General features: G+C 35.4%; 4 protein-coding genes and 1 long non-coding RNA gene across 9 annotated transcripts; 1 reads left to right on the top strand and 4 right to left on the bottom strand.

The window, feature by feature from the left end:
* Positions 1-1,823: 1,823 nt before the first annotated feature.
* Positions 1,824-8,413, bottom strand: LOC145638873 (uncharacterized). Its single transcript, XM_081689928.1, has 2 exons — positions 8,163-8,413; positions 1,824-5,413 (listed from the first exon to the last, which is right to left on the bottom strand). The coding sequence occupies exon 2, from the start codon at positions 5,268-5,270 to the stop codon at positions 2,190-2,192; it is 3,081 nt and encodes a 1,026-aa protein (XP_081546054.1). The 5' UTR covers positions 5,271-5,413; positions 8,163-8,413; the 3' UTR covers positions 1,824-2,189.
* A 69,931-nt stretch (positions 8,414-78,344) lies between these two features.
* LOC145638872 (kinesin-like protein KIN-6) lies at positions 78,345-97,386 on the bottom strand. Of its 5 annotated transcripts, none has more exons than XM_081689922.1 (19): positions 96,757-97,386; positions 96,448-96,647; positions 90,185-90,308; positions 89,993-90,087; positions 89,751-89,886; positions 89,064-89,129; positions 88,765-88,827; positions 88,429-88,479; positions 88,166-88,248; positions 87,952-88,069; positions 82,338-82,386; positions 82,058-82,236; positions 81,403-81,960; positions 81,064-81,210; positions 80,574-80,673; positions 80,370-80,461; positions 80,119-80,216; positions 79,891-79,969; positions 78,345-78,951 (listed from the first exon to the last, which is right to left on the bottom strand). In XM_081689922.1, the coding sequence occupies exons 1-19, from the start codon at positions 97,219-97,221 to the stop codon at positions 78,853-78,855; spliced, it is 2,802 nt and encodes a 933-aa protein (XP_081546048.1). In that variant the 5' UTR covers positions 97,222-97,386; the 3' UTR covers positions 78,345-78,852. The 5 variants fall into 5 exon arrangements, with proteins under 5 accessions (XP_081546048.1, XP_081546052.1, XP_081546049.1 ...); XM_081689926.1 differs by having other exon boundaries at positions 79,891-79,955; XM_081689923.1 differs by having other exon boundaries at positions 80,574-80,667.
* Positions 97,387-102,169: 4,783 nt separating this feature from the next.
* Positions 102,170-103,086, top strand: LOC145640863 (uncharacterized). Its single transcript, XR_014114989.1, has 2 exons — positions 102,170-102,550; positions 102,887-103,086. It is a non-coding gene; the product is annotated as an uncharacterized LOC145640863 (long non-coding RNA).
* Positions 103,087-119,931: 16,845 nt separating this feature from the next.
* Positions 119,932-124,612, bottom strand: LOC145638871 (uncharacterized). Its single transcript, XM_081689921.1, has 2 exons — positions 121,694-124,612; positions 119,932-120,624 (listed from the first exon to the last, which is right to left on the bottom strand). Exons 1-2 carry the CDS (start codon positions 124,290-124,292, stop codon positions 120,269-120,271), a joined length of 2,955 nt encoding a protein of 984 aa, XP_081546047.1. The 5' UTR covers positions 124,293-124,612; the 3' UTR covers positions 119,932-120,268.
* A 7,672-nt stretch (positions 124,613-132,284) lies between these two features.
* Positions 132,285-133,469, bottom strand: LOC145639949 (uncharacterized). The gene is made up of 2 exons (XM_081691265.1): positions 132,965-133,469; positions 132,285-132,853 (listed from the first exon to the last, which is right to left on the bottom strand). The coding sequence occupies exons 1-2, from the start codon at positions 133,467-133,469 to the stop codon at positions 132,285-132,287; spliced, it is 1,074 nt and encodes a 357-aa protein (XP_081547391.1).
* Between the last annotated feature and the right edge of the window lie 10,710 nt (positions 133,470-144,179).

The following is a 144,179-nucleotide window of genomic DNA, read 5'->3' as shown; positions in this document are numbered from 1 at the left end:
CACTAACGGCAAAACTTCCCTTATTTAAACCTTACATGCAAAATTTCCCCTTATTTAAACCTTATTTGCAAAATTTAAAACCACATCTTCCCAATTACAATACAGAATTCCGTCCATTTTCTTGACATATATCCCAAAATGCGACCCTTCCTCCCCAATACTAAATAATTTCAAGAATTTCACAAATAAAACCCTAATAAACCCTAACTTTTATTTCAACAAAGCAACACGCTAACTAATCGACGATTATAAGTAAAACCCTAAGTTGTACATTTCAAAATTCATAAATTAAACATATAAATACGTACATGTTCCAACAATGGAGGGACTTTGTGTACAAATTCACAATATTTCTTCGTCGAGGAGATGGATGGAAACCGGAAGAACCTCAAAAATTAGGACTTCATCGGGGCCGGAGAGAGAAAAAATGAGGTTATAGAGGAGAGATGAAATACGAACATAGCATAGAGAGTCAGAGACCCGACTTTAGGAAGATAAAAGGACATGTCACACTTTCTTTGTAATGGGATGCTTTACCTCGAAACGGCGAAACTAGGTGGCCAAATTCAAAATACAAATTAAAATACGCTTATGCCTCTGCGAGACAAGGCTAAATGTCTCGCAACCCTCCGTTTGGAAAGCCTCAAAAATGGGGGTGGAGTACTCCCGTTGAAAATGCTCAAATCATGAACAAAAAGTCATTTTTGCAAATAATTATGACAAAATACCATATACATTAGTCATAAAGCATTAGTGATAGACATACAACTGCAATTAATCTTCTCAAAGGGCTAACCATATCGCGTGCGATGCTCGCATTATACTCCCTAGTTTCAATAAAAGTACACATTAATGTACAACAATACAATGCTTCAAAAAAAATGTACAACAATACAAAGGAATTGCAACTAGGGATGTCAATGGGTCGAAGCTGGGTCTCGGGGCCAGATCCTCACCCAAACCCGAAATTTTAGAGGTGGACCCAAATCCGACCCAGACCCACTGGGTCCTAAAAAATCAAACCCAAATCCATCGGGTCTCGGGTCTAAAACGGGTCCAAAATGGGTTTAACTATAATTTTTATTAATTTTTTTTATAATCTTTCATATATTATAAATTTATAACTATAATAATACTTGAAAATAATCCGTTTAAAAAAAAATACTTGAAAATAATTAAAGATGCATTAAAAATCTTGTTCATAATTTTGACACAAATAATTTTTCATTCAAAAGTAAAGAAAAAAAAAATCTTAAAAACTAAATTTCTTCGTCGTACCGACTTTCTCTAAAGTCTATCCTCTAATTACGTAGTATATTATTAAAGTATATCGGATTAAGTGGTTTTTTTAATAATATAATATCTAATATATATTATTATTTAAAAAAAAAATTTTAAATAAAAATACAGGTCCATGGAATGGATCAAGGTCGGGTCTAGATCTACATTTTTTGGACCCAGACCCATTGAACTTAGACCCAGACCCATCGGGTCTAAAATTTAAGGACCCGGACCCTAAAATATGGATCGGGTCCAACCGGGTCTGGTTCAGGTCTAGGACCCATTGCCATCCCTACAATGCAACTCTATAATTTTCTTAGCTCCTGTGAAAATTCACAATAGGAAAAACATTATAACGGAGGATTGTAATCAAGGACTAGTCAAATTAGGAAATTAGAATATATGAACAATTCCATAGTAAATACAGTACAAGCTTGATATAAACAATTTAATATAAGTTGAAAATGAAGTGATTCTATGTAAATTAATGTAACTATAGTTGACGTCAATCTTAAAGACATAATTCTTACACAAGACAAAAATGTAAAAGGAACAAATCTTTTAATTTCTATGTATGGGTGAGACATTACAGCTACATGTACCAAATATTTCTATTCTTGCAATGGCCTTATATGAAACAATTAAAGAAAAAAAAAGGGGGGGAAATATGGAAAATAAAAATAAATCAATAAACCTAATTCGGTAATTCCTCTCCTCTAGCTGTTGACCCCATGAATCACTATCAAGCCCAATAGTATCCGGACTTTATTCAGTTTTTAAAAGCTAAATCCCAACCCTCCTACTCTCAGAATCAGCATATTTCAGGCTGATGTTATGCATCAGTAAAGCTTTCTTCAGTTGTTAGGCCAAAAACCAAAGACAGAGACCCTGAACAATCGAAAATCTTTCTACAAATGTGGCGGTTGTTGATGTTTGTAGTTAGTGGGATAAAGCTCCCATCCACTATCAGGCTCCTTTCGTTTTCCACCACTGTTCCCAGAACCCATTGGTCTGAAACTCTCTCTCAGCTGCTCTTCTGACGGCCTACTCTGGACATGGGAAATGAAGAGTGGCCTAAAAAATGAAGGATCGGGGTTTCCAGCTTCAACAGCATTACCAAACCCAGAGTTCAAATCAAAACTAGGGCGCAAAGGACTAGCATGGGTAGGACCAGGAGTTGCACTCATCATGTTCATGACCAAGGGTGACTGACAATAGGTAGATGGAACATTTGAAGCAGAGCCCATCATTTGAGGTAGAAAAGGGGCTCCTCTTGAATCAAAAACATATGGAATTGGTCCACCAGGTCTGTAAATCTGTGCTGATGCAAGAGAGACAGCAGAGCCCATGGCAAGCCCATTATACCCATAGACAGACTGTGGATAAGGAACTGCAGGTCCCAATCCCATCAACGGTCCTCTTAACAAGCTAGCATCCATAACAGGCTCCGGTGCCCTCCCATTCAGAAAAGGCAACGGAGTTTGAGGAGGAAATGCATTCCTCTTGACCTTGGTTCCCATAATCGAAATAACTGTGTCATCCGGAGGTCCCATACATGGGTTGACTTTACGAGAAGACTCGCCAAGAATGACAGGTTGGTCCGACGAATCATTGCAATTGAAAAGGTTGTCATTTAAGTCAAAGTTCCTCATTGAAGGCTGCATGCATGATGAAGAGGAAGCAGGCGATGGACTTCGCTGGCAGATTTGAGGTTGGAACACAAGTCCACCCATTTTCCAATCGCATGCTGGAAGACCCCCATCATCATCTGTTTGGTTGAGGTCCAATTTGAGCCTCTGAGATCTTTTGGGACTTAATTCAACTGAAGACTCACCTGAAGGCAGGCTAGGTAATAACTGTTTTGGTTTACCCAGCATTGGATTAACAATCTTATCATCTCCGCGTTCAGCAACATTCAAATCAAAATCAAGAAAATCTTGCCTCTGCCTTGAACCGCTGCTAGTGCCCCCACCAGAAAGAGCCTTGTCACTATCAGAGGCCCGACGAGGAGATGCTGGTCGAAATGCACTTGTTGCGGCAGATCCTTTCCAGCCAAGACTTCCCTCAAATTGAAGAGGGCCTGCTGGCATTCCAGAAGCCACAACAGCTCTGGATGCAGAAACAACTGATACAGGGTTTGAGCTTGTATCGAGCTGATGATCAGCATCCTCAGACGAGAATTCCCGATTGAGATCAAATTCCCAGATGTTTTTCTCTGTAATGCTCTCGGGTTCCCGTGCAACATCAGTCACTAAGGAGGACTCTGCATCTTGAGTGTGGTTTGTAGGATTTGTCTTTACATTAGTCAAAGACATGACAGGAACCTTTCCAGAAGCATCAGGGGTGTTTTCTGTTGCCGATAACTGGTTCGCCAGGCCATCTATCTGCAAGTCTTGCTCTGCATTTATAGACTTCGGGCTATCCTGTGGCTTACCACCACCTCTTGATACTCTGTCAGAAGAAGAAGAGAATGATGATGAAGATGATGATGATGATGAAGAAGATGAGGCAGAGCTACCAGATTGCTCATAAAAACCAACTACTTCTCTCTCTACTTCTTTGGCAACAAGCCGAGCAACTTCTAGAGCATCAACAGTGCCATTCTCAAGGTCCATATCTTGCGTCTGCCTAATGATATCAGTAGTTTTGCTGTTTTTTGTTAGTCTTGCAAATTCACAACTGCTGCCAAGATATCTCCTCTCACTTTGGCGATACCTTTTAAGCTCAGAATGGTCATCAAGATCATCCAGTCTGGAGAGAGTTGATGTTTGAATCTTGGATTCCTTCAATGCAGAGCCATCACCTTGCTCCAAAGCATTTTGATCCCTATCATCCATCACATTGCTTGACTCTTCAACAGGCCTATCTGTATTGCATGAAGACGTCACTTTCATCGGTGATTCACTTTTGACATCATATGCTCCAATATCAGATTTAACAACAGCTTCCTCAACGGCCTTAGCATCATTTCCCGGAGATATATCTTTGCTATCAGAAACATCAAAGGTAGAAGTAACCTTCATATCACCAGATCTATCAGGCAACAACTCATTCTTACTTTCATGCTTTGCATCTTCACCCTTCAAAGCCTCGGAAATAAGCCCATCTTTGCTTTGTCTTGACAATGTAATGCATTCCGAATCCAATATTCCATCAGATGGGCATACTTCTTCCCTGACAAGATCACCATCAGTCGATTCTAGCTTGGAAGACATATCGGGGAATCCAGTGTTAGAACCTTCATGATTAGAAATCATCTGAAAATCATCCTTATCATTAGACAATTCAACTTTTCCCCCTTCAGCACCTTCAACCTTCTGATTGCCAGAAGATCTTGTTGGGGAGCCATTATTTGCAGTGACCTGAGATTCAAGATCTTGATTATCTACCTTTGGATTATTTTGAGTATCTACCTTTGGATTATTTTGAGTATCTACCTTTGGATCATTTTGATTATCTAACTTTGGATCATTTTGATTATCTAACTTCGGATCATTATAAACTGGGGCCTTCTCTACATCCATACTTTTGAGATCAACATCCTTAGATCTCCAACTATCAAAGAGAGCTCTTGCTTTATCTTGAACTCTAGGGCTTTTATAGTTGAAAAGACTTTTGACAGTAATGCAAATTCCTGATGAAGCCAACTTCTCATTGTCTACCTGAAGTTTCTCAACCGCTTGCAACAGTGCTGAGATAGCCTCTTCCACGAAGCAATCACTCGCTTCGTCAGGAAATGCTTGAGCATCCTTTAGCCACCTATCAATAAACCAAAGCCCATTTAACTGGATGAAAAGATCAAGACATTCTTTGTTCTCTGTAGCTGCTATTGTGCCCGCAACAGCAGCCCACTGCCTTGTAGCATCGCCAACACTCTTCACTGAAGAATCTTTCTTCTTCTGCATAGCAGTAATCAATTCCTCAACACGAGCAGGGGCTGTGAACCCATCTTTCATCTCAGTCAAGGTAAAGAAGTCTTCAAGTGTCATAATGCTCACATTCCACTTAAATGCTTCCAAACTTCATACAAATACCCTGATGATACTAGATTTATACTCATCATTCAAAGAGAGAGTGCCACCAAACAATTCTGCAGAGAAGTCCAGCTTCCCAACAATGTTGAATCAGTCACCTATAGAATAAAAAAAAAAAAAAAAAAAAAAAAAAACAGGAAATTGTTGAGGATGAAAGAAAAGTACACAGATATTTGCAGAAAAGGAGAATGCTCTACAAAGATCTCTTTCAGGGGCAGATACACCACACAACAAAGAGCTACTCACAGACTCTTGAGTCCCACTTAACTGCCTACGTGACAAATTGACAAATAGAAAGGAATTAATCGTCTACGGAGTATATTCTGTTTTTCAAAGGAAAACAGCAGAGGCTAGTTAAGACTTAAAGTGCAAGGGTTAACAACTGAAGGTCTGAAAAAGGTGAATTTAGACATATAATCACAATATCATGACGTGAATAAGGTCCAAACAGTAGCTACATACTCTACTGTCCCAATTAAGGCTAGAAGTGTTATAGTGCTTTTAAAAAGGATTTCAGGAAGCAGGACTTGATGGATCTGATCATAAAAGCACATAAGTTACTCAATTCTGCTAACATTCTAACATGTATGTGCTTTAAAGACGGTTGGAAGTCCACGGATAAATTGAATCGGCAATGTAAGAGAAAGGATTGATATAAGACGATAAAAAAATGTCATACATACCAACAAAACAAGCAGAATGAAAAAATAAATAAAAAAGTAAAATAAAATGCCGTACATACCAATAGTACATGCAGAATGGTAACTAAATCTCAGCACAACAGTGCCAATAGTCACCATATATATATATATATATGACAGGTGTAACCAATCAGTAGGTATGTTATATCTTTACAAAATTCTCGTAAAGCTATATTCTCACCAAAGAGAGAAATATTCACTCCCAATGAACAAGGTCATTAACAGAAAAAAAATAGTACTACCTCCTTCCCAAAAGATATCATTCTATGTTAGGCTTCCTCAAACACAGACAGCATGCATTTTCAATAACATCAAGCATATAAACCACTTTCCATTTCCGCAAACCCAAACACCGAAGCAAAAGCCCAGTCTTTAAATTTGTTTTCCTAACTAGAATTTCTGGCCTAAGCACTGAAGCACTGTTTTTTGGGGCTCTTCAGAGTAGATCAAACTGAAAATCCAAGTTAAGACCGTGCAAGGTATACCTTCCATCAATATCCTAATAATGCATAAACATAACTAGCTTACATTTTTCATACAAGCTTACTTGACTCTCATTATCATATCTTGACATTAATTATAACTATTCTACCATTTCTGCTCTTTGCATATCAGAAAATAAACAGAGATTAAAAGCATGTGTTCCAAATGCGGAGTTCCCATCAATATTGGTCCTATGCAAACAACTACTAAATTAAGACGTGACGTGTCAACCCCCAATCCCCATAGAGGACTCAGAAGCCAATTTTTAACAAAAGGCCCAGTAGTCTAGGAAACCACCATTTCAAAGGGTGGATAATCCATCATGAAGCCATAATATACAATCCTCACCATCGAATACAATAACCCGAGAAGCTCTCTATATTGTACATATATGTAATTTGCTATCGACTTGAGCATCAAAAATATCCATCAGGAATCCACCTAAAGTTTGTGTGAGTTCCTGTGTTGAACATTATAACTAACAACTGAGGGTCATCAACTACAGTACAAAAACCTAGTTGGTTGCCACAGAATCAGTCACACACTCGCACCAGAACTGTTTCCTATTGAAACAAATAAAATATCAATAGATAACAAAAGAATAATAAGTTGAAACACATAAACGACTTGTCAGAAATCACCAGTTGGGCTAGTCCGACCAAGGAAAAGAATCCAAAAAAAAAGAGAGATTCATAATGAAAACCAGTTAAGGGTATTAGCTTCAGAAAACAAATGCTTAGCCAAAAAAAGATAGTCCTTTTCAGAAACTAAATCCTGAAAGGGTATTGATATCCAGAACTCTATGAACTGAAACTAACACTAAACAGGAAAAGACAGCAATTACAGCACGTGTTACGAGAAGGCTTTAATAAATTCTTGTTAACTGTAACTTAAGGAAAAACAGTTACATCGAAGACAACAAGGCACTGTAATGCCAATCACAAAAAGACCGATAGTTACAGTCACGAATACATACCAAAGAAACCCTAGTGTAGAAACAATGCAAACCATAATCACCGTTACGACTTACGAGGCAATCAAGAATACAAAAGCTATTCTACAAGGATGAGCTGCAAAGATCAGGAACTTAACATCTATACTCACCATCACATTAGTAATAAACGTTTCGAAATTTCCTCCTAACAATGAAGTTCCATAAAACAAAAGCTAAACTGCCATAATTGCTAATCAAATGAACAGTGCCCAACACAAGTATAGCAGAAAATTCAATATCCCAATTCAAAGCTACAGTACAAAGTGCACAAAACATACCCAAATCAACCTCTAAATGATCAAATTGCGCAACATTCCACGCCCAAATCACTAATAACAAGTTCAGCGCACATTCGAAACCCGAAAATCAAATAAACGGAGATAGGATACTTTACAAAAACCCTAAATTCAAATTCCTCGTGTTTGCTACAACAAAAACCTATCAATATATATATATAATAAAATAATCATACAACAATAACAACCCAGAAATTCATAACTCCATTAATACTACCCAGAAGCAAAAATAAATAAATTGCAAAAAACATCAAACATATAATATATATAAAAAAAAATCCAAAAATAAGAAACGAAGCAAAGATTAAAAGAGAATTATAACAAAATCAGAAAACAAACGCAATAAAATATAAAAATTTACAAAAATACTCACCGAAAACCCTAACTCTGGCTCAAAAAAATCCCCAAATCTTTTCTTCAACAATACACTCCCGAAATCTAAAGCTGACGCAACACTGAATTGAAAATTATTTGTATAAATTAATGAAAAAATAACAAAAAAATGAAAAAGTGAGAATTTGAAGCAAAAATTTGCCTTCACTTTCTCTCTCCTCTGTGACCTTTTCGAAGCAGAAGAGCAAACGTTACTTTCGTTTTTTCTTTTTCCTTTTTTTTTTTGTTTTTGGGTTTTTATTTGTTTTTTTTTTTTGGAAGAAGTACTCCGTAAAAATACTTGACTTTGTTCTCTCGTAACAGCAAATTTTTTACTTTTTATTTATTTTTCTTTTATTTTTGGTGAGTATTTGGGAGGATCATATGAGAGGCACGTGATGGAGAAGGTGACTGGGAATAGCCGGTAAAAAGGTTGTTTGTTCGTTGTTAAGTTGGTAGGAACTTTTTTAAAAAAATGTTTTATTTTGTTTGGTTTTTCTCAGTTGACTATGAAAGATTGATGACAGACAATTAAGTAAATAATGGACATACACATACGTCATGTAAGAAATCAAGAGAAAATAATGAACAGGTTAGAGAATGATATGGTGCTAATCAAGCGAGTCGATCATGAGTTGTGGGGTGCTCGACTCGACTCGAAAACTAATGTGTTTAACTCGTACTCGTTAAAATTTCGAGTCAATAAACCTGCTTGACTCGCGCTTGTTAAAGTTTCAAATCGAGTTAAGTAACTCACGATCTGGCGAATCTGCTCATTAAGATTTTGGTCAAAGGCCACCTTTTTTTTTTTTTTTTTTTTTTTTGTTCACTTATATAGTTTTCTTTATTTATTTATTTGTTACGAAAGCTTTACTCTTTCTTTTTTATCAACATAAATTAACTCTAATTAAATGTCAAATTATTTTAAACATGGTAACTTCGTTATAAATTATATAATAATAAAATATATTATTGAGTTGCTCATGAAATTATCGAGTCTAGTTAGAGCTTGCTCAACTTGTGCTCGTTAACATCTCGAGTCGAGTCGAATTCAAGTCGAGCCAATTCGAGCCGAGTTTTTACCGAGCTTTAACCGGGTCAAGTTCGAATTGCTACTCAACTCGATTAGCACCCCTAGGGAATAGTTAAGAAGTAATAAAAAAAAATTAAAAAGTAGAAGATGATTTTTTATATCAATTTCTTCTTATGATTTTCATTACTATGCTAGTATGCTATACCATTTATAGGGGAAACTATGTCATTGAACAGTCGTACCTGAAATGACTTTAAATATATTATATTGTTTATGGTATATTATTCACCTAAATACAATAAACTATTCTCAACATAGTCCTTAATTGAATGTCCGCCTTATGTAAAACACTAAATTTATTTGTCTCATTAAAAATCTTTCAAAGAAAAACCCAAAAGGAAATAATCATGCTGAAAAAAATTAGCAATCTTTCACCTAAGATTATACTTAATTTATTATCTCACAAAAAATCTATCACATTAAACTCAAATGAAATAAAAACCTAATTGAAGGAAAAGTAGTGCAGTGCAGTGCATGTGATTAAATTACTTTCTCTAATTTTAACATATACTCCGTATCTTGAAGATGACACATTCAAATTTAATACACCAGCTCTTTAAATTTTTATTCAATGGGAGTGACTAGGTAATAGGTTAGCGAGATAATTAATAAATGACCAAATTTGTGTCAATCTTACCTTCCTTTTGGATATCATGTGTGTAGAAGAGCATTGGTGTCAAACTGTCAATATTTCCTTCCTTCTAGAAACCAAGTGTAGGATATTAGATTCGAAATGTACAGAGTAGTCATAAAAGATTTAAAAGAAACCCTAACTAATATCACTCATTTACTCCTTCACTAGGCGTCACACTCTTCGCTCCTATTGAATGACACATTCTCACTCGCTCCTATTCTCCTCTGTCTCTCATATATATTCTCTCTCTTCACTTGTAGCTTCAAGTTATTCAGTCTCTGTATATAAAGGTATGGTGGTTAGGGTTTTTAAAAAAAATACACAACTACTTACCAAGCGGCGGCCTGGGAACGGCAGGTGGTTGTGGTGAAAGGCCGGTGGTGGTGGTTAGGGTTTACCGACAAAAATTAAATTACAGAAAAAAAAAAAGGGAAATTCTCTTTGGTAGACCTCTAATAATTAAAATTCTCAGTGGTAAAATGCAAAAAAAGTTATTATCCTTAGTGAACTATGTTTTAAAAAGTTTAATCAATGGTAACCTTAAGCAATATAATTAGGCATTTGTAGGGAATAATTTCAAGCTTTAATCTCACTAGCTTGAACCTCACTGTGATCATACACTAAAGTACGGTGGCGTCCAAAAGGGAAGAAGATAGAGCAAAAGAGTCGCCAACAAGTTTTTTAGGAACTTGTAAACCGTTCACGAGGGGAAGGTTACACCCCTTAACGATCCAAGAGATCGTCAACTCCATAAGGTCTAGAACCAAATAAAGGTTCGGGGATGAAGGTACAAATCCAACCTAAAAGAGATTGAACCTGCCCTAATAATAGGCCTCTACTTTATTCTGATCGTATTCATGTGCGTTTTTTAATTAACATGCAATCAATAGGTTTGACCCTAAACCTGTTTATCTATGTTGGTTGAATATTAATGCACAAAGAAACTATTATTGGCGATCACTTGAATTATAATCATATTAACTCTAACAAGATTATTAATTATCTCATTAAGCGTGATTACAAGTACCAATTCCCTTTAAACATGCATAAAAGGTGATCAAGCAATAACAATAAATATCAAGCAACATATAATAATCATCATGAATAATAATTATAATAATAATCATAACAATAATAATAATCATCATTATAAAATTATAGTCATAATCAAAACAATAATAATCATAAATAAAATAATCATCATCAAAATAACAATAATAATATTCATAATCATAAAAAATTATAACAATTATAATCATAATCATGTTCATGTTCATGTTAATATTAAAGCATAATAATAGCAAGATCCTAAGCATGATACTAACAAGATTAATAACAAACCCTAGCATGTCACTGAGCAATAAAAATCAAGTTTTTAGCCCTAACATGATACTAACAATCATAAATATTAGGAAGAATATAGGAAGCATCGTAACAATCATATTTAATATTAAAAATACCCTAGACATGATACTAGGAATATCATAATAACAATATAAACATGATTTCTACATCATAACATCAATAAAAACCAATAAAATACTTACTTTGATGTCTTGTACCTCTTTCTAATAACAAAATACACACGTTAGTAACTTCAAGGGAAATAATAAACAAAACAATCAAATTAAATAATTGAAAGAGAGATTTGGCACCAAACCCTCAGAAATTAAACCTTTCACGTCTAGGGCGAAGGCAACTTCGAATATGGCTAGGTGTTTCTAGATCTTGAGAATGCGGAATTTTGTATAAGAAAACAAAGTTTAGAGGAAAGATGAATGAGGGAGATGAATGAAAGAATGCTAATTAAAACTAATTGTTGAGGAAAACATGTGAATGAGGAGAATTCGTGAATGAATGGTGAATGATAGATGTAGATGATGAATGAAAACGGAGTTTTTAATACGATATTTATAGAGAAAATCAGCCAAAAAGATAAATTAACAAAACAGAGTCTGACGCTTAGGAAACAGAGCTGGCGCCAACCCTGGCTAGCTGGCGCCAGGCACCAGCACTAGCGCCAGGCGCCAAGGCCTGGGGTTGGACGCCAAGCTTGATTTTAACGCGTTTTCAAAAATCCGATAAGTTTACCGTACTGGAGGATAAAATAATATAATTTCTTCGAAAATAATGCTATTTGATTTTAATTAAAACTCTAAAAAGTCAACAAAGTCAACTTATCAATGCTAATTGAATTAGGAATGAAAAGAACCTTCTAGAAGAATCTAGAAGACTAAAACCATTTCTTATTGCATTAGGAATGATAAATCATATTAGGCCCTCTCCAAGATCATTGGGCCGTACATAAAGCTCAAACCGGGCCCAGTTTAGTAAATTGGCCATAACTTCCTCAATATTCATCGAAATTGGGCTTATAATATATCGTTGGAAAGGTCTTTGCAAACCCCATCCAACTACACTACTATTGGACCCATATCATGGACCAACCAAACTGGATTGGCTGTTTTCTGAAAATAAAGTTTTCAAAAACAGAAAGAAGAGAAAAGAAATTAAAACTTTCCGCAACACTAGACCTTTCCACACTTTCGTTTCATTCGATTATGATTCGACGTGAAAGGTACTCATCACCGGGTTTGGTTTTGGGGAGACACAAATGGGTGTCTACAGAAGCCCCCACTTTGACTGAGTTTGGAGAAACGCAAGTTTCGAAAACAAAAGTCAAAGTAGCGATAGGGACGGAGAATGACTCAGAACGTTCTGCGATCCTAAATCATTCTTGCAACGCCAATACCTGCAAACTAGCGTTAGTTAAACAGATAAAAGAGTTAAGAAACGCGTATCTTGCACCGTCGAGCACACGTCTCTGATAGTAACCGATTGCTGCCGCTTTTGTTGTTTTGATGACCTTCTGCAAGCTAGAGAATGTCATCCCGCTTGAAAACCGCTACGCCTGTAACTGCTTCCAAATTGGAAGATTGCTTCGCCTGAAACGATCCTCCTCCGCATTGGCAATATTCCACGTCCAAGGGAACACCATCGAAGATTATTTCTCTTGAAATTATCTTCAGTTGCTTGTGACAACTCTCCGCAAGCTAGGGAACGCTGCCTTGCTGCCTCGATGTTCACTCGTCTCTTGAACAAAGAGCTTCTTTTTCCGCTGTGATAGTCTTCGAAAAGATCACTTCTTTTTAATATTTGCTATGCTAGTACGTCGGCGCTTTGCTGCTTGTGAACCAGTATGTCGGTGCTTTTGCTGTGATGACAATCCTCTTTTCTTTGGGAATAATTGCCAACACAACTCTTGTATGATGTATGACAATCCGATTTAGGGAAAGTTGTCAATGCCACGTAACAATCCATCCTTGGAAATGTTGTCACGATGAAGCGACAATACGTACCTCAGAAAATTTGCCAAAATCCAATTTTTGGAAAAGTTGCCAATGCTTCGTAACAATCTTTCATAAGAACTTTGCTACGATCGACAATCCATATCTTGGAATATAACTCTTGAAAGCAATCCACCTTGGAAATTTTCCAAACGCTATGCGACAATCCTTTGGGAAATTATTGCCACAATCGACAATCCACGTCTTGGAACATTTGCAAAAAGAGTTGACCGACAATCCACTTCGGGAAAATTTGCCACTTACTGAAATGAATGACAATCCACGTTGAGGAACCTTTGCCGAAATTTATGATGAATAGAGACCTACGACAATCCTTTGGGAAATTTTGCCATAGGGAACTGGGTGTATGACAATCCAATCTCGGAAAACTTGCCAACGAGCTATGAATGTATGACAATCCGAACTTGGAAAAAATTGCCAAACAAAGAAGGAGCACGACAATCCACGCTTGGAAACTTTGCCAGAGATGACAATCCAATCTTGGAAAACTTTGTCGTTTAATAAGAATGCGCGACAATCCATATTTGGAAATATTGTCGTTTAAGTGCTTGCTTTTGAACTGATGCTTTGGTGCTTGTAATGAGCCAATACTTAGGCGCTTAAGCTAAGTGAGACGATCTTTCGTCAGGTCAATCACTTAGACTGTAATCAAATTGACTACTCAATCATGTCAAATTGCTTATAGGGGCTAACTGGCGAACCAAGGAACCCGAAATTGCTGTATGAAGTCGAAATCATCCTTCTGAGAGGCTTCGAGCTCTGTCATTGCTGAGATATCTCTGGCGCCAAGAATTGGAGTAGGGTCTTCCCTATTCTGCTGCACCTGTATTTATTTTTGACTATAGAACTTTGCCAATTCTTTAATCATCTTAGGGTTGACCTAAGGCTTAAAATTATCTTAGGGTTGACCTAAGGTTTAATGTTGCTTGACTCATCGACTTGACACGACTCAAGGTATAAACTCGACTCGCTGATTGACTGACTCGAGGTTGACTCGACTCGATGTGACTTGTGTGTGCGTAGTGTTGACTCAATGTGACTCGAAAATGCTAAAAAAAAGCAAAAATTTTCCGTCAATTTTGTGGAGGGGTACCAACTTTCTCCCGAAAAAGAAAGACGTGAAAAAAAAAATCAAAAGTTTGAAGATGCATGTTGAATGAGCTTAGTCAAATGTTGTTTGATACTATCTCTCAAGGTTCAAGGATTAATCCATCCTAGGCTATCAACTGTTGACTCAATGATGAAAGCATTTAGGTAACTTAGGCACGGAGGCTAAGCACTTCATACTTTGTGATGCAATGATGATTATGATTGATAAGTGATGTTGATATGATAAGGCATGGTTCAGCGTTGTGTTAAGATTCCATGACAAAGGGTTCCTAAGGGAAGGTATATTTGGTCATGTATCTGTGCAATGTGTGATAGTGACACTAAAGCTAGGCCACAAGAGCTAAGTGTGTGGAAAAAATGTTATTTTTAGAAGAATCAAAATATGGTGACTCTTAGGCTAAGGTAAGCTAATAATGTAGGGATCAAGCCCCCAAGTCTAGCTCTAAATGAATAGGGATGAGCATTGGAGATCCCTTGATATGATCATGGTGTAAGTGTGTGAATGTGAATATGAATGCATGTTTATTACGGCCGCACCTTGATGTGAGGTTGCCTACGTATCCGTTAGGAATCAGGCCGAACGTAGCTCTAGCCGAACCTCGCACAAGTGTGTATACCTCAAAAAGGTATTTTAAGGGTTGTAACGTGGTTAGGCTAAAGTTTATAGAAGAAGGGGATAAAGGCTCAAGACCCTAGATAAGCCCCCAAGGTGTGCAACCTTGCTTTTGAATCTTTGTATTTTTATGCTTGAGTTTCTACTCTTTTTTAGCTCTCTTTGCTTTTGCTTTAGCATCTATTTTATTTTTATAAGTGTGGGCAATCCCGATCATGCGGTCTATCACTTCACTTGACATTCATGTTTCTCAGGCACGGTACCGAGCGCTCGATAAGAGACGCAATCTGAGACGTGTTCATATCAAAGACATTTTCATATCAAAGACATTGGAACACTTGCCCTTTTGTACACTTTTATTTATTTTTTTTTGCTTTTGCTTATTTTTGCTATTTTAATTTTTTGAATTACTCAAGCTCTTTTTTAGAATTGCATAAGTTACACACCGTCCCATCCCGAGGTTAGGTAGATGTAGGTTGAAAAAAAGAAAGGTCTATCGTTAGACGAGGCTCAAAGTGGCTTATGAAGAAAGGATTGTAAATTAGAAAGGTGAAAGGAGATGTGATGTGGCTACAAGGGGTGTCTCAAATCATTGGTATACCTTGTGCTTAATTCGACATGGATTTTTTTTTTTTTTTTTTTTTTACGCAATAAAATGAAATGATCATATGCAAGAAAATAAATGCTCACTTTATTAAAAGAAAATAAAGAATCTACGAAATTAATCTAAGGAAAGGAAAAGGTGTCTATGCTAGACTTATTGGGGAAAGGAAAAAATGAAAAAGAAATAGAAAAAGAGGTCATGAAATCTTGTCGTTGAAGTTCGCCTCTGTCTTGTGTTGTTTGCTCCGACATCATCCAGTCTTCTCGCTAGCTAGAGGCAATGGGATCTTATTTGCCTCTATGAGATCTTGAATGAGGTTTTGAAACCTGTAGCATTTATCAGTAGTATGACCACGCCCTCGATGGTACTTGCAATAGGAGTTTGGATTCCATCTCGAAGATCGATTTTCTGGTGTCGGATCCTCGGTAGGGCCAATAGGTTTGATTAATCCTCGATCGTAAAGACGATCGAAAGCAGCATCGTAGGTCATTCCAATGGGTGTGAACTCTCGCCTGGGTTTCCTTTTAGATCCTTGATTGTCCATGGTTAAGACATCATTATGGTCAAAGGTACTAACATTATTACTAGAGTGGGCGTTTTCGGAAGAAGAAGGATTGTCGCTCTTCTTTCCTTTCTAGCCACCGTGGTTACTATTGTTAGTAGCTTTTTGCTTTGTGAGGTCGTCTTCGATCTCAATACCTATGTCATAGACGGCCTTGAAAGTATTCAAGTTATGTTGATATTTTAAGTGCTTTGAATACTTCTCTTGGAGATTCTTGACAAACATTCTCACAGACTCCTTTTCGGTGGGGACCTCAATCATCTTGGCGGAAGTTTCCCTCTATTTATTAAAGAAAGAAGTAAAGCCTTCATTCTTTTTTTGTCTTAGCATCTCAAGTTGTCTATGGTCGGTTTCAACTTGGATATTGCACTTGTACCTATCAACGAAAGCGTTTACTATCGATTCCCAGGTAGAGGTTTTCTCCTTGTCAAGGGAGAAGAACCATTGTTGGCAAACGGTTTCAAGAGATAGTGGGAACAAAGAGGGGAAAACCTTCTTATCGATACCCTTAATGCTCATTATAGTTTCAAAAGCTCTTAGATGGAAGTAAGGGTTATCTATTGCCTTGAATTTAGGGATGTCAGTGGCGTTGAACTTATGTGGAAGAAGTTCCTTGCCCAGCGAGACCCCTTGCGAACTCATGCCCTGAAATTTATAGTCACTAGATAGCTTGCTTATACTCTCTTGCATGAGGTTCATCTGTTGTTGCTTCACGGGATCGTCGATCCTAAGTGCGAGAAGCTTCAGTGTCTCAGTCACAGTAGCTAATTGGTTCTTAAGATCATTGACTTCTTCTTGAGTTGCCATTATCTTCTTAGCCTTCCTCTTTTGATGAATCGGTTTATCAAAAAGCGAGACTTGAATAAAGAGATTGTCCTTGATTAATCGCCCTTCTCTCCTCGACCAAGTACTGTGGAAAAGGAATTTGGGGATACTTATTGTTAATTATTTGACTCAAACTTTATTCAACATGCAATGGATGGAGGAAGTGAAGAAAGATGGAAGAATGTGAAGAAGATTTAGGTGGAGGGATATGAAGAATTAGGAATAGAATGTACCCCCCAACTCAAATGACGGAAAAGACCGACTCATGCATGGACCTACGACATGGTCATGGTGATGTATACTCAAAGTGTGTGCTAAGATTAGTGAGTGTAGATGGTGCGTTAAGACTCGTATCATGACCATGTGGCTAGACTATGTGACTAAGACTTGATTAATGACTCGACAAGGTGTTATCGACAGCGAAAATTAACCGAATTAATTAGCAAACTGGTTAATTAGACCCTAGGTGATGACTCAACCAATAATCCGAACTGCCGGCCAAGCGACAGGACTGGCGTCACACATGGGAGCTTGGCGCCAAGCGACAGAACTGTCGTCTGGCGCTACACTCTATAGTGTGGCACTACAGCTCAGACCTTGGCGCCAATATTAAAGCTTCGGTCTGGGACTGTTTTCGGTGTTATTAATCAACTGGGGTATGCCTAAAGTCATACTAGGTCAATTCCGATTAAAATATTAGACTTTATTGACTCAAATTAATTAATTAATTAATTAGGCAAAGTTCTTTAAGTCATTAATTTATTTAATCTCAACACAAGTCAACAAACGGTCAAGAGAAACATAGAATATATATGCACAACAAATAATGCACAATTAGTCAAGTAGGCACAATATGATGCAATGCGTTTGCAACCTAACCATGGCTCTAGTTCTCTAAAGTTCGGGATATGGTTTAGTCAAAGAGGGTCCATGGTTAATTGTCCGGATGCACCGCGCGGAAGCCTAACCGTGAAGGGTTGGCGCGAGTGGATGGGACACCGCGAGCTTTAGAAAAAACTCGCTTCCATGGTTTGGTGAATTCAACATCTCGGATGTACCCTTTGTTGCACAGAGCGTTCAATCGGGTAGATGGAGCATGAATTCCCAGAGGGTTATGTCCATATGTAGAACACATATGGGTTTCAGAAAAGTGAGAAAAAATTCAATCAGGAAGTAGGATCGAGCAAACAATACGAAAAACCGGTCGAAATTAGAACGCATATTTCTGGCTCGGTATTGGGGGAAATTGGCGCCAGCAATCAGAGACTGGCGCCACCTTTTAACTGTAGCGCCTGGCGCCAATACTGGCGTCTGGCGCTACGGCTAAAAGTGTGGCGCCAAGCTCTGGCCCCTGACGCTACTTCCCACATGCCTCAGCACCTTTCTATGCTCAATAAAATTTTCCAGTTTCGCGCGGTGTTATTTCAGTCCTAGTTGTGAAAGACGTTTCTCAAAGTTCCTACGTGTAAAATCCTATGTTTTTGACTCATTAAGGATGGTCTTTCCAATGACATCCTTTTTATGCATATGACGATAATGTTAATCAAAATTACGCACATGAAATACTTAGAACTTTTCGAGTCTCATCCACTCATTCTAAATCATTGCCGAAACAAATTCCGGAATTAAAATAGAAATCCTCCCCAGTGGAGTCGCCAAAAACTGTAGGGAATAATTTCAAGCTTTAATCTCACTAGCTTGAACCTCACTGTGATCATACACTAAAGTACGGTGGCGTCCAAAAGGGAAGAAGATAGAGCAAAAGAGTCGCCAACAAGTTTTTTAGGAACTTGTAAACCGTTCACGAGGTGAAGGTTACACCCCTTAACGATCCAAGAGATCGTCAACTCCATAAGGTCTAGAACCAAATAAGGGTTCGGGGATGAAGGTACAAATCCAACCTAAAAGAGATTGAACCTGCCCTAATAATAGGCCTCTACTTTATTCTGATCGTATTCATGTGCGCTTTTTAATTAACATGCAATCAATAGGTTTAACCCGAAACCTGTTTATCTATGTTGGTTGAATATTAATGCACAAACAAACTATTATTGGCGATCACTTGAATTATAATCATAAAAACCCTAACAAGATTATTAATTATCTCATTAAGCGTGATTACAAGTACCAATTCCCTTTAAACATGCATAAAAGGTGATCAAGCAATAACAATAAATATCAAGCAACATATAATAATCATCATGAATAATAATTATAATAATAATCATAACAATAATAATAATCATCATTATAAAATTATAGTCATAATCAAAACAATAATAATTATAAATAAAATAATCATCATCAAAATAACAATAATAATATTCATAATCATCAAAAATTATAACAATTATAATCATAATCATGTTCATGTTAATATTAAAGCATAATAATAGCAAGATCCTAGGCATGATACTAACAAGATTAATAACAAACCCTAGCATGTCACTAAGCAATAAAAATCAAGTCTTTAGCCCTACATGATACTAACAATCATAAATATTAGGAAGAATATAGGAAGCATCGTAACAATCATATTTAATATTAAAAATACCCTAGACATGATACTAGGAATATCATAATAACAATATAAACATGATTTCTACATCATAACATCAATAAAAACCAATAAAATACTTACTTTGATGCCTCGTACCTCTTTCTAATAACAAAATACACACGTTAGTAACTTCAAGGAAAATAATAAACAAAATAATCAAATTAAATAATTGAAAGAGAGATTTGGCATCAAACCCTCAGAAATTAAACCTTTCACGTCTAGGGCGAAGGCAACTTCAAATATGGCTAGGTGTTTCTAGATCTTGTGAATGCGGAATTTTGTATAAGAAAACAAAGTTTAGAGGAAAGATGAATGAGGGAGATGAATGAAAGAATGCTAATTAAAACTAATTGTTGAGGAAAACATGTGAATGAGGAGAATTCGTGAATGAATGGTGAATGATAGATGTAGATGATGAATGAAAACGGAGTTTTTAATACGATATTTATAGAGAAAATCAGCCAAAAAAGATAAATTAACAAAACAGAGTCTGACGCTCAAGAAACAGAGCTGGCGCCAACCCTGGCTAGCTGGCGCCAGGCACCAGCACTAGCGCTAGGCGCCAATGGCTAGCGCCAGGCGCCAAGCCTGGTTCCAGGCGCCAAGGCCTGGGGTTGGACGCCAAGCTTGATTTTAACGCGTTTTCGAAAATCCGATAAGTTTACCGTACTGGAGGATAAAATAATATAATTTCTTCGAAAATGCTATTTGATTTTAATTAAAACTCTGAAAAGTCAACAAAGTCAACTTATCAATGCTAATTGAATTAGGAATGAAAAGAACCTTCTAGAAGAATCTAGAAGACTAAAACCATTCCTAATTGCATTAGGAATGATAAATCATATTAGGCCCTCCCCAAGATCATTGGGCCGTACATAAAGCTCAAACCGGGCCCAGTTTAGTAAATTGGCCATAACTTCCTCAATATTCATCGGAATTGGGCTTATAATATATCGTTGGAAAGGTCTTTGCAAACCCCATCCAACTACACTACTATTGGACCCATATCATGGACCAACCAAACTAGATTGGCTGTTTTCTGAAAATAAAGTTTTCAAAAACAGAAAGAAGAGAAAAGAAATTAAAACTTTCCGCAACACTAGACCTTTCCACACTTTCGTTTCATTCGATTATGATTCGACGTGAAAGGTACTCATCACCGGGTTTGGTTTTGGGGAGACACAAATGGGTGTCTACAACATTTTAAGCTTAACTATGGTTAACTAATGATGTAATGACTAATTTGACCCTAATGGCAGACCTGATTTTCCCTCCAAATCGATTTCCCCTTATTATATTTATCATATCGATTTCCCCCTTTCTTATGAACCCTAATTTCACGATTTCCCCAAATTCTCTCTGTAGAGGCAATGAAGAACAGTCGTTCATCTTCTTCGGTGAAGCCAATCACCATGGATGATAGGATTGCTTGGGTTAAGCATATGCGCTGCGACTGTGTCCCCCCCCCCCCAAAAGTTGCTGCGGTGAAGATTTCAGAAACCACGAAGAACCCTAGTGTAAGGAGGGTGTTCCCATCGTAGGGGATCCTTCTCCTTAGATGCCCATGTTAAAGCCTAGGACTTTACACTTGTTAAGGTGTATTAGGATTTGAATTCCTGACTATTTGGGAGACCTTTGAATTAGAGATGATTCTATCATATACGCTTTTTTGTAAGAAACAAGTAGGAGTCGTCAATGAGTTTTAGGAAAAACCCATAAACCTTGTTCATGCCTTTCTCCCAAGTAGAGTTCAAGGGATATTTAGCATGAATCATAAGTTTACCCATGCCCAAATTGGTCTAGAAAACCAGAAATGAGTTCGGGAGCGAGGGTATTAAGATAACGTTCCCTTTAGAGGGGAATCGCGATCCTAGCCCTAGTGCGGCATCTACTAGCTCTTCCTTTGCACAATTTCATTGCCAAACAATATATGCAACGTGATACCTAAAAACTATGTTAATTGATTTTATTTACACACATTAATTCACATAGGAATTACATCGTAAGGTCGTTATTCTTATTTAATCAAATTCGTGAAAAGAACAATAAAATAAACAATATTCGCCTTGACTTAGGTGATCAACCAACAATTATTTTATTCAATTCTAATCTTGATTAACAAAAGAATACTATATATGTGAAATCAATGAATTTATTATTTTAAGGCGATCAAGCAACACTAATGAATTAATTAAAGTTCTTTTAAACAATAAAAATAATGGTGATTTAACTAAGTGCTCGGGAATTTACCACTTCTCTTTGCTAGATCTCTGTTTAGAACACTTATGGACTCCTTCTTGTTGGGGAACCTCCACCGTAGTAACAAAATATCGAAAAAGGGTGAGTGTTTAGGACAAGAGGGTTTGGATGCACAAGTTCATAAGTATTCTGCCAGCGTTTAGGTTAATTTTCTGTGTCTTGAAGCCTCGGATTAGGGTCTTATTTATAGGGAATGATTAGGTTTAGGGTTTAGAGCATTCTGCCGCAGCAGGTGTCGCGCGCAACTAAGTAGGTTGCGCGCGGCTGTCGCGTGCAAGTTAATAGGTCGCGCGCGGTATACGCGCGCAACTATTTGTCTTGCGCGTAGCTCTATGGTAAGATTCGATTTTTCAATATTTTAATATTCTGAATCTTACGCGAGCGCATCTCTGAAAGTTGCGCGCGACTGCTGAGCGCGACTTTGTGAGATGCACGCGATATTTTCTGCGGCAGCTTTTATTTTAAACTAGACGCTCCTAAATCCGTCATTATTGGGTTTTAAGCACGGGCTTAAGCCTAATTATGATCGGGTTTAGTTAATTTGGACCTTGTGTTGGCCTTGTTCTTTTATCTGGGCTAGTTTTTTGTGTTTTGTGGCTTAACTAGTTATCCATAAGCATTCTTTACTTTGATCCAACACGAAGATGGTTTTATTTATCGTCCCTGTCGGGACAGGAGGATAAAAGTAGATGTCTACAGTTAGCCCCCACTTTTATCGAGTCTAGAATAGACGATGATCAAAGTAGTCAAGGAAAAATCCGAGACTCATTCTGCGAAGTTCTCCAAGGTTAGAGAATCTTTCAGTAAGGTTTAAGGATGTCGAAACAGTCCTTGGTTCGCTAAGTGTTTGAAACAAATAGCTATTAAGGCTAGAAAAAGTTTCCCCTAGTCTTAATGCGCTAAAGAATCTAGATTGATCCTTTGCAATTGTAGAACGCTTTTACAAGTAAAGGTGTTCTAGGTGATGTCAAGTCATGAGAAGAGATCGGTTTTAAAAGAATAAAAGGGGATGATTTCCTCCCAATCATGTCATCGTTGGTCTAAAGTCCCTCGATATGTCATTAAAACTTTAGCCTGACTTTAACAAAGTAAAAAGAATGAAAAGGGGTTTTCGATATGCGAATCGAAAAGGGGTCCGGTATTCGAGCCGGGTCCACAAGATAGAAATACATGTCTCAGGACTGGAGGCATATATCCAAATCCAGTGAGAGAGAAGAAAGTCAGCAACTCTCTCAGCAGTTTTGTCCACAAGATGAGTACACGTGTCTCAGGACTGGGGGCACGTGACTACATGGGTACGACATCGTTCCGTCGCTCTTTATACAGGGGGTGGACGAACACCCTAACTGTCCGATAAGTTAGTAAGCTTACTAACTACCGTATTTGCTTCCCTTCACGAAGTGCCTGTTCCTAAAGGTTCGGCGCGCCTGTCGACTCGTGAGCTAACGCCTACTGTAAATAGTCTACCTTTTAGTTCCGAGAGGTAGATCTCACAAACCTTGGGCTGTGGTGAAATTTTACGCAACACCTACGCCGTATAATTTTACGCTGTACGCTACGCCATTTGCATTTTTACGCTGCATGAAAACGCCTTCCTTTTGATTCGTACGTGAAAAATAAGAAAACCCGGACACTTATATCGTCAGTACAGTAAAATGACAAACCTGTCTATGGGTGCTTTTACGTAATGCACCACCACGGAACGTCTTAACGCACGCTTACGAAAAACGTTCAAAACGTATGCTTGGGGAAGGCACAAAGCACGGTGTGCATGCAAAGATGAAGCAAAAATCTATCAAAGAAGAAAATAAACTACAAATGCAAAGCAATTCAAAAAGGATTTTGATAATTCGCGCGCTATTACGTCTAATAACGAGCGAAAACCGTTGAAAAATGATCAAACGGATCAAAATCCGGATACCGGTCATTTTAGTGACGAGTATCCACGCGCAACTCAGTAGGTCGCGCTGGCCAAGCGTGCGCATCTTTGTGAGTTGCCCTCGTGTGTCACGTGCAACTTTTAAAGTTGCGCGCGACATTCAATTCAGCAAAAAGAAAATCGCAGAAGCGATTTTTCATTTCGCTTTCTCTCTCTTTCCTTCCTCCATTTTCGCCCCTTTCTCTCTCTATAGAGCTCGGATTTTTGTGATTTTTGAAGCTAAAGGAAGAAAATCTCGTTCTTAATTCATTTTTGCCATAATCCAGTGTAAGTCTTTTGCCATTTTTTGCTCTTTTTTGGCTGAATTTGAACGATTTTCGAATCGTTAAACCCCCAATTTTCGAATTTGGGGTTTTTTTTTTTTTTATTTCGTCCATTATTATTGAAATTGTTTGTTCCATGTTGTCATGCTTTGCTTAAGGAGTGTTTTGCAACAAATTTCATGAAAAAAATGGTTAAGTATTGAACCTTGTATGAGCATTTCTTCGCTTAAGTTCGTTCTTGCCTTTTTTTTGCTTGAATTCTGCTCGAATTTGTTTTTTTCTTGCTCATTTTGGTTATACTTGTTGATTATGAAGTAGATTATAGTATTAGAACTAACATTACTTTCATAATTCATATTTTGTAAATTTTGAAATTGAAAAATGGCGCAAAGTATATACTTAGTTTGTTTTTGCCATATTCGAACTTCAAGATTGTTTGGTAGACGATAATTGCGTTTTGTTGTTACTATTATTCGCCTGAAAATAATTGATTCCTTGAGATTTTGAAATATAATCTCTTGAATACTTAGTTGAAACTGGTATAGGATGGCTTTGTGGGTGTTTGAAAGCCCCCATTTACTGAGTTTAATTGCAGGATCGTAGCCCCCAAGCATGGGTGGCATTCGATTTTCGTGTTTCATCCTATCGATAGCCGTTATGCTGCCGAAATGGATCTAGAACACGTTTATTAGCTTAGTTTAGAAAGTAAACTAATAGAGAAACCTCGTTTATCATAGCATGGACTCGCCTCCATTCGTCGATGCTGAGGAGATTTTAGTAGGTTCTGACGAGGTAGTTCGCCCTCGAAAGAGGGTGACCCGGCCTCGTGAGGAGGTTCGAGAGCGACGTGCCGCTGCTGATCGGCGTCGCCAGGAGGATGTGGTCTGGGAGGCTCCTCCCAACTGGGACCCTAGGGTCCTTAAGTGGGACCCAGACCATCACGTCTCGGTTCGAGGGTGGCGTGGCATCGTGAGTTTCTTACGCCTCTTTTTCTTTCCCTTTTTTCTTTTAGGAACCGTCTTTTATTATCTTGGTTCTTCTTCTATTTTTTTAGGGTGAGTCTAGCATGAGACTGTACGGTTCTGGTGACTTGCGGACCCGTTTTAGGAGCTTACCCGACGTGGTAAAGGACATTGTGGAGCTTTCAAGGATTGGCCGCGCGCTAGCAGCTCTTCGGGACTTGTCAAGTCAGTCTGCTTCGTCAGCTTTCCTTCGCGGATTGCTGGAGTTTTGGTGGGATTCCACCAACACTTTTCACTTTCCGTGGGGAGAAATGACGGTCACCCCATACGACTTCTCTATTATTACGAGTTTCCCTTTTGTAGGCGAGTCTGTAGTTATAGAGATCGTAGCGGGGTCGGACTCGAGACTGAGGGACCTCGTGGGGGATCGTTGACAGGGTAAAGTCGTATCCCCTAATCAAAAGTAATTCCTAAATCCTCTAACTAATGTAGATAGGGAAGTAGGGTCGAATCCACAGAGAAACGAGTCTTTTTATTCCTAATTAATTAATATAATCTAGATTATAAAGCAACAAAATATAATGATCAAAGGAAACTAAACTACAAAGAGTAAAAGTGGGAAAGAATAAAAGTAGGAGAAAAACAATGAATAAAAGGCCTAGGGGATAGGTTCACCAATAAATAATATTCCAGGGTAAAACATAATAATCAATCATCAATGCATACATAATCAGATCATAAAGGGCTTTCGCTACGTATTACAATCACACAATTAATTTACCAGTATTAAATCTCATCTCTCGAATCTCGACTTAACCATTTATAAATTAACCTGCCTATTGAAACTAGACCTAAACATCAATTCTCATCTGTCGAATCTCGAATCAATATTGTTAAACTCATGCATAAAAGATCTGCGCAAATCTAGTCACATAGCATTAAATCAATCAATAGGAAATTAATCTAGCATTGACAATTGACAACAATAAATTACCCCTTCATATTATTTATGGATCCCCATAAACCCTAGAAATAGAACTACTCACACATAATTAAATCTAAATTAATCAAAGCAATTAAACAAGTTATGATAGAAAGAATAAAGTAAATAACTGAGATTAAAGGAGAAGCAATCGTAGAGAGAAACAAGAAAATAATACTAAGAGTTTAATTAAGGAAGAGAGAGAAAAGAAAACAGAAAACTAAAATAAAACTAAAACTAATTAATAAGAAAACTACCTAAAACTAAAGCATAGAGAGCCTAACCCCCCCACGTACTACTACTCCTTTTATGAGGAAAAGTCAACTAGAAACTTTTAGTTTCCTATTCCTAATAAAACTCAAACTACAAAGAAACTAATACTGAGAAACCGCCTCTCGTCCGCAATAACAAAAGTATGGGCCCAAAACTATAGCAGCTAGCAAGCCTACTTAAATGCTTGGCCCAAAATAATTACACCAACAATTAAACAATTGCAAGCAGCGGTAATACATCTACGCCCGATCGGGCCGAATCCCGATCGACAGGGCCCGTCTAAAATCATGCCCAGCAGACCTGTTGTGATATTATTGGGGCTTCTTTCTTGGGCCTTCTTGTTTACTCTTGGACCTTTGTTGTTTGTCTTATGTTTTTTGGCCTCATTACTTAGTCCGTAATAGTAGCTTATAATTGGACTTCTTTACTAATCGAGCCCTTAATCACCGAATTAAATTCCTTTAACTCGATCTTGGGCTTTAAATATACGGCCATAAAATACGATCAAACTCCAATATCTTTGTAGTGGCTCAATAAGCTCGGGAATTGTCATAAATCTGCAAATTCCTACAAAATAATACCAACTCTACAAAAACACTAGAAAACATATAATAGTAATAAAAATAGCTCTGTAGAGCTCAAATAAGCACAAATATGACCATGGGACGGGGAATAAAATATATATAAAATAGACTGATCAAACTCCCCCAAGCCAAACCTTTGCTTGTCCCCAAGCAAAGCAATGAATAAATAAATCAATACTTCACCCCCAAAATAATTTAAATCAATAAATACGATTCAAGGTAAATCTGACAAACATGTATTAAAATCAACCAATCAAATCCATCTAACTACCAATCTTCCCTAACAATTGTCATATAGAGAGAAAACCACAAGAGCAAATAGAATTCAAGACTAGTGCTTACACACTCGACTTTTTTTATGTGGCGAGTAAAAGATGTACTCGATCGCTCTCCAACCAACCCTTTAATGTGCACAATGCCCTTCCAACTCACACACTCGTGTGTATAAAACAATGAACGCTCAACCTACTAGTCGACTCGAAATATGTCAAATCATAACTTGCATTGATAAACAACACTTTCACATTCATACAACTCTATGCACAAAGGTCGGAAGGTCTTTAAGGCTTGTAATGTAAGGTTAGGGTAAAGGGTAGGATAAATTTGGGAATAAGTGAGAGAAAAGCTATGCTTAAGGGAGCAAATCCTAGTAAAACCCATGATCAAAATAAATAATGATCAACATCTCCTACATAACCAACTCTAACATCCACCAAATATACTCCAAACAATATAAATAATCCCAACTCTTACAATTTCACTCATAAGATATAATAATGAAGAAGTGGAGTGAATAAACAAACTTTATTTTCCAAACTTGAATTTATCATTGAAGCTCACTTTTTTCTTCCTTTTAATCAACCTCCAACTAGAACATTTGAACATTGAACATTGAACAATTTTTTCTTTTTTTCCTTCTTTTTTTTTTCTATTGAAGTTCACTTATTTTTTCTTGAACTTCTCTTTTTTTTTTCATAACATCATGCTTTATTTTTACCAAGAAAATTAAACTTTCAAACTCATTAAAAATAAACTACTATCAAGAACAAAATAACTTCTCAAAACCCACCCAAATTGTGCAAATAATAAGCACACTACAAACTCCCTCACCTCACTCACTAATAGCTCCCCCAAGCCAAGCTTGGGACTAGTAACCAATGGGGCAAAATAGGCTTGTAATGTGGCTAATAAACAACAAAAAGTCAAGGCAACAACATGGGTAGCAAGAAGGGAACAAATGTATCTACAATCATCTGGAGGCTACCTAAAAGAATGAACGTCTTCGTCCTCCTCAATATGCATAATAATGAGTCATATAAACACTACTCAAAGTTAAAAATCAATACTCAACTTCATTGACATACCAGAAACTAACACACATTCCTCACCAAATCAACTAGTCAAGCACTATATTCACAAATAGTTGGCAAAATTGACTCATGTTAAGGTTTCAAGACAATTAAACATCAAATCATGATCAACTAATCCTCAATATTAATCATCAATAACCAAGAATCAAAACAATTTCGAAAAATTTCAAAAAAAGGGCACATGGAAGCATGGTTCATAATTCATTGGAATATTTTTTGGATTTTTTTTTATTTTTTTAAAAGCAATAAATCTTACCTAAGAAAGCAATAAAATCTATACTAAGCACACCAAAAGAAAAAGAAAAAAAAAAGAGAGAGTGAAAGATATACCATATTACACGAGAACCTCCCCCCCAAGCTAAATTAGACAATGTCCTCATAGTCTTAAAGGGAAGCTAGTAGTCAAGGTGACTACTCCTCATCATCACCACATCAATGTCACCAAAGCCTCGAGGATTGCAATGCATATCTTTGGAACAAAATTGGGCAAGAAAGATACAAAGTGTTAGTGGGAAAAAGTTTAAATTTGAGTCAGGTGCACTATTCTGATAATAACTTTTGATATATAAATGATAATACAGTGATTTTAATTGCATTGGAAACTAGACTTGAAGAGCTTTCCAACGACAGGTCACACGCAAAAATCGGATAAGAAACGCAAAAGTTATGGCCTATCAAAGTTGACGAATTTTGCTGACGCTATGCGCGCCCGATCGGGCGAGCTCTGCCCGATCGAATACGGGTGCAGTTCCAGCGTGAATGAAGCCTTCTCTAGCTCAAAATCTGCACAAAAATAAACTCTCACAAGCATAAGTTACACTCTCCTTACCTCTCTAAAGAGAAAAATAAAAATAATAAAATAAAATAAAATAAAACACACAAACATAAAAAGAAGAAAAAAAAAACTAAACTAAAAAGCAAATTAAAGTACGGGTTGCCTCCCGCAAAGCGCTAGTTTATCAAGGTCCTGCTCGACCATACTCCTTCTCTCAATCAGAAGAATTCAACGCCTTGAGTAACTTATCAAACGCTCCTGCAAACATTTCATTAAACACTATATAGGGCTTAATTACAAGCACATTAATCCCTACAAAGAAAAGGTTAGGAGCACATAAAGAGAACTCAAGGTAGAAGGAAAAATCAAAAGAGAGAGATGAAAATACACCACAACCTTCTACTTCCTCCGTTAAAAATTTAGAATTAATAGAACGGACATGGAGGTAGTCATTGTCTTTATCATCCAATATTGACTTGAAAATTCCACCCTTACGAATAACCTCATCATCAACAAAGGAATTTTCAACCACCGTTTCTACAACTAATGATTTTTCAATCACCGATTCGTCAACCAATGATTTTTCAACCACAAATTCTATAACTGATGGTTCTTCATCCTTAATAACATTCATATTATTATAGTGTCCATAGACTTTTTCATCAAGAATCTTCCAATAACTTTCATTAGCAACTAATCGTTTCCGAATATGATCATATTTATATGGAAAGACTCTAAAATCATCAGGAGCACGCACGAAAAAATCACTATAAGGGCATTCAGGATTTTCATGACAAAGACGTTGACAACTACAGTAGTTAGGTGCTGCATAAAAATTATATAATTCTTGTAGTGGCGTAAGCATGAATATTTTCAACTCATAAAAAAAATAAAAAAAATTAAAAATTAAAAAAATAAATAAAAAAATAATCTAGACTCTAATAATAATTAGAAATAAAAATAAAACCGTTTCCCCGGCAACGGCGCCAAATTTTGACAGGGTAAAGTCGTATCCCCTAATCAAAAGTAATTCCTAAATCCCCTAACTAATGTAGATAGGGAAGTAGGGTCGAATCCACATAGAAACGAGTCTTTCTATTCCTAATTAATTAATATAATCTAGATTATAAAGCAACAAAATATAATGATCAAAGGAAACTAAACTACAAAGAGTAAAAGTGGGAAAGAATAAAAGTAGGAGAAAAACAATGAATAAAAGGCCTAGGGGATAGGTTCACCAATAAATAATATTCCAGGGTAAAACATAATAATCAATCTTCAATGCATACATAAATCAGATCATAAAGGGCTTTCGCTACGTATTACAATCACACAATTAATTTACCGGTATTAAATCTCATCTCTCGAATCTCGACTTAACCATTTATAAATTAACCTGCCTATTGAAACTAGACCTAAACATCAATTCTCATCTGTCGAATCTCGAATCAATATTGTTAAACTCATGCATAAAAGATCTGCGCAAATCTAGTCACATAGCATTAAATCAATCAATAGGAAATTAATCTAGCATTGACAATTGACAACAATAAATTACCCCTTCATATTATTTATGGATCCCCATAAACCCTAGAAATAGAACTACTCACACATAATTAAATCTAAATTAATCAAAGCAATTAAACAAGTTATGATAGAAAGAATAAAGTAAATAACTGAGATTAAAGGAGAAGCAATCGTAGAGAGAAACAAGAAAATAATACTAAGAGTTTAATTAAGGAAGAGAGAGAAAAGAAAACAGAAAACTAAAATAAAACTAAAACTAATTAATAAGAAAACTACCTAAAACTAAAGCATAGAGAACCTAACCCCCCCACGTACTACTACTCCTTTGATAAGGAAAAGTCAACTAGAAACTTTTAGTTTCCTATTCCTAATAAAACTCAAACTACAAAGAAACTAATACTGAGAAATAGGGGTGAACATGGTTTGGTTTGGTGCGGTTTGAGTCTAAACCAAACCAAACTGCAAAATACGGTTTGGTCAATTTTCCAAACCAAACCAAACCATATTAGTATTGAAACCAAACCAAATCAAACCGTAATAATGCGGTTTAGTGCGGCTTGGTTTGCGGTTTATGATGAGACGACATTTTTTCCGAAAAAATTGTCAAATATTAATAAATTTATAATAAAGTTTAAATAATTAGCCCAAAGGGATTAAATTTTACTACAAAGATTTAATAAAAATAACAACCAACTAATCAAGTGCTAAGTGCTAACACAATAAGAGCAATATGAGTTAGATGACCTATTGAATTTTAAGTATTGATATTTGAGAATGAGTATAGAGTATAGTAGTATACTGACCGTATAGTCTTCTAATGATTTTTCATGTTTTTATTTATTTATTTTTTTTTTATTTATTTTTTTTTTGTTTTTAATAATTTTTTATAATATATAATAACTATTTTAATTTAATTAAAAATTATATAATATTAAAATGCGGCTTACTGGTTTACGGTTTGGTTTGGTTTATAATTTTCGAAAAACCAAACCAAACCGCAAACCATATTTCCCCAAAAATCGAAACCAAACCATATTTTTCCAAACCGTAAACCAAACCAAATTGCTAAAATGCGGTTTGGTCTGGTTTGGTTACGGTCCAGACCAAACTGTGTACAACCCTACTCAGAAACCGCCTCTCGTCCGCAATAACAAAAGTATGGGCCCAAAACTATAGCAGCTAGCAAGCCTACTTAAATGCTTGGCCCAAAATAATTACACCAACAAATAAATAATTGCAAGCAGCGGTAATACATCTACGCCCGATCGGGCCGAATCCCGATCGACCGGGCCCGTCTGAAATCACGCCCAGCAGACCTGTTGTGATATTATTGGGGCTTCTTTCTTGGGCCTTCTTGTTTACTCTTGGACCTTTGTTGTTTGTCTTATGTTTTGTGGTCTCATTACGTGGTCCGTAATAGTAGCTTATAATTGGACTTCTTTACTAATCGAGCCCTTAATCACCGAATTAAATTCCTTTAACTCGATCTTGGGCTTTAAATATACGGCCATAAAATACGATCAAACTCAAATATCTTTGTAGTGGCTCAATAAGCTCGGGAATTGTCATAAATCTGCAAATTCCTACAAAATAATACTAACTCTACAAAAACACTAGAAAACATATATTAGTAATAAAAATAGCTCTGTAGAGCTCAAATAAGCGCAAATATGACCGTGAGACGGGGAATAAAATATATATAAAATAGACTGATCAATCTTCTAGCGGCGATCCTTCATGTGTATCCTCAGACTTGTTCGTACTCGATTCTTACCGACGAGTTGTCCGCTGATGAGGTTGATCGGCAGTGCACACCTGAGCAGCTGGCTCGGATATACATTGCCCACATTCTTTCCGTCACTCTCTTGAGTGATCGGGGAGAGCGTTTCCTTATCAGGTTACTTACTTGCCTCTCAGACTTGGGGCAGGTAAGTAGCCTGAACTCGGCAGAGGTGTCGTATGCCCGTATGCTTAGAGCTATGGGCAAGGCGACCCGGGTAGTGGATCCTGCGGCAGCTATTGAGGTGCCTCGGATTTCTCTTACATGGCATGGTCGTATCCTTGAGGTATGTACCTTTAAATTTTCCTTTTAACTCATATATACAATTTTTTTCTTTCTAAGCCATTTTTCTTTTTGTTTAGGCTTGGGGATACTTGTACCAGCCTTTCTTAGCCCCCAGGGTGCTCGGGGCTGCTTGCTTTCCTATCGGCCATCGACTGGCCATGGTTAAGAAGAAGCGAGCTACTTCAGCCGGTGACTTTCGCCAGAGGATTCTTTCGGCGACTCGTGCGTCGGTGAGTATTTTGACAACACATGTATATCTCTTTTCTTCTCTTTTTTTTTTAATTTTGTTTTGATGATCTTCATGTGATTGTATTAGATCGATCTCCGTCCTTGGAGTTTGATCGTTGGAGTTCCTGAGCATATCCGATCTGGCATAGGTCGTTGCCAGTTTCGGGCTCTCTACTCGGGACTTCCAGTGCTGCAGAGGACGGACGCTTGGTTTTTAGGCGAGCGCGTTCTCTGGCAGCATTCGTCAGAGGAGCTTGTGGTCCCTATGGATCCTCCGGTCCGGATGCTACGTCCGGATTTGCTGTCGACCGAGGATCGAGCTCAGGCGATCCTTGGTTATCTAGCGGATCAGCTGGTGTTGCCGGATGCTTCCTATCCGGTTTTTATTGCATCCAGGCTGACTCCGTTCCCAGATTTTGTTCCGGTTAGTATCTCGATTCTCTTTTTTCGTTTACATATTTTTTTCGGAACTTCGACCCTCTTTTTTATCGTTTTATTTATTTTATTTTTTTAAAAATATTTTTTAGCGGGTCGAGCTAGGTGGTTGGGTGCCTCCTTCAGCGGAGATCACGTATACCGATGCCGTTGGATCGGTAATTCGTGAGATCCTTCCAGCAGCGGAGGATGATGAGGGGATACCGTTTATTCCTGAGACGGTTGAGTCGGTATGTCCTTTTGTATATGTACTTAAAATACTTCTATTTTTGTTTCATATACATTTATCTATTAACTGTCCTTGTATTTTTTTTTTGGAACAGGTTCCGCGGGAGACCGTGAACAGCATGGTGAGGACCTTACGTGCTTTCCGAGCTGCTTATCGGAGAGCCCTCGTGACTTTGTCATGCCGTGATCATCGGATGATTGCGGTTAGTTTTATTTATATATATTTTTTTGACGAAGTTATTACATTGCATGTATTAATCTTCGGTTTGGGATTTTACAGGATGTACAACAGCCGTCTAGCAATCGCAGAGCACCCTAAGCCCTTTTGTACACATTTTATTATTATTATTTTTTAGGAAACATTGTACATAGATTTCTTGTTTTTGTTGTACATATGACACACATTTTCTTTTTCTTTTTTTTTTGTATATGTCATATTATTATTTTTTTTGTTTACATGTGTACTTAAAAAAACAAAAAAATTTCCGAGGGAGGGAAAGGGTTCCCAACTTACCCCCCTCGAAAAAATAACAAAAGAAAGAAAGGAAAAGGAAAGAAAGAGAGAAAAAGGAAAAAAGAAAAGAAAAAAAAAAGAAAAAACAAAAATAATATAAAATAAAGAACACAAGAGTTAGCAAAAGGCAAGCATATTATTAGTCTTAAGATTTCGTTAAGATTCCGTTATTATGTAAGTCAAAATACGGAAATAATCCTAAACCACATGTCGCGACAGAGGAGACGCGCGCATCTGAAGGAGTTGCACGCGGCTGTCGCGCGCATGTGATTTAGTTGCGCGCGGATGTCGCGCGCAACTTCATGAGTTGCGCGCGCCACCTGTTTCTGAACTTTTCTTTGGGCGAAAATTGCCGAAAATTTGCCCCTCTTGGGTCTATTTAAGCATGGTTTTGTATAGGTTTCTGATCATCTCGCATTCATTCGCTTAGTAATTTTATAAGAACTAAAAGAAATCATCTCTCTAAATTCTTATTTTCTTCTTCTCTCTCTCTTTTTTTTATTTTTTTTTTATTTTTTTTTTTTTAATATTGAACAATGGTAAAAACCTTTGAACAACGATTGAAGCAATGGGCCGCCTCCCTTTCAAACGAGGACAAACTAGCTTTCAAAATTTATCACCTAGATCCTCTATTGAACTATATGCAATTAGTGATTAATTTTGACTTCCTTCATGCCGCGGTTAATCATTGGGATTCCAACCACCATCTTTTCTTATTTAAAGGGGACGAAATTATTCCCCTTCCTGGTGAGTTTGAGGCCTTGCTAGGCTTCCCTACAAATACTCTCCCCGTGACTTATTCACCTCCATTGTCAGATCCCAAACCTGTATTCCAAAGATTTTTCGGCTTGTCTGACAATGACATGAATAATATCGGAACTGATGAAGGCGTGAATTTAATTCAATTTATTGAACATTTCGTCGCCCCTCGTGACAACATGACTAAACAACGCTTTAAAATTCGCGCTTTATGTTATTGTCTTGTTGTCAACTGTTTACTTAGGACAAGCAAAGAATATGGAGACTATTCCATGGTGTCTGTAGTTGAGCAAATAGAGGGATGTCATTCACCCGCTCCTTTGGCTTTGGCGGAAACCATTCTATGCTTGAATCGCCTTAGAGGAGATCCTAACGAAAATGGCTTCACGGGGAGTCCACTCCTATTACACGTAAGTTTTTTTTTTTCGTATTTTGAGCGCATGTTAAGGAGTTGCGTTGGCACTGCCAGCGCAATCTCCTATGCTGCGCGCGGATGGCGCGCGCAACTTCTCAAGATGCGCGCGCCACCTGCTCGTGTAAAATCGCAAACTGATTTTTTTTTTTTTTTTTACTTTTTTTTTTTCAGATTTGCCTCATGGAGCATTTACAAATAGTCGACCAGCCACAAAACATTGAGGCCAACGGAGTGCGGACATTCCCTGGACGTCAAATACTTTATAAGCATAAGAATGAAGAGGAGTGGATGTCGTTCTTTTGTCACGGGGTTCCTAACATACTCTTCGTGATTCCTTGGTGGAACATAAATAGTATGGTTGGGAGTAGTCACAATTGCCCTTACATTAGGCTTTTAGGCCTATCTAGCGCTACTTACATCTTTCCTTGCAGGGTAATGAGACAATATGGGATGAAACAGATTATACCCCCGCAAGATTGTGACGCACCCAAGGATGTGTTTTTTAGACCCGAGCGAATTTTCTGTTGGATAGAGTATTGGTCAAGTCTTCCTAGATGGGTAGTACAAAATCCTACTGCGAGCATTGTATTATCTTCCTTTTATAAGGCTTGGATGAATGCGGCGGACAAGGGCGAGTTAAACAAAGCCCGTTCTCAATATCAAATTTTCATAACTCGCAATCCACCTAAGCCTCTAATGCATTCGATCACCACTACTCCTCCTAGCGGTCAAAACAAAGGAGTGAGAAGAAAATTGGACTTCTCATCTCCTAAGGCGCGTTCGAAGGAATCCAAAAGGAAAGCTCCTTCCAAACCCACACAAAAAGGCGTGATAATCAAGGAACCTTCGCAACAAACCCGAAAAAGGACTCTAACAAAAGCTTCGGAAAAAGGAAAAAGGGTTGAAAAGGCTCCTATTCCCAAATTGAAGAACAATGTATGGGTCAAGAAGAAGAATGTAGGGGAGAGTTCTAAGGTTTCTGAAAATACTGCAATGGAAACTACTCCTCCATTATCCGTGATAATCGAGGATATAGTGAAGCCTTAGAATGTTACACAATTTTATTATGTGTTTTTTTTTTAATAAAGTGTAATCACTACTATGCCTCTTTTTTTTTGCTTTACAATTTAGTTCAACAATATCCTTTCTATTTATTTTTTGAATGAAATAAAATGAGCTTTATATTTTGATATTTTGATATGACCGAATCTTATAGATTGCCTACGTATTCGCATCACGAAATCAGGTCATTACGTAGTTCTTTTTTCTTTATATATATTTTTTTATTTTTTTCTTTAACTCCTTAGGTAAAAGTTAAATGAAAAAAATTTAATCAAACTTTGTTTAATAGAGAGTTAAATCAAAGTTTAATTTTTTGTTTTCCGAGTATATGTTTATGTTTATGAAACGCCCTTCTTTCATTGTAAGTAGAAGTTACAACTTCGTTCAAACAAAAAAGTTTGGGTTCGCAGTTTGACAGTCAGGTGGCGCGCGCAACATCTGAGGTTGCGCGGGCATGTCGCGCGCAACTTAATCAGTTGCGCGTGGTATCCGCGCGCAGCTATTCCATTTGCGCGCGACACCTGTACTACGAGTGTTTCGAATTTTTTTTTTATTTTTTTTTATTTTTGTGCTACTTACCCCCCCCCCCCCCAAGTGTGAAGACTTTTTTTCGTGAAGTTCGAAGAAAATATGAACACTTAGAATGGTTTATTATTCTTGAATTACCCCCCCTCCCCAAGTGTTATGTATTTTATCGTGTTATTCGATAAAATGCATAACACTTAGAATCTTTTAGTTGAATGCTAATTTAAAGTTGGTAGTATGAATGAACGAGTAATCCGGATTTCATATGTAATATTTTTTAAGTCGATCAATGTTTATTAATTGGCGAATTTCATCTCCTCCAATGTCCATTAATCTGATGGCTCCTCCTGATAGGATTTCAATCACGCGGTAGGGACCGATCCAATTAGGTTTAAATTTTCCTCTTGGATCAGTAGGTGGACCCCTAACCTCCTTTAGTACAAAGTCACCTTCTTTTATGTTTCTAGGTTTTACCCTTTTATTAAAATGACGCGCAATGTGCCTTTGGTAGACTTGTACATGATGCAAAGCTCTTAATCGTCGTTCATCGAGCAATAAGAGCTCTTCATACCTCGCTCTTACCCATTCAACTTTCGGCGGCTTACTTTCGAGTACGATGCGTAGGGATGGTATTTCCAGTTCGACTGGTTGAACTGCGTCCATTCCGAAAACTAAGGAGTATGGAGTTACCCCTATTGATGTTCGTATAGACGTTCTATAACCCCATAGTGCAAAGTGTAGTTTATTTGGCCAGTCTTTATAATTTTCTGTCATTTTCTTAATGATGACTGTTATATTTTTATTTGCCGATTCTACAGCTCCATTCATTTGAGGTCTGTGTGGGGATGAGTGATGATGTTTTACTTTATAACGAGTTAAGAGGGTCTCAACTTCAGCTTTGAATTATGATCCCTGATCACTAATTAGTTCGTGTGGAACTCCATATCTACAAAATATGTTTCGTTCGAGAAACTTTGCAACATGTTTAGAAGTGATATTAACGTAAGAAGCAGCCTCAATCCACTTAGTGAAGTAGTCGATGGCTACTAATATGTACTCGTGCCCTCCTGCTCCTGTTGGAGAGACCTTTCCAATTATGTCAATTCCCCAAGTTGAAAAGGGCCAAGGGGAAGTGAGATTATATAGTTCAGATGGTGGAAGGTGTTGTAAATTAGCAAACATTTGGCACTCTGGACATTTCTTGACATATTGTATGCAATCATGTTCCATAGTGGACCAATAATACCCTTGTCGTGAAATTATTTTTGCGAGCATTTTACCATTCATGTGAGGTCCACAAACACCTTTGGGAGTATTCTCCATAAGGCGTGTGGTTTCGGGTTGGTCTATACACAACAAACTTTGACCATTAGGTCCTTTTTTGCATAATTGACCATTTAATAGACCGTATTGAGCCGCAAGTGTTCGCAAGGCTCGTTGGTCTTTCGATGAAGTATTTTCGGGATATGTGCCATGAGTAATATATTGGAGGATATGATCATACCAAGGATTGTTTCCTTCGATGTCATTTATTTCCTCTATTGCGTTGCAATATGATGGTTCTTCTCTTCTATCAACACATAATGGCATCATATTTAAGTGATCTAGAATGTTGATCATTGAGGCTAATTTTTCTAGCGCATCGGCAAATTGATTATCATCCCTAGGGAGATATTTGAAGTCAATATGTTCAAAAGGCTCGATGAGTTGCTCTAAGTATGCTTGGTATAATATCATTGTGGAGTTCTTTATTTTCCATTTTTTCAGTATGTGATTTATAATCAAACTGGAATCTCCATATACCTCTAATTTTTGCACACCTATGCTAGCTGTTGCTTCTAATCCAATAATGCACGCTTCACATTCCGCGGCATTATTAGTAACCTCAAAGTCTAATTTTACAGAGATTGGAGTATGTGCTCCCTCTGGACTTATGAGTAACACTCTTACGCCACATCCTTTTTGGTTGGATGCACCGTCGAAGTACATTACCCATTTGTCATCTTGTGTCATGAGAATCTCTTCATCCGGAAGATGAGTAGTTTCTGCATGACTTGTTTGAATTGGATGTTGAGCCAGAAAGTCGGAAATTACTTTTCCTTTCATTGATTTTTCTGGAATTTATTTTAACTCAAATTCGGCCAACATCACCAACCATTTGGATATTCTTCCTTGTATAGGTGGTTGTTCAAACAAATACTTTATCGGATTTTGTTGAGAAATCACATGAGTGGTGTGTGGTAGCATACAATGTCGTAATTTTTTAGTTGCCCACACTAATGCTAGACTCGTCTTTCTAGAGTGCTCTATTTTGTTTCATATTGGATGAATTTTTTACTTATGTAATATATTGCACGCTCGACTTTTTCTACCTCTTGTGCTAACATGGCTCATGTGGCCGTGTCTGTATAGCCTAAGAGGTAGTTTGGGTACTGGTGGTGCTAAAATTGGTGGACTTTTGAGATAATCTTTGATTTTCTCAAAGGCCTTTTAGCATTGATCGTCCCATTCATGTTTTTCTTCTTTTTTCAATTTTTTGAATATTGGCTCACAAGTCATAGTCAATTTGTTAATAAATCGACTAATGTATTGCAATTTGCCAAGGAACCCCCTAATTTTTTTTTCTGTTTGAGGGGGAGGCATGTCAACAATTGCCTTTATTTTAGAGGGATCAATCTCAATACCACGAGTGCTTACTACGTATCCGAGTAACTTGCCAGAAGTTACCCCGAAGGCGCATTTTTGTGGATTTAATCGCATGTTATAATCTTTTATGCGAGTGAAAAATTTGCGTAAAGCTTTTATATGTCCCATTCTATATTTGGACTTTACGATCATATCATCCACATACACTTCTATTTCTTTATGCATCATATCATGCAAGAGAGTCGTAGTCTTTCTTTGGTACGTAGCTCCTGCATTTTTTAAACCAAATTAAATGGCATGACTGTATAGCAATACATCCCCCAAGGGGTAATAAAGCATGTCTTTTCTTCGTCTTCTTTTGCCATGAAAATTTGGTTGTAACCTGCGTATCCATCCATAAAGGATAACATCGCATGTTTAACCGTGTTATCTACCAATATATCAATATGTGGTAGAGGAAAATTGTCTTTAGGGCTAGCCTTATTAAGGTCCCTAAAGTCGACACACATGCGAACTCGTCCATCCTTTTTAGGGACTGGGACGATGTTCGCTACCCATTCTGGGTAATTACATACGCGAATGAAACCTGCGTCCAATTGTTTTTGTACTTCTTCTTTTATTTTTAGTGCGACGTCAGGTTTCATTCGTCGAAGTTTTTGTTTTACTAGGTTTAGAGGTAGGGTTCAAGGGAATGGTATGTTCCACGATTTCCCTATCTATTCCAGGCATGTCCTTGTATGACCAAGCAAACACGTCTTCGAATTCTTTGAGCGTCGATATGAGGGTCGATCGCTCTTCCGGATTTAGATTTAAGCCAATTTTGACTTCTCTTTTGTTTTAATTAGTTCCTATATTGATTGTTTCAGTTTCTTCAATGATAGGGTTCTTTTGTTCTCGTTCATTCATTAGTTCAACCAACTTATTAATGTTATCATCTTCATTAGATTGATTATTACAGCATTCAAAAGAAGGCATATACTCGGAAATAGAGCTCATATTATAAGAATCAAAAGAAAGTATATTAAGAGAAGAATCCTTTTTGGGATCTTCATCCTTAGAACTAGAAAATAAAGACTCAGTAATAGCCACAAGGCCTAAATTTTTAGCTTCCCTAGAGTCTATAATAGATTCGTCGTCCGATTCTTCAAACATCTTCCCTTCGCCTATGACGATTTCCAGCCTATCGCCTTTGTGATTGGTCCATTTGAAAGATTTCTTCCATCCATGCTCCAAGGTTTCATTAGAAGGGGTGATCAATGAAGTTGGGTCAAAAGCTTCATCCTGGATGGCATTTTGATTGGTCATTGTAGCGACATGATTTTGCTCTAGTCCAAATAGCAAGTTGATTGCTTGCCTATAATAGCACCCTGGAGTTGGGTACTTTGATTTAACGATACTAAAATCGTCATCCAAGAAGTAGCAATCGTGAAATATTTCGAATCCAGGCTTCTTGATTCCTTCCAAAACCAATGGTTCTGGAAAGTCATAGCATGGGTAGTCTTCTCCCTCCCTAATGAATTGTCCATTAAGGGTTTGTTGATAGGATGGGAGTAAAGTGACTATCCCCTTGTTGTTGTCATCTCTACGTGCCTTTTTTTTTTTTGCATCATGAGACTTCAATTCTTCTTTAGTTGGTTTGTATCCCAATCCAAAGGAGAAACTTTTCTTTGGGATAGGAAGTAAGAAAGATTTCTTCATTCCTATTCCCAAAGGCATCCCAGGAAAACAACTACTCTTAAATAAGATGTTGTTTACTATCTGGGTGGAATATGGATCAAGCTTGAAAGGTTCTTCCAAGTCTTCTTCCATTTCTATTGTGCAGATTGGCTCCGCGGCGAATCCCCACATGTCCTCTTCATCATTGTCATGGTTTATTTCTAGGAGTGATTGATCGTTTATTGCTATTTTTAGTGGAGAAGCATGTATAGTCATAGGAAGCCATTGATAGTTCAACCTAATAATTTGATGAAGTAAGGATGGTATTGCACCAAGCTCATGTATCCAAGGACGTCCAAGTAGAAGGTTAAATGTAGGTTTTATGTCCATAACATGGAATTTAACCATATTTTGTATTGGGCCTGTGGTAATTGGTAGCTTAACAGTTCCACAAACCGATCTTCTCGAGTTGTCATAGGCCCTAATGCTTTGTGTTGCTGATTGAAAATCTTTTTCTGGATTAAGGCCTAAATATTTTGCAGTTCGCAATATGCATATATACGTTACAGCTGACCCATTGTCTACCAAAGTTAGAGGGATGTTATATACCTTGCACCCTACAGTTAAGTATAATGCATTGTTGTGGGTAGTGTCTTTTGAAGGAAAATCATCATTAATGAAAATGATTGACTTGTCAGATTTCTCGCTAGTAAGCAAGCTAACGAGATCTTGAGGGGTTGTGTCCGTGCTTACAGACAAAGCCGTTAGAGCGTTCATAAGGGAATTCCTATGTTCTTTAGAAGTACTTAGGAGTTCCCAAATGCTAACATTTGCCTTGGATTGGCGAAGTTGTTTGACTAATGGATCTTCCACCTTAAGAGGAGGTGATATTGTATTTTGTACTTGACCTTGATTTTGCGTGGTCGAAGATCCATTTGGTGGTGGTGCCTGGCAAATTCGTCCAGAACGAGTTAAATAATCTATCTCGTTTGGATTAGTTGTAGGACTTATGAACCAACTTTCTTCTAGAGGCTTTGAGCGTGCCTCCATTTCAAGATGTTCCATGAGTTGAGCTTGATGCCATTGTTCATCCAAGGAGAGATTTGATAAGTCTTGTGACTTCCCCAAGAAATGATCCCAATCAAGCGCTCCATTTGTTTCATTTTGTAAACAAGATGGAGGTGGGACGGCGGCATACTTAGAGATATATAAGTCTTGAAAGTCGTCGTCCCATAGCCCACATACTTCATTAGTTGCCCCCATGAGTATTGTGGGTAGAGGTTCTCCTATAGGTGTGATGTAGTGGATTGAACGTATCGCTTCCCATATGGTCCTCATCAATGTGAAACGCCCCCAAGGGGGACGCATTATTGTTTGGTTTAGGCGTGGGAATTCTCCCATCGTCTACCAAATCCTGTATTTTATGTAGTTTTAAGACAAAGCAACGTTCAGTGTCGTGTTCATTGCCTCTATGATAAGCACAATAAGCATTAACATCCCAATTAGGAAACCTTCTTTCTGGTGGAGTGGGTGGTGTTGGTCCTGTTGGTGCAAGTAAGCCTTTTTCATTTAATTTTTCTAACAATTCTTTATAGCTTATAGAAAATGGAGTAAATTTTCTTTCTTTTGTCCATCTTTTCCTAGGATCATTATATTGATTTGTGTTGTGGTATTGCGCGGAGGTCGTAAATACATCAATAAAGGATGATGAGCCATCATTCCCCTTCTTGTAGTTATTTTTAGGTTGATGATGATGAGGCTTATTTGCTTTTTCTTTAGCAAGATCATCTTCAATCCTAGTAGCCACGGAATAGACCTTTTGGAAAGTGTCTAAACCAAGGTAACGTAGATGCATATTGTACTTTTCATGACAATTGTCAATAAACTTTTGTACTAGCTCGAGTTCGGGCGGCCTTTGGGCAAGGTGGGTCGCCTTTTCTCGCCATCTACCATATAAAGCAAGGAAACCTTCATCGTCGCCTTGCTTAAGCATTTCGAGTTCACGTTGAGTGGACTTGAACTCTACGTTACTCTCATATTGAATAATGAAAGCCGAAACTACATCTTCCCATGTTGCTTTGAATTTTGGGTCTAGCCCATAGTACCACTCTCTTGCGGTTGGGTCTAGAGACAAGGGGAAAGTCAAAGCGTAAAGCTTAGGATCAACCCCCTTTAGTGCCATGGTGCCAGTAAAACACATTAAATGATTTTGTGGATTATTGGTCACCTTGAATATTGGTAAGTCCGTAGCTACGAACTTTTCCGGTAAAGCAAGTCTTGCGGGAGGAGCAAACTTTTTTGCGTCAAAGTACTTGTTCCCCATTGTAGAACGAAGAACTAGCTTCTCTAACGACTTTTCTTTGATGGATAATTGTTCCATCTTTTCTTGTTAGGCTAAAGCTTCGGCATTTTTCTTACTAGCCTTTTCAATTTTCTTAATTCTCTTTTCCTCGGCTTCTTGAGCCTTTTCTTCTCTCACACGAAGAATCTCATCTTGAAGTTCTTGAATGGTAGACATCATTATTGGACAAGGACTAGTTGTCGAAGGAGAATGGTTTGAAAAGGTTGTATCTTTAGGTAGTAAACGTAGAAGGCGAGCACCCGGGATTCTTCTTTATCAAGATTGGAAACCGGCCCTAAAGAAGTACGAAAGGATAAGTAAACCAATATTCTTGCTTAGAAGGGGAAGAAGGAAAAGAAAAAGAAAAAAAAAAAGAAAATGACGCAAGATATATTCGAACGGATAACATTGCCCCCAACAATTCTTGAATAAAGATATCGTTTTAACGAATCAACTTGTTTTTTGTAAAATCAAAACTGATTCGTACAGTGGGTGCGCGCAAGTAATTGAGTTGCGCGCGCATGTCGCGCGCAACTAATTTTCTTGCGCTGGGTATGGGAGCGCAACTCTGTGAGTTGCGCGCGCCACCTGCTCGTATGACTTTTTTTTTTGTTCGAGCGTTTTTTTTTTTATTTTATTTTCCCTTCTTTTTTTTTTACATCGTTCTTTTTATTTATTTGTTTGTTTTTTTTTTAATTTTTATATGTTACCCGTTGAATATGACTCTAAATTACGAAGATACGACTTCGTAATTGGGAACCTAGACCAAGCTAAAAAGAAGAAAGAAATCTATCCTAACACGTTGCATATAGTCATGTAATCACATAAGCATGCCACAAGTTATAATCCACATATTGCCATTCTAAGGTCGAAAAGGCTTGGGTGTCCAAGGTACCATATCTTAAGAAACGACGCACAAATCAATCACTCAACGAGTTGACTCATGACATCGCTCTCCCACCGTTTTGTTGGTGATATGGGTGGGATGATTGTTATTGATTTCGGGATAGAAGCCTGGTGTTGGCAACCCTTAGTCAATGAGCCAATCCCCATGGTTTAAGTGTGCTATACTTATGCATGATGCAATGTTTCTTGTTTGACTTTTAGTTTTGTGCAAAAGGAAGATATTATGCGTTCAAGTCTCGCTCTCTAACTAGAGATTATCCAAGTTAGCTCTCGTTACAACCCATAGGTAACCTGGTGTTGGATACCTTGGACCATAACTACGAACTAATCATGTAACCTCTAAGTCCCCAGTGGAGTCGCCACTGTAAGGAGGGTGTTCCCATCGTAGGGGATCCTTATCCTTAGATGCCCATGGCCCCTTAAAGCCTAGGACTTTACACTTGTTAGGGTGTATTAGTGTAGACACCCATTTGTGTCTCCCCAAAACCAAACCCAGTGATGAGTACCTTTCACGTCGAATCATAGTTGAATGAAACGAAAGTGTGGAAAGGTCTAGTGTTGCGGAAAGTTTTTAAATACAGGTGTATCAGAACAGGGAAGACCCTATCACAGCGTTCGGCGACAGAATCAATTCTTGGCGCCAGAAATATCTCAGCAACGACAGAGCTCGAAGCCTCTCAGAAAGGTGATTTTTGACCTCATGCAGCAATTTCGGGTTCCTTGGTGCGCCAGTTAACCCCTATAAGCAATTTGACATGATTAAGTAGTCAGTTTGATTACAATCACAATAAGTGGTCGACCTGATGAAAGATCGTCTCACTTAGCTTAAAGCGCCTAATCACGGAGACACCGGCATACTGGTTTTAGCAGAAATAAAATTCAGACAAGCTTTAGAGATCGACAAACGTTGGTCTTCGGAAATTTTTCTTCAGAACATTATCGCAACAAACATTCAAGCACCGAAGCTCTTTTGTTCAGAGACGCGTGGACAATCCTTTTCAAGCTCTTTTGTTCAGAGACGCATGGACATTTCTTTCAAGCTCTATTGCTCCAGAGACGCGTGGGCATATCAATCGAGCTCTTTTGTTCAGAGACGCGTGGACATTTCTTTCAAGCTTTATTGCTCCAGAGACGCGTGGGCATATCATTCAAAAGCTCTTTTGTTCAGAGACGCGTGGACATATCATCAAAGATCTCCTATTTTCAAGTTCTTTTGTTCATAGACGCGTGGACATTTCCTATTTTCAAGCTCTTTTGCTCAGAGACGCGTGGACACATCATTCAGAAGATCATATCAAAAAGAAGCTCTTTGTTCAGAGGCACGTGAACATATCAAAAGGAAGCTCTTTTTTCAGAGACGAGTGAACATCGAAACAACAAGGTGGCGTTCCCTGGATTATGGAGAGTTGTCACAAACAACTGAGGATTGTTTCAAGAGAAGCAATCTTCAATAGTATTCCCTTGGACGCGGAATATTATCAATGCGGATGGAGATTGTTTCAAGAGAAGCAATCTTCGATAATATTCCCTAGGATGTGGAATATTATCATTGCGGAGGAGGATAGTTTCAGGCGAAGCAATCTTCTAATTTGGAAGCAGTTACGGGCATAGCGGTTTTCAAGCGGGATGGCATTCTCTAGCTTGCAGGAGGTCATCAAAACAGTAAAGCAACAACAATCGGTTACTTTCAGAGACGTGTGGTCGACGGTGCAAGATACGCGTTTCTTGACTCTTTTATCTGTTTAACTAATGTTAGTTTTGCAAGTATCGGCGTTACAAGATTGATTTAGGATCGCAGAACGTTCTGAATAATTCTCCGTCCCTATCGATACTTTGACTTTTGTTTTCGAAACTTGCGTTTCTCCAAACTCAGTCAAAGTGGGGGCTTCTGTAGACACCCATTTGTGTCTCCCCAAAACCAAACCCAGTGATGAGTACCTTTCACATCGAATCATAGTCGAATGAAACGAAAGGTGTGGAAAGGTCTAGTGTTGCGGAAAGTTTTTATTTCTTTTCTCTTCTCTCTGTTTTTAAAAACTTTATTTTAAGAAAATAGTCAATCCAGTTTGGTTGGTCCATGATATGGGTCCAATAGTGGTGTAGTTGGATGGGGCTTGCAAAGACCTTTCCAATGATATATTATAAGCCCAATTCCGATGAGTAATGAGGAAGTTATGGCCAATTTACTAAACTGGGCCCGGTTTGAGCTTTATGTACGGCCCAATGATCTAGGGGAGGGCCTAATATGATTTATCATTCCTAATGCAATTAGGAATGGTTTTAGTCTTCTAGAATATTCTAGAAAGTTCTTTTCATTCCTAATTCAATTAGCATTGATAAGTTGACTTTATTGACTTTTCAGAGTTTTAATCAAAATCAAATAGCATTTTCGAAGAAATTATATTATTTTATCCTCCAGTACGGTAAACTTATCGGATTTTCGAAAACGCGTTAAAATCAAGACTGGTTTCTGACCCCAGGCCTTGGCGCCTGGAACCAGTCTTGGCGCCAGACGCTAGCCATTGGCGCCTGGCGCTAGTCGTTGGTGCCTGGCGCTAGTCGTTGGTGCCTGGCGCAAGCTAGCCAGGGTTGGCGCCAGCTCTGTTTTCTGAGCGTTAGACTCTGTTTTGTTTATTTTATCTTTTTGGATGATTTTCTCTATCAATATCGTATTAAAAACTCCGTTTTCATTCACCATTCATCATCAATTCTCATCTACAATCATCTACATCTATTATTCACCAATTCTCATCAAGTTTTTTTGATTATTCTCCATCTCTTTCTCTCTTTCTAAACTTGCTTTTTACATACAAAATTCCGCATTCACAAGATCAAGAAACACCTAGCCATATTCGAAGATGCCTTCGCCCTAGACATGAAAGGTTTTAATTTCTGAGGGTTTGGTCCCAAATCTCTCCTTCAATTATTTAATTTAATTGTTGTGATTATTATTTTCCTTGAAGTTACTAACGTGTGTATTTTGTTATTAGAAAGAAGTACGAGGCATCAAAGTAAGTACTTTAATGATTTATTGATGTTATGATGTAGAAATCATGTTTATATTGTTATTATGATATTCCTAGTATCATGTCTAGGGTAACTTTAATATCAAATATGCTTATTATAATTCCTGCGATGCTTCCTATATTCTTCCTAATATTTATGATTGTTAGTATCATGTTTGGGCTAAAGACTTGATTTTTATTGCTTAGTGACATGCTAGGGTTTGTTATTAATCTTGTTAGTATCATGCCTATGATCTTGCTATTTTTATTATGCTTTAATATTAACATGAACATGATTATGATTATAATTATTATTCATGATATGGATTATTTATTATGTTGCTTGATTATTTATATTTATTGCTTGATCATGCCTTTTATTGCATGTTTAAAGGGAATTTGGTACTTGTACTCATGCTTAATAAGATAATTAATAATCTTGTTTAGGGTTAATATGATTATAATTCAAGTGATCGCCAATAATAGTTTATTTGTGCATTAAATTCAACCAACATAGATAAACAGGTTTAAGGTTAATCCTATTGATTGTATGTTAATTAAAAAGCGCACATGAATACGATCAGAATAAAGTAGAGGCCTATTATTAGGGCAGGTTCAATCTCTTTTAGGTTGGATTTGTACCTTCATCCCCGAACGCTTATTTGGTTCATGACCTTATGGAGTTGACGATCTCTTGGATCGTTAAGGGGTGTAACCTTCACCTCGTGAATGGTTTACAAGCTCCTTAAAAACTTGTTGGCGACTCTTTTGCTCTATCTTCTTCCCTTTTGGACGCCACCGTACTTTAGTGTATGATCACAGTGGGGTTCAAGCTAGTGGGATTTTAAAGGCTTGAAATTATTCCCTACAATTAGGATTTGAATTCCTTACTGTTTGGGAGACCTTTGAATCAGAGATGATTCTTTCATATACGCTTTTTTATAAGAAACAAATAGGAGTCGCCAATGAGTTTTAGGAAAAACCCATAAACCTCGTTCATGCCTTTCTCCCAAGTAGATTTCAAGGGATATTTAGCATGAATCATAAGTTTACCCATGCCCAAATTGGTCTAGAAAACCAGAAATGAGTTCGGGAGCGAGGGTACTAAGATAACGTTCCCTTTAGAGGGGAATCGCGATCCTAGCCCTAGTGCGGCCTCTACTAGCTCTTCCTTTGCACAATTTTATTGCCAAAAAATATATGCAACGTGATACCCAAAAACTATGTTAATTGATTTTATTTACACACATTAATTCACTTAGGAATTACATCGTAAGGTCGTTATTCTTATTTAATCAAATTCGTGAAAAGAACAATAAAATAAACAATATTCGCCTTGACTTAGGTGATCAACCAACAATTATTTTATTCAATTCTAATCTTGATTAACAAAAGAATATTATGTGAAATCAATGAATTTATTATTTTAAGGCGATAAAACAACACTAATTAATTAATTAAAGTTCTTTTTTAAACAATAAAAATAATGGTGATTTAACTAAGTGCTCGGGAATTTACCACTTTTCTTTGCTAGATCTCCGTTTAGAACACTTATGGACTCCTTCTTGTTGGGGAACCTCCACCGTAGTAACAAAATATCGAAAAAGGGTGAGTGTTTAGGACAAGAGGGTTTGGATGCACAAGTTCACAAGTATTCTGCCAACGTTTAGGTTAATTTTCTGTGTCTTGAAGCCTCGTATTAGGGTCTTATTTATAGGGAATGATTAGGTTTAGGGTTTTGAGCATTCTTCCGCAGCAGGTGTCGCGCGCAACTGAGTAGGTTGCGCGCGACTGTCGCGCGCAAGTGAATAGGTCGCGCGCGGTATACGCGCGCAACTATTTGTCTTGCACGTAGCTCTATGGTAAGATTCGATTTTCCAATATTTTAATATTCTGAATCTTACGCGAGCGCATCTCTGAAAGTTGCGCGGCCTGCCGCGTGCAACTTAATAAGTTGCGCGCGACTGTTGAGCGCGACTTTGTGAGATGCGCGCGATATTTTCCGCGGCAGCTTTTATTTTAACCTAGACGCTCCTAAATCCGTCATTATTGGGTTTTAAGCACGGGCTTAAGCCTAATTATGATTGGGTTTAGTTAATTTGGACCCTGTGTTGGCCTTGTTCTTTTATCTGGGATAGTGTTTTGTGTTTTGTGGCTTAACCAGTTATCCATAAGCATTCTTGAAAGTGCAGCTGGTACTCAAGAAGGGGGGGGGGGTTGAATTGAGTACAGGGCAGTGTTAGGAATTATTGGATTTTCTTCTATTTATGTAGGGGGACCAGGTGATTAACTGGTCCTGCAGCGGAAACAGAAAATACAATAAATAATCAACACAAAGATTTAACGAGGTTCAGCTCAACTCTGAGCCTACGTCCTCCACTACCCTAATTACTTTTATTAATCAACTCTGAAAAACAAAAGCAATTACAAATGATCACACTCGTGATCCCCACACCTAACTCTAGGTGTCACTTCGCACTTGAACTCACAAGCACTTGCACTCACACTCATAAATGCTACCCAATCACTAACCTCTTAGTGATTCAATACAAACCCTTTGTTTCCCTCTAAATGCTTCCACTCAAAGCTTACAAGAGATAATTACAAAACAATTCTTACTGTGTGCATAAATAGTTTGTAAGAGATGAACTAACTATTTCCCTTAGAGTGTATTTCGAGCTTTCAAAGATAGAGAATTTTTTTCAGAAAAGCTCACTCAAAATTCTGATCGAGTTTATGCTTTTATAAGGTTGGGAGATAAAATCTTTCGTGATCTTTTCAGATCATAACTTAGGTAAATAGAATATCTTTTATTTTGTAAATAAGAGATATTCTAAGATATTATTCTACTTTCCATAAATGGGTAGAATAATATATTCTAAGTTATATGCGAAATAATTCATCTCCAACTTTGCATAAACTGAATCAATTAGTTTAGTAAATATTCTCTAAGGATAGGAAATATATATTCCAGAAAATATTTACTGAACTAATGTCCAGGTTCATGAAACAAGCTACGAAGCAGCTGTTTCCTGACCTGTTAATGTCCTAGGGATCAGGTCAACTTTTCCTGATCTCTACAACACTAAATACTCTAAGTAAGGGATACAAATAGCTCACGTACAAACATCCATGCACACTTAACATTATAAAGACTACAAAGATCAACTATCCTAATCTAAGAGACTTCATAATCTTCAAGTCTTGACGGCCTTCCTTGATAGAACATTCTGATACAGATTTCTTGAATGCTTTGATTCAAAAGGACTTCATATTGCCTCAAGTACTTGGGATAGCTGTTCCTGTTCAAAATGTCAGTTGATATAATATAAAACCAACAAGAACCAGCTAGTCAGCTGTTTGTCATCACTCAAAACCTTAAGTGACTCAACAAATTCCCCCTTTTTGATGATGACAAACACTTTGAAGTTTCCTGCACCTGCACGTTAGTGAGAAACAGCAAAGTAAAGAAAGTTCTAATCTACACTTAAGAAGACAAGACTTTCTACTAGACTTTCTACACAAGGGATATCTTGTGTAAAAGACTTATGACACTGATGACTGACCAGGATAGCCATCTTTATTTAAAAGAAACAACTTGTTTTTGGATTTTTGTAAAAAGACACTGAAACCGTTAGTTAATCTAACTGTTCCCTCTATTTTAACTTGTTTTTGTGATTATCTGACTCAAGGAAATAAAAGACTCAATCTAATTGTCTAACAAGGCCTTTTCAGAAACTTCAACCTGCTTTTCCCCCTTTTGGCATCATTAAAAAGCATTCAAAAAATAGAATTGCACACCAAAATATCGCAAGTAAGCCAAAAATCAGTAGTTTCAACCACTGATCAATCTCAATGCTGCAGGTTAGCACAAACAGGTTATTCAATCACATAAAACTGAAAAAGCTTAAAACTGTTCAGGATTACACACCAGAAGGTTAGAAACATAATAGAAACCACACTGCATTAAAAACAGTCTAGCAGTGTGGGGGAACAGCAAATATTATGGCAGTTAATGGAAGGGGAGGGGGAGACTGAAGTGATCATTCATCATCATCTTCATCCTCTTCTTCACCCTCTGGGTTGATCTCCTCCTCGAAGTCAGACCCTTCCTCATCTGTCTTTTCTTCTTCCTTCTTCTCCTTTTCTTCTGTTTCCTCTTTCTCTTCTTCTTCTTCCTCATCAGATTCATTTTCTTCTTCCTCAGAGCCTTCTCCTTCTTCAGCATCAGGACCCTTCTCACTGGAGGATTCCTCATCATCCGTCTCAATGATCCTACAGTGTGCAGGGTCAAACTGCATCCCAGACTCTGGGGGCAACAGGTGATCAATCACCCTGCAAATAGTGAGGAATTTCCTGTTGTTCATAAGCGTATCAAGCTTCCTTTCTTCTTCAGCCTGCACTAGACTGGCAGCCAACTTTGTTATCCTCTCATCCTGCCTTTCCAACTTGGCAAGAAGCATTGCCACATCCTCGGGAGTGATTTCCTCCTGGTTCCCTTCATCCCTTGGGCTACTTTCATGACCTACAAAAGTCAGCCTCTTTCCAGAGTAGTCAATCTTCTTCTGAGTGAGTATTTTCTTGGAGAACAACTGAAGACTCACCACCTCACCAGAAAATGAAAACTTGGAATTCTGCTCCTTGATGATTTTGCAGATAAAGGAACCATAGGGCAGGGAGTTGTGGGATGAAGCATGGCAGTACAGCATGTGCTCGATCATTAGAGCAGGCAGATTAACCTTAACCTTTTTCATGATCAGATAGATCAGGACCATGTCCATGATCCTAACAGTACCTCTGCCTTGACCCTTGGGCAGAAAGACCTTCAAACACATGGAGTGCGGAACCAACATAATTGCCTCCCTAAAGTCACTAGGGGAACCAGCTTCTTCCTTCTTTCCAAACAAAAACTGAGTAACCACCTCAGGTGTTACTCCTCCCATTAGGGGCCACCCATCACTGCTATATCTACCAAAACCATCTCTAGGTATACCCAGCAACTCAGATAAAACAGACTCAGAAACGTGTACAACACTGCCAGAAACAGTTGATACCACAGACATATCAATGTTTTGCTTCAGATTAACAAAGAACTTACGAACAGGACCAACAAAAGCATCATTTAAATCATTAAACAGAGACATCCATCCTTGGAACTCAAGAAGTTCCTTAACTTGACTCAAAGCAGGAATATCAAAATATTCATTCTCAACACCACAACCAGATAACACAGTCCTAGAACTTAAAGAAGTTGCACCAGTACTGGGGGTAACAGGTTGTTTACCTTTAGCAGCCTTGGAGATACGGGAAACAGATGATGTTGCTTTCCTTTTCTCTCCTCTCTTAGGCTCAGATGGTGTAGTCTCCTTCTCATCTGAGCCCTTAATGACCTTTGAAGCAGCCCTAGTCTGCCTTTTCCTTACAGAACCAGTAGTGGTACCAGCAACCACCTTGGTCACCACTACATCTAGATCCTCCTCCATCTTCTTGTCCTCCTTCTCCTCATCCAATCCTTCATCAGCCACTTCCTCTAACTGTTTTTCAAGTTTCTTGGCTATCTTTTTATCAGGTTCCCCCTCAGAGGGTGATTTGGGGTTTGAAGAAACGGTTTCAGTTATTTGAGTGAGGGTTTCGATGGATTTTTCTTTTGGGGCCTTTTTGGATTTGGATTTTTGTGGAGATGGGGTTAAAGTTTTAGTCTTTGATGGTGAAACAGGTTTTTCCTTCAAGACATTCTCTTTTGAAGGAGTTTGTCTCAAGGGAACGGCCTTGATGGGTTCAGTTTCAGAGGGGTTGATTTCTGGTGTTGCTTGTGAAGGTGTCTGCTCAGAGACGTTCATAAGAACATCCTTGATTGTTTCTTGAGATTTTGAAGAGGGGGAACTAGCCAAACTTCCTTTGGAACCTCCTTTCCTTCCTCCTTTCCTTCCAGTTCCAGCCTTTCTCACCATTGTTGCTAGTCTAAGCTTCGAAGAATTGATCTTGTGTAGAGAGAGAAGTTGAGAATTTTTGATGAATGATGAATTTTTGATCACGGAGTAAGGAAAGGGAAGCAAATATATAGCAAGAGAAATTATAGAGACAAACAGAAATAAAATCAGAGAATCAGAAGATATTTGGAAGTTATTTTGATTTGGAAATAACTTCCATAAATGAACAACTGGCCATAATTGCAACTGTCAGATCAAATTGCCGTCAGAGGAAAATAACTGCCATATTTGAAAGATTTTAAAATCAAATAAGAATATAAAAAAATATTTTCTCACGGTTTAATTTGAAATTAATTTCAAAATTAATCCGTTCGTATTTGCTGCTGTTTCCTCTACTGGTAGGGTTACTGAAACAGTTGCTTATCTGTTCAATATGACCTTCAATCCTGAAAGTGATTAGCTACAATATTGCTCACATAGAGATAAGCAATTAACATTGAGATAATAGACAGATTGCAAAGGTATGATGCACGCACACATTTAAAGAATACTTAATTAGCCAATCATTGGGGAAAACAGCTGAGAGAGGTCTCTTAGTTTGACCTAGTCAGACCTAACATGACTCTAAACTTGCAGAAAGACTCTTTACCCAATGGCTTAGTGAAGATATCTGCAATTTGTTCTTCACTGTTGCAAAAACTCAGCTCTACAAGACCTTTCTCAACATTATCTCTTAGGAAATGATGTCTTATCTCAATATGCTTTGTCCTGGAATGCTGCACAGGATTCTTAGAAATGTTAATAGCACTTGTATTATCACATAAAATAGGTACATTTTCATAGAAAATACCAAAATCTTTCAACTGGTTCCTTATCCACAACAGCTGGGAGCAGCAAGCTGCAGCAGCTATGTATTCAGATTCTGCTGTAGATAAAGCAACAGAATTTTGTTTCTTTGATCCCCATGAAATCAAGCAGGGACCTAAGAAATGTGCCATACCAGATGTGCTCTTTCTGTCTACTAGGAATCCAGCATAATCTGCATCTGTGTACCCTAATAGTTCAATTGAACCACCTTTGGGGTACCACAAGTACAGATCATCTGTTCCTACTAAGTATCTAAGTATTCTCTTGACAGCCTTTAGGTGAGATTCTTTGGGATTGCTTTGAAAACGTGCACACAATCCCACAGAAAACACTATATCTGGCCTACTAGCTGTCAAGTAGAGAAGAGAACCAATCATACCTCTAAACAGTGTAGCTTCCACACTCTCTCATTTATCATCACTGTCTAGCTTTGCATTTGTAGGTATTGGAGTTGCATATGATTTACTGTCTTGCAATCCATACTTCTTGATTAGTTCCTTTAGATACTTCTGTTGATGTATCATGATCCCATCAACTGTTTGCTTGATCTGCAATCCTAGGAAGAATCCTAGTTCTCCCATCATGCTCATCTCAAATTCACTTTGCATCAGATCTGCAAACTCACTACACAAAATTTGATTAGTAGCACCAAATATTATATCATCTACATATATCTGTACTACAATCAAATCAAAATTCCTGGTTTTGATAAAGAGGGTCTTATCAACCGTTCCCCTTCTATAGTCATGTTCCATCAGAAAGTTGGACAGCCTTTCATACCAAGCTCTAGGAGCTTGTTTAAGACCATAGAGTGCCTTGTCCAGCTTATATACATGATTTGGGAATTGACTATCAGCAAAGCCAGTGGGCTGCTCAACATATACTTCTTCTTTCAAATAACCATTAAGAAATGTTGTCTTAACATCCATTTGAAAGAGCTTAATGTTCTTATGAGCAGCAAAGGCAATCAAGATCCTTATTGCATCAAGTCTAGCTATTGGGGCAAAGGTTTCATCATAATCAATGCCTTCTTGCTGATTATAACCTTGCACGACCAGTCTAGCTTTGTTTCTGACTATAGTACCCAGATCATCCAATTTGTTTCTGAAGACCCACCTGGTACCTATGACTGACCTGTTCTCAGGTCTTGGCTCAAGATGCCACACTTTATTTCTTTCAAATTGATTTAATTCATCTTGCATAGCCAAAACCCAATCAGGATCTTTTAAAGCCATCTTGTAGTCAGTTGGTTCTATATTAGATAAAAATGAGAAAAATGCACAAAAGTTTTCATAAACAGCTCTCCTAGTCTGAATACCTCTACTGATATCACTCAGAATTTGTTCAGTAGGATGAGAAGATTTATATTTAAAAATGCTAGACCTAGGTGCATTCTCATTTAATCCATCAGAACCATCATGCATCCCTGGTTCATTTGTGCCATCGAATTGGTTTTGCACAGATGGACCAGTATGCTGAGATGTTCCCCCTACCTCCCTTACCTAGGTGGAAAACTTGTCCTGAAAGTTTTCTGTTCCCCCTGAGGTGTTGCTTTCTCCATTTACTTGGGGGCCTTCATCTCCATCCTCATGAGTATCTACTTGTTGAGGATCTCCTTCATTGTGACCAAGTCCTTCACCAGCAGCATCTGGTGAACCAGTAGGTGAACCTGGTTCTTCTAAGGAAACAGCAGTTGATTCTCCTGTAAAATACAAAAGTCCTATCTCATCTAAGTCATCAACCTGCACATTCTCACAACACATATTAAATTCATCAAAGACTACATGAACACTTTCTTCAACACACAAAGTTTTCTTATTGAATACTTTATATGCCTTACTGTGAGAAGAATAACCAAGGAAAACAGCTTCATCACTTCTTGGATCAAATTTATCCAAGCTGTTCTTACCATTATTATGCACATAACACTTACAACCAAAGGTTCTGAAGTATGCTATGTTTGGTTTCCTTCCTCTAAGTAGTTCATATGGAGTCTTCTTCATTTGAGGCCTTAACATCAACCTATTTAACATGTGACAAGCTGTATTTACAGCTTCTGCCCAAAAAGACTTGGGGAGACAACTCTCAATGAGCATTGTTCTTGCCATTTCTTCCAAAGTCCTGTTCTTCCTCTCAACTACTCCATTTTGTTGAGGAGTTCTTGGGGCAGAGAAATTGTGAGAAACTCCATGTTCCCTGCAGAACTCTATGAAGCTAGAGTTATCAAACTCTGATCCATGATCAGATCTTATGGCAGCCAGTTGATGATTGATCTTGTTCTGAACCTGCTTTACTAACACAATAAACTCATCAAAAGTTTCATCTTTAGAAGACAGAAATAGAGTCCATGTGTATCTGGAATAATCATCAACAATGACACACACATATCTAGAACCATTTCTACTTTGGACTCTCATGGGTCCACATAAATCAATATGAATAAGTTCTAGAGGTCTGCTGGTACTGATAGTTTTCTTTGGCTTAAAAAAGGATTTGACCTGTTTCCCTTTAGCACATTCTTCACAAACTCTATCTGCTTCAAACTTGATGTTAGGCAGGCCTATCACCAATTCTTGAGACCTGAGTTTGTTAAGAAGTCTAAAGCTGACATGTCCCATCCTTTTATGCCAAAGCCACTGGTCCCTATCAGAAACAGCATTCAAACAGATGGACTTGTTCTCAGGGATTTGGTTTAAATAAGTAATGTAAACGTTTTCATGTCTGAATCCCTGGCAGACAAGTTCATTTGTTTGCAAATTCACTATGTGACAAAGGTTGTCTTTGAACTCAACTTTATTACCTTTATCACATAATTGTGAAATACTCAAGAGATTATGTTGTAAACCATCAACATAATATACATCACTAATAGCATGGGAAAGTGACTTACCAACCTTACCAATTCCAAGAATGGTACCTTTGCTGTTATCACCAAAAGTCACCTTTCCCCCTTCATGAGCTGTAAGTGAGAGAAACTGTTTCCTATCCCCTGACATGTGTCTTGAGTAGCCACTGTCCAAATACCAGTAGGTATTGTCTCTCACTTCAGCCTGCACAGGAAATTCAAACATTAGCTTTAGGAACCCAAATCTTTTTGGGTCCCTTTCCAACAACAGATTCAAGCAAGTCTTTTCTAACCCAAATCTGCTTAACATTTTTCTTATTTTTATCCAATCTACTTTTCCTGTCTTTACACTCATATTTCTTATGGCCATTCTTGCCACAATGATAGCACACATGCATGTCTTTTGCTAAGACATACTTACCTTTCTTATACTCCTGTAACCATGTAGTATCTCTGGGAGACCAGTTCCTCCTGTTCCCCTTCCCAGTATAACCAAGTCCCCTTCTACCACTGTTTCTAGCAGTTAAAGTTAACTGGTTCAATGAGTTCTGGGATTGGAGGACTTTATCCATTCTCTTCTTAAATTCTATGAACTCTCTGTCCTTTAAGTTCATTTTCTCATGCAGGGATAAATTCTGGTCAACAACTATCTCAAAGTCAAGCTTAGCTCTTTCAAGCTCAGCTTGCAATTTTGAAATATTTGAATCATGCAAAACTACAGAATCACATGAATTAGTCTTTCTAAGCTGGGCTAACTCAACCTGCAAGCTACAAATTTTAGCTTCACATTCATCATGCATATTACTAGAAGCAGTTTCAGAACCAGTACTTTTGCTGTTCTTAACTAGGACATATGCTTTATATAGTTCCTCTACATCATCAACTAACAAGTTGAATCCTTCTAACAGTTTAGACCTATTTAGAGCACTTGCCCTAGATTTTATACTATCAAAGTCATACAAGTCATCACCACTATAATCAAGCACATTAATGACACAACTTGTAAACTGTTTCTCACATTCATCATCACTGTCATCACACAAACCCATATCAGATTTTATTCTCTGAATTTCAAGTTTGCTTTGATCTAAAGCAATCTCTAGTTCAGCTACTTCCTGCTTCAAGTTAGCACAGACACTTTCCAACAGATCACAACTTGAATTAGCAATATCATATTCTTTAGACTTTTCTTTAAACTTTCTCTTAAAATCATGATAAGCAATTCCAAGTTCTAAACATTGATCTAAAGCACTACTAGCACATTCCATCAAGTTTTCTCTATCATAAAAGAGCATATCCTTTTTGATCTGATCAATGTTTACCTGATGTTGATCCAAGGGGTGCTTCTTTGCCATGAGGCAGTGGACATCTGAGCTGGTTCCTCTGTTGTTCCTGGTACCTTCTTCTGAACTTTGATTCAGTATTGCTGTCATACATACATCTGACTGACTTGAATCATCTCCCTCTTCATCACTGTCTGTATCTCCCCAGACAGCAGCAACCATGGCTTTTTTGTAGGCCATCTTGTCTGCTTCCTTGGACTGGTTGTCCTTCCATTGAGGACAATTCTTCACAAGGTGTCCCTTCTCACCACACTTAAAGCATCCTGTTGCAGAGAAGTTGTTAGTTTTTTTATTTGATGCATTATTAAACTTACCCTTGATGAATTTTCCCTTCTGGTTTCTGAAACTTCTTTCAAACCTTCTAGCCATCATTCCTATCTCATCATTCTCATCTTCGACTGTTCCCTTTAGTGCAATTCCTTTTGCTGGTACCTTCTCTGACTTAGATCCAACCAGCATTTCATGGGTCATGAGGGAACCTATCAGCTGTTCAACTGATAGAATTGAAAGATCCTTTGCTTCATAAATGGCTGTAACCTTGGGAGTCCATTCACCTGTCAAACTTCTCAAAATCTTTCTAACAAGATCTTCATCAGTAAGGCTTTTACCAAGAGATTTTAAATCATTTACAATAGTCATGAATCTACCAAAACAAGTATTAATATCTTCATCCTTAAACATATTAAAAGATTCATATTTTGACATAAGTAAATCAATTTTAGACCTCTTTACCTCACTAGTACCCTCAAAGGCAAGTTCAAGGGTATCCCAGATCTCCTTGGCAGTGGTGCATGCTGAGATCCTGTTTGTCTCATTCTCAGCAATGGCCTGTTGCAGTATTGACATAGCCTTAGCATTTTTCTCCAGCTTTTTGTAATCAGTGGAGATGTATTCATCTTCAGTCTTTGGGACTAGCTTCCCTTCTGGATCAGACTTCTCAATGGTCAAGGGACCATTCTTAACAACCAACCAGCATTCATAATCAATGCCAATGATGATGTTCTTGATTCTGTTCTTCCACCATGCATAGTTCTTCCCATTGAACTTTGGTGTCTTGTTGTCATATCCCATAGCATTCATTTCCTGAGTACTCATGATCTACTTCTCTAGGTGTTACCCTTACAAGAAGCCGAGGCTCTGATACCAATTGAAAGTGCAGCTGGTACTCAAGAAGGGGGGGGGTTGAATTGAGTACAGGGCAGTGTTAGGAATTATTGGATTTTCTTCTATTTATGTAGGGGGACCAGGTGATTAACTGGTCCTGCAGCGGAAACAGAAAATACAATAAATAATCAACACAAAGATTTAACGAGGTTCAGCTCAACTCTGAGCCTACGTCCTCCACTACCCTAATTACTTTTATTAATCAACTCTGAAAAACAAAAGCAATTACAAATGATCACACTCGTGATCCCCACACCTAACTCTAGGTGTCACTTCGCACTTGAACTCACAAGCACTTGCACTCACACTCGTAAATGCTACCCAATCACTAACCTCTTAGTGATTCAATACAAACCCTTTGTTTCCCTCTAAATGCTTCCACTCAAAGCTTACAAGAGATAATTACAAAACAATTCTTACTGTGTGCATAAATAGTTTGTAAGAGATGAACTAACTATTTCCCTTAGAGTGTATTTCGAGCTTTCAAAGATAGAGAATTTTTTTCAGAAAAGCTCACTCGAAATTCTGATCGAGTTTATGCTTTTATAAGGTTGGGAGATAAAATCTTTCGTGATCTTTTCAGATCATAACTTAGGTAAATAGAATATCTTTTATTTTGTAAATAAGAGATATTCTAAGATATTATTCTACTTTCCATAAATGGGTAGAATAATATATTCTAAGTTATATGCGAAATAATTCATCTCCAACTTTGCATAAACTGAATCAATTAGTTTAGTAAATATTCTCTAAGGATAGGAAATATATATTCCAGAAAATATTTACTGAACTAATGTCCAGGTTCATGAAACAAGCTACGAAGCAGCTGTTTCCTGACCTGTTAATGTCCTAGGGATCAGGTCAACTTTTCCTGATCTCTACAACACTAAATACTCTAAGTAAGGGATACAAATAGCTCACGTACAAACATCCATGCACACTTAACATTATAAAGACTACAAAGATCAACTATCCTAATCTAAGAGACTTCATAATCTTCAAGTCTTGACGGCCTTCCTTGATAGAACATTCTGATACAGATTTCTTGAATGCTTTGATTCAAAAGGACTTCATATTGCCTCAAGTACTTGGGATAGCTGTTCCTATTCAAAATGTCAGTTGATATAATATAAAACCAACAAGAACCAGCTAGTCAGCTGTTTGTCATCACTCAAAACCTTAAGTGACTCAACAATTCTTTACTTTGATCTAACACGAAGATGGTTTTATTTATCGTCATTGTACTTCCTGTCGGGACAGGAGGCTAAAAGTAGATTTCTACACCTAGAAGACTATTTTTCAAGTGCAGAGGATGCGATTATTTTGCGTGGTTGAAGGAGGAGGATATAATAAGGGTTGGTGATGAATTGGAAGTTGAACAAGGTGGTATTGCTGGTGTTAATTCAAGGCTGGATGATTTGGTGAATTTCATCAAACTAATTGTGAAGATGGCTTTGATAATGTATTTTATTATGTTATTTGTTGTTTCTAAGTGATGAATTAGGTGTAGTAGTATGAATTAGAATGTTGATGTTGGAGGTTATGTATTAGGTATGGAACTGATGTACTTTGGTTTGCTTAATGAATGATGAATGAATAAAATTGGTACTACTTTTGTCAATTTTTGTAAGCAATTTTTGTATATCATAACAATGCTGATATGTCATTGATTTGCTAAAAGAAAAACATTACATCAACCCATAATCTAAATGTTTTGTCCAAAAAAACAACATTTGACATCTTGAAACACATAATATTGAAGTTTGACACATTCAGTCAATTAAGAAGCAAAAAAACATGCACTTTTCTGACCAACTACTCCTAAGACACACATCATGCAGGCTGTGATGCTGAGATCCCTCCTTTAGCTCTCTTTGACCTTGGTGAGACTCTTATTGGCTGTGATGCTGAGATAGGTCCCTTTGCTCTCTGGTTCCTTGGTGAGACTCTTAATGGATGTGAAGCCACTGTTGCTGGTTCAGGTTGGCTCATAGATGCCCCTTTTCCCTTCTTGTTTCCTTGCTTTTTGTTGGTCTGACCTACAGAGCTTTCACCTAGGGCCACCTTTTGTTTACCAGTCAAGTTACCTTGGCAAGTTTGTGCATTATGCCCAAATTGTTGGCATTTGCTGCACTTGACAGTTCTGGACCTCTTCCCTTTGGCTTTCTCACCCTCTTCCCTCCTCCTATTCCTTGCAGGTCTCCCTATTCCTCTTTTCATAGTTGGTGGGTCAATCTCTGGATAAGGACTGTCAGGTCATTGCTCCACATCTGGTATGGCCTTGATAGAGTTGCCATAAGCCATTTTATACCTTTTGACATAATACCACTCACTGATATAGAACCTAGGGTCTTCATTTGAGTGCAAAATGGCCCTCATGGCATGTTTTCAAGGCAATCCAGTAAGTTTCCAAGCATTACATACACATGTCTTCTCTCTTAGGTTCACTAGAAGCACAGATCTTCCATCAAGTATTTCAAAATCACCATCTCCAGACTTCAAACTTTTGCATGTCCTTGATTCATGGCTAATAACTTGTATCCTTTTCATGATTATTAGGACACACATCATCTCTCCATTTCTCACATGCCTCCCTTCTGATGGCCATTCTAACCATGGTGACTCTTCTAATACCTGAAACAATTTCAATGGTAAATAGATAAGCAATTACTGCTATTGAATTAACACTAAATCAAATAAATAAGGTAAGGAATGTGAGAATACCTTCAAGCAGAGTAAGGACTGGTCTGCATCTATCAATGCCTAAGGTAGAATAAAAGCTTTCTACAAAGTTTGATTTGTTTTTATCACACTTCACATCTGGATTGAAAGCATGCTTTGACCTCTTGATTGTGGTCCAAGCTCTGTCAGCCGAACAAGAGCTAAAGGATTGGCCTTCTGCAATGCTTCCATTGCTTTTTTAAAGGTGAATGGATTGAATGCTCCGGCAGCCTTCCAAAACAATTGGAACATCAGCAAACCAGGAAATTCCTTCTTGAAGTTCTTTACCAAGTGCTTGCAGCAGTATCTTCTGCCTACTTTTGGCCATATTTCACTAATGGCAGGATCAATACCCTTCAGAGCCAAACAAAGTAATTAGTGTCTAAATTATCTACCAATTATGCACTTATCATGCACCAATTATCAATGAATTAGATCTAAACAAATGAATTAGGATCAATACCTTTTGTCTGTCACTGATTATGCACCAATTATCACCCCTGCCTAGTAGTATCATTGTCTTCGCCTAAGCTAACAGTAACCTCCCTTCTCCTATTCTGATTCCCATTTTGTTGTTCACTATCCTCCCCACTTGTACTTGTGCTAATCACAATCCCTTTTCTATTAGCAGTTGTTCTAGGCACTCTCTTTTGAAAAAAGGCAAACACTCTTGATGAATTTGATGATTGATTCTCACTTGAGTTACCCCTAGGTCCAAACTAACCAATGTTTTGCAAAGGAGGTATCATAGACTGTGCAGATGGTTGGGCTTAGGTATTTTGTGTGATGATATCATGAGGCACTTGGTATTGATTTTCATTTGGTTCATCAGTTTGGTCATTTCATGAGGTTGAATTTCTTGCTCAGTTTGCCATGGTGTAGGGGAAATGCTGAACCAATTCTCCAAGGCATTCCCTCTACCCCTCCCTCTGTCAGAAGATCTACCTCTCCCTCTCCCTTTACTCCTACCTTTGTCTCTCCTTCTCTCAGACGCTCTCCCTCTATCATTCCCTCTCCCCCTCCCTCTACCCTTAAGTATAGGGTTTGCTTCCAATTCATCTTCTAACTCAGCCTATGTTTGATTTGGATCATAATTTAAAATCACAGGTTCACTCACTTTCTTTGATTGTCCTAGAGCCTTCACATGTCTATCAAAGTCATCCTTGCTTACTACTACTCCTTCCACATTCTCAGGTTGCTTATTCTTCCTAGGATCAACTACTGGGTTAGCTTCAGGTTCAAGAACTGGATTAGCTACAGGTTCAGTTACTTTTTGCTTTCCACTCATTAATGCTCTTGCAGCTGCAACAACTTTACTGTCTTTAGCCACACCCAACCCATATGTATATCTCACTTTTTTCAGGAAAATTCCTAAACATCTTCATCAAATCAGCATCACTTAGAAGAGATATATGCTTCATTTTATACACATACTGAAAGGTGGGGTGTTGTGGTGTTTCAATATTTTTCTCCTTAGCAATTTCCCAATACAATGAGGTCTATCAAATTAACCTTATCAGACACATCAATACCAAAATACTGAAATTGTAGCACAACTTTATCAACCATTATGCATCAATCAAACCAAACAACATCCAAAAAACAATTGTATAAGAATCTGCCCTAAATTACATACTAATCTAACAATAAACAACATATTACCACATAAACAGAACCCTAACAAATAAAAAAGTTCACTTTAACAATTAACATAATCAAGCAAACAAATTAAACCAATACCATCAACCACATTTCATATCCAACCCCATTAACCAAAAAAACAGAGCATACATAAACCTTATATGCAAAAAAACACATAACTTGCTTCAATTAAGGGAAAATGGTGGGATTTTCTCAAAAAGTTCGAACTTTGATGCAGATCGTCTTGCACAAAACCGAATTCCACTCCACGCAATTCACAAACAAAACCCCTCAAACCGTCTTGAATTTTCCCTCAAAATGTGTTTAATCACCACTACCAACTATACATACAAACCCATAACAATTGTTTTAAAAATCCCTAAACTTTTAAAGGAAAAAATTCATATTGCACCTTCAAGAGAAATGCCGCACCTCATCAATGTCGAATGCAGAGTGATAAAGAAGGCTGAAGGTTTAAAGTCAAGGAAGGAAATGATTCGACATTTGTGGTTGGGGATAATTAAATGGGGGTATTTTAGGCAACACAACTTTTATTTTAATTAGTATGATTAACCATGGTTAACCATTGTCTAATTACATTGCTTAAGGTTACCATTGATTAAACTTTTTAAAACATAGTTCACCAAGGATAATAACTTTTTTTGCATTTTACCATTGAGAATTTTAATTATTAGAGGTCTACCAAAGAGAATTTCCCAAAAAAAAAAAAAAACAAAATTCACTACACTTACCCACCGGCGGCCGAGGAATTAAGGCAGAGTAATGCAGGTGGTGGCGGCAGATCCATGCTCTTCCTCTTTCTCTTTCTCTCTCTTTTGTCCCTTTCTTTTGTTCTCTCTCTTCCCCCTTTTCTCTTTCAGTTCGTGAAAATTAAGTTCAAACCCCCCCCCCTTTTTAATATAATTTCCAACAGAATTAATTTTTGTTGGAAATAAGACTTCCGAGTTCCGACGGAATATTTTGTCAAACCCCCCCCCCCAATATAATTTCCAACAGAATTAATTCTGTTGGAAATTAAGACTTCCGACGGAATACTCTGTCAAAAATAATTTCCCGAGGGAAAATTCCGTTGGAAGTATTATTTTCCGACATAAATTATTTCCGTCAGAAAGTTTTGAGGGTTATTTCGTCGAAAATTTATTTTTCCAATGGATTTTTATGACAAATTCAATTTCCTCGTAAAATTCAAAATTTACGACGGAAATTCGGGTCCGTCGGAGTGATTGTTGGAAATCAGCCTATTTCTAGTAGTGTGTTTCTCTCCCTTCTCACTAACTCTTCTATAAATCGATTTCTCCCTTTTCTCATTCTTCTATTAGGTTAGAATTTTCATCCACAAAAATAAGAAACAAGATAGAGAAGTAGAAAGGGTTTGAGGAGATGAATTGCCTCATGAATTTTTTGGATTATCTTCCATGAAAATTGTCTGTTGCCAGAATATCAACTATCAAATCGTGCTGAAAATTGGTCAGCTTGCCAAGGACACATGGGTCTTCAAATTCAACAGTTAGATTGTCCGTTTGAGATTAGGTTTGCCCGTAGTTGTAGCTGCACACATGACCTCCACGCTTTGGAGTTTGGAGGGTGGATGGTGGTACGGTGGGTTGTTTAATCTTTTAAATTTCGTTTTTTTAATTTTTATTCGTATTTGATGATGTATTTAATTGTGTAATTGTAGATAGTCCTTTAGATCTAAATTCGTTAAGTTTTGTTTTTTTATTTTAACTAAGAATTTCAAATTTCGAACTTAATATTGATTTTTTTGGTGACATTGAAATTGAAAATTGCATATACTTTGTATTATTTTAAGATCGAGCAATTTCCCTATTATTTAAGCAAAAATAAATTCTCAAAGTACAATCCAAGTTGGTGATGTAGGGAAAACTAGTTCGTTGACTAATTCTCCCTAGACCCAAACAATATTTATAATCACTTAATAAACCAAAATACAAGTATAGAAGTCAAGGGTCAAACCCCTAGGAATGGTTATGAACGCTTTCAATTAACGCCTAAGCTAGGTAAAAGTCAAAGGTGAAGGATAAAGTAACCAATACTAACCAACTACCAAAACAAGAAACAAACAAATGAAACACTAAGGAATGGGGATCAACATGCATTCATGAAAATTAAGATAATTAGGGAATCAAACAATACAAGCGATGTAAAGACAAATAGTAGGAGCAATTGGGAGCATTCAATTAATCATCCTCATACTCTATAACCTAGATTTCACTAGTGTTAAACAATAAGAAGAAACATAATTAAATTCTCTCCAATTATGATCAAACCAATATCAAGTGATCATGTCAATCAATTCAATCATGCAATCAAGTTTAATTAGCATCATGGTTAGCTACTCCAATCAAACTAGACAACATGCAAACCTCTATCAATCAATTTAATTACCAAATCAATCTCAATCCATCAATCATACATGTTTTGCCCAACCTTAGCAAACAACTACTCAAGAATCATCATCTAATCAACAAACAAGTAAAAGAAAATCAAGAATCAACAAATATTAAAGAACAACTACACTAATCAAGAATCAATCATCAAACCAAATCAAACAAATATGAAATTAAACAAAACAATAAAGAGGAGAGAAAGTGAGAAATGCTCATTGATTGATTATGAAGATCTTCAATATAATTATCACCTTGAATCTTTAATCACTCAAATCACCATTGAAATCCCTCACTTTCTCTCTCTAAAACTACTCCTAAACTAACCCTAGATCTAGAGAGAGAAGCTTCCAACTAAGCTAAGAATATGAGATCTAAAAATAAATTCTAAAAATTATTCTCCTAAAATGAGAGTCTTAACCCCCTTTTATAGCTTCCCCAAAAGAAGAGAAGAAACAAATAAAGAAAAGTTGGAACCCGGAGAGTCGTGCCTGTGGAAAAATAAGTTTGCAACAGGGCCGCACCCGCAGTGAAAATGTCGCGCCTGCGGGGAGTTCCTGCCTGATTTTTGTCTTTTTAGACCCGCACAGTGGACGCGCCCCGCGCATGTAATTGCCGCGCCTGCGGCAAAAATTGTCGTGACACTACAAAGTCCACTGCAACACGGTAGGAACCGCCACGCCATGGTAGATTCCACCGCGTCGCGGAAGGCACATCGTGTCATGGCAGAGTCACTTGTACAACGGTGCCCTTCTCTAGCCTTCCAAGTCACGACAGTGAACTTCTGCTACACTTGGGAGGAACAGGGATACTTCGTCACTGCTTGGGAGATCATCAAATGTGTGCCTAATCTTGCTTAGCTTGCGAACTTGGTTCTGAAAACTTCCTTTATTAAGTTTGAGCTTCATCCTCGATATTTGAATCCCAAGAAACTCGGCACACCTACAAAACAAGTCAAAGAAACAAAGAAGCGAGAGAATAGCAGAGAAATGCATAAAATAATAATAAAAAAAACCATTAAAAACATGCATTTCTCTAAACTCACACGCAAGCGCGCAAATCAAGCATTAATTCATGAAAACCTACACGACTAGAAAGCTAAAAACGAGCATAAAACTACGAAGAAAACTACTCTATGAGTGCCAATGGCACTCATTAGTAGGATTGGTCTTCGGTTTAGCTTAAAATCACTAATATCATAAACGATTTTATATTAAAACCGCTAGCAATATTAGTAGTTTTGTATATTTTTCAAAGTAAAGGCAAAAGACTTGCTTTTTATTGAGATGAAGTCTCTTTGAACTTGTCATTGTAATTGTCTTTGCTCTTTTTCCTGCTTTTGGCTAAAACCTGTAAATTAACCAAGGAAGCAAATAGACCGATTATTGGTAAAATGCATTCACTTTTTTAAAAAGCTAATTGTAATAGCAGTTTTAGAACTACAACCTTCATACCATTAGCGATTTAATTTGTTTAACAACATTTTGGGAAATTGCTCCTTTTAAATTGGATATCCAAAATTTTTGAATTGAATACGGATAAATATAAGCATTTTTTGATACAGATATCCGATCCAAAATTAAATTTCGGAACCAGATATTATTACATACAAGAATTTTCAGATACGAATATCCGATCCATGCACCCCCTTACCTATCTAACATTATACTTTCTCCGTTTTTTTAAGTTCTACTTTCCGTTTTTATTTTTTTCAGTTTACTCACATTAACGGTATTTCTTTTATGACAAGTTTTTATTATAACTACAAACCCTACCTTGTGGGGTTTAATCAATATCAATCAATATATAATACTAAATAAAACACTAGCAATGACATGTATTAATTTTGATGCAATATTTATCCTCCAAAATCATCCTTCTTCTTTTCTTGCCAAAATCTTTTTACAGAATGTTTATACAATATGATTGTTATTGATCTTTTTATTTCTTCTATATATACACAACCAACTAAACTTTTATACTAAATATCAATATACGAGTATAATACTAAAACAGATATCAGAAATGACATTCTGGTGCAATAATTTCCCTCCAAAATTATCCTTCCTCTTTTCTTGCCAAAATATTTTCAGAGAATATTTAGATAACATGATTTTTTGTTGATCTTCTTATTTCTTCTATATTATACACAATCAACTAAACTTTTATACTAAATATGTTAGACTCCATTCCCATTTGATTGTCACTTTTGTCATTTTAGATACCCTTAAATGTTTGTTACATTCCACATTTTTAGACTAAATAATACACATTAAATTAAAATTTTAACCTCATAATTTTTTGCCCTTATTATGAGGGCTTCCTATTTTACCCTCATATTTTTTACCCTTTTTAATTGTTGGTCCCCCTTTGGAATTTGTAACTATGACTTTCTCTCTCTATCAAACATTTTTAGCTTAGTCATCTATGTGTAGTGCAATTCTATTGGATGATGTAATTATTTCTTGTAATGTTATTGGTTAAAAATAAATCACATGGATTACTAATGTGGTCTTTAATTTTCATTGGTTGTTTAATAAATCACAGCGGATTACTTTCTCTCTTTTTTTTTAAATGATTGAGTTTTAGTTCCCATGTACTTCCTTAATTTCTCTTTAATTCCCGTGATTTTCTATCAAAAGTGACAATCAAATGGGGACGGATGGAGTAATTTGTATTTTTTTCTTGCCAAACTCTTTTTTAAAAAAATTACTATCATGATTGTAATACCTTTATTTTTATACGTACTTTAATTTAAATAGTATTTTTTAAAAGTATTTAAATAGGTTGAAATTAATTATGAAGTTTAATTAATTTAAAGAGTTTTATTAAAGATCCAATTTATTTATTTAATAATTGTAATACCCCGTATTTCATACGTATACGTATTTTCCTAACTAATTAATTAATTATTATTTTCGAAAAAGGGTATTTTAGTAATTAAACTTACTATTTAAATCTTAGAGCCAAAATGATATTTGAATTTTGGCGCCAAAAGTATTTTAAAAATAAATTATTATTTTGGATAAGATTTATTATCCATTTACCCTATTTTAAAAACCGGATTATTTAGATATTACGGATATTTTAATTAAGGCAAAAGCTATATTTTATTATTATTTTAATAAGTCCAAATATCCCATTTATTTGACTAATAAATTTTGGATTTTCCTATGTGAAAATCAGATTTTATTAGTTAAATTATTTGGTGAATATTTGATATTTTATCATTTAATTATTTTATACAATAAATATTATTTACACAATTATTTTAATTCCTTAAAACTAGAAAAATAATTTCCTAAATACTAAATAGGAGGGCTGAAAATATCAGCTTAGGAAAGCTCAAAAATTTCGGCCATCCCATGTAGATTTTGGGAAAAATATTTTGGTAATTTGTATTTTTAATTATCTCATTAAAATCTCCTATTTTTCTTAATTCTAATTCTCCATCTTTTTAATATCCAATCATTATATTTTCTTGCCATTCATTCTTCTTAATTATTCCCCAAGTAATTCCAATTTCCTTAATATTTTTCATGACATACTGTAAACACAAATTTTAAATCTGCAAAATATAGATTCAAAATAAATGAAACAAAGTGTAAATTTTATTAATTTGATAATTTTGGGTACAATCTCTAAGTTGCTCCTCTGATTCGATCTCCACTTTGAATTTGACGTAATTCACGAATTGCCTTGATTCTCGAAAAAAGGTCGTTGAGGCTTGATCTCGATCGAATATTTGATGTAGACCTTTGACTTATTGTTGATGTAGACCTTTGACTTGAATTCTTGATTGAGGGCCGACGAGGCTTGATCTCGATCAATGACTATTTGATGTAGAGATTTTGATGATTTGAAGTCCTTCTTTTCTTCTTGTTGAGGGTCGTCGAGGCTTAATCTCTTTCACGAGTGATCTTCTAGAGTAGAACGACACGTCGAATGCTTGTTGTTCTTCTTCTAGGTTTTGAGAGGATTTCTTTGGAGAATTTAGAGTATTTGATGAGAGGTTTTCTCTGAAGAGATTTAGAGCATTTGAGAGGTTTTCTCTGTATTTTAATTCTCTCTAGTTTTCTCTCTCTCTCTAGGTTTTCCTCTGAATTTTTTCTCTCCTCAAATGATGTGAAGAGTGCTCTATATATAGAGTGAGTAACTCTTAGGGTTAGGGTTTGTTGTACAATGAAGTTGGGCTTTTGACTTGGTAATCTTGACTCATTTATGTAGCTTAACCCATTTAAGTAGGCTTTTACTATTAAATGAACAATTTAATCAAAATAATTAAAATGTGCTAATTTATATTATTTCACCCAAAATAATTAATTTTAAATAAATAGTCAAACCATTACGTCAACAAATTGACTTTTGACCCATATAATATCCGATGTGGCACTTGTATAAATTTTTCGTGCCTACACATACATACCTTCCATATTCAATTATACACAATCTCTTCAATATTAAAACTTTCCTTAAATCTTTACTCACTTCTCCAAGTAATCCCTTAAAACCTAATTACCATTATTCTTCCTACATTTTTCTACCATAATTCTTGCATGAGCTAGCCTATAAATACCCCTTCATACCTCTCACATTCTTCACACCAATTCTCTTCTTTTCTTCTCCTGAATTTTACACAAATTATCTCGTTTATCTTTGAAGCCAGTTTTCGAGAACTTATGGTCAGTTTTGGGGTATTGACGTTTCACAAAAAATTGTTCCTCTCGAAAAATCCTTGAGGTTAGGCTCAAGAATCACCCAATTAGAAGTTATAACGAAGGAGTTATAGCCTCTGCAAGTTCTGCCTACTTTTTCCAACGAAAATCCAATTCTTCTTTCTCCTTAGTTTCTTATCTTTCTTCTCCTTTTCTCTTATTCAATTATTATTATTATTATGGGAGATTAATATAAAATTATTATGAGAAGTTTTAATTATATAAAATCATATTTTAATGATGTTATGTGGAATTAATTTAAAAGGTTTATGTACATATAGTTGGGAGGGTTTTAATTTAATTGTTTAAGATTATTTGATAACCTTATATTAATTAAGGTTATATGTATTTGTAGGGTGTTTTTGATCAAGCTACTTGAGAGTTTTTTCGAAGTAATTTTTGGCTAAGCAAGGATCAAGGTACGTTAGGTGGCTAGATACCTTGAAAGTGATCGATTTGAATGAAAATGTTTGAATGATTTATGTTGCTTGAATTAAATTGACTTGAATTATGGTTTATGAAATAAAAGTATGTTTAAAAGGTTGGTTTTAATAATGGAATTGGAGTATTGATTTTTATAACATATTTTGATTAATTAATTTATTATTCATGTTTAAAAAGGATTGATTTTGAAAGCAAGTTGGATTTATTGAAAAGGAGTTTGGATTGTTTTCATTAAAGGTTGAATTATTGGATTTAAAAGAGGATTTATTGAATCATTGATTTATTATTATGCTTTATAAGCATGTTAGTAATTCCACTATGCGGATTTGGTTTATTGATAAGGCATTGGACTTTGTATGACCGGATCTTTCCTCAAGAATAGCCTTGTAACATAAGGAGACTAGCTTGGGGGTGTGCACACTTAGGAAAGGAATTGGTTTAATTGGTTTATTATGAGGAACTGGGTTTTAATATGAGGAAATGGTTTTAAATAATTGGCATTGGTTTTATTGGTTATTGGAATATTGAGAATTGGTTTTAAACCATGAGTTTAGAATTATTGGAAATTGGTTTTAAAAGCATGTTTGCAGATAAATTGAGTTTAATTATCTTGCACTTACCGTACTTAACATATTTTGTTAACCCGTACTTCTTATTTGTTTTGGTTCGCTCTATTTACCGAAATGGTAAGCAGTGTTATTTCAGGTGAAGTGAATAAAGTGATGTATTGGAGTCCCGAAATTTGGTTTCACTAATTTAGAAATCTTGGTCTTTGTATTTAATTTGAGTACTCATGACATTGGTTTCTATTTATAGTTATTATTAATAAGAAGAGTTTTGAATTTTCCGCTGCAAAGTATTGTTTTGTTTAGTAAGTTGAGTACGTAGCCTTGCGTAATCACGCGGCGGTAATACGCCTAAGTCTATCTCTACGGTATAATTATACATATTATATAGGTATTTCCGTAGAGGGAGATTTGGGGGTGTTACAATAATTTTAGAAATACTTTATTTTATAATTTAAAAATATTGGGGCATATAATTTTATAAAAGGTAATTTTTAAAGTCAATGGTATTTAAAGGAAAGTTAAAATGTTAGTTTAATAGGAAATGGATCATTAAGGGTAATAAAGAAATTTTAAGTAGGAGGATGGTTGAGAGAGGATAAAAATACCCATCATATGAACAAAATTAAACTTAGCCCAAAGTGGAGAATACCCCGAGGTAAATGGTCTCTCTCTCCTCTTATTTTTCTTTCCCCTTTATTTTTCCTCTTCCCCTTTATTTTATTTGGATTTTATTCCCCACCACACACACCACCACCTTCGGCCACCACTACGGCTACCCACCAGCCGGCGGCCACCACCAGTAGTATTCGTCGGCAACAGTAGCCACCAGACGAGCGTGGCAGCAGCCAACCTTTGTGGTTGTACGCCGATGGTGTTTGAAAAAAAAATTAATTCTTTTGTTTTTAATACTAATGTAGCCTTTAATTAATTGATTTTTTGGGTTTTGTGATGATTTTTATGATGTTTGATTTCAAGTATGATGTACATAAATTTTTAGATTTGGTTATCTCTAAGTTTATGAATATTGATGGAAATTGATTATGGGTGATATAAATTATTAAAATAGGTAGGTGTTTTAAAACATAATTACATCAATTTTAGATGATTTAATAAAGCTAGAGTTTTTGTATATAAGCTATAATTAAGTTTCTTGAAATGATTTTCAACTACCCATTAATTGGGAATAAAAGTAAGGGTTTTTAAATTAAATTTCAGCTTATTTTAAAGGAGTGTGTATATTGCTGGAAATTTGTGTGCAGTAGATATTAATGTCTCTTTGTAATTTTGGATTGTAGGAGATTTCCATGTAAGTGATTTCTTATAGTTGTGGCGATTTTGAGATCATATTTAAGGCACGTTCGTATATTTAGCAATAATTTGAATATATAGAAGCATGCTAGGCTTTGATTTTTTAATTCCAATTAGTATCATGATAAGATTGATTGGAATTGTTGATTGGTTTAATATTGGTGATTGAATTGTGAAGTATGGATTATTTGTGGTGAATTGATGATTGGAATTAATTATTTTGGCATGTTGGATATGAACCACACTTTTATTCTTAGCATGATTGAAGACATGTTTAATTAAACTACATGTTTAATTTGGTTTGGAATATTGAAAGGAAATTTTATTATGGTTCATATAATTTTTATTGATGCTATAAGCATGAGGAAAAAGCTATTTAAGTGTCTATGTACACGAGGGTTAAATTACATTTTGGTGCCTAAATGCACTTAAGGTGTTTCTAACACAAAGGGATATGATTTGTGGCGCATTATGCGTTTAAGGTGTCTTTAATACCGAGGTAGATTAAAAAGGGTTCAACATTTAAGATTATGTGGTCACTAATTATTCAAGAATTAAATTGGTATGTTTGATTGCTTGAATGATCTTAATGATTGGTTTGTTATGGTTTGTGAGTCATCACCAAGTCTAAAAATTTGTAACAACGTAAAGTGAGAGAGATTACACACCAAAACTCTTGGAACATATATACTTCGAGTATGAAGATATGGGGGGGAGTTATGCGACATTATATTTGACCATAACTTCTACTGGAAGTACAGGACGCTGTATATTCCTTTTTATTTATGCGCAGGAATTCACCACTTACGAGTGGTTCTTTTATACTAGCACAGTTAGCTCTTGTGTTAGTACCCCTTTATTGGGGTAGGTTAGGGGGAAACCCGTTTGATGCGTAATCAAGCAAAATAAATAAATTAGGTATTTTTTGAATGATCATGTTGTATGATGTATGCTTGTAAACATGTGCAGCAAGGTAAGTTGTGTGATGGTAGGATGAAAGCATGTTAGTTTGTTTTAACTACACCTATGTACTTAGCTTTGCTGATTGTGTGTTCGTGTGTTTGTTTGACCTTGTCTTGACCTTGGCGCTACGACAACCCATTTCAAATGGCGAGTAGTGGGGACAAGTAAAGAGGAGTTTTTCAGGTGATAAAGCATCATGATGGGCATGAGTGAAGAGTGGATCATGGTTAGTTTCCATAAGAATATAATGTATTTTAATGCTTTGAATATTATTTATTTTATTATGTTCGTGAGACTAACACAAAGGTTTTCAAGTATTTGATTGGATTTAATAAGGGCCTACAATGGTTCCAAGTTGTAGGTTGACTTCATTTGACTATGGTTTGACTTTAATTTCTTTTGGTTTAACTTTTAAGTTGACTTGTTTTGAATGGTTTTAAAGACAGTCTTCTCCTGTGTGTCTTTGATAATTGTCTTAGTCATTTTCACGGTGGCGGTAATGTCTTAGATTTTCCTATTTTATATTTTAAAAAGGGCAAAACATGTATTTCAAAGGAAAGAAATTTTTAGGTGTTACAATGATTTCCTATTTGGCTATTTTTTGGGTAATCAAATGAGATGCAAAGATCGCAAAATCACTTTGACAATCGAGCTAAAATCTTTTTCAAATATCTAATCTCATCTCATCCTATCGCTTTCCTATTTTGTTTGTTTTTCTAATCTACTTCATACATACTACCACTTAATTAAAGATTTTAAAGCTATATCAATAATATACAACTTTAATTTACGCAAAATATTTGATTAAATTCATGCATCACACGAGCACTAATCTAGTTATATTAAATAAATCCCTTATATATCTCTCTTCTCTTTAAAGCATAAGTAATCACATACATGGTTTCCATTTTCACTTAACCTTGGATTATTGTAGCTAGAGTAATTGAGTAGTAGAACTCAAGAAAACAAAACGAGTATATACGTTCAAGTTCGAACAAAAAAACTCATATGGTCAACAGTCAATAGTCATAGTATATTTGAAATTTATAAGGTACTCTTGGAAGCTTGCATATTATTGTCATGGACGAAAGACGTGAAGCACTTGTGAATGGGTTGGGCTTTAATGCCTGACAGGCTAAAGTCGTATCACCAAATTAAATCAAAAGTAATTCCTAAATCCTCTAACTAATGCAGATTGGGAAGTAGGGTCGAATCCACATGAAAACTGGTCTTTCTATTCCTAATTAGTTATTATAATCCAGATTATTAAGTAACCAAAATATTGTAATCAAAGGATAACTAAACTACTAAGAGTAAAAGTGGGAAAGAATAAAAATAGGAAGAAAATCAATGAATAAAAGACCTAGGGCATAGGTTCACCAATAAATAACATTCCAGGGTAAAACATAACAATCAATCATCAATACATCAATTAACCAGATTATAAAGGGCTTTCACTACGTATTACAATCATAGAGTTAATTTACCGGCATTAAATCTCATCTCTCGAATCTCGACTTAACCATTTATAAATTAGTCCGCCTATTGAAACTAGACCTAAACATCAATTCTCATCTCTTGAATCTCGAATCAATATTGTCAAACTCATGCATAAAAGATCAGGCCTAATCTAGTCACAGAGCATTAAATCAATCAATAGGAAATTAATCTAGAATTCACAATCAACAACAATAAATTACCCCTTCATATTATTTATGGATCCCCACAAGCCCTGAAAGAAAACTACTCACACATAATTAAATCTAAACTAATCAAAGCAATAAAACAAGACATGATCGAAGGAATAAAATAAATAACTGAGATTAAGAGAAAAGAAATCGTTACCAAAGTAATCGGAATTAAGAGCTGAGTAAAGGACAAAGTATAAAGTGTAGAGAGAGAAAATAAGCTAAGTAGAGAGAGAAAGTCTAAGAGAAAGAATTACAAAAGTAAAGAGAGAATAAGGAAGTATAAAAAAGAATACTAAACCTGCTTAACGGAAAAGTATTTATATTAAGCAAGAATCCTAAACTAAAACAAACTTAACGACGCTAAAAAAACTCCAAATGCTGACACGCGCCCGATCGGGCGAGGCCCCGCCCGATCGGGCCCACCTTTTTACTATCAAGTGCATCTCTCGCGCCCGGCCGGACGCGACTTCTGGCGTCGGCTGCTGCTACAATTACTCCGCCCCGCCCGGTCGGGCGCGCCTTCGGGCGGGAGCTCTCTTGGCCGGGCAGGCCACTTGGGGCACAATGGACTCCTCGTTTGGGCTCGTAATTCCGGCCCAAACCAAATTACCTCCTTGGGTCTTGAATACTCGGTCCAATTGCCTCGGAATCTCAAATACCGAGCCCTTAATCACCGGTTCGATGGCTCTAACCGGCCTTGGGCTATGAAGGATGGTTGTGCATCTCCAATGCTCATAGTTGCTCCATAAAATCCCAGGAAAATGCTCTGAAAGTGCAATTTCCTACAAAACTCAACCAAAACTACGAAAACACTAGAAAACACCAATTAGTAATAAAAGTGGCTCTAAGAAGCCAAAAACACTACTAATTATGACCAAGGAACGGAGGTAAAATACTATATAAAATGGACATATCAATGCCAGAGGTAAAAGAAGAGAGATGAGGAATGGGTTGAGCTTTATTTTGGGAGAATAGTTACCAAATGAATTGTTACCCCAATTGTGCACCATGGTGCACCTAGAACATTTAATAAAAAAAAATGAACATTTTACAAAAAAAAATGAACATTTAGTAAAAACAATATGAAAATGTCACAAAAATTGAACATAAACATGCGATTTTTATGCTCATACTTTATAAAGAAATGTTCGTTTTGTATACAGTAAATGCTCAATTTATATATTACAAACTATTGAATTATTACGAGTCAGACTTCTTTCAAAATTTGTCTGACTCGTAATGATTCAAAGTTTGCGATTGTTCCGTTTTTTTACTAAATGTTCAAAATTTGTTATTTTCATTTTTTTTGCTAAATGTTCAAAAATATAGGCATGGTGCATTGCGATTGTTCAAAAATTTTTTACGAAACTTTCAAAATTTACGATGTTTAGATACTTTTACTAAATGTTCAAAATTCGCAATTGTTCAGATTTTTTAACTAAATGTTCAAAATTTTCGATATTCAAATGTTTTTACAACATGTTTAAAATTTGCAATTGTTCAGATTTATTTACTAAATGTTCAATAATGTAGGCGTAGTGCACCTATTTTTATAAGCACCATGGTGCATCTTAAAATTTGCGCTCTAGAGGAGTCTGAGTAATATATTATCCTCATTAGGGGTGAGCATGGGACGGGTACCCGTACCATTAGTACTAACGGTTCGGGTACCCGATAACCAATATCACTAAAAGTGATATCCATAACCCGAACTGATAAGTTCGGGTACCCGGATTTTCGGAAAGGTTATCGGGTACCCAATAACGTATCCAATAGTGATAATTAAACTTAAAAAATTAGTTATTATGATATTTTTTAACACTAATTAACAGCAATACCACATGATCTTGACCAAATTATTAATAACATTAGTAATTATTGATATTATATAGTGATTATGAAGTAACGTAAGAGTTTAAATATTGAAAAGATAGATTTAAGTAGTTAAAAAAACAAAATAATTGCTTATCGGAACGGAACGGGTAACCGTTAATTTTAAAATGATACCCAAAAACCATACCCGATAACAAATTATCGGAACGGGTACCCGAACCGTTATGGTTATCGGATCGGGTACCCTAATTTTCGGAACGGTAACGGAACGGGTTTTCGGTTTTTCGGGTAGTTTTGCTCAGCCTTAATCCTCATAGTATAGGGAACTATACAAATTAACCCATTCCACGTAATTAGGTTAAAGTCTACTCTAACTCTAACAATTTTTTAGGCCCCGTTCTCTTCACCTTATTTTTGCTGAACTGAAATTATTTTTACTAAATTTCTATTATATCACTTCTTTAAAATTATTGATTTTACTAAAATGAAATTAATTTTATTAAACTTATTTTTCCTGAATACACGCATTATTTTTGTAAGGTGTAGTGCACAGGGCCTTACACCACATTTTCCTCAATCCTCACAAGCCCTAGGGTGAAGAGAACACTTCCTAGTCCAACATGCTCACAAGAGTCACAACCATAATACTACTCCGTATTTCATTGTGATATTGTTTTCCGGCTTGTAACAATTAACTTAACTTATGCCAAACATAACAGAATTACAGCAAACTCATAACATTATATCTCGCTCTCCCATAAACTTGTAACATTAAGTTTCCACTTTTGCTTTCCAAACACTGATCAACCAGATATGGAGTATTACGAAAACGATATTATGTATTTCGTATATTGGCTTTACAATCTGATAATTTGAACATTTATGCCTAAAGAAATTGACAACAAAATTAATCTACTAGTCCTCTATTACAAGTTAAAAATTAGTATAACAGTTCTTGCATTAGACAAGTATACGATGATATATGTATATACAAGTTATTTGCAGGGTTACATGTGATGTGGACTATCTTTAATAAACACTTCCATATCCACTATGGAGCACAATTAAAAAAAAAAAAAAATGATAGCTCAATCTTTACAAGCTTACCCAACATCTCTAAGAGATTGAGCAATGGCTAATTGGCTATCGAGGTAGATGATTCTTCAGCAATCGCATAAGAGAGGCACTACCCGTGGTTCTTTTATGGTCATCTTCAACCAGCTTTCGTCCACCTCTACCTCCCTGCAAAGGCAGCCATACTTATAACTCTACTTTTAAAAAATTTCATCTCACCCACCTTACAACTCTACTTTTAAAAAATTTCAAGAAGACCGGGAAATTGGTAGCATTATGGAAACTCAACTGTTCAAGGACTCAAGGAGCATGGGAGCACAAGCACAAAGAACTTATTTGAAGTCAAAACCTTGACTAACAATGCAATATGGCAGGTTAAATAGAGACTAATACAGTGTTTAGATGAGTAATTTGAAAATGGAATGGAGAAAGAGAACGGAAGGGAAATGGAGGGATGCATCATCCTTCTTCTGTGGACAATCCAAAACCCCAATTCTAAATTTGAAAAGATTCAGAAAGATTCCTTCCCTTCTACTTCCCTCCCCTCTCCCCTCCCCTCCCCTCTTCCCTCCTCTCTCCCCTCCCCTCTCCCCTCCCCTTCCATTTACTACTGATATCCAAAAACAATGTAAACGGAGCACAACTCACGAGAATATCGGAACAGAATTATCTGAGACTACCATACAAAAGCTTTCATAAACAACAACCTAGCATATATTCTCCAAGTAAATCATCATATATGGTTTAAGGCAACCGGACAAGCTTTCTGACAGAGAGGACATGACTTCTTGAAATCTCAGACATTGACATGACTTTATGTTGACTCACAGGGCATCTATTATGTTTGAAATTGTAAACATCGTTGGGCTTTTAGTATTTTCTGTTGATTATGATGAATCTTTAACTCATCGAACATCTCTGAGCACTAAGGTAAGGAGCTGAGGCCACAAGCCACATAAATTTGCAACAAGTATCTCATGGAATTTGCAATGAAAATAATTACAAGATGCAAGACAGCATTACAAGCCACAATGAGACATCCTATTCCTACTCTAAGCATTTCAGTGTGCGATTCAGAAAATTATTTAACGAGAAAAAAAATATTACCTTGAGCTTTTCAATCTCATCTGTAACATCTACGCTGCTAGCATCCCTCAACAATAATGATGAAGCTGGCATAAGACGCCTAATGATCACATATCATCACCAAGAAGGTAAAAAAAAAAAAAAAAAGAAAGAGCGATATTGGCAAACAAGATGGGAAAGGAACAAATGAAATATCAAATAATGTTTACATGAAGGCGAAATAATGATGAAATATCTCAAGTTGTTTACCTTTTAGGCCTTACAGCTTTTGAAGATTTTGAATGAGAAGCTTCCTTCGTTTCCAGCTCAGAGTTAAAATTGCTGCCCGGAACACTTGCCACATTTTCCTACAAAAGAAGAGGAACAATGACTAAATGACATATGGTATCTTTTACAGAATGCACAAGTATTATTCCAGATCTACTCCACTTATGGGATTAAGGCTTTTGATTGATTGGCAAGTATTATTCCAGGTTTTTACAAAAAGAAGCATTGTTTACCTTATCCTTCTCAATTTTTGTGTCACAGCCACAACTTTCACCTTGATCTATCAGATCCAAGACATGTGACCTCGACAGACAAGCAGCAGCATCTGAAGAAATTAAACAGATATTTACAATTATTTATTTGAACAAGGGTTGCAGCTCATTCTACAATTATTACAAAAGCAGCAATATATTGATACATTAGAGAAGTAACCACACCTGTTGATTTTTTATCACATTCCTTCCTTTGATCCTTCTCGTGATGATCACTTATGCTCGTGTCATGGGATATTTCACATTCCATCAGTGAATTCTGTACCTTAAGCAAAACGGGAAAACACCAAACAGCTGATTGAGATCATTGAAGTAATACAAATTGGAGCGTCAAATATTGACCATTAGATACATACTGCAAGGAATCAATATTAGCTTGGGGAATAAGTTAGAGTTTGTTATGAGAGTTTTTCTATAAATAGGCCTCATTAGGAGGAATAATCATCATGTTGAATATTGTTGAGGTTATGTTATTGGGAGAGAGTGAGCCTCTCGAAAGCTCATATTAGGAGAGAATCCACCTCTCGAAAGTGGAATTATCCTTCTATTAGTGTAAGTCACCTATTATCAATATAATCATCATTATTCTTCCCTAATTTCTGCCATATTTAGAGCTGTAATCTGGTCAGAAACCATGCTAATTCCTAGCACATACCTGATAACTTTGTGGCAAAGACATTTTTAGATCGGGAGAAGACAAGTTAGCTTTGTAAGAGGGCCTTGTCAAGATGACATCAGGATTAATACTCTCATCAACTGAAAGATAACCTTTTGTCCATGAAGGCAAATCTCCAATGTAAATCTAGACAAGACAAAATCATAGCTAATTACCAACTGATGTGGATAAACTCACCTATTGCTATATTATTTTCTAAATTAAAAGAATGATTAGTACTGTATCCTGAAATCTGTAAAACAAAGAGAGGAGGGCTGTCGAAAGAAAAGGGGAAACAAAACACCTACAACCAGAATCAATTGCAAAACAAGTCCAAACCTTTGAAACATTAATGGATCCAGACCCTTGGCTTTCTTTTATTGATCCAGACCGAATTTCCTTATCCTGATTAGAATTTCCAGGTGGTCTTCCCTCAAAATCAGTACACTGACACCCTGCTTCTGGTGATAAAGGGTCACCAACTTCACCTTCAAAATGTACATCTTTTTCCCAGGATAAATTCTTAGATTTGCATTCAGAATTAGAGTACTCATGTTTTTCTTCTGGCATTGTCACCCCCTCTAGTTCATAGTCATGGACAGTAGTACATTTTTCCCCTGATGTATGCAAGATTGTAATTTCCTTGCATTCAAGATTTGCAAGCTCTGCAAGCCCTTTTATGTCTGCAGAAACTACTTTTACAGGATCTGACAATTCTTCCTCACTGAATCTGGATTCCAAATTAGGGCCTCCAATAGAATAACTAGCCACACCAGGGCCTTGATTTTGATATGAACATTGAGACTTTAGATCGAGCAGTTCTTTTTCAATCGCGAGATATTTAGCATCTCCGATCCTGAGATTCTCTTTCAGAATATCAATATCTTTTTCCATGGTCTGTTTACAATTAAATACAAATGCAAGAGGGGTTAAGGACACATGAAAGCATTACAAGCAAACTACTAATAAAAAGTGTTAAAGTAAGCATCTTAACCTTGACTCTCTCCTTATACTGCTTCAACACAGACCACAGAGCCTTGGCAAATCCTTGCATGACATAGTACTGCCTATATATGTTTGAATTAGCAGAGTCAACCTTGGGAAGTAATTTCTCTTCCACTCTTTGTAAAGGACTTCTTTTGTTTCCATAAGAGTTGTCTAAAGTTTTAAGTTCTGAAATTGATAGAGTGGCTTCAGTGCAGAACAATGCAGAGAGAGAGAGAGCTCAATAAAATATCAAATATGGGATAATGGGAGCATGCATTCTCACTGACCTTCTTTGGGGGAGTCCTCTAAATCTCTATGAGTCGTCTGGGCATCATTCTACAAAAGGGTTAAAAAGACATTAAAAAGTAAGGCAAGATTATGTTCAATCAAGATAAACCTATGGTGATATAGACCAAGACATCAAGCATCAAGAGTACATATTGAGCAATGCAATCAGAAAGTTGAGTTAATGCACGTCTTCATCTGTCAAATAATTTCGTGCTACAGGATTTTGAATCAAGAAAATCTGAAGTCAAGATTTGAAGCTGGACAACCACGATAAACGAGTAAAGAATAATGATGATGGCGATGGACGACGATGATTTTACACATATTTATAGTCTAAAAGATGCTTAAATTGAACAAATGACTTATATGACTCAAATGAGAAACATAAAGACTTCAATCATTGTTCTGTATGATCAAAGAAGTAGTGACAATAATAAACAGCAATAATAGCAGTATCAAACGTAAATAAGGACATCTATAGGTTCAAAGATAACCTTCAGGCAGAATACTATAGAGAATTGAAGAAGAATTGTGTATTTTCATTAAAGACAAACCAAGCTTATATACAATTACAACCCTAAGAATTACGGTTACAATAAAAGTAATAAAGGATATACAGCCTAACATTAAGGAGAGAATTAAGGGAAGATAATTGAGAATATTATTTACAAGTAAATAACTAGAACCAAGGAGAGTATTAAGGGGAATATTGAATATAATGAGCAAGTATCATCAGTGATTAAATCAAGGATCAAATCAAGGATTGACCTTGACTTGATTATTCCTTATTATGCCCCCTCAAAATGGTCGGCCAAGTGGAAAGACCGATTTTGCGAACCATAGAAGTATAAGTTGTGCGTGGCAGTGGTTTTGTTAGAGCATCTGCCAATTGATCATTAGTAGATATGTAGGACACTCGGAGTTTGCCTGATTGTACATTTTCACGAACAAAATGGTAGTCTAGCCCGAGGTGCTTCATTTTTGAATGGAATACCGGGTTAGCACTAACATAGGTAGCACCAACATTGTCACAATAGATAGGAGTAGTTGGAAGTGTTAATCCTAGCTCCTGAAATAGATTACGAATCCATAGAATTTCAGCAGTTGCACTAGCCACAGCTCGATATTCTGCTTCCGTTGAAGAGCGAGCTCGAGTCTTTTGCTTTCTTGATGTCCATGATATAGGATTTCTGCCAAGATACACAATGTATGCTGTAGTTGATATATAATCATCCTTATCACGTGCCCAATCGGCATCCGAGAAAGCATGAAGAGTAGATGGAGAATTTTTATGAATAATCAGCCCCATATTAGTCGTCCCACTTAGGTATCGGAGGAGCCGTTTTAATGCTTGCCAATGATCTTCAGTTGGGCGTTGCATATATTGAGCTAATTTATTTACCGAGAAAGCGACATCCGGTCGAGTGAGACTAAGATATTGTAGACTGCCAACAAGAGTACGATATTTAGTGGGATCTTGTAAAGGCTTGCCTTCTAACATCAATGGAGGATGAGTTGCAAGAGGAGTAGCAAGTGGTTTGACATCATCCATTTTAGCCTTGCATAATATATCATGAATGTATTTCTTTTAGCTCAAGAACAAACCATCAGGGTGTGGTAGAAATTCAACTCCCAAAAAATAAGATAACTCTCCCAAATCCTTGAGGGAAAACCGTTGTGATATTTGTGAGATGAAATCTGAAATTGTGGTGTATTGCTAGTAACAATTATATCATCTACATAGACCAACAAATAAATAATTGATCCATTTAGATGTAGAGTAAATAATGATGAGTCGGAAATTGTGTTCTTGAACCCGAAATCAAGTAAAAATTGACGGAGCTCCTTGTACCACGCCCTTGGGGCTTGTTTGAGTCCATACAATGCCTTGTTTAACTTACACACGTAATTCGGATTAGTTGCATCATTGTAACCCGGTGGTTGGATGGTGTAAACCTCGTCTGTAAGAGTCCCCTGCGAAAAGGCATTGTTAATGTCAAGTTGGTGCAAAGACCAACCTTGACTAGTAGCAAGAGATAGAATAAGACGAACTGTGGCAGGTTTGACGACAGGACTAAAGGTCTCATTATAATCTAAACCCGGTCGTTGATGAAAACCTCTTGCCACGAGACGGGCCTTGTATTGTTTGATGGTACCATCAGGATGCCGTTTAATACGAAACACCCATTTGTACCCAATCACATTTTGTGATGTAGAAGGTGGTACAAGATTCCAGGTTTTGTTTCGAATGAGAGAATTGAACTCCTCATCCATAGCCTTCCTCCAAACAGGACTTTTAAGAGCTTGGGCAATGGTTTTGGGTTCAGTTTCTGTAACGTGTTTTGAATCATTATCTGTCACAGTGGCTAGAAGATTGAGTTTGTTGATAGGCTTTCTAATATTATTTTGAAGCCTAGTAGTCATGGTATGAGAAGGAGGAGGTGGAGGTGGAGGGATAGGTGGGGAATGTTGAGTTTCAGAAGTTGTAGGTGGGGTAGGAAGGAGGAATGATGTTGGAGTTGATGCAGCGGAAGGTGTAGGTGTTGTATTTATTTGGAAATCATTTGATTGATTCATAGAAGAGGTGGGTGGAGTAGTCAACGTGTTGGTTTGTAAGGGAAAAGTTTCAGTAGGTAAAGGAATATTTATAGGACACCACTCCTCAATAATACTAGTTAGAGAGTAGTTTGGTGTAAAAAGATCAGAATAAGGGAATTTATTTTCAACAAAGTGAACATGCCTTGAGGTATAGATCTTATGAGTTTTAGGATCTAAACAATAATATGCACTTTGAGTGGAAGAGTACCCCACAAATATACACGGAGTAGATTTTGGCTCTAGCTTGTGCTTAGTATATGGTTTTAACCAAGGATAACATAGACACCCGAAACTACGTAATTTGTGGTAATTTGGCATTTTTCCAAAGAGTTTGAGATAAGGAGAGGCATTATTTAGAGTTGGTGTCGGAAGACGATTTATCAAATAAACCGCTGTTGAGCACGCATTTGTCCAATATTCTAATGGCATGGAAGCATGAGTAAGAAGAGAAAGACATGTTTCAACAATGTGTCGGTGTCTTCTTTCCGAATAACCATTATGTTGAGGAGTATGAGGGGGTGTTGTGAGGCGTGATATCCCATCAATGGATAAGTATTCTTTAAGAGCCTCGTATTCACCACCATTATCAGAGTATAAGGTGATAAGAGGAAGTTGGAAAAAAATTTCTACTAGAGCTTTGTATCGGATAAAGACTTCCCTAGTATCCGATTTGAGCCTTAGAGGATAAAACCATATGTACTTTGTATAATGATCTACAAAAATTAGATAATATTTATATCCATCATGGGAGTAGAGGGGGGATGTCCAAAGATCAGTGTAAATATATTGTAGGGGAGCAGTAGATGAGATGGAGGAAATAGAAAATGGAAGTTGATGACTTTTATTGCAAGCACAAGAATTACAATCTAAAGTAGAGATACTAGAGACATTTAATTTATTTGTGGAGATGAGTTGTTTAAAAACTTTAAGAGATGGATGTCCCAATTTGTGATGCCAATCCAAAGAGTTATTGAGTGTGCTTGCGTGAACTTGAGGTAGGCTAGGTTGAATTTCATAGACTCCCGATTTAACCGGACCCCGGAAGAGAGATGCCCCCGTTTTGAGATCCTTCACATGAAAAGAGTTGGGTAAGAATTCAATGAAGGCATTATTATCAGCACAAAATTGAGAAATTGAGATGATATTTCGTGACATGGAGGGGACACATAGAACATTATTTAACTTTAGAGGAGAAGATGAGTGAGAAAAAGTAAGGGAGCCAATGTGAGAAATGTATAAACCTGTACCATCACCAATGATCAACTCCTCGGTACCATCATAAGGAGCATGAAGAGATAAGTTTTGTAGATCAGAAGTGACATGGTGCGAAGCCCCACTATCAAGGAGCCAAGTTGTTGAGCCAGAAGAGCTTGGTAAAGTAACAGCATGAGCTTGTGGCACATTTGACTTTGCACCATCAGATGAGGTCTTTGAATTGTATGTTTGACGAGGCGGGGTAGCATTGGGGAACCTCTGTGTAAATTGAGGGCATTGTGTGACAACATGACCTTGCTCTCTGCACCATTGACATTTGCCTAGAAAAGGGCGAGATTGTTTGTTAGCAATATTGCTAGACGGAGTAGGAAGGATACCTTGACCAGTAGACCTGGTAGCATTGCGGTTTTGTGGACGAGTGGTGGCAGCAAAGGCTGTTGCAAGGAGAGAGGAGTCTTGTTGACTTTGCTGAATTGTGAGTTCACGATTGATCAGCTTCTCATGCAATTCTTCAAAGGAAATTGGAGTATTCCTACCATTGACAGATTCAATGATTGGATTGTATGGAGTAACAAGGCCAAGGAGTACACGATCGATGAGATCCTCATGTTCAACTGGTTTTCCTAGAGCAGCAAGTTGGTCCGCACACGCCTTGATGGTCTGCATATATTCAGTGATGGTCCGATTTCCCTTGGATATACGATTGAATTGATCCTTCAATTGTTTGATGTGTCCTCGACTAGGCTTTGCATAAGTTCGTGCTAGGATATCCCATATATCCTTGGTAGTCTTTGCTTGAGAGACAAGTGGAATAAGAGATTGAGACAGAGTACCCACAAGAGCACCAAACAACAACTTGTCTTGCCTAATCCAGAATAAGTATGCTGGGTTAGGACTTTCAACATTGTCAGTGGTAAGGGTGGGCAGAGGTTTTGGAAGAGATCCATCAACATATTTGAATAAATCATGACCAATAAGAATGGCCTCCACTTGCATTTTCCATGAGAGATAATTAGTGGGAGTAAGTTTGATGGTATTGGTGATATTAACGAAGGTAAAAGGCTTAGTTGGGTCATCACCATTTGGGATTTGGCAGGAAGGAGTGGGGTTTGCCATGAGAATGATGTGGGAAAGTAAGAGAAGATAGAAAAGGGTTGAAAATTGGATCAAAAAGTCTGATACCATATAGAGAATTGAAGAAGAATTGTGTATTTTCATTAAAGACAAACCAAGCTTATATACAATTACAACCCTAAGAAATACGGTTACAATAAAAGTAATAAAGGATATACAGCCTAACATTAAGGAGAGAATTAAGGGAAGATAATTGAGAATATTATTTACAAGTAAATAACTAGAATCAAGGAGAGTATTAAGGGGAATATTGAATATAATGAGCAAGTATCATCAGTGATTAAATCAAGGATCAAATCAAGGATTGACCTTGACTTGATTATTCCTTATTAAATACCTCCTTATTACATGTGTGAATTTTGATTTACCAGAACTAGTTTAGTCGTCCATCCACTTTTAGACTACACAATATTTATTTTGACTAACTTGTGAATACTGTATTTTCACTTACTAATTTAAACAAGGCAGAAGTCAACTTAAAGATGCACCCATAATTCAGCAGTTCTTTTGCCTTGTGACTAAGTTCATGAGCACACATTTATTCTTTGTTTTGGAGAATATAATGAATTGATAAATAGAAACAATTCACAAAAGGCTCTCCACATTTAGCAATATGTAAAGCATACAGATATAAGCACAACCAACATTCAGAACAAATTTCCATACCCTGCAAACAGCAGATTCAGTCCTAGTCAACTTTGTTCTTTTCTTCTGCTCATTGCCAATAGTCTGATGGCGCTTCTTATTGCGGGGTAAATATGAAGTTTCTTCCACGTCACAGAACCTTAAGAGAATAATAGGGAGAGAGAGAGATTTAGACCATAAATTAAAAATACCATGTAATGATGCATTAAGTGCAAATAAAATTATTAATGCTTACTTAATTTGCATATATGGTGAAGCCTGTCTAAGGAGAAAGGATGTATCAAAGTAATCTTCTTCCCCGGGTCGTACTGTCAAAATCTGGAAATAATCAAGATCAGCCAAATGTTACTTGAATCAAGTAGTATAGCTGTTGATCTGGTATTAGACTGTAACAATTCAATTTAACGTTTTTGATTCGCAATCAGCCTTTTTTTTTAACAAACTCTCAAGGGATAAAGGAGAGCATGAATATAGACATTGGACATTGAGATGACATACCAAAGCCATACGCTTCCGGCCTTCCATATAATCTCGTAAATACCTAGTCAGCTTTTAAAAAACAAAGAAAAGTTAGTATTCTATCACATAGTCACATAGAACACAGAGAGTCTAGAACAAAAATATACGGAGTACAAACAATTTGAATACTGTCCTTTCCTGGAGATAATTCTCATTTATCATTCACAAACTGATGATTTGTGAATATCTAGATACTGACTTTATAAAAGCAGAAATATACAGTTAAAGCTGATTTAAAAGTGTGTAACTATATATTATCAAAAAAAAAAAGTGTGCAACTATAATAAAGCAAAAGGTTGTAAAAATGAGAGTTACCAATGAGCTCTGGAAGTGTTTCTGCATAGGTTTCTTGGGATTCTTCTGATGCTCCAATAATGACTAGCAAACATGATAGAAGTGCAAAATCACCAAGCATAAGAATGACAATACCCACAGAATAAATGCAATACTTCAATAGAATCTTCTTGCAGATATACAGATAAAGATAACAAAGGCTACTAGTAGCTTAAGTGTTAATTTGTTAATAATTGGTCAATGTGCAGGGGAAGATATGTGGAATATTAAAGAAAGTAAGAAACCACAAAGAATGCAAGCAAAAAGTTCAGACAACATACTCGAAGGCACAGCCCAAATACCATTGATGTGTTGTTGATAAAATTACTTTCAAGTAGCCTTCCACCCTGCAAAAGGATAGAGTACACTATCAACACAAAATTAACCACATTAATGAGCATTATTGCATAAAGCATCTTTACAGTTTTGTTACAACAGTTTTTTTTTTATCATAAATAAAGACTTTTGCAACTTACATTGATATAGTATGTATGCACTCCTGTTTTTTAGTCTCTACCAGAGAATCCAAGACCCACTTCAACATAAACTATAAAAATTTGGTAGGCATTTCTATGCCAAAGGCCAAAATACACTTTGACACATATGCCGAAGTACAAAATAAAATAATTCTAGCCTTGTCATGACTTTCGCTTGGCTTATATCTTAGGTCAATATATATTTATTATGATTTGTTGTTGTCAACTCAATAATAGTAGTCAAGAAACAAGGATCTTGCATACAAAGAAACATCAGCACAGTACTCTAACATCAGGCATACACAACAAAATAAGAAATCACTATTACAACAAAGATACAAGTCACGTTGAATAATATTCAGTGTAAAGTAATTCATCAAGGCACACACAAAAAATTACTGCTTTGGCAATAACGTTTTGAGCAAATAAACAAGACAATATTCTCTTGTCATTTATAGTTTTTATAATGTGTTCCAAAATACAGTAGCTCACCTTATTTCCAGTTTTCTTCTCTCTTTCAGCACCAGCAAGATCAACAAAAGTCAATACAGCTTCATTAGGCATAGATTCACTCCTCCCCACAGTCTCATCAACAGTACAGCGAATGTTAATTATGCATTGTGAGCGGCTACAATATAGTGAACATACATATGAGCAACAGAGATGGGTACAAGAACTCCAAAGCCAAGGCTAGCCAAACAATTCCCAAAACTAGTGACGTAATTTTCACCAACCTGGATTGACTGTTAGAGTTTGTCATTGCAGTGACACGTTTTGATTTTGCATGGTTTAATAGATATTCTGCTTGTGCAACGTCTTTGATTAAAACCTGTTTAAGTACATAAACCATTTAAATGCATCAAAGAAGACAAAACAGTCATATAATTCAGCACCGCGTGAATGGATTACTAAAACAGACAATTTACCTCTTTAAGGCCTTTAACAGCAGATTGTTGCAAGTAGATATCAGATCCATCTGGAGACAAATCTGACAACTTTTCACCCTTTCCTTTCTCAGAATAAATTTCAAAAATGGATAAATAAAATGACCTGCATAGAACCACAGGAAAAAAACCAATAAGCCCTCCTCTATCTATTCATAATGACACAAGATAACTGAAAAGATCCTGAAAATTTTATCCTCCAGATTGCTTCCATGATAAGTGACAGAAATACTTACAAATGATGCAAAAATTAAACAAAATCAACAAATGAGATTTCCAGCTGTCACCATATAGTTAAGGTTCTACATCATCATAATATAACTGAAATATTAGCCTAACCAATAGAAAATGTACATAGTAATAAGAGCAAAGCTAGGATTTTGTGACTGGACCAAGATACTTACATATTGCAACCAAAAAAAAAAAAGGTTTCAAGAAGATCAGTCAGTCCCCTTATCCTAAAGCTTATGATATTCATATCTAAAAACTTAATTGAGTAATCACATCAATAATGGAATAAAAGTCTAGAAAAAAAGTTTCGCTATTTTATTACTCCGTAATAGTAGAAAACAATTAAAATCATTATTTCCAATTTCTTCCTGTAAGTAAGGTGGAATTCTGGTTATAAATAAACTGGAAAAAACACGGCATGAAAGCATCAATTAGCCTACCCAAGTGTAGACACCTAAAAATGTCTCCCCAAAACTAAATCCGATGATGAACAATCTTTCACCGCCATTATTAGTCGGGTTGAGTATTTGATCTTGGAGTACTTAAATCCATATTCAGTCCCAATACATTTCATAAACTAACCTAATTCTTAGCCCATTTTCCCAAACCATTACTTATTTTCTTCTTTTCGTGTTCACATCACAAAACCGAGCTAATCTGATTTCGTGGTGTAGACACCTAAAAATGCCTCCCAAAAACCAAACCCGATGATGAACAACCTTTCACCGCCTTCAACAAGCTTGATCATCAAATCATTCTTTCTCCCTCTTTAGCCTAAACACTAGCCTCCTTATTCTTCCATTATTTTTCCCTTAAGCACTCCAAGGAATCCATACAATACCCGAAATACTATACTTAAACCAAGGCGTGAAAGGTATAATTGACTGAGGGTTTGGACCAAATCAAATCTACATTTATTTAATTTAATTTGTATTTGATTTATATTTTTTTATTGAAGTTACTAACAATTTATTCATGATGTAGCAATTTAAAGAAACGCGCGGAATGTGAGTAATTAATTAATTTAATTACTCTTATTTTATTTTAATATTGCTAGTATCATGATTAGGTGTATTTATATTCGATTTGACTAACGTTATTATTGTTAAATTGCTTCCAATATTATTGTTTATTCTATTGTTGTTATGATCACCGTATTGCATGTTTAAAGGGAATATGTAATTGAAAATCACGCCTAATAAGATAATTTGGATGACCGGTTTAGGTTCTTTTTTAATCTTATTGTTTAATCAAGTGATCACTAATATTTTAGAATTATATGTTGCATTAATATTCAACCAATTTAGCATAATAATAGATTGGAGCGAATTAAATATTTTGTTTGTATGCCTTAGAGATCGCAGAAATCACTTTTCACAATAAGAATCGAGTAGAGGACATTACGGCCAAATGTGACTCCATGACTCACTTCCTACCATCATCCCTGATCCTCCTTTCGTGGTTCCAAACCATATGGAGTTAGTAATCTCATAGATTATGAATGGGGTATTACCTTCACGGGTCAATCGTTGTTGCCTTCGTTGTCCCTTAATTGTGGTTGCCTTAAATGATCCGTGAACGGTTTACAAGTTCTTTAAAAACTTGTTGGCGGCTCCCTACTTTCCTTGTCCCTAATCGTATGTCAATTCTCACTTCTTATGAGTGTCAAACATATTCACAACATGCTTAACGTAGGCGCAATTCGAGCGAAGCCTAAACGTGGCTATATAATTTTGATCCAAATATTATTTGGTTGGATAGCCCTTGAACTTGAAATAAGCTTTCCAACGGTATATCATAAGCCCAATTCCAATTTAAAATGAAGAAGATGTGAGCAAAACACTAAACTCGGCCCAAAACTAACACCCTTTCACTAAAAATGGCCATATCTTAAAATCTACAAAAGATTTTGATCTTATTCCAAGTGGGTTGGAAAGTAGACTTGATAGGTTTTCCAACGATATATTATATGCTTTATTCCAAGTTACGGTTCAAAAGTAATCATAGTTTTAAAAACGCGTAAAAACTGGAATTACCGCGCAACACCTTAAACACCGCGTCACGGTACAAGCTGACGTGTCACGGTGCCTTGTACCGTGACACGGTACTCTTCACCGTGTCACAGTGCTTTCCCGTGTCTTTTCCGCGTTTTTCTCACGCGCTAAAATGAATTTGGACACATTTTTTGGCAGAATTGTACACCGTGACACGGTGCAGTGTGCTGTAGCGTGCCAGAGTGGACAGCACCGTGACACGGTGCAGTGTGCTGTAGCGTGCCAGAGTGGACAGCACCGTGTCACGGTGCCCAATTAGGGTTTTTCCGCGGCTCGTATCTCTTCTATGGTTCCGTGCATTCCCCTATTCGTTTCCTCTATAAATACCCTCTCATTTCTGTAGTTTGGGGCACCAAAATTCATTCTCTTTCTCCCTACACCAAATCATTTTCTCTTCCTCTCTTATACATCAAAACCTTTTCTCTTCTCTCTCTTGCTTAAACCTAATTTCTAGCCTTCCTTAATCTTCCACCATACTTCCCTTAAGCACTCCAAAGAGTCCATACAACACCCGAGGTTCAGTCCTTAAACCAAGGTGTGAAAGGTACAATTGACTGATGGTTTGGACCAAATCAACTCTACTTTTTATTTAATTTTATTTCCATTTGATTTATATTTTTATTGAAGTTACCAACAATTTATTCATGATGTAGCAATTCAAGGAAATGTGTAAAGTGGGTAATTAATCACTTTTTTTTTTTGAAAAGGGTAATTAATCACTTAATTACTCTTATTATTATTCTTGTTGCTAGTATCATGATTAGGGTTATTGTTATTTCATTTGACTAACGTTATTATTGTTAAATTGTTTCCATATTAATGTTTATTTTATTATATTTTTATGATCACCATATTGCATGTTAAAGGGAATATGTAATTGAAAATCACGATTAATAAGATATTTGAACAACCGGTTTAGGTTCCTTCTTAATCTTGTTATTTAATTAAGTGATCACAAATATTTTAGAATTATATGTTGCATTAATATTCAACCAATTTAGCATAATAATAGTTTGGATTAAATTGAATCTTTATTTGCATGCCTTAGAGATCGCAGGAATCACTTTTCACTAAAAGAATCGAGTAGAGGCCAATACGAGCGAATGTGACTCCAGGACTCACTTCGTACCATCATCCCCGATCCTCCTTTTGTGGTTCCGAACCATATGGAGTTAGTAATTCCAAGGATTATGAATGAGATATAACCTTCACAGGTCAATCGTTGTTGCCTATGGTTGTCCCTAATCGTATATATCAATTCTCACTTTCTATGAGTGTCAAGCATATTCACACATGTTTAACGTATAGGCGCACTTCGAACGACGCCTACACCAAGCGACTTAACTGAGGGAGAGTTAAGCCTCATACAATTTTATTTGATATCTAATTAATAGTAGAGAAAGTAAACAGAAGGTAGTCATCCTTTTTCTTTGTTAGGTAAATTATAGGTAGTATTAATTTTAATAGTTTACTACCCCCAACCCCCCCCCCCCCCCCCAAAAAAAAAAAAAAAAAAAAAAAAAAAAAAAAAAAAAACACACACAACAGGGTCAATTGACCAGATTGGTAAATAAAAAAGACCTTTAGCGACAATTTGGTAAAAAAATGACTCCGGCGACAATTTGGTAAAAAAAGTTTACCCTACGCGACAATTTGGTAAATAAAATTATCTCAGGCGACATTTAACCCAAAAATACAAAAATTTCCGACAAATTACTCACGAATACTTAATTTAGTTCGTTTTCGTGTTTTTTTTTTTTTATCAACCTTTTTATGGAATAACAATTTCAAGAAAAAAAGCATGCTAAGTATCTGTGAGAAAATTAAGGAACTAATAGGAGGAGAGAAATATAAGGAGGGTAATAGGGACGATTACCTTTTGTTTAGTTTTTAATTTGCTAATTAAAAGAAACAATATTAGTGATTGTTGGAGAAACAATCTGAATCATTGTTAATTAGCATTATATTCATCATAAATATGCAGAATCACAATGTAGAAATAGATTAAAAAAAATTATTCATTTTTATTCACGTCAAAAGTTTTAGCATTAAGAAAGTTTTTTACTTATGTTTATTATTTCCTTCATAGTGGTTATTTGTCTATCCCATATATTGTTTATCTTTGTGAGGTATCGGTTTCATATTATCTAGTAGAAGTCACATTTCCGCTATGAGAGCTCTAACAATTGGTATCAGAGCCGACGTCAAAATCTTAAGTGATAAAATTTTTGATTTTTTAAAATTAATTATAATGGCATCTACTAGTGGAACGGTTAAAGTTGGGAAATATGAAATCGAAAAATTCAATGGTAAAAATGATTTTTCCTATTGGAGGATGCAAATGAAAAATTTGCTTGTATCACAAAAGTTGCATAAGGCATTGGCAGGAAAAGAACAAAAACCCGGGGACATGAGGATATTGACGTTGCATTCTTGGTAAATGAAGAAGCAACAGCCGCTGGAGTGTGGACAAAGTTAGAGACTAATTTTATGACAAAAACTCTAACAAATAGGATCTACTTAAAATCCAAATTGTATACATGCAAGATGGATGAAGGCACCTCAATCCGGGAGTATATTAATAAGTTTGATAGGATTATATCAGACTTGAATGATATTGACATGAAGGTAGATGAGGAAGACCAAGCACTCATGTTATTGCTTTCATTACCGAAATCCTATGAAAATCTTGTTCAAACATTGATGCTTGTGGGTGATACTCTAACCATGGATGAAACTAGGACATTGCTTTTAGCGGATGACCTTCGAAAGGTTGCTACAAGCGGAATGATGTCTGGTAATGGAAGAGAACACAACGAACAAGCTCAGCGATTGTTTGCAAAAAGATGAAGGACTAATGAAAGAGGGCGAAGCAAGGGAGGAAAGTTTAGATCAAAATCTAGACCTCTTGCGGAAAGGCCATGTTTTAAATGTGGCGAGCTTGGTCATTTTAAAGCTAATTGCCCTACGAGGGTAATAATCAAGAAGAACACCAACGACAACTCCGGGGAAAACAACATGGAAAACAAGAAGCTAGTTTTGTCTCAAATGACGAGGATGATTATTGTTACTCGGTTTCAGAACAGTGCAATGAGATATTTGTTAAGAAAGTTTTTTTCTTATATTTATTATTTCCTTCATAGTTGTTTATCTTTGTGAGGTATCTGTTTCATATTATCTAGTAGAAGCCACATTTCCGCTGCGAGAGCTCTAACAGTATCAATTTTCACTTAAAGTTCATACCACCTATAAACGAAGTGTTTTTGAAAGGGTTGCAAATAAATTGGTATCGGAATTTAGCAAAATAAAAAGGAGATGACATATTAATTCAAAATTTTAAAAGGGGAAAATAAATTTAAAACACAAAAACAAATTAAATTTGTAATTAGGATTTTTAAAGAGTTTGTCGGAAAAAATTAGATTTTTTGGTCTAAATGTCGCCGGATATTTTTTTACCAAATTGTCGCATTTGGTTAACTTTTTTTTACCAAGGAGTAAGTTTTTTTACCAAATTGTCACTTGGGGTCTTTTTTATTTACCAATGTGGTCAATTGACCCACAACGAAGCTAGCATAATTGCAAAATCACTCCGATAATATGTGGCAATTCCCCAAAACCTTAAGGCCAAGCCACTTTATAGTCTATCTATTCTCAAATTATCATTACACAACGCAGAACTTGACAAGCAAATATATTCAAAACAGTACCTAGAGAAGTAGAATGATTCTATTTAAACTTATCGTACTCGTTTTCCCACAATTTCATAACACTAATACATGAATCCATATCAGTTACCTACAAAAGGGATTATCATAAAAGCACAGAACTACCTTTAATAACATCACACAACAAAGACTTCTAAAGAGCAACATCGAGAAAAAAACGAATTACCATCTCACACAAATACTATATGTAGTACTATTAATTGAACCTCAAAAAGCAAAATGTGAACATAATCACCTCGATATCATGGACGATTTACTGGCTTCAGCATCGAAAATGTGGCGAAGAGCACGAGGAACCAAACCGGGTTCGTTGACAGACCCGAAAACGGTGTGAGTTTTCCCAGAACCACTAGGCCCTAAAGCAGCCAAAAGCCCGCTTTTTCCATTTAGAAACCCCTCAACCATAGTTCTCATGAGCTTATCATACACTTCATCCTACACATATATATAACCACAATTCACTTAAAAAATTATGCGATCAATTGATCAATCACATAAGGAAATCCTAAAAACCTAAAAACGAGGGGAAATTCAAACAACAAACCTGAGAAGAATCTGAAGAAAAAACATGCGAAAATCCGTTGTAAACTTCAGACTTCAACCTATTAGAATCGCAAATTGGGGGAATAATCGTAATAGAGTGAGAATCGTCATTGATCGTAAGGCAACTCTTACTGGGTTTTTTCGAAATGGGTTGTTTCGATTTAGAGGGTTTAGAAGGAGCAATTGGAAGGGGGCGAACTCTGAGGAAGACATTGAGAGAATTTGAGGAATCTGGTTGATATGGGGATGGAATTTTAGGGTTTTGTAAGAGTTGAACATCTATTGATAAGATGTCATCGAGTGGAAAATTGGGGATGTTGAGATTTTTGGAGGAGAGAGAATGAGATGAAGGTGATTTTGCGGCGGTCTTAGAGGCGGAGGGTCTTGCTCTCCGGGGAGGATTCCGGCGGATTGTGACGGTGGTCGGACATTGTTGTGGACTGCTTTCCTCCATTTTTCTCTGCATCTCGCTTTTTTGAGTTGGTGTATCGTTGAGAAATGAGAAAGGGGAGAAGAAACGAAAATTTGAATTCAGATATCTTTAACGTCACTCAATTGAACTTGGTCTCCTATTTTTGAGTTTACATTTTTTTTTTTTTTTTTTTTTCCTACTTTGATCCAGAGTCGTGATGCCTCCTACCCGAAAAATACCATAACTAGGGTCTGTTCTATTTAAATTATTTTCATTTCAATTCAGCTCTACTAAGTTCAATTCACATCTTAATATTCTTTTCTCATAAAATATTTAGTTCAGTTCAACTTCAATCAATTCAGTAATCAGAACAGGCCCTTAAGGCAAAAATGTACTTTCAAGCAAAAAGTTATACACAGTATTTTATTTTATTTTATTTTATTTTTAAGGAAAACCGAGCTAATGCATTAATTTAAGGATAAACTAGTGTGTGTTCCGGGCAATGTCCCGCATTGCTAGTTTGTACTTCTTTAATTTGATGATTATGTTCAACCATTGTATAGCTAGTGTGTGATTTGGGCGTTGTCTCGGATGTTTTTTTTTTTTTTTTCTTCATATGTATTTATTTTCTAATCTTGTGGAAAATAAATTAAATAACCTCTAATTTAAAAGGAATATATAATATTAAATATGTGAAATTTAAAACACTAATAAAAGTTGGGTGAGATGGTAAGTATGTAGCATTTATTTGTTTGAGATTTAGGGTATACGTTGAAGAGTGCTACGTGGCACCGTTCCTTTAAAAGGAACGCCTTTTAATATATAGTATAGATAATCCGAAAGTACATAGGGAGAGAACTTTGAAGGGCAATGATTCACCCGCACTTGTTCAATCCCAAACGACACTAGCTTAGCAAGGTGATGTGCAATAGAATAATCATCCCTTTTTAAATGAGACCAACTAAAAGACTTAAAATTACAACTCAAAGACAAATGGTAGCTTTCGAGGGATGATGCACAAGAACCTGGCAGTCCGACTCCAATACTACTTCCTCCAACCCATGTTGTTTGGCAAGTTTCACAGCAAGCAAGAGGGCCTTTGCTTCAGCTACTTCCGGAGGCCACCAGCAGGCTTGTGTTCTCCTTGTTGCATCAAACACAACTTCCCCCTCATGATCTTTGGCCACCGCTCCCACCCCACCCATCCTTCCTCTCTCAACGTTGCATTAGCATTTATTTTTACCCTTCCAACTGGTGGCGCTACCCATCTCTTGCTTGACTTAAATCTCTTTGGGGTTGTGGCATAAATCTTCTTGTTATACTCACCGTTTTCCTTTACAAGTCTCTAGTGTCTAGCCAACAAGACATCATTTGGAGTGTATTTGCCTTGAAATATTTTCAAATTCCTTTCGCCACAAATCACCCATGCCAAGCTACTTTTTGCTTTAAGCTTACCTCCATCCACTGAGCCAACAATTCAGCCATATCTTCTCCATGTTGCAATAGTTATGCACAACCACTTTCCTCCCACAAATCTTGCACTCAACCACACTTAAAAAGAGCATGGTTTGTTGATTCACTCGCCAGACCGTGCCAAGGACAAGCATCTTGGTCAAGCAACTGGTGAGTCTCTATCAACTCTCTAGTAGGGAGCGTCTTTATGCACACTCGCCAAAGGAGATGTTTGCCCTTTGGAGAAACATCAAGGCCCCAAATTCCAACCCAAACTTGGTGAAGTAGATCAAAATTGCAACTCGTAACGGCGTAACTAGCATATAAGAAGTCTTCGTGGAGAGTACAAGCCATCATTTGAGAATGCCCAAGGCAAGGCATCCCTCGGAGCTCTTACACTTAGAGGTATAGAGAGTATGCAATTTTTATTTTTTTTTATAAAGAGAGTATGCAATTTTTGTTATATAGTAATTCATTTAGTTACTACGCTATAAAAAATACTCTTTTTCTCAAACAATAATTAGTATAAAAATCAAGAATAACTACAAATTCATCAAAAATAACAATATAATTACAAAAGGAAAATAATTTGTTGAAACGATAACATTTAATCAAACCCACAAAAATTCCAGAAAACATAAAAACTCAAATCAGATATGCAATAATCGTGTACAAATAAATAATGATTGTACACAAAATCAACAATGGCTGTATAAAAATTAACAATTACAATATTCAAATTTACTTAATTTAAACTAATTTTGCTAAACTCAAAATTTTTTTTACAGATTTTCTATGACCCTTTGTTCTTTTTTGTTTTGTTTTCGTAAATAAAAAAAAAACTGATCTATCTCAATGGCCTTTTACTAATTTTGCAAAATATAAATTCCGACAAATAAAGTATTCAAAAACCATAATATGCCAATCATAGGGGTGAAAGTTCGGTTAGCGGTGTGATTTATAGTCCAAATCGAAACCAAAACCAAATCACATTAATTCGGTTTTGAAATTTTTTAAATCACATCACACCATATTATTATTGAAACCGAACCAAACCACACCGTTGTAAATTCGATTTTTCAAAAGAAAACCGAACCACACTGAAAATTTTCATTCTCTTCCTTTTTACTCCATCTAATTGGTCATTCACTCTAACATCGTCCACATTGGTAGACTAGGGCATCAAAAAACACAAGTTTTATTATTTTGGCCTTTATATATACAAGCTAAGAGACGCACACAATGTGTGTGTATACTATAAGTAATCTATCAAGCTCGATTTTTTATATTTTTTTTCACAATATTATCTCTTTAATTCTAATTCAAAAATATTAGTAGGTTTAAAAATGGTTGATAATTAAATATATATATATATATATATATATATATATATATATATATATATATTATTAAAAAAAATATGATGATGATGTTATGTAGGCTAATTATAAAATTTGACTTTCCTAAAAAATAAATATTAAAAACACAAACTTTAAAAAAAATCTGGTGTACAATAATTATTGTACATCCACTATAAAGATAGACTAATTTGATCAAAAGTTACCCCTGAAATAAATAAAAGTTACCCTAATATGCATAAAAGTAATCCAATACAAATAAAAATTATTAATAAAGAATCACATTTTAAATGACTAAAAATCAATTATTAGTGATTGAATGTAATTAAATTACCATTATAAAACTTTTCTTATTGTCTATATATATAAAAATTGTATTATGTATAAAGTTACCCAAAAAAAGGCAAAAAGTTACCCTAAAATTAGGTAAAAGTTATCCTTATACTACTCGATGTACAGTAATATTAGTGGAAACCGGGTGTATACAAAAGTTTTTGTATTAAAAAACACGGTAATTATTTATACTAGATGAAGCCCGTGCAATGCACGATTTGTTTGATTTTTTTTAAATAATATTTTTTTTTTTGTATTTATGAGCCTAAAATTTGTTATATATTTAGATAAAATTCCTAATATTAAAAGATAATATATAATATTTAATTAATTTAAACTTAAAAATCTCATTCACCAATTTTGCTTACATGTCATTTAAATTATTTAATTCTAAAAGAAATTAATAATCTCTTATTTAATTGGCTACTACTAAGATTTATAATCCTACATGGCGCGCTGAGAAAATTAGATCCTACGTGGCTCTCTAAAAACTCGGGAAAAAACTCCCCTTATATATATATATATATATATATATATATATATATATATATATATATATATATATATATATATATATATATATATATATATATATATATATATATATATATATATATATATATATATATATATTAGATTTTAATGGTTTTTTTCCTTTAAAAAAAAAAAAAAAAAAAAAAACTGAAAGGGATATTTTGGGAAAGTGATATTTATCACCGAAAACCCCCTTTCACTTTATATATAGTTTTGGGTTATGGTATAATTTGGATATGGGAAATAATTCGGTTTGGATTTTGGTTTATGGTTTTTCAAATTTTAAAATCGAAACCATACCATATTAATTCAATTTCGGAATTTCTCAAACCGCACCAAACCATATTAGAAAAAAACCGCACCATATTTATAATTCAGTTTGACTTGCGATTTGGTTCGATTTTAAACCACATTAGTTTCACCCCTAGCCAATCACATCAATGAACACCCAAAAATGATTAAACTCGTAATAATTGTAAGTATTTTAATCACTTGAATTTTTTAAAAATAATATAAACCCTAATTTCGTAATATTTGAGGTATTCTATTGGTTAGGGCTGTCAAACGTGTCGTGTCGTGGCGTGTTTGTGTCAATATTAAACGGGTTGAAAAACCCTTGACCCAAACCTAACCCATTTATTAAACGGGTTGAAAATCCTTGAACCAAACCTAACCCATTTATTAAACGGGTTACCCGGGTAACCTTTTAACCCACATAATATATAATAAACTAATTAATATTCAACATAATAATTAAAAAGATATACATCATTAACGATACTACAAGAGATTAAAGCTACTGATTTTGGCAAAAGATACTACAAGAACATAAAGATGATGGTTTTAGCAACCCAACCAATACATAAGAGTTGTCCCAAGTCTCAACCTTCAAAATGACAACTTCTAAAACATGCATCGGTACTTAAGTTCATGGATTACATATATGATTAAGTCTTAAATAAAGAGTAACTGAGTACTATCTAGAATCCTCTAAAGTGGAAAAGTGAAATGTAAAAAAGTTAAAAAAAAAAATATTTGTCCGCCAAACACTACCACAAAATGTGGAAAAAGTGACACTTAATACAGAACTATCAAGTTGGGTATGCGTTCTATAGAATTATATAAAACGCCTTTGTTGGAGGACGGTTTTATAAACTAAATTATACAGAACACCTCTCTTTAACAACAGTTTTATTTGATTTATCACATAATAAAAAAAATATACGAAAAATCTAACTTCATAATATAGAACGCCTAGGAATGGTCACAGTTTTGTAAGAAGAGTCAAACAAAACACCTCTATTAGAGAAACGTTCTAGCGCCTCTTTAGTTTAAAAATGAATCTAACCGACCTAAGCCCATTTATTCTCTTTGTGCGCCTCTTCATTAGCCTTCTAAATCTCAGCCCTCCATTTTTTCCCTTTAGAACCCACGATCTCCATCTTCTCCCACAAACAAAATTGATAAACTCCCATAAACCCACCTTCACCCATTTCAATTATTTTTTAAGCTTGAACCAAAAATAATTCTCCATAACTTCTTTTTCCTTCTTCTCTTAGTTTTTAAGCTTCAGACTATCTCCTTCACCACCGTTCTTCACCAAACTCTCTTATTGCCAGGGTCGATTTCAGGCCACCTTTGGCTCCGATTTTGTCAATGGAAGCGGCGCATCTTTCGTCTTGCGATTTCTTCTCTGATTTTCTAATGTTTATTTCTCATCTCTAGCCTGTATTAACGAAAATTTCTTTTTTTTTTTCTTCTTATTTTCGATCTAATATAGTTTCTATTTAATCCATAGATGTTTAATTAGTTTTAATCAGATTAATTTTAAGGAGTATTACTTTGGTTTTGGCCTGGGTTCAATGTTTGAGTTTTTGGGGGAAATAATTAGATTTTTGCATACTGTCTTTTTCAAAAAAATTAAATTGCTTTTCTTCTTAATTATTTTTTTTATGAAGATCCGTAACTGAATAGTTATTTACGAGTAGTACTAAATTTTTTTATCCTGAATTATCGATAATTTTGTTTTCCTTTTGATGCAGATTCATCAATGGAAGCAAGAATAGCCGACTTATTTGATTCGAACTTTTTTTTTTTAATTTTTTATCGCATTCTTCTCCATTATACATAGTATTGAGAATTTCAATTACTGTATTAATTTTTTTTTTTAAGTAGAATTGTATTATACGAAAGACTATAATACGAGTATGAGTTATAAATTTAGAATACGTATCATTTTGTTTGATTTAGCCTATTTTTACAGAATAGCAAATGTAAATACGATAAATAATGAACTGAAAATCATTTAAATATTTTCTAATTATTTTTTTTTTTTTAAAAAAACGAAGAAAAGAGGACCGTTAACTGGGACAGGCGTTCTATTTTCATATGATTATAGAACGCCTAATATGAGATGGGCATTCTCTTTGCCTGGTTTTTTTTATCTTTAGCGGATACAATTGGAAACGCCTATCTTGGATAGGTGTTATGTATTGTATTGTATTGAATATAGAACGCCTCAAATAGGCGTCTTATTTACTTTATAAGGCATCCCACTTGAAGGACGCCTCTAAGGCGTTCTATATTGCCTATTTCAGACGTTCTCTATTGCATATTTTGTAGTAGTGAAATTAAACCGCCAAACAATCCCCAAAATTTAAGTATAACGCCAATGTTTTCTACAACCAGTACAGTACAAGTTTAGAATAATGTTTCAAAAAAAAAAAGTTTAGAATAAAAAATTCAGGTTTCTTTTTCTACTTAATGATCGGGTTGAGCGTGTCGGGTTCGTGTTAACGGGTTGTCGTTCAACCCATTTACATAATCGGGTTATGCGTGTCGGTTTCGGGTTGAAAATTTCAACCCAAACCTAACCCGTTTAATTACGTGTCGTGTTCGTGTCGACCCAATTATTTAAACGGGTCGAGAATTCTTGACCCAAACCCGCTTATTTCGTGTCGGGTTTGTGTCGGGTTGTCGTGTCGTGTCAGCTTTTGACAGCCCTACTATTGGTTTTGCAATTTGTGAGTTTGTGGAAATTAAATTTATTGAAATTTTTATTATTGTTCATAAAAAAAAAATTTCATTCTGAAATTTAATTGAAAAATTACAATGAATTAGTGAAAATTATTTCAATACATCATCTTGAAATTTAATTGAAAAATTACAATGAATTAGTGAAAAATTTGATATGTTAAAAGGTTTTTAATTTTCTGTTTATTGTCTACTTTTTCAACTATTAGTAATGTAAATATGTCATTGCTATAGTTTTTACTCTCTCCTTGTTTTGTTGCAAAATGGCAAATTTGGAGCTGCAAAAAGATTGTTCTTGCATAAACCCATTTAATGTAGATTACATAAGTTTTTTTAGTTACTGGGATGGTTTAATATGATGCCTTATCTTAAGCTCATTTTTTTTTTCCTATGCCGAGTATTTGTCTTTTTGTACACAAATATACAACCTACCAGAATCACCACTGCCTCTAGTCAAGGCTCCCTAAAGTAATAAGCAAGGCTAAGTGTTGATGCTTTAAAGTTAAGTGCGAAAAACTAAGAGAGCACAAGTAAAAAAAGCAAGTTAGAAAGTTTTAAAGAGAGATAATAGGTTTCTCAAAAGATGATTTATAATGTTTAATGTTTAATAGAGTTGAAATTAGGGGCCGTTTGGTTCGCGCGGGGGAATCAGAATGGAATGAACAAAGGGAATGTAGGAGAATGGAATGAAACCCTTTCCAAGTACTATGTTGTTTGGTTTTCAATAAACAAAGTGACGAATCACCACCACCACACATCCCCTTTATTCACTTTTCCAGCCACCAGGAGCCACCCCACCGCCCAGCCACAACGTCGACGGGAATCGGCAGCCCTGGGCGCACCTCCCCCACCCCTCGCAGCCCCTAACCTCCCCGGAAAAACTTCCACCACCACGCAAACGGGTTTCGAGGGTGGGGGGAAGGTCGGCCGACGTTTTTAAGGGGAGGGATGGTGTTTTCTAGGGTTTTTGCGTGGTAGTGGAAGTTTTTCCGGGGAGGGAGGTATTTTCGAGGTGAGAGGTGGGGGAGGTGCGCGGGCTCCGGCGAGTTGTGGGGGAAGTGCGGCGAGTCCGGCGGTGGGGACTGGTTCCGTGGCAAGGTGGTTGGGCTAGTTCCGGCAAGTACAACGGTGGTGGGTATGGTGGCTAGGGAAAGGGAATGGGAAAGTCTAGGAGGGTGGGGAATCAATGTAGACTAAAAATGGGTGAACTCAAAAATAAAAATGGGTAAAGGGAATAAAAAAAGTGACAAACAAACAACAACAAAGGGAATGATATCAGTTCATTCCGATTCCCTTTGATTATTAACCCCAACCAAACGGCCCCTTACAATTGTGTGGATGATACAAAAATGAGGGGAAGGATCCCTATTTATAGTCCTCTTTACAACCTAGACAGAGACTTCCTATCTAGATTGTTCATAACTGGAGGGTTCTACAAACACAAGTAATGTTTTTTTTTTAGGGAATTTCCCACCTATACTCTACTCTAATTTTTTCTTTTTAGTTTCTTTGTAGAATTATTAATTTTCCTAATAACTTTATTATGAAATATTTAATTATTTATTGTTATGATTAACTTTTGAGTTCATTTTTCTAATGAATTCATATTTGAATTTCAATTACAGTTAATTTTAAAAATTAAGCATGGCACGAGAATTATGTAGTATATCTACCTTTTAAAAGTATGAGAAAACACTTATGAGTGTGAGGACAATTTGTTGGGGTTTGGTGAGTCCGACTCACCACGGAAACAACCCCGACCCAAGGAACCACTCGTAATTAATAAAACCATAAAGCATAAATAAATAAACACAAGAAAAGGAAGAACGAATCATACCCTTGAAGCGAGCTTCGCCCTCTCAAAACAGGCTCTTACTTGAAAGCCTTGAGCACCGCAAATGCCGTGCCTCCAACGGTATCCACCCACAAAGGACGAACACGACTTTTTAGGTCCGCTACCTTGGAGTTAGCAAGGTCCAACCAAAACCCAAGTGTTAATGGAGTTAAGAGTTTTTCCAAAATATGGAATGCTCTTTCTAACTCCCACTCAAGCACTTTACTCCAAATCCCAAGGTTGGTATTTATAGAGGAAAGTATGAGTGGGAATTTCTATCCCATCAATGTGGGATCATGAAATTCCACAAATTAATTTAAAGCTAAATTAAATTAAAATTGCAAACTAATAATAAATCTACAAGTGGCATTACCATGTGAAATGGGTTGGTGAGGACCACATGGAGAGTAGGGGACCATACTTGCTCCCCACTCAATACTCTCCTTGTGCCACATGTCCTTACCCACTTGCTCCCATATTCCTCAAGCTTCCCCATAGTGACCGGCCCTATGGCCCAGCCACGAGGCCAGCCCGAGCCCAGCCCCGCACCAAGATGCGGGCTGCTGCTGTGCGCGCAAGCCACGCACTTGGTGCGGGCTTGCTGCTGTGCGTGGCTGCTAGCACGGTGCGCTAGCACGCACCTACCCAGCCATGCTAGGCTCGGCTTGGTGCGCTTGCTAGCCACCTATGCTTGGACATTTTTGCCCCTAGCATTCGGATGCTCGGGGCACTCCGATGCTAGGGGTATTTTGGGAATATGGTCGATTTATTATTATTTTACGCGTCTCGTCTTTTTATTATTTTTGACTTGACTTCCGACGATCGGTTTCGACGCTCCAAGCTCGAATTACCGACGTCTAAATATTTAACACTCGGGCGACGAATTAATTTCTTCCGAATTAATTCGTCGAGTCGGTTCGTATATTTTGCTTGGGTGTGACGCGAAGGGTTCAGTCAAGATTAAGCTGTAATATTAATTATATTAATATTACTGATCGGAAGCGGCCTCCACCCAGGCATTCCGATCACTTGACCTTACTGAATATATTAGCTTTCTAATAATTTTGAACCCGCTATCAGAATAATACACTTGTTCGAAGGACATCATTCCTTTCACAATTATATCCTTAAAAAAGTGTCAATATGCCTCTATTAATACAATGTTAATTGTCTCTAATCTAATTTGTCTAACTTTAAATCTAATTTAATTTAAACTCTTAAAAGGTATGAGAAAACACTTATGAATAATGTGAGGACTTACATCCTTAAAAATGTTTGTTTAATTACCTATATGCCCCTATTAATATGTTGTTAATTGCTTCCAAAAATCTTCTTTTTGTTATAAAATAGGGAGAAATATAAGAGAGATTGATAGAGAATATATCAATGTATTTCTATTCCATATAATGGGGTATATATATACAATATAATTAGGGTTTGATTGGATAAGAATCTAAACCCTAGGATCTAGATTGTTCCGGAATGATACAAATGAGGATAATGGATATCCACAAATATTTCATAACACTCCCCTTTGGATGTCCATTATCGAAGATTGTGCCTCATTAAAACCTTACTACAAAAACCCTGTGGGATAAAAACATAGTGAAGGAAAAAGAGTACATCATTCTTTGTAATACGCTCGAGATGTTGCCTCATTAAAAACCTTACCAGGAAAACCCAATTTGGGACAAAACCATGGTCAAGGGAAAAAGAGTGCAGCGCGTATTTTCTCCCCCTGATGATTACATAACTTGAGATCTTCTAGTGCCGCAACAATGGATCCAATATATTTGGATATCTTCTCATATGTAGTAAGTAAAGTATCATTCGTTGATCTTCGACTCTCCTAAGCTGAAGTTGCATCTTCAATTCTTCAAGTCTTTACGTGAACACGTGAAGTGTCTTCATTTCACAATACATGTGTTTATCTCTAATATCATTATTTCAAATATCTATTTAATAGTTGATTAAAAAGGTTAAACTCATGCGGTTATGACTTCTTCTGGAAGTCGTTAATAATAGAAATTGATGATCATTATTTGATCAAACATTCATTAATAATCATTTGATGACAAAACTTGACATTATTAATGTTATTCTTCAATATCATATGAATTATAATATAACATATGTAATTATGTACGCTAATCATGGTTCTTCTGGACCATGAGAAAACCTTTTCGCACATAAGTATTCCATTGATATTATTTAGATGTTTCATGATTGACATGATAGTTCTCTTGTAAATACAAATAGTAAATCTTACTAACTCTCATATGTTCAAACTTCAGGTTGAGATGTCAATTATAATGTAGTCACATAGACTTTTCAAGAGTTTGATAACAATTGTAATATTCAAGACATAAAAATTTGTAGGGTTGGGCATTTAATACGTCGTATATAAGTTCTTCATGAACTCCTTTTACATGATTCATAACATGTTATTAAATAAGTGTCATCAATAATTTTATTACAATTATAAGCCCATTGGAATATAAATATTTCTTTGTAATTTCCTTCAAAGTTACAAATACGCCATACTATATATATATTTTGAACAAACATTCACATATACCACAATTATTGTATAGAACTAATGCATCAATATGAGATATAGAAAACAAAATATACAATGAGTAATGCATCTAACAACTTTCAATATACGCAAAGAATAATCCATTAACCTATGACTCACACATGTATATGAACATACATAAGACTCTAAATAATGCAAGAAACTATACAGTGTAGATTTAAAAATCCATATTTCATTGGACTTCGGGTCCATGATAAAATGATCATTATCATTATGTCGACATCAAAATGTACATATATTTCAGATCCCTTACTTATTAGTCCATTCCATTATGCATATGCATATTATTCATCGGTTCCATTATGTACCGGTATCATAAAATTCCTTTAACTTACATTCCGCATGCTATTTTACTATGATATCTGAATACATTTCTCATTGGTACCATCATAACTTTTCTTACATCATAGGCCATCTACTATAATAATTCAGATATTTATACCGCTTTTAGGGTATTTCATACACTATGGTATTTATATACTATTACACTATTAGTGTCAACTGCACTATCTTGCCAAATATCATATCTATTAAACATATCTTTATTTTGGAACCGATCATATACAACCTACACTTCAGGTGTAGTGATTCAAGTACAATTGGCAAGATTTTATCTCAATGTATACACATAATTAATATGACCAAAATGTATCTTCAACGCTATGCAACATGAGTCATAACTGAATACAAATCAAATCATAAATGTGCAACATATCTTGATAGCATATGGGTGAAAGTTGGCTAGAAAACATTTCAAATTACCATTATTTATATAGGGATCATCAATTTTTTTTTTTTTTTTTAATTTTTGCCAACTTACTCCAATTCTCCCCCTAAGTTGGTAAAATATCTCATATGTAAGGGCATCACAGTTCTTCACCAACTTGGTATACAAAGTTCCAATAAAATTCTTTTCATAGGAGGCTCATAATCAACAAAATTTATCTCTTAGAATAATTATATTAAAACAAGCTTTAATCTCTTCTAGAGTTCTCTTCAGGAGATCAATAATTCAATATCAATGGGAGACATAAGTTGTGCAGTTGAATTTCCTTATTTTCCTTTTTCTTATGTGCTGACATATTATAGCCCCAATCAAAAGAATTGTTAGACAAGCATAAATCACTTGCTTGTAATTTTACTAGTTGGTGATCTTCTAGACCTTTAAAGACTTAAATAGTGTATTTGGTGAGCTTCTAGTCATTTGATAGTTGAAAATAATATATAAGTTATTTTTGGTGAACTTCTGGTCACCCATTACTCTTTTATATAAAAAATCAAAACTTATTAACCCTTGAAATTTTTCATATATACAAATTATTATGAATCACAATCCAAATATAGCTCAATCTTAATGTTATGTCTTGCCATTCAATTCATTTCATATATTTAACATTAAGAGAGCGTCAGCACATTATCAAATGAAACTTCAGGTTTCCATAACGGGTAATTATTAAAACCGGATAGCCTAATTTAATTATCACATCCAATCACTTCTCTAGATTTGAACTCTGGTCAGTTTTCCAACACTAGTGATAACTTTATTAAACTTACTTCATGAATGGCCATGAATGTGATGTGATATTAGAACACCAACATGTGTTTCTTTATACAATTGGCAAGACAATCAACTAATATTTTATCCAATAATTACTTATATGTTGTGAAATAAGGGGGAAAGATGAGAGATTGAGAGAGAATTGATCTGTCTATATTATTCCATATATTAGGGGTATATATACACAGAATATAATAAGTAGGGTTTGATTAGATAACAATAAACCCTAGATCTAGAATAATCCGGAAACTTACAAAGAGGATAATGGATATCCACACAATATTTTCATAACACTCCCCCTTGGATGTCCATTATTGAATACTGTGCCTCGTTAAAACCTTAATAGGAAAAACCCAATGGGATAAAAACCTAATTAAGGAAAAAGAGTACAACATTCTTCGTAATACGCTCGAGATGCTGCCTCATTAAAAACCTTACCAGGAAAACCCAATGTGGGACAAAACCATGGTCAAGGGAAAAAGAGTGCAGCGCGTATTTTCTCCCCCTGATGAATACATAACTTGAGATCTTCTAGTGCCGCAACAATGAATCCAATATGTTGTATATCTTCTCATATGCAGTAAAATATCACTCATTGATATGATCTTCGATCCTCCTAAACTGAAATTGCATCTTCAAGTCTTCACGTTAACATGTGAAGTGTCTTCATTTTCACCATACATGTGTTTATCTCTAATATCAATATTTCAAATCTCTGTTTAACAGTTGATTTAAAGGTTAAACTTATGCGGTTATGACTTCTTCTGGAAGTCGTTATTGATGATCATTATTTGATCAAACATTCATTAATAATAATTTGATGAAAAACTTGATATTATTAATGTCATTTTTCAATCTCATATGAATTATAATATAACACATGTAATTATATACGTTAATCATGGTTCTTCTAGACCATAAGAAAACATTCTCACGCATAAGTATTCCATTGATACTCTTTAGATGTTTCATAATTGTCACGATAGCTCTCTTACAAATACAAATAGTAAATCTCATTAACTCTCGTATGCTCAACTACAGGTTGAGATGTCAATGATGTAGTTACATTGAGTTTTCAAGAGTTTGTTAGTAATTGCATTATTCAAGAATATAAACTTTGTAGGGCTGGATATTTAAATATGTCGTATATAAGTTCTTCAGGAACTCATCTTACATGATTCATAACATGCAATTAAATCAGTGTCATCAATAATTATAAGCCCATTGGAATATAAATATCTCTTTCTAATTTTCATCAAAGTTGTAAATATGTCTTACTATACTTTGAATGAACATTCACATAAACGACAGTCATGGTAAGAAACTAATGCATACAATATGAGATATAGAAAACATGATAACATATTAACATATTAAACAAAATATACAGTGAGTAATACATCTAACAACTTCATACATATGCAATAAACCATTAACTTATGACTCACATGTACATGAATATAAGACTCAAAATGATGCAAAACACTGTACAGTGTGGATTTAAAAATCCATATTTCATTGGACTTCGGGTCCATGATAAACTTATTATCATTTGATTATGTCGACATCAAAATGTACATATATTTCAGATCCCTTATTCACTAGTCCATTCCATTATGCATATGCATATTATTCATCGGTTCCATTGTGTACCGGTATCATAAAATTCCTTTAACTTACATTTCGCATGTTATTTTACTATGATATCTGAATACATTACTCATTGGTACCATCATAACTTTCTTACATCATAGGCCATCTATTATAATAATTCAGATATCTATACCACTTTTAGGGTATTTCATACACTATGGTATTTATATACTATTACACTATTAGTGTCAACTGCACTATCTTGCCAAATATCATATCTATTAAACATATCTTTATTTTGTTGGAACCGATCATATACAACCTACACTTCAGGTGTAGTGATTCAAGTACAATTGGCAAGATTTTATCTCAATGTATACACATAATTAATATGACCAAAATGTATCTTCAACGCTATGCAACATGAGTCATAACTGAATACAAATCAAATCATAAATGTGCAACATATCTTGATAATATATGGATGAAAGTTGGCTAGAAAACATTTCAAATTACCATTATTTATATAGGGATCATCAGTTTTTTTTTTTTTTTTTTATAATTTTTGCCAACTTACTCCAATTCTCCCCCTAAGTTGGTAAAATATCTCATATGTAGGGGCATCACAGTTCTTCACCAACTTAGAATACAAAGTTCCAATAAAATTCATTTCATTAGGAGGATCACAATCAAAATTTATTTCTCAGAAGATTTGTATTCAACAAGTTTCATCTCTTCTGGAGAACAACTTCAATGAAGAATCATTTCTTCGTTAATTTTACATTCCAGGTGTATTTATTATATATTACCTTTTTCATAATATCTTCTGGAAAACAATGTCAATGGGGAGACATGTGTTGTGCAGTTGTACGTTTTCCATTATTTTCCAATTTCTTATATGCTGACATATAATAACCCCAATCAAAAGAATTGTTATACAAGCATAGATCACTTGCTTGTAATTCTACTAGGTGGTGATCTTCTGGATCTTTAAAGCCTTAAATAATGTATTTGGTGATCTTCTGGATCTTTAAAGCCTTAAATAATGTATTTGGTGAGCTTCTAGTTCTCTGATAGTTTACAATAATATATACGATATTTTGGTGAACTTCTGGTCACCTATTACTCTTTTATATAAAAAAAATCAAAACTTATTAACCCTTGTGTTATGTCTTGCCATTCAATTCATTTCATATATTTGTCATTGAGAGAGTGTCAGCACATTATCAAACGAAACTTCAGGTTTCCATAACGGGTAATTTTTAAACCCTGATGGCCTAATTTAATTATCACATCCAATCACTTCTCTAAATTTGAACATCATTTTATCAAATTTACTTCATGCATGACTATGAATGTGATGTAATATTAGAACACCAACATGTGTTTCTTTATACAATTAGCAAGACAATCAACTAATCTCACATATTGATTTTACTAAAAATAATTTTATTCTAGAAATGTAATGGGATTTATCTTTTCCTCAAATTTGTAATTGTCAATAGTTGCTCCATTCCTTTTCTGAAGGTTCTTATTTATTTATTTATTTTTAATCTATTGGACTACAATGCTTCAGACGTGCTTTAGGTTTCATTATTAACCGATGTTGTCCTTCTGGGACAATAATTTTAATTGGAGCATTTACAACCAGTAATGATCAATGACATTCATTTATTTACATCCATCTTCAGGTGTCATTGTAAATATGTAATATTATGTGGTCGCTTTTATTAAATAAATTATTGACATTGATATTAAAGCGAATGTATGCAATACTGACCATCAATATATCATACAATTCATGTGCAAGGATTATATATAATAACGAAATGAATAATATCTCCCCCTAATCCTTGCATATGGGGATATGAAATAAATCTTAATTATCCAACCTTGAAATCCCTTGCACTCAAACCATAAATCCTTTTGGTAATGTCATGTATCAAGCAAAGAAAAATATTCTTATAAAACTCTTACTTGTTTCTCCTGCCCAATTATATTCATCTTTATGTTGAAAATTCGGTAAACTATGGGCATAAAACATTCTTCAAGTAATTTGCTCAAAATAGCATGTTTAATTAATTTCTTGAACTCATAACACTATTCTTTGCTCAAATAATTATGAACTTTACTATGAATTTTATATATATATAAAAATATATATACTTGTTAATTCTTCAATAATCAAGAGATTTCATGACATATATAGGAACACATTAGTTTTGTGAACGGAGAATAATCCAGTCAACATACTTTCAAAACCATTAGACATTTCTAGATTGTTCCAGAAGGTTTCTAACCCATATGTATGTAGTTATTATTAGATCTATTTTTCATAATTTGTTCTCTTCAGGAGATCAAAAACTCAACATCAATGGGGAGACATATAGTTGATGCAGTTAAATTTCTGATTTAACTCTACTTTTAATGATAAGTGAATATTACACCTCCAACAATTTACACATTTCAAATTCAATAAAAGACAAAGTTCATAAGAATTAAAATTAATAAATAGTATTTTAAAATTCCTTTAAGAGTCAAACTAATAGGGTAATCAAATATTATAAACAAGACCATTGTCCAAGATTATAGAAAAGGATAACAAAAACCGTCATGAATCAAATGGAACAAATAGCATCATGAATCAATTGGAACAAATTACAAAGTTCCTGATCATATTTAACAAAGGATGTAACAACTAACAAGTATTAGAAGAATCAAAGGAACTATAAATCAACAAGTACCACAAACAAATAAGCTATCATAGAACACACTCACCAAGGTGAGTTACTAACTTTTAATTATAATCATACGGTCAAACCCATAATCAAATTATCAAACCCCACATAACATAACAAAACAATACGGAGTACGTCATAAATATATACGAAGTAACATGTATTAAAAGGCCATAATAAGTACTTGTATATTTTGTGAAAATAAAATTCAATATAATAAATGAAATAAGGAACTTCCCTGTTAAACATAATGACTTCATGATACCTCCTGTCAAAACTCAACCAACACATACACTAATCGCATACTAGATTTTAATTGGCTTTTCTTAGCTTAATTTTAAAAGTAATTTGATCGGTGCTTAGAGCTTTGGTGATCCATAATTAATAAACAATTCATTACAAAATCATGTAATACGTAAAAAGATTCATGCTATTGAAATATTTTGCAAATCAAATCAAACGATATATAACTTTACATAATTGTATCCATGATGCTAAACATGTGATAATAGTATAATACTCATTTAAAACGGACCTGATTCTCATAGTAGATTAACACAATTCAATCGGGTACATAAAAGAAATTTATCAAATTACTTAGATTATATGTTCAAGAATAATTTTATTCTAATCGGAAATAATTTGTCGTGGTGCAATTAACGAGGAAAATCAAACAAGTACTTTACTCCATCAAAAAAATATATATAATATTCCCATCATAAATTATGAATGAAGTCTTAACCAAAACCACCATTATTAGGGGATAATAGAGTGATGAGAATTTGTCTTATAAGCACTATAGATAATACTCTACAACATACTACATATATATAACAAGTCAAACAATATTAAACCAATTAGTGTCATGCCAGACTTGTTTCACTGATATGGGTAATATTATTCGACAGTTTATGTGGCAAGCATTTAGGAGTACTAATTTAATTTCGACATTGCAAAACAAAACAACGAATAAAATACTAAACTTTCGTAACATAATTAACATATACAGTATATACAATATGGTTACGAAAATAATAAGTAGAGGAAATACTTTCCTGATACGGATCTCGTTGTAGCAATTGAGGATTCTCTATTCTTAATATGTTCACTTTCTAGATTAGTCACATCTCACATACGCCACGAGGAGACCGCAACCCACTTAATTCCATTAAAGGAATATGGTCCAACACAGATCATGTAATTCCAACAAGAATATGGTCCAACCATTAATCTTGTTGTGAATTTTGAAATTAAACAAAACTATAATTCAAGTAACATAATTGCACGCAAGATGCAAATCACAAAATTTGGATTTATATTCCAATCAATTTGTTACTTTGAGAGAGATCTATGGTGCTGATAACGTATTGTGAAATAAGGGGGAAAGATGAGAGATTGAGAGAGAATTGATCTGTCTATATTATTCCATATATATACGGATCTGTCTATATTATTCCATATATTAGGGGTATATATACACAGAATATAATAAGTAGGGTTTGCTTAGATAACAATAAACCCTAGATCTAGAATAATCCGGAAACTTACAAAGAGGATAATGGATATCCACACAATATTTTCATAACATTATATATACTCTGCTAGAGTTTTGACTATAATCTTGATACATGTTAATTAATCTTGTTGGATATTTCATACTCTTTTGGAGTCTTTTATATAATCATGAGACATATTGATTTTACTAAAAATGATTTTATTTTAGAAATGTAATGGGATTTATCATTTCCTCAAATTTGTCATTGTCAATAGTTGCTCCATTCCTTTTTCCGAAGGTTCTTCTTATTGATTTATTGATTTATTATTTTTTTTTAATCTATTGGACTACAACGCTTCAACCGTGCTTTAAGTTTCATTAGTAACCGATGTTGTCCTTCTAGGACAATAAATTTAATTGGAGCATTTACAACTAGTAATGATCAATGACATTCATTTATTTACATCCATCTTCAGGATGGTGTCATTTGTAAATATGTAATATTATGTGGTCGCTTTTATTAAATAAATTATTGACATTGATATTAATGCTAATGTATGCACTACTGACCATCAATATATCATACACTTCATGTGCAAGGATTACATATAATAACGAAATGAATAATATCTCCCCCTAATCCTTGCATGTGGGGATATGAAATAAATTAAGTTATCCAAAAACCTTGAAATCCCTTGCACTTAAACCATAAATTCTTTTGGTAATGTCATGTATCAAGTAAAGAAAAATATTTTTATAAAACTCTTACTTGTTCCTCTTGCCCAATTATATTAATCTTTATGTTGAAAATTCTGTAAACTATGGGCATAATACATTCTTCAAGTAATTTGCTCGAAATAGCATGTTTAATGAATTTCTTGAACTCATAACACTATTCTTTGCTCAAATACTTATGAAGTTTATAATCAAAAATAATTTCATGCAAACATGCTTGTTACCTTTTTAATCATTCAAATTCTCACCCAAAGTTCAATAACTTGAATACTATTTAATATCTTTTGTATAATATTACTTCATGACATTGTATTTATAGAATCACGTTAGTATGTTCCTTTCCAAAAAAAAAAAAAAAAAAAAAAAAAAAAAAAAAAAAAAAAAAAAAAAAAATCACGTTAGTATGTAGTGGATATCTAAGCAACATGCTTTAGCTTTGTAGATCATGCACATTTTTTTTGTATTATCCTTAAGGGTTTTGAGCCATTTATATGATCAAGATAGGAACTTTAAGTCTATGTGTGTGAATACTCTTTATAAATATAAGGAACTTCAGGTCCGCACATCATATTCAATTTACATTCATTCCAATAATCTAACTTCAAGTAGGTACATAATACTATAATTGAATTTAATCACACATCAATCAATATAATGTATATAGTATGCTTCATAATTTTATCAACTTATAAGGATAATAATAATAATAGGTACATAATACTATAATTGAATGAGAAGGTAAAAATATGAAAACCTACTACTTCACGCTTTAATAAAAACATACCTAAATCGATTGAATCAACTATACTGTCGGATCAATTATATCAATATATTGCCTGATAAAGCTTAATTAGAAAATAGAAACAAGCACATAAGCAACCAACATTAACACGTTAACGTTAGTGGAAAACCACATGGTTTATATCATACTTGAAATATAAAGACATAATTCAATACATAAATTATAAATAGAAATACCAAATCTAGCAAATATATGTACTACAATTTCATGAAAACCATACATACCCTTTTAGATTCAAACTAAACAAAACTCATAGTCAAAACAAAACTACTAATTAGTTATTCTGCATCAAATTCAACTATTCCCAAATTTCTCATTAAACTCCAGGAATAATAAAAATACAAAAATTTGGGGAACAATATAAACATATTATGTAAAGGTTTAAAATTAACAATAACAGGATAGTTGAGAATGAACTTTCCTGATATCAAAACCTTTTCCACTATAAAAACCAGCCTTATCGTCAGCATCATGTTGTCAACGTCATCTGTTAGCTTGTAACTCACGAAAACATCAATGAAAAGAAAATAAAGTATAGCCCTTGATTAAGGCTAATCTATTATATTATGGATAGATGAGAAAGATGATTCAAGATAAACAAACCAATGCAATCGAAAAATAATACGAGTAGTTCTTTGTAACCAAATTATTAATATCATGAGACTCCTTGTACTAGTCCTAAATTAATTAATGAGGATTGAGAATGATATGACATTCTTGGAACGTGTGATTTCATTATTAAAATATCAAAATCCATGATCAAAATTAATCTCCTTCTAATTAGAGCTTTGGTGCTGATAATGTGTTATAAAATAGGGAGAAATATAAGAGAGATTGATAGAGAATATATCAGTGTATTTCTATTCCATATAATGGGGTATATATATATACAATATAATTAGAGTTTGATTGGATAAGGATATAAACCCTAGATCTAGATTGTTCCAGAATGATACAAAGGAGGATAATGGATATCCACAAATATTTCATAACACTTTTTTGATTTAATGATTTAATTATTATGAATAGTGTTTGGAAATTATATCTCTAAAAAAAACTTAAGAATAGCTTTGCAGACATTTTATCTCTAAAAACATTTGTTTATATATTTTCCTTCATCATGTTGCCAACAACCAAAAGACCTTTCCAATGATGAATTTTAAAAAAAAAAAATTATGTGCTTTGATATTATGAAAATATAAGTATTGACATATTTCCATCATCCCATTTGATTATGTTGTATTATAACTACCCTCAAAATAAAATGTTGTATTATAACTATAAATCACTAAATTAAGTATACTTTGTGAATAAATCAAAATGTGTAAAAGAACAAATAAGTATACAATATTACTCCCTCCTTGACAAAAAACTATATTTAAATATAATGGTCTTGTTTGGTAGTAAGCTTATTGGGGGTATATTAGCTTATTTGACTAACTTTAGCTGATTGACTAGTCAAACAAGCTAATATAAGTGTTTGGTAGAAAGCTTATTGAAAGAGCTTATTCCACTAAATAAGCTCTTTTTGAAAAAAGCTCATTTTAGGAGCTTTTTCAATTAGCTTATTCATTAATTATTGTGAAATGACACTTATAACCTCATTTATTTTAAAATCCTATCTAAACTACCTACCCCACAATTAGCTTATTGGTCATTTTACATACTCAATCACCTTTAAGCTATCAGCTATTTACCAAACACTTTTATATAACCAGTTAATACAATAAGTTAGTCAAATCAGTTAATAAAATCAGCTAGTCAAAATCAGCTAACTCAATCAGCTTCAGCTTTCAGCTTTCTCCCAAACAGGACCAATATATTTTTCTTCTCATGGTCCCTATCCAAACCCAATACTATTTTTTTATTTATTATTTCTTTCCTTTCATATTCATTGTTTTTTGATAAACTATTAACACTACTATCTTTCTTTTATAATTTTTCCCTCAAAAAAAAAAAAAAAAAAAATCTTTCTTTTATAATTTTTTTATACTCCAATTACCCCACTTACCTCTTACGGAGTATTTATTTAAGTCAATTATAATGCTTAAGGGTCTATTCACATTTACTGAACTGAGCTGAATTGATTGAAGTTGAACTGAATTGATTGGAGTTGAACTGAACTGATTGGCCTGGAGCTGAAATGAATTGAATTGAACTGAATAGAGCTGAAATGGATATTTTATGAGAGAAGAAATAGGAACTAAACTGATTGGAACTGAACTAAAATGATTGGAGCTGAACTGAAAGTAAGCTGAAGTAAACAAACCCTAAAACTATGTATCAGTTAAAGTGTAACACTTATTAAAACACGAAGAAAATGTGGTTAATTGATACTCTTCATTGCATATAAATAAGCTACGGAGTATTTTCTTACCCAAAAATTTCAAATACTAGTAAGATATATTCAGAACTTCAAAATAAGTTTCAAGATCACCATTTACAATAATATACTACGTATTATTTCAAAAAAAATATATATATATATATATATATATATATATATATATATATATATATATATATATATATATATATATATATATATATATATATATATATATATATATATATATATATATATATATATATATATACTACGTATTAATATACATAGTATGATAAATCAAGTAGGAAGAGAGATACCTTTTATCACATACGTAAAACAGACACGCCCTTTATTAACCCATATTATAATCATAAAGAAAAATACTTACTGGGCATTTAATTATAGTAATGAAATCATCCACAAATATTTATATACAACTTACTGGGCATTACTAATAATCAGTATATTACATACAAAATCTAGAATGAACCATTCTTCTACATTTTTTTTAGGACAACCATTCTTCTACATAGGCATTAGGTCATATAGCCCTTCTTTTTTCAGCACAAGAAACTCAATTTTGGTTGCTGGTAGGAACAGATTATTAGTACAATTATATATGTGCTTTTATTTACTCAAGAATTAGCTATTACCATGATAGACAACAGACCCCAAAAATCTGGAAATGCTCAAACATTGTACTCGTAATCAAAGAAGGCTGGGAGTAGAGACGATACGCTGAGGAGGATTAGTGAGCATATGAACAACTTCTCTCATAGTAGGCCTGTTAGAGCTCTCTTCCTCAACGCACAACATTGCAACCTTGAACATGTTGATAACACTAGAAAGCTGGTAATCGTGTAGCCTAGAGTCGAGGATAGCTAAGACTGTTGCTGCATCTGATGGCTGAGAGATCTCAGATTCATTCATCCTCACCCATCTTACTATGTCCACTCCGTCACCAAATTCTCCCACTGGTTTTCGTCCTGCTATTAGCTCTAACAGCACTACTCCGAAGCTGTACACATCACTTTTCTCGTCTACCTTCAGTGTGTAGGCATATTCTGTTCATGAAAAAGAGCATAATCATATTAGGTCAACATTAGTTGCATATTGCCATACAGGCATTTTCTTTTTCTGTTCATCCCAACAATTGTGGTGCACAATTAAACATACTCAAATCACCAGCCTTGAATTAAGTACTATAATCATTGATGCATTTTAATCTAAATTGAAACAAAAACTGGGACGGTTCAGTACTTCAAGCGAGTATCGCAGGTAAAGGCGACAAAGGCAGGTTATTTATGTAGATAAATTTATTTTCATAACTACAAAGTATGAAGTAAAGTTCCAAAGCTTAGATTACATAAACTATTTTGGCTAAATAGTTGAAATCGACAAATTAAATTTAAGATAGGTTATATTCTTGTTCGGTCTCAAGTTTATTGAGTACAAGGTATCAAGAGAGGGAGGTAGAGTATACCAAACTTGCCATGAACTAGAATTTGCCAGGTTTTTTCTATGGATCAAAAATTCAGCAGGACTAGTCCAAAATCCAACCGACTTAAACTCTTTTGATAGAAAATTATGAAACCACCATATCCAGAGCCAGGAAACATTTTTGGGGCAACAAAATTACTACTTGACCGATTCCACAAAACATTCAAACATTTTTGCCTATTATAGCCAGCTTAAATTGAGATTTTCTTATACAATAGGAGTGTGATGAACCACATGTCCACATCAGTGCAATTCTATCACTAGTCACAATTGGCAATTCACAACCTCTAAAAATGAGATTTCTTGCAATTAATCTATGATGAGTCGATAAGAGATAGTAATTAGAATTTTAATGGTTGATATCTGATTGGATTCGACACATACACTCCACATCAGATGCACTGGCTATTAGGCCATAACCCTTAAATAGTCAAGGCCTTAATACACACTTCAATACTAAACAAGCCATAATTTCCAAATTTTCAATACTTTTAATAAACAAGTAATTCTGACCAGTTTTCAATCTTATAACATTGCAACAATAAAAACCAATATACATAGGCAACACAGGAGCTAAATTACAGTAGATAAATGCGATTAAAAACGAAAAGAAGTGTTCCAAAAGAGTGTTACCTGGAGCAATGTAGCCGTAAGAGCCGGCAATCGAAGACATGCACTCGGAAGCACCAGCATCCCATAGAAACTTAGCAAGCCCGAAATCAGCAACATGAGCCTCATAATCAGAGTCCAAGAGTATATTATTACTCTTGACATCCCTATGAAATATCTTGGGGTTACAATCATGGTGCAAGTAGCACAACCCCTTTGCTGCTTCCACTGCTATCTTATACCTCATCTCCCATTGCAAATGCGCTCCTTTCGGTCCGTGAAGCTTCTCCCCTAAGCTCCCATTCGGCATGTACTCGTACACAAGCAAGTTTGTATCCTTGTTCGCTACATACCCCAATAATCTTACTATGTTACGATGTCTAATCTTTCCCAAGGTAGATATCTCGGCTGAGAAGCCAAGATCATTCTTGGCACTCCCCCGGTTGGCCAACCGTTTAATTGCAATATCGGTGCCATCCGGGATCACACCTCGGTACACAATTCCGGCTCCACCCTTTCCTATGACATTCTCTTCTTTGAGGCATTCAACAATGTCATCGGCCTTGAAGTCGAGGCGTTGGAACCGTTCAACCTTCCACGCTTTAGAACCTTCTAGACTCTTCTTCTTGTAAATGCTTAGAGTCACTAATGATAAGAGGACTAAAGTGACTAGTCCTATGGTTAAGATGATCAACTTGGATGATGAAAACGACGACGTATGGTGTTTTTCCGAAGGCGGGTTATAGATAGGACAAGGTAGAGCTCTGTGAGGCCAACACAAGTTCGGGTTCCCAGCAAACGCCGTCGGTTTGAAGACGGAGAAATGACCTCCGGAGGGTATTGTACCATAGAAATTGTTGTCGGAGAGGTCAAGAACAGAAAGACTCGAAATCGAGCCGATATCTTCGGGGATATACCCGGTGAGAGAATTCTTAGACAGATTGAGAATGCCAAGGTCCTCTAACTCTGAAATCGACGTCGGAATCTCCCCGGCGAGATTGTTCTGGCTGAAATCAACCGCGATCAATGACTTACATCGTCCAATTTCTACCGGAATTTCACCTTCAAGATTGTTAGCACTCACATTCAACCCCTGCAACTGACTCAAGCCAAACAATTCCGCCGGAATCTCGCCGGAAAATCGATTATTCTGCAAAGATAGCCTGTGAAGCATCTTCAAGTTTCCGATTGCCGGCGGTATTTTCCCGGTGAACATGTTATTAAACAAGTCAAGCTCACCGATATTACCACCAGTCATTTCCGCCGGAAGCTCGCCGGAAAACTCATTATCATTAAGATCAACAGTGGTCAATCCCGGCAAGTTAAATATACCAGCAGGAATCTCCCCTGAGAGCTGATTGTTCGAGATACGAAGCCGCTGCAACGACTTACAATCACCGAGCTCTTTAGGGAGCGGACCAAAGAGCGCGTTATTAAACAGAATCAACAACTGTAAAATACCACCATTGCAGAGGCTATTAGGAATATTCCCGGTTATTCGATTCGCCGAAATGTCAAGCGTCTTTAACCGCCCATTTTTGCCGAGATTCTGCGGCAATTCAAAAGTAAAGTTATTATTCCACACTTGCAACTTCTCAAGGTACGGCAAGTCGCCTATACCAGACGGAATTCTGCCGTAGAATTTGTTCTGAAACAGGCTGAGAAGAGTAAGGTTCTTGAGGTCGGAGAAACTCTCCGGTATTTCTCCGGTGATTGAATTTGTAGATAAATCTAATGACATCAAACTCTCGAGTTTCGAGAGCTCGGGAGGTAGCTCGCCGGATAACTGATTCTTCTGTAAAAACAGAGTGTTGAGCTTCTTTAAATTTCCCAGCGTTTTCGGAATTTCGCCGGAGAGGTTACAGCTCGCCATGTCGAGGTATTCAAGCGAGGTTAACGACCCGAACTCCGGCGGAATTCCGCCGGTATACGAGTTAAAGTAGCCTATGCAGAGCTTAGTTAAATTTGACAGATTACCCAAACTCCCCGGAATTTCACCGGAGAGAGAGTTTCCGTTCAACCCGAGATACTTAACGGTTGTTAGCTCAGAATAACTCGCCGGAATCTCGCCGGAGAAGTAATTCCCACCGAGATCAAGGTATATCAGCCGCTTCAAACCCGAGAGCTTGACGGGCAGCGGCCCAGATAAGTTATTATTATAAACATCAATAAACTCAAGCACCGACAAGTTGGTGAAAATCTCGCCGGAAACTTCGCCGGAAAAGTTATTACTTGAGATATTGAGGTATCTAAGAGAAGTAAGAGATGAAACTTCAAAGGGTATTTCTCCGGTGAGATTACACCCGGAAACATTGAGAGTTTGTAACTTATCAAGCGAGCCAATCTCCGACGACAGCGTTCCAAAAAGAGGCACAAAACTGACGTTAAGCGAGACGACACGAGAGTCGGCGTCGCAGGAAACACCGGTAAAGTTACAGTGCGCATTACCAGAGGTCCAGTCACGGAGGCTGCCGCTGTTGTTGTTGTTTGAGACTAAGAATGAATGTTTGAGTTTGAGTAAGATATCGGAATCAGAAGTAGCATTGCTAAAAATAGTAAGTGATTGAAGGAGAATAATAATAAGGAGAAGAAAAATGGTGAAATTTAAAGATGAAGATGACATTGAAATTGAAATTGAAGTTAAGTTTGCGTGTAAAATTAAGAAAAGATGATAGATGGGGGATATATTCTGTTGAGTTTGTAGATAGGAGGAGGTGAATGATTGTACTGGAATAGGATTATATATAAGAATGGAAGGGTCTAAGAATAAAAATTAAGTAATGGAAATAAGTAAATAAAGAAATGAAAGTGAAAACTATAGTATTCCAGTGGAGAGAAGAGAGAGGAGAGAGGAGAGAGCAGATTGCAATTGCATGCAGAGAAGGGCAGGGAAGGATAGAGGGGTAGTCGGGGTGAGTGGGGCCTATATTGCTGTTGAGTTTTCTGCGGGTTTTGACGAATTTGTAGACGGAAGATTGACGGGGTTTGTCTTATTTGTGTAATGAGAGAGAGGGGTCAAAAACTCAAAACTCAAATTTAGCATCAATCTATATTTTGGATATTTTGCTTTTACCCCTAAATACTGTGACGATATGAATCAAGTAAAAAGGCTACATCTATATTGTACTTTGTCCGTCACTATTTATTTTTTTTCATTACAAATTTACAATTACAAAGATTTAGAGCTTGTTCTCATATGTTGAAGTTCAGCTCACTTCAGTTCAGCTCCTAATTTCCTTTTCTTATAAAATATTCAGTTCAGTTCAATTCAGTTCATCAGTTCAGTTCAGTTCATCAGCTCAGTTCAGTTCAATTCAGCTGAGTTCAGTCAATGTGAACAAACCCTTAAACGAGGAATTCTTGGATTCAAGGACATATAACGAGGAATTGTTGGATTCAAGGACATAATTGTCCATTCACTTTTACCGTACTTGAAAAAAATAATATCATAATACATGTTGATATTTCATTATAATTTAGATATTATCACCATAATATCAATCACCTTATTCAGTAATACCAACGATCGTAAAAATGTTTTGTTGGTATCGATATAATTTGTAATTGGTATCATGTGAAATGTCAATGTTTGCTTTATGACTCTAACAGTTAGAAACCAAGAATTTTTTGAATTTAAACACATAAGCTAAAGTTGATTTAGTGATAAGGATTGTATTTTTCAATTTTGAAGTTGGGGTTCAATCTCTAATTCTCTAGTAGAAATACTTTGAGGACGGGGATTCTTTTGCCCTTCCCCCCCCCCTCACTTTTTAAAGTGTCATATCTATAAATACCATATTAAATAAACCGTGAAAGTTAAGGTATGGTCAGGGTCCTTCTCATTAGGAACTTAAAAAAATCGTAAAAAATTAGATTTCACTTTAAATCATTTACTCTCTCTAATTTTTTATTTTTATTTTTAGAGTCCCATTGGGGATTTTGGCATAATTCAAAAAATATACTTTGACCAAAGTTTGTGAATTATACGCAAGTAAAAATATAATCTTGTGAGTATTTGTGGGAAACGACTCAACAAATAAATAATCAATATTCAATTTTTGTAATATCATAGTTAATGATAATTAAAGATATTATTAATCAAATTTTTACATCGACATGTGTGTCATGTCCGAATTAGATGTATGAAAATGAAGATAAACTATTTTAAGATGTTTTCTTTGTTTTGAAGAGAAATTTAAGATGTATTTTACAGACAATGAAAAGAAAATATTAGGGACAAAGGGAGCAAATTATAAAATTTGTTTAGTATAGTTCAGTTTTTAGTTTTAACTAGGTAATCCTGAAAAAAGTTATTATCACTATGCCTATTTGAGTGATATTTTATTAAAACTATTTTCATATGTAGTTGTGAAATATTGAAACTTTAGTTGAGCTATTACTTTTGATATCACTATGCCTATTTAAGTGATATTTTATTAAAACTATTTTCATATGTAGTTGTGAAATATTGAAACTTTAGTTGAGCTATTACTTTTGATTTAGGGTATGTTCTCATTGACTGAACTCAGCTGAACTGAAATGAACTGAATTGAACTGAATTGAGCTGAACTGAACTGAACTGAGCTGAATTGAAATGAATATTTTATAAGAGAAGGAAATTAGGAGCTGAAATGAAATGAACTGAATTTCAACGTAAGACAACAGGCCCTTAGTGACTGAATGGTAAAAAGATTTTGAGTTGGATCTAAACATAAATTTCTACTCTGTAATAAATTCTAAATAGGAAAATTAAAACATAAAGAAGTGAAAAGAGTAAAAGATGGCTTTAATTATTAAATAAACATAACTTTTTAAATCAATTTAGGAATTTCAAGAGACGATTTTTTTGAAATAAACATAACTTTTTAAATCAATATATTTAGGGAATTCAAGACACAACTTTTGAAATAAACATAACTTTTTAAATCAATATTTTTAAGGAATTCAAGAGACAATTTTTTGAAATAAACATAGCTTTTTAAATTAATTTAGGGAATTAAAGAGATAGCTTTAAGGCTTTTGAAATTAGGACAAATATGTAAAGGAATATGTTTAGGGATAAAAATGTCCATACATTATTCATAAGAGTTTTGTTAAACTTTTTATAACATAGGAATACTAGAATGGCTAACGAGCGTACTATAGACATACATGTCCATGGAGCTTTTTTAGTTGTAGGCAACGTAATGCGAGAAAATATGTAACAAATATTTTCAACAGTATTCACGCATTTTTCTTAAGAGTTTTTTTTTTTTAAAAAAGAGACAATAATTAAGATTAATGAGGGCAAATAAGAAATTAAATATTCTAGATAATATGACCACATATTCACATCCACATACTATTCATAAGAGTTAAATCATTAGATCACACAAGAAAAATCTTAAAAACAATTAAATCATATTATAAGAGACATATAATTAAACAAATATTTTACAGATATAACGGTTCTCACACTATTCATAAGTATTATCTCATACGTAGTATGTATTATATTTTTAGAGGTAGGGATAATCTCTTCGTTTGTCTTAGAATAGCAAATTTTATCATGAACTAAGTTGTTTAATTGGTAATAACATAAATTTTTCAATCATCGATTTTTTTTTAATACTTGTTGCAAAATTTTAATCATATATATTTAAAGTCAAACTTGTGCATTAACTTGTGTAATTTTATTTTTTTTGATTTTTTAATTATACTATTGAAACGAATCTATCAAAACCCCCACATGAATATATTTTTTCTCAACATAAAATCGAGTTAAGTACATTGTTGGGGTCTAAGTTTTTTATTTTTTCACCTTTTGGGACCTAAGTTTTGTTTTTTGTTCACCTTTTGGGACCTAGGGTTAAGAATCCGGTAACTTAACTCACCTTTAACTCACCTGAGTAAAAACTTAGTCCCTTAGCATTAAATATTGTCCAAAAAACATAATCCCTTCATAAATTCTGTCAAAGCAAAAAACATACACCCTTCATAAATTCTGTCAAAGCAATTAGGAACAATTTTTTTCAACGAACACAAATCCAATACCCAAAAAAATTAGTCGTTAGAGAATACAAGGAGTATAAATACAGTCATATGCAAAATCTAAAGTTGAATAATTTTGAATTCTACTTGATTTTTTTGTTTAGTATATATAAGAGTCTTGGGATTACACCAAAAGTGTAGTAGTGTACGTTTAATTAATTATCCTAACTATATCAAAATTGTATCTTTTAATATTTGCATCAAAAAGAAATTATATCTTTTTAATATTTACTCATATAAAATATGGAGTACTATCTTATGATAAAAGTTTGAGAATATTTCCTAATTTAATTAAACTAGTTTGTTTTCGGTTGAAGTACTTTTATCTGTATGTGTAATAAGATAAAAATTATTTAAGTCTAAATTATTTGTGTCAGAATTTTTGTTTTCTTAAGAATTGTTTGTAATTGTTATTTGACTATCTTTTATTATGAAATCTTTTTTCACCTGTAAATAAAAATAAAATAAAAGTAACTCCACAATAATCATAAATTGGATTCCATTAGGATGTAATATATTTCTATGTTAATTTTATCTTCTATCAATATACATAAAAAATAAAAACTAAAAACTTTATGTATAACTTTATGGATTTATAGAATTGATTTATTTATTTTTTTTTTTTTTTGTATTTTTCCAAAAAGAGTAGACTTATTAGTAGATTAAAAGTACGCCACCTATGAGCCGTAGCATATATGAACAACTATACTTGTTTGATTATACGATTATGAGGCTGGTTTAAATTTATACCAAAATGAAGCTTCTTGCATACACTTCCAATACCCCAAGCACACACGTGTCTCTTTTTGAAAGATCACCAATCAAATCAGTCAGAAAAATGCTTTTAGGGGTCTAAGTTTTATAGGGGACTAAGTTTTTTTTTCCTACCAACTTTCTAACCGACTAAGTTCTTAACTAAGGGACTAAGTTATTTAACCCAACCTAGTTAAATGTACACCGAAAATTGCACATTAGGTCCCAAACGGTGAAAAAAAAAAAAGGTCCTAAAAGGTGAAAAAATTAAAAACTTAGACCCCACTATTGTACTTAACTCACATAAAATCACAAAATGAAGTCAAAGCAAGTTATATAATAAATGGTGCACAAAGTCGAGTTAAGTATAAAGATGGGGACTAAGTTTTTAGATTTTTCACCTTTTGGGACCTCAATGTTTTTTTTTCACCTTTTGGGACCTAGAGTTAACATTCCGGCCAACTAACTACACTTAAACCCATCGGAGTAAAAACATAGGTCCTTCCCATTAATTATTTGCCAAATTCCCAAAAAACATAGGTCCTTAGTCCTTAAAAATCTGAAATAAATGAAGGGACTAATTTTTTAACTAAGGGATTATATTTTTTACGAGGCACAATACTCTCTACTCGTGACATGGTTAATTCTATATTTATATAATTCGGCATGCGTGTAGATTTCGTATACTTTTACCTACTAATTACTTACTTTTTATGTGTGACTTCAACATTAATATAATTGAGACCTCGCTTAACTTGATATCTAATATATACATATCAAATACGGAAAAGCATAGCATAACCTATTATCAATAATCAGCGGCTCTATAGATGGCGACCGATAGTCATGATATGTGACTAATTAATTACCTATTTAAAAAATGATAACCTGACTATAAACTATATACTACATATGTATAAGTTGAAGTTTTCTTTTTCTATTATTATCAAGTTAAAAAGGGTTACTTTCTAAAAATATATAAATTGTCATCTTTTAATACGAAGCATAAGTTGAGATAAGTTTTTATTTATTTATTTTTACGTATAATTACAAGTACATAAATAGAACTATATATTTTTTTTTTGATGGGAAATTCACTGTTTTAACAATATATTTACAAGCTTATTTTGGTTTATTATTGTGTGTTTAGTTAGCGTGCTTGCAATTGTTTATCATTCATAATGTTTTCTAATTATTGTATATAATGAGTTAATGACATTTGTGTTGTACACCATCGATCCACACTAAGCTACTAATCTCTCTAAGTTAATATGTTATTGTACGTGCACTACCGTCATGAACAACATTAAATTTTAGAAGAGAAGAAAAATCTTTTAATAATTAGTGTTGAAGTTAAAGGAAAGAAAATATAAAAATTAATAGCAAACTTTAGCCTTGTAATTAACCACATGTGAGAGAGAGTTATAAATGAAGGGACTAAGTTTTTAACTAAGGGACTATGTTTTTTTTACTCACCTTTAGTTACTTTTGGCCGGAAATTGGACTATAGGTACCAAACGGTGAAAAAAAAAACTAAGGTCCCAAAAGGTGAAAAAATAAAAAACTTGGACCCTAATGTTATACTTAACTTGCACTAAGTCAAACTGTTTTATCTTATTTGAAACAGATGGGGTACAATATCTTTTTTTTTTTTTTTTTTTTTTTATTATTATTTCTCACTCCTACTAATCAAATTTTATACTTCGTATTATAAAAAAAATCATCTTGTATTCCCACTCTGTAATTTTCCTAAAACTTTGTACATATCATAGTGTTGCAAGTTTTACAAAACAAAGGGAGTACTCATGATGTAAAATGTTATTAGATTTATCTCAATATATATAATTAATAAATTAAGTTTTTTTATATACTTTTGTTAATACATAGGGAATAATTAAAGATATTCATGATCAAATATACGTCATCTGTAATGTCTATGGCCCTGTTCTGATTTACTGAACTGAATATTTTATGAGAGAATGAAATTAGGAACTGAACTGAACTGATTGGAGCTGAACTGAAAATAAGTTGAAGAGAATAGGCCATATGTATACATTGATAACTTTTAACGTTTTTTTGATTAAGGAAGTATTATAAGAAAAAATATAGTTTTATAGGTACTTGTTTGAATTGTATCAATTTATAAATTATTAATTTTCAATCGTTATAATTTATAATTTATAATTAGTGGTAATTAAAGATATTATTAAACAAATATTTAAATGGATATAAAAGATAAAACAAGTAATTGTAGATTAATATGAACAAGATGAAACAGGAGAGTAAATAAAAAGGTCGTAATTACCCATATCTTTTTGCTGAGAATTGTTTATGTGTAGAGTCCTGTACTATAGAACATAGTCAAGGGATGGTAAACCAGACATGACAAGTCCCACTTTGACGGCGTAATAAGTCTGTATTCTGAATGACAGGCCCCATCCATCCATCTCTTATCCCTCTCTCATGTTGCTCTCCTCTACTCAATTCTGGCTCTTCAGGTTTTACGTTTGCCAGTTGCATCGCTGACGTGTTCTTTTCTCAGAACGATTTCCCTTAATATAGTTAAAATAGAAATTAATTCTCATTATGCTTCGTTTTAAAAACAAAATCCCAAAGTAGTGTCCACGTAGGATTGGTTTTCGGTTCAACTTAAAACCGCTAACGGTATTAGTGGTTTTGCAATTTTTGTAAAATAAAGTCAAAGAGACCTGTTTTTATTGAAAGGCGGTCTCTTTGAAGTTATAAGTGTAATTGTCAGCGCTCTCTTTTCTTGTTGTGGGCTAAGAATTAACAAGGACACAAAGAGACCTGTCGTATTGAAAGACGGTCTCTTTGAAATAATTTTCCTGTAAACTATGCCTTGTGAATTAACCAAGGACGCAAACAGACCTGTTATTGTTAGAGGCGGTCTCTTTTTTAAAACCGCTATTACCATTAGCGGTTTTAAGTTGAACCAAAAGCAAAAAAAACGATCCTACGTGGACACTATGTAGGGAATTTATTTTTAAATTAATGTATTATGGGAATTGATTTTTATTTCAACAATATTATGGGAAATCGTCCTCTTTTCTTATCATTTTCATCATTTACTAAATATACATTTAAAAAAAAAAAAAAAAAAGTATAAAATATAATCACTCTTTTTTTCTCTTTTCCTAAGATTTGATTCTTGCACTTCCATTATTTAATTTGGGTTTCTTTATTTTACAAGTTGATCGATAATCTTTTACTACTGTTTGACATTCGATTTTATGGACCAACCATTTTATGTTGTTTGTTTGTTGCATCATAAAGTATTTCGCGCCCTCTGATCCTATGTTAAGACGTGGAGAATTTTTCCCGATTATTCATTCAATATTTCAATCACTTATTCACTTAGCTTGGAGCTAAGAGTGAATAAGCTAGTGAGTGATGCATATAGATGCTCCACTCCATCTTTTGCAAATGCCCGCTGTCTTTCTGTTTTCTATTGGCTTTATATAATACGGAGTAATAATATATCGCAAATTCGCAGTGGTGTATATGAAATTCGATGCCACATTTTAGGTACTATGTGGGCATTTACAAATTTGTAGTTCTTGTCAACTTATTTTCACATATTAAATTTTTTTAAAAAAAAAGTTGGGAAGATTTTACATTTATTAAGGTTTAGTCAATGCTATTTTTTTCTTTTTTATTATTATTTTTTTGACAAAGGATAAAAGGGGAAAAAACTAATATATATTACTACTAAAGCAAATAAAATGGATTGTCGCCTCTCCTGCAATTTGGTGTGCCCTTTGAACACGCTCCCTATCTGCCTTGTAAATACTGCAACGTTGAAAAGAGGACCCTAAGAGCTGAATCTGTTGCACCAGCCATAAATACCTGATATCACCTCGTCCATCACCTCGTAGAAGAGTGACCAGATTATAAGAATCCCATAATTACTCCCACCTATAATCCTTTCATCCAAATGATCTGTATTATCGAGACACCAGCCCATTCCTGCTCGTCCTGTGTCTTTGAACCAAGATCCATCAACCTGAATCGTAACCAAGAAAGAGCTTGTGTGGTGTAGCCCTAGATGGGCTACATGAAACCCAGGTGGGGGCAAACTAGGAGAATTAGTAGGAGAGGGAGAAAGCTCCATCCCCGTTTCATCATCCATATAGATAGTATGAGAGTGTAGGATATCTAGTAGTTGCAAACCAATTGGAGTTGAAATAGAAGTGGCGGAGTTGAAAACCCTGTTATTTCTAAATAACCAAAGACCCCACAGAGTACCAACGAAAGTGCTAATACTGGGACTCAAAATCCCGTCCTGACTAATAAAAAGTCGGATATAATCTTGGATCCAGTCTGAGAGAGAAAGGTGCCCATATAATTCTGAGTGGATGTCCAAAGCACCACTCCTCCCAGCTGTTCTTGCAATAGATCAATCCCTAAACAGATGGTTGAAATCTTCTAACTGCGTACTACATCGATCACATGACACATCCTATATGGGAACCCCCCTGCGTTGAAGTTCACCTTTGACCGCTAAACCATTATGGAGTAACTTCCATAAAAATAGTTTCCATTTTGGTTGTAAATGCAAGGACCAAAGTGTTTTCCAAAAAGGATTTAATAACTGAGCGTTAAGCGGTTGGATGAGCATTGCATAACCTGTCTTGACCGTATAACTCCCCGACGTAGTACGCGCCCAAAAGCGGAAGTCCTCTTGTTGTAACGCGGGGGACTCCATCGCAAGGATTGCGGAAGCATCCACGGGCTGAAAACTCTGTTTTACTTTATTCGCGTCCCACGTAAGAGTTTGCGGATGAATGAAGAAATTAACTGTCCAATCCTTCGCAGTGGCTAGGAGGATTCCAGGCCGGAATTCTGGCGTAGTACCATTGACCCAATTTGAGCTTTCTACGAGCACGAATTTTCCATTGTCGACTTTCCAATTGCACCCTGTTGACAAAAGTGCATCCGCGTGGAGCAAACCACGAAGGCCGTAGGATTGGCGGCCCGAGTAGCGTCTCCCGGGCATTGGAACATGCGACAAGAAACTGGCACGAGCTGTGTAAACTTTGGAAAAGAGCAACTAAGGGTGGTTAACAATTCTCCACACTTGCTTCATAAGTAGAGCTTTATTAAGAGTAGAGATACAGCGAATTCCTAGTCCCCCCATACCTCGAGGAAGATGCATTTTCTGTTTCCCCACCCAATGCATTCCTTGGTTCTCGGAATGTGACAAAAAAAATTCAATAATAAGCCATCAATTATTCTAGTAATTGAGCTTGGAATTTCAAAGCATGAAAGGAGATGAGAAGCCATGGCCACCAGGATGGAGTTAATGAAAATTAACTTTTGAGATTGGGAAAGCCTGACTGAATTAAGCGTCGTTATGCGACCCACAATTTTGTCAACGAGAAATTGGAAGCAGTCCTTCTTCTTCCCCATGAAATCGGGGACCCCAGATGATGATCAAACCCCTGAACCTGTTTCATACGAAACTTCGCCTTATACTCATCTTGTGCCAGAGTTGTAGTGTTCGGACTGAATTTAATCAGAGACTTGTTGAGATTCAGCTGTTGACCAAAAATCTTCGTAAAGCGTTGAATTATCCTTATGATATTCGAACAAGAAGGAGTAGAGGCTTTGAAGAAAATCATAGCATCGTCGGCGAAGAAAAGATGGGAAATAACAGGACTTGCCCTGGAGATTTTTATTCCCTGAAACAAATGTAAGTCCTGGCCCAAGTGTAGCATTCTGGAAAAAATGTCCATACAGAATAGGAAGAGGTATGGGGATAACGGGTCCCCTTGACGGATACCACAGTTAGGCCTAAAAGTTTCAGAGGTATTACCGTTGATGAGAGACTTATAGGAAACTGTGGAAATGCATTGGTGAATCATTTGAAGCCATCGAGCTGGGAAACCATAGACTTTAAGAACCTGTAAAAGGAAACTCCAATGGACTATATCATAGGCCTTACTCATATCGATTTTGAGCGCAGCAAGCCAGTTAGTACCAGTCTTCGAAGAGTTGATTTTCTCCATTAATTCATGGGACATTAAAATATTATCTGAAATAACCTTCCCTTGTACAAAGGCATGTTGAGAGTCAACGATGAGCAAAGGCAAATACGGACGGATTCTGGCTACCAAGCATTTGGAAGCACATTTATAGATCGTATTACAAAGGCTAATGGGACGAAGGTCAGTAACCTCCGTTGGTGAGGCAATCTTCGGGATCATGACAAGGAGTGATTGATTCCACTCTGTTAGAAGGAACCCCGTATGGAAAAAAAACTCTGGACAGCAGCGACCACCGAATCACCCACCGTATGCCAATGAACTTTGAAAAATTCTGCCGTTACACCATCCGGACCTGCGGACTTACAGTTTCCCAAATCAAACATTGCATCCTGTATTTCAGTCGCATTAAAAGGCCGCTCTAGGTTACTGTAGGGAATATTTCAAGCATTACCCCTAACTTGAACCCCACTGTGATCGTACACTAAAGTACGGTGGCGTCCAAAGGGAAGGAAGATAGAGCAAAAGAGTCGCCAACAAGTTTTAGGAACTTGTAAACCGTTCACGAGGTGATGGTTACACCCCTTAACGATCCAGGAGATCGTCAACTCCAATAGGTCTGGAACCATGACCGGTAGTTCGGGGATGAAGGTACAAATCCAACCTAAAAGAGATTGAACCTGCCCTAATAATAGGCCTCTACTTTATTCTGATCGTATTCATGTGCGCTTTCTGACTAACATGCAATCAATAGGTTTAACCCTAAACCTGTTTATCTATGTTGGTTGAATATTAATGCACAAATAAATCTATTATTGGCGATCACTTGAATTATAATTACATTAACCCTAAACAAGATTATTAATTATCTTATTAAGCATGATTACAGGTACAAATTCCCTTTAAACATGCATAAAAGGCGTGATCAAGCAATAACAATAAATATAATCAAGCAACATAATCATAATAATAATTAAAATAATTATAATCATAATAATGATAATTAAAATAATCATGTTAAAGCATAATAATAGCAAGATCCTAGGCATGTTACTAACAAGATTAATAACAAACCCTAACATGTCACTAAACAATAAGAATCAAAGCTTTAACCCTAACATGATACTAACAATCATAAATATTAGGAAAAACATAAAAGGCATCATACTTTTAATCATACTTGATATTAAAGTTACCCTAGACATGATATTAGGAATCAAAATAACAATCTAAGCATGATTTCTACATAATAACATCAATAAAAACCACTAAAGAATTTACTTGGATGCCTCGTACCTCTTTCTAATAACAAAATACACACGTTAGTAACTTCAAGGAAAATAATAATTAAAACAATTAAATCAAATAATTGAAATAAAGATTAGAAAGTTTAGACTAGATTTGGGACCAAACCCTTAGAAATTAAAACCTTTCACGTCTAGGGCGAAGGCAACTTCGAACAATGCTAGGTGTCTCTAGGTTTTGTGAATGCGGAATTTTGTGAGGAAGGTAAGTAAGTTTAGAAAAGAGAAAGAAGCTTTAGCTTAGAGAGAAAGTTGATGATTGTAGATTGGAAGTTGTAATTGATAATTGATGATTGATGAAAACGGAGTTTTTAGAAGGTTATTTATAGAGAAAATCAGCCAAAAAGATAGAAAATCAAAACAGAGTTCTGACGCGCAAAAACGAGGTTAGCGCCAGATGCTGACATTAGCGCCAGGTGCTAACGCTAGCGCCAGGCGCCAGGCTTAGCGCTAGGCGCTAATGACTGGCGTTTGGCGCTAATTAAATTTCTGACGCGTTTTCTAAAATCAGATAGAAATTAATCGTACAAGAGGATAAAATCGTATTTTCCTCAAAAACATTCTTTTATTCTGATTAAAACTCTAAAAAGTAACAAAAGTCAATTTATCAATGCTAATTGAATTAGGAATGAAAAGAACCTTCTAGAAGAATCTAGAAGACTAAATCCATTCCTAATTGCGTTAGGAATGATAAATCCATATTAGACCCTCCTCTAGATCATTGGGCCGCATATAATTATAAGGCTCAAACCGGGCCCAGTTTAGTAATTTGGTCATAACTTCCTCAATATTCATCGCAATTGAGCTTATAATATATCGTTGGAAAGCACTTTTCAAGCCCTATCCAACTACACTACTATTGGACCCATATTATGGACCAACCAAACTGGATTGACCGTTTTCTTAAAATAGGTTTTAAAAAACAGGGAAAAGAGAAAAAGAAATTAAAACTATCCGCAACACTAGACTTTCCACACTTTCACTTCATTCGATTACGATTCGTCGTGAAAGGTACTCATCACCGGGTTTGGTTTTGGGGAGACACAAATGGGTGTCTACAATTACTAATTTGAGAAGAGTTAAGTGAAGGAAGATGCAGTTCTTGAATGACTGTCAATCTCTGGATTATACAAAGGAGCCACATCACTTTTGAAAGTCTCCTTTAGCGAGCGATCGACTATGTTCTGAACCTCATATTGACCATGCTGCAGAAAGCCTTGGTCATCAACCAGGGAAGAGATAGTATTCTTCTTTTGACGACACTTTACTTTTGAAAATAAGAGCTTAGAAGAGCAGTTTCCTTTGAGAATCCAGTTCTTTTTGCAACGCTGTCTCCAGAATTGAAGTTGTAACAATATATTTTCCTTAGAATTAACTATATTTGACAAATAGGTAGACGCATCTGAGATGGACTGTATTGCCTCCCCTTCCATCGAAAGGTCGTGACTGAAATTCTTCCAGTCTATACCCCAGAACTTCTTGTTATTAAGAAGCCAGTTACGAATTAAAGTTCGAACAGATCCCAGTTTCTTTGAGAGAGAAAACATAGGGGATCCGGTATTACTGAGCTGCCAAGTTTGAATTACAAAGTCATGGATCTGTTTGTAATTAATGGACCAATTATCTAATTGGTAAGGCCTGTTTGAGTTTTGTTGAAAAACAGAGTCCTCAAAAATAATATCAGCATGAACCGAGACGAGAATAGGTTGGTTGAGCAACCTACTTTCAGGGTAGTTTGTAAACCAAGCGGAATTCATATAGGAGCGATCCAGTCGTTGTAGAATGAGATGGTCCCCTTCCCGATTATTAGTCCAAGTATACAGTGGGACTTTGAAAGGCGTTGAGACAAGGCTTGCTGTAAGACGAAAATCAATAAAGGCATCCCACCCTCTAATAACATTAGAACCACCTAACCTATCATAATGATTTTCAATTTGATTAATATCTCCAAAAATCAAAGTATTAGGCGCTATAGCTAACAAGTCTAAAATCAATCCCAAAACTTGTGGACGATCTTCTAGAACAGGAGCTCCAAAAACAAACATCACACACTTATCTATTTCATTATGAGTTTTTACATTACAAAGGATAACATTAGGAGAACAAAAAACACAAGAGATATCATCCAAGCCATACGCAAAAACAACTAGCCCACCACTAGTTCCTAAAGCATCCGAGCCCTTCACAAAGGTAGGAGAAGTACAACATGGTAAACTAGAAACAAAAGAAACAGGAACTTTAGTTTCACTAAGAAACAAAAAGTTGGGTTTGTAATTATGAAGTAACCAAAATACATAAGGGATTTTGGGGGAGTTTAAGTCATTAAGACCCCGACAATTCCATGATGTACCAATCATGGACACCTTGGGAGCTGTGAAGGGCAAGCCGCCAAACCAAAAAGCACACGTGAAGCACGAGTCATAGCAGATGAATTAGAAATAGCATTAGAGCAAGTGCCTTTACCAAAAGAAGAAATAAGAACATCTAGCTTTTGAAATTTAAGAGTAGAAGATACCCACGAGTCTGTAATCTGTCTTTTGTGTTTAGTGCAAAGAGTTCCTGCCTTATTGAATTCCGCATTCAAGAAGGCCGATGAGGATGAGCCGTGGAAGCCCAAGTCAGCGGCTGCCGACACATCAGAGTAGCACTTCTGTTGTGGGAAAGAGCGTGTTGGCGGATGAGGGAAAAAGGAGAAACCACCTTTGCTGAATAAGTTTAGATTTTTTAATTTTCCTTCGCTTTTGAGACCAAGTCAAGCCTGCATATCCGAAATAAGGCAGCTGATCATACGACCTGCACCGAGTAAAAGGGCAAAGGCGATGTCGCTTCTTAGGCCAACCCTGATCAGTAGAGTGTGATGGCGAAGTTGGATGAAGTGCAGGCGTGCTGGGCAGTCCCTTTAACAGGTGTCGATTAGGAGCAATTTGCGGTGAGACATCATCCTCAGTAATAGATTAAGGCCGCAAACAGGGATGGATTATCAGTATCCATTGGTACAAAGGAGTCAGAGGTAACAGAGATTTCAGAGCTGAAATCTTAAGGACCATCGGAGGTTGTTTTCGAGGTATCACTCAAAAAACAGTCCTCTATAGGTGCTGCCATACGAAATCTCCCACATGAGTGAGGAGCCGAGTGATGCAAGGTGAAAGGGGCATAGGGATCCCCTGAAGGAATATCAATTCGTCGCTGCTCCGAAGAAGTATTAGCAGCCGAGTTGTGATCAAGAGAAGCAGCTCTATTTTCAGCAAATAAACCGAGTGGACAGCGGATTGTGGTACGATTCAAGAGTGGTTGGATCCGTTTCGCACGAATTGAAGGAGTCCGAACTCTGCCCACAAGTAGAGTCACCTGAAGAAGAGGATATGATAACCGGTGCAAGAGAGTGAGACATGTAACCATTTTGGTAAATACCATTAATGGGGATAAGATCAGGTTCAAAATTATCATTGTTGTCACTATCGTCATTATTCGCAGGCCCATGAACATGGCCATCCATTAAGAAGATTATTATCTCCTGGGCCCGAAGAATCACAGTCCGAGTTATTAGTGTCTAAGTTATCAGGTTCATTATCTGCGTCTGCACCCGGATTATCATCACCATTGGTATCTGTAGGGAATAATTTCAAGCTTTAATCCCACTAGCTTGAACCCCACTGTGATCATACACTAAAGTACGGTGGCGTCCAAAAGGGAAGAAGATAGAGCAAAAGAGTCGCCAACAAGTTTTTTAGGAACTTGTAAACCGTTCACGAGGTGAAGGTTACACCCCTTAACGATCCAAGAGATCGTCAACTCCATAAGGTCTATAACCAAATAAGGGTTCGGGGATGAAGGTACAAATCCAAGCTAAAAGAGATTGAACCTGCCCTAATAATAGGCCTCTACTTTATTCTGCTCGTATTCATGTGCGCTTTCTGATTAACATGCAATCAATAGATTAACCCTAAACCTGTTTAATCTATGTTGGTTGAATATAGTGAACAAATAAATCTATTATTGGCGATCACTTGAATTATAATCACAATTAACCCTAACAAGATTATTAATTATCTTATTAAGCGTGATTACAAGTACAAATTCCCTTTAAACATGCATAAAGGCGTGATCAAGCAATAACAACAAATAATATATCAAGCAACATAATAATAATAAATATCATGAATAATAAAATTATAATCATAATAATAATAATCAACATAAAATAATAATATTCATAATCATCATAAATTATAACAATTATAATCATAATCATATTCATGTTAATATTAAAGCATAATAATAATAGCAAGATCCTAGGCATGATACTAATAAGATTAATAACAAACCCTAGCATGTCACTAAGCAATAAAAATCAAATCTTTAACCCTAACATGATACTAACAATCATAAATATTAGGAAGAACGTAGGAAGCATCATAGGAATCATAATAAGCATATTTGATATTAAAATTACCCTAGACATGATACTAGGAATATCATAATAACAATATAAACATGATGTCTACATCATAATATCAATTAAAACCATTAAAGCACTTACTTTGATGCCTCGTACCTCTTTCTAATAACAAAATACACACGTTAGTAACTTCAAGGAAAATAATAATCAAACAATTAAATTAAATAATGGAAATAGAGATTTGGGACCAAACCCTCATAAATTAAACCTTTCACGTCTAGGGCGAAAGCAACTTCCAATATGGCTAGGTGTTTCTAGATCTTGTGAATGCGGAATTTTGTATGAAAAAGAAAATTTTAGAAAAGAGAGAGAGAATAATCAAGAAAATCTTGATGAGAGTTGGTGAATGATTAAGAGAGAATTAGAGAATTAATGATTGCGAATGAAAACTGATTGTAGGTGAAAATTGGTTAATTGGTGATGAATAGATGAATGAAAACGGAGTTTTTAATACGATATTTATAAAGAAAATCAGCCAAAAAGATAAATTAAAAAAAATAGAGTCAGACGCACAGAAAACAGAGCTGGCGCCAACCCTGGCTAGCTGGCGCCAGGCACCAACACTAGCGCAAGGCGCCAATGGCTAGCGCCAGGCGCCAAGCCTGATTTTAACGCGTTTTCAAAAATCCGATAAGTTTGCCGTACTGGAGGATAAAATCATATAATTTCCTCAAAAATGCTATTTGATTTTGATTAAAACTCTGAAAAGTCAACAAAAGTCAATTTATCAATGCTAATTGAATTAGGAATGAAAAGAATCTTCTAGAAGAATCTAGAAGACTAAAACCATTCCTAATTGCATTAGGAATAATAAATCATATTAGGCCCTCCCCTAGATCATTGGGCCATATATAAAGCTCAAACTGGGCCCAGTTTAGTAAATTGGCCATAACTTCCTCAATATTCATCGAAATTGGGCTTATAATATATCGTTGGAAAGGTCTTTGCAAGCCCCATCCAACTACACTACTATTGGACCCATATCATGGACCAACCAAACTGGATTGGCTGTTTTCTTAAAATAAGTTTTCAAAAACAGAGAGAAGATAAAAGAAAATAAAACTTTCCGCAACACTAGACTTTCCACACTTTCGCTTCATTCGATTATGATTCGACGTGAAAGGTACTCATCACTGGGTTTGGTTTTGGGGAGACACAAATGGGTGTCTACAGTATCATTATCCGACGGTTCCTGCTCATCTGAATTATCATCAGTGTTGCCATCATTATTATCGTCATGGTTCCCATCATTATCATCTGAATTATGTGCATCATTATCATCATCATTATGGCTAAGTCTAATTTCGCTAAATTATTTGCCTTCATTTGTTCTTTAATTACATCTCTCTCTCTCTCTCTCTCTCTCTCTCTTTTTTAAGGAAATTAAATTTCTATTCTTTCATGAAAGGTTAATTGATTTTTTCTTTTTCCAATTAACCAAAAGAAATATCTTAAAATTAACTACACATAACCATGCGGTGCCTAATCTATATGTATATGAGTTCTAAACTTCTCTTTGTTACTCTCTTTCTCTATTTTTTTTGCCTCATTTTACTATGCACGGTATCCAAGATGTATATTAAAACGTCTATATCTATATTTTCACACATGAAAAATTATAAAAACATGATATTAATAAACTATACAATGAGACGAATCTAATAAAATCACTCATGACTACTCCCTCTGTCCCAATTTACTCGCAACATTTTAACTGGACACGCTTACCGGTGTACATGTTTGACTAACGATATCTTTTACTACGTATTATATATTTATAAAAGTTTAAATAAGTTTATATTAAGAGAATATACATTATAATAGACTTAACAATATTTTACATGATTACATTGGCTTTCATATAATAGTTAAAAAAGATGGTCAAAGTGAGATGTGTAAATAGTGCCAAAAGTCAAAAGGTTGCAAATAATTTTGGACGGAGGAGTATATTTTTTTTTTAATAGATTAACAAAAATTAATGATTAAAGTTTTCAAATTTTGACCCCAAAAATAGCAATGGGGCAAAAATAAAGGGACAGAGAGAGAACCTTTTAATTTTTCTAACAGGCTATAATTTGGAGAAAAAAAAATACTACAGAGTACATAGTTATATAAGACTTATTGCATATGAAAATATGTTAGGGCTTGTTATGATTGACTGAACTGAAGTGAACTGAAAATTTTATGAGAGAAGGAAATTAAGAACTGAACTAAAAATAATCTGAACAGAACAGACCTTAACCATCATATTTAGTTTTAATAGGTGAAAATATAATGAAATAGTCTGTGTAAAAAAAAAAATATATAATGAAATAGTCTGTGTCAAAAAAAAAAAAGAAAATATAATGAAATAGTCAAGCAACAAAGATAATACTCTACATTAATACAAAGTATATAATATTGTAAATCACCCACCTACAATAGGTGGGTAGCAATTTCCAAAAAAAAAAAAAAAAAAAAAAAAAAAAAAGAAGAAAAATTGTAAATCAGATATAAAGACTAATCCAATACGAAGTACTCCATAATACCTTTTTTTTTAAAAAAAAAAGTACTCCGCAATAAACTAAAGAAAATTAAGATAGGGAAAACATGTATTCCGAATAACATATCATCATATTATGCTCTCATAGTTATGAGAGCACTCACATTAGTGATAAAAAAAATTTGATCATTCTCTCTCTAGCCACTTTCTCTCTCTTCCCAACCAAATTTGCTCCTGAGCATTTTTGGCGAGGAAATTTTATCTAAAAAAAATGCTCATCATTCTCTCTCCTACTTTTTCACATATCCCGCCAACATTTCTCTTTCTTACACATCACCATATTATTATTAATTATGTTTTGGTTAATGAAGTTTTAGTGCTACTAAATACAATAATACTATTATTTAACTTAATACAATTCTTAAATATTAATTAATAATATTGAAATTTTTAACGCCGAACAAATATTGTACGACTACATTACATTTTAGTCATTAGAAATGTTTAACGCCGAGCAATTACATAAGCTAAATTTGTAGCGTACGATTACATTTAATACATACTACAAACCAAGATAATTAACGAAATTAGATTTTTAACGTATGATTACATTAGACTATATTAAATTATTATCATACGATAATTGAATTTTTTAATCATTAATGGAACCATATTTTTGCCAAATGTGTTCCCCTAAATCAGCTTTTAATTTAGCATGAGTGTCTCTATCACGTACGAACATCCTTCTCTGGACATACGTGTCGAAATCAACGTCAAGCGGTCGGCCAACATTGAATCCAAAAAGCTCGTTGTTGTTAAGTGTAGCACTTGTAGTTGGTCTTGTAATTTGCGGAGGATCTTGTTCATAGTACCTTCTTAAAACTTCGGCCCGAGTATAGTTGTGTCATTCATCTTCGACAATCATGTACTGTTGTCATAATGATACAAGCTTTTATTATGTCACACAATATGTCTTCGTTAAACGTAAGGAGGGTTGTCTTAGAATGGCAAGTCTAGCCTGTAAAACCCCAAAAGCTCGTTCAACGTCCTTTCGAGCCACAACTTGTTTATTCTTGGGGGTTATAAAACGAAAATCTCCCGCGTTGGATGATAACAGAAAATTCTACGAAGACTAGTTGCTACTACCTCATTCCTTTTTATTTGTTATGGTTTGAATTTTCACTTGTTTGACCATTTCATTGCATACTTGCAAAAATTATAACAATTATATGTTAATAAAATTCTCACTGAAACGAATCAAACAAAACCTCGCAAGACTATGTTATATTGGGAAATTCTCCATGGTAACCCTCAAGTTCTGCTACGCACACATGGTGACCTTCTCGAAAATCAATTATACAAAATGAGCTTAGTTAAGAATTTTATCTCATTATAATCTTATTTCATCAAATAGTTAATTAAAAGGAAAAATTGATTCTAATAATCCCACCTTTAATCGGTTCGCTGTTAATAATCC

The sequence above is a fragment of the Chenopodium album genome, chromosome 7, assembly GCF_948465745.1.
Source record: "Chenopodium album chromosome 7, dcCheAlbu1.1, whole genome shotgun sequence".
Taxonomy (NCBI): Eukaryota; Viridiplantae; Streptophyta; class Magnoliopsida; order Caryophyllales; family Amaranthaceae; genus Chenopodium; species Chenopodium album.
This window is presented reverse-complemented; position numbering and strand designations above follow the sequence as displayed.

What these genes read in the sequence shown, in the direction of transcription:
- LOC145638873 (XM_081689928.1), bottom strand. Translation starts at nt 5,270, where the DNA reads ATGACACTTGAAGACTTCTTTACCTTGACTGAGATGAAAGATGGGTTC.
- LOC145638872 (XM_081689922.1), bottom strand. Translation starts at nt 97,221, where the DNA reads ATGCAGAGAAAAATGGAGGAAAGCAGTCCACAACAATGTCCGACCACC. An exon ending in GCCGGAAGCGTATGGCTTTG is followed by an intron (nt 88,249 to 88,428) that starts GTATGTCATCTC and finishes GATTATTTCCAG; the next exon opens with ATTTTGACAGTACGACCCGG. An exon ending in AAAGCTGTAAGGCCTAAAAG is followed by an intron (nt 79,970 to 80,118) that starts GTAAACAACTTG and finishes TGTGATCATTAG; the next exon opens with GCGTCTTATGCCAGCTTCAT.
- LOC145638871 (XM_081689921.1), bottom strand. Translation starts at nt 124,292, where the DNA reads ATGTCATCTTCATCTTTAAATTTCACCATTTTTCTTCTCCTTATTATT. An exon ending in TTACGGCTACATTGCTCCAG is followed by an intron (nt 120,625 to 121,693) that starts GTAACACTCTTT and finishes TTTCATGAACAG; the next exon opens with AATATGCCTACACACTGAAG.
- LOC145639949 (XM_081691265.1), bottom strand. Translation starts at nt 133,469, where the DNA reads ATGCCCGGGAGACGCTACTCGGGCCGCCAATCCTACGGCCTTCGTGGT. An exon ending in TAATGGTTTAGCGGTCAAAG is followed by an intron (nt 132,854 to 132,964) that starts GTGAACTTCAAC and finishes TTGCAAGAACAG; the next exon opens with CTGGGAGGAGTGGTGCTTTG.